The following is a 112,187-nucleotide window of genomic DNA, read 5'->3' as shown; positions in this document are numbered from 1 at the left end:
TGACAGCCTCCTGTAAACCTGGAGCATCAGCCTGAACGTGGGAAAAGGAGCCTGCGGGAGCAATCCTTGCCACCCCAACAACTGCCCTCATTTTTCCTTCCCCTGAACAGAAAAGGGCCTGAGAGTGACATGTTAGTTCGACCAAGTGGCACATTGGAACTTTTAAAAACTAAGTTTCTGAGGCTCCAAATTGATAGGTTCATTTTTATCTCCAAAAATTTTCCACTATGAAATGCTTCTACTTGGGAAAGATGCTCTGACAGGACACGGTTTAAAGTAACTTAATTTTACCAAGGAGGATTGGAAAAGCTCTTCGCTCTGTGGAACTCCCTGGGCTCCCTTGTTCCTCAGATCCATGCTGCAGAGCTTGGGTCTGAGCTTGTTCAGGCTCTGACCCAACAGCAGATGTTAGCCTAGGGCCCTTGGCCTCTTTTTCACGCTTTGATTTAGAACTCTGGCTCTGTAAGTGGTAATTGTTTCCTATCTATCCTGTCCCAATTCTAAGCACCGTGGCCTTGAAACTCAAAAGTTGGAGTCCTAAATATTCGCTAGCCCCTCTTTTACAAGGAAAATCCTTATCCAGGCTGAAGATGAAAGAGATGTTTCTTAAAAGTGAGTAATTTCTAGCTCAGCATGCTCTGAATGTTGGCACTAAGATTTGCTTTGAAATCTAAAATGTATGGCTTTTGAGCTGGAATCTCTCTTCCCCTGGAGCCCACTGGGATATGGGACTGAGGGGAGAAGGTAGCAGGATAGTTAACTTCCTGTAGGGTTTTGGCTGCCAAGTCTTAGACCACAGGATCTCACACAGCTGAGGGAGAGGAAATCATTACTCCTCATAACTTACTCTGTCAATTCAGTGCTGATCACACACCCAGCCCGCTTCCTCCTTGCTAAGGGTAAGGCCAAGTCTCACCTAGGTCTGCAGGAGGTTTGTGACTCTTATGTCCATTTTGGCAGTCTCGGGATTTGAGTTTGGTTCTTTGCATTTGCTAGGCAAGCACTCTCCCACTTGAGCCATACCTCAGCAACCTTCTGTCTGTTGTGAGTCTTTCAATATGTACTTATGTTTAAAGTTACCTGCTATGTCACTTTCCTACTGGGGGAAATTTTTTGAAGAATACCGATCTATAAAACAGACTAATAATCCAGTCTACAGTGTAATCTCAGGGTCAGGGGATCTGAGTCCTTCTACACTGACCCTCCTTTATAAATCTCAGGCTTTCTCTTAGTAGAACTGTAACTCTTCAGACTGGACATTTTCAACCTCCTTTGACTTCTTTCTCCATTCTTTTATCCAATTACATCCAGTTTGTCAACACTCTCTAATGTTTCCTGCTTTGAAATATCTCTCAAATATGCCCCTTCCCATGCTCAGTCTGGCCTCAGCCCATCTCCTTAAACCTGGATTACCACTGAAGCCAGCACTTGTTGATCCCCCACCTCTAGTCTCTTACCTGCCCCAAATCCACCCTTCTCACCACTGTCATTTGAGTCTTTCCCAAATACTATTTTTATCCTATCAAGTTGGTAGAGACTTTGCCAGGACAAAAAGACTGATGGGAAACATGACAGTAGTCTCCAAAGAGTTGAAAGTCCATCCCTTAGCAAGAAGAGCAATGTTGGTCCAGAGGGCAGAATCCAGAACTGTAGGTGGTCATTCCAGGGAGCTAGCTAAGAAATGACAGAAAAGCTGGGCACCAGTGGCTCACACCTGTAATCCTAGCTTCTCAGGAGGCAGAGATCAGGAGGTTCTCAGTTCAAAGCCAGCCTGGGCAAATAATTCAGGAGACCCTATCTCAAACACAACACAAAACAGGGCTGGTGTTATGGATCAAGTAGGAAAGTGCTGCCTAGCAAGTGTGAGGTCCTGAGTTCAAATACCAATACCGCCCAAAAAAAAGAAATGGCAGAATGTGTTGACAATGTTTATAGTTGCCCTATGTGTGTCTGTCTTTTTCTTTCAGTATATGTTTGTGTTTTATTGCAAAACAGCAATATCCCAGTTCAAAAACAGGATAAAGAAATAGGGACAAAGAGGGCTGGCAGAGTGGCTCAAGTGGTAAAGCTACAGTGCTTGCCTATCAAATGTGAGGTCCTGAATTCAACCCCTATTGCTACCCCCCCTCCAAAAAAATAGGGACAAATACTGGGTGGAGAGAAGCTATGGCTCAAGTGGTAGAGCACCTGCCTAGCAATTGCCAGAACCCAAGTTCAAACCCAAGTAATGCAAAAGAAAATACCAAGGAGTAATTTTTACTTACAAAGCTAATGATCTACATGAAAGAAAAATAATCACACTTTCCTGAGAAACTTGGGAAGACTGCATCAGGTATGGTGTTGTGTGCCTGTAATCTTAGCACTTGAGAGGCTGCGACAAGAGGATTGAAGGCTAAAGGCCAGCGTAGGCTAAATAGTGAGACCATGTCTCAAAAACCCAGGGGCTGGAGATGTGGCTCAGAGGTAGAGCACTTGCCTACCATGTGCAGGTCCCTAGGTTTGATCTCTAGTATCACAAGAAAAAAAATAAGAAAACTTTATGAAGAAAAAAATGTCCTGGGTGGAAAAATTAAAATTGCAATGATGTAAATTCTTCCTTAATTTAGTTTTAGATTTTGTGTAATCACAATGAATGACAGTGAGTTCTTTTTAGGATTGGATTTAATTATTTTAGAATTCATCTGGAAGAATAAACAGGAGAAAATGGTAAAGGAAAAATTTAAAGTAAAGGTAGTACCTAATTGGGAGGAACCTTGAGAAATTGTAAAATGTTACATTTGTTGCACATCAATTTAACAGACTACTTAAGCAGAAATAACCCAATTTTATATGAGCGTTTAAAAAGGATAAAAGAAGCATTACAATTCAATGGGGGAAAAGGAATTTGAACAGTTAATTAAAATTTTAGAAAAAATGAGCTGGACACAGGTGATTTATATCTGTAATCCTGGCTACTTTGGAGGCTGAGATCAGGAGGATTGAAGTTCAATGCCAGCCAGGGCAAATTGAGAGACCCCCATCTTCAAAAATAACCAGAGCAAAATGAACTGGAGTGGTGGCTCAAGTGATAGAGCACCAGCTTTGTAAGTGCAAATCCCTGAATTCAATCTCAATCCCACACACACACACAGAAAAAAGTTAGAAAAAAAGAGCTGGGTTTGGAAGTGCACTTTATAATCCCAGCTACTCAGGAGGCAGAGGCAGGAGAATTCAGAGTTTGAGGCCAACCCCAAAATAAAATAAAATAAAAATAAATAAATACAAAAATAAAATACAAACAAAAGGCCTGGGGATGGGCTCAAGTGGTAAGAGTGTTCAAGGCCCTGGGTTGAATTCCCAGTACTGCTAAATAAATAAATAAAATTAAACAAATAAAATAAAAATTAGAAAAAAGGATATGCCAGCTATCCTAATTTGATCATATTATATCACATTAAACCCCATGAATGTGTACAATTACTATGTTCACATAATTACTATGTTAAAATTATATGTGTATTCATGTGCAGGAAAGCAATGCAAGTCAACTCCCTGTACAGCTATCCTTATCTCAATTAGCAAAAACCCTTGGCCCTTCCTATTGTTGCTTATACTCTCTCTTCAACAAAATTAGAGATAAGGGCAAAATAGTTTCTGCCTGGTATCGAGGGGGTAGGGGGGGAGAGGGAAGGGGCGGGGGGAAGGGTGGAGAAATGACTTAAACATTGTATGCACATATGAATAAAAGAAAAAAAATTATATGTGTATTATGTATTAAAGTTTTAGGGAAAAAGGAATCCATCCTTAAACATTATACCTAAATAAATTCTAAGTAAATTAATTAAATATTACAAATTAACTATAGAAAAACTAGAAGAAAATACAACTGAATATCAAACATGTAAGAAGGGCTGATGGAATGGGATGAATGGCTTATGCAGTAATAGCACCTGCCTAGTAAGCATGAGGTCCTGAGTTCAAATCCCAGTGTTGCCAAAAAAAAATCTGAAAGAAGAATTTTTTTTCTAGTGATGTGGATCGAAACCAGGGCCATGCACATGCTAGGCAAGCACTCTACCACTTATTAAAGGTCCTGAATGAAAATATTTTAGCTTATAAAAATGTAAACTATCTGAGTTTTTATGAAGACCAAAAGAATGAGGCAAATGTGATAAACAGGCAACATTTTTATTGATAAGCTCAAACAAAGTGCTAGAACTACTAAGATCCCACTAAACCTATGGTCAGGATAAAAAGAGTTCAAAAAAGAAGTACTTTTGGTGAACTCAGGGCCTCCTGCTAACAGGCAGGCACTCTACCACTTGAGCCACTCTACCAGCCCTATTTTGTGTTGGGTATTTGCAAAGATAGGGCCTCTGGAACTATTTGCCCAGACTGACTTCACACTAGGATCCTCCTGATGGCTGCCTCCTGAATAACTAAGGATTACAGACGTGAGGCACAGGTGCCCGATTGCATCGTACTTTTTGACCGAGGATTCAGGTGGGGCTCTAGCAGAAAGCATGACTAATCCTGTCATGGAGATCTGTGTCAGCTGGGAAAACATGGGCCACAAGCAAAGAAAATGCAACTCTGATTGGCTTAAACAATAAAGGATCAGTCTTACTGACTCAGCCAAAGGAAAAGTAGAGACACGTCAGGCCCAGGTGAGCCTTCCCTAAACAGCTGGAGACCTCAGGAAAGACCCAGTTTCTTTTGGCTTCTCTCTACACAGCTTTGTTGCAGTGCTTATTATAATAGTATAAAGTGGGAAACACAATAGAGAAGTGGTAAGTAAATTAGGACGCAACCACTCTGAGACCTTCTGCATTCACTACAAATGCCTGTTATGAAGACTATGTGGCATGAGAGAACAGTGCACAAAATGTTAAGTCAAAAAAGTAGGACACAGAATTTTATGGTGACTTATTACAGCTTTGCAAAAGAAAAAAAATTTCTGAGAACACTAGAAATAAATACACCCGAATGCTAATGATATTAGTGAGGTGGGTTTTGTCTTTGTTTTGGCCTGTAGTTCTCCTTTTGGACATGTCCTTGTCATCCTTGTCTACTTTTGGGAGGCGTATAATACTGGCTTCATAGAATGAGTTAGGCAGTGTTCCTTCCCTTTCTCTTTTGTGAAAATGTTTAAGGAGTGTTTGTACTAGTTCTTCTTTAAAAGACAAAGCACTGCCGTCCGTGCGTGCTTGGATCATTTCCAGCTTTGTACATTTGCTGGTGTTACTTCTTTTACCTGTAATTCCTTCCCCTTTTGACCTATCAGTGTATTAAATATTTATTGATAACTGATAGAAGGGCATTATGTAACTTATAGAAGACAATGTATAGGAAAATACTTTGTAAAGTACTTTACAGATATTAATTGTTATTGTTAGGATGGAAAAGGACAGGCAGAGGAGGAAGAAAAAAATCTGCTATTTGTACAATATTGAGTCAGGCATTGTTGGGGAGATCAAGATGGTAAAATAAAAAACAGGGTTGTGGCCTTTCAGAAGCTTAAAATCTTGTCATGAGGCTAAGAGAAAAACAAAAACCCATAGAACAGGTGAATAATGGACCATGTGTCCTACTAATAGAGAAGGGTAGAGCGGGTATGAAGCCCTGGAGACTTGAGCAGGTGGATCCCAGGAGAAAGTGCAGGGAGAAAGCTCAAGTGGGAGATCAGTGTGGGAGAGGGTGAGCCCAGTTCAGGGGGCCTATGGAAAAGTAGTAGGAGAGAAGGGAATGGGAGAGACAAGTAGGGTGAGCCTTTCCAGGAGAGGGTCTGGACTCTTGTTTTTACTTGCATGTAAGTTCCAGGAAGGCAGGACTTTTCCTGCCCATCTTGTTCAACATTGAATCTCTGGTACCTAGAAAAGTGGCGCCTGGCATACAGTAGATGCTCAATAAATACTAGTTGAAGGGAAATTGGAATGAACAAATCACAAAAGTGACTTAATAGAATAAGAAGGCTAATTCCAAAGGGGTGAAGAACAGGGATTGAAAAGGTAAAGGTGATGACAAGGAGATAAGTCAGAGATGGTAGGGCACCCCAGGCATGAAGTAATGAGGAGCCCAACTGGGGTGATGGCCTCTGGCCAGGAAAGTAAGGGACTGGCAGGAAAGTCGTTTGGAAAGAACTGATAGGCCTTGGTAACTGACCAACTGGATGCAGGAGAGGAAGGATTGAAAAGAACAAAAATTGTAGTGTCAAAGAAAGTCGCTATTCCTCAAAAAGGCCTGAGTTCCTTTCTTTGAAGCTGTCACAGACTCCTCCAGCCTGTGTTGTGTTCATTTCCTGAACTCAATTAACACAAGTCTGCACCACCTGCAGGAGAATACAACAATACACTCTCTTGCATTACAACCCAGGCTTTGCATGTGTTTGCCCAACTTGATTACAAGCTTTTAAAGATCAGGAATAGCTCTAGTCCACACAGTGCCCAGCCCTGGATACCACACATAAGCACTCTTTGATGTAGAAGAGACCTGTATTCTCTGTGCTGAAAGCAGCACTTCCTTCTTTTCTTTAAGAATTGCTTTTGTTTACTCTTTTCTCTGAGTTAGACCCAGGGAATGAGGGAGGCAAATCCCCGGTGCGAATATCCTCCTCGTAAGTTAAAATACCAACTATTGGCATCGCCATCTGCAATAAAGAATCTCGTCTCCTCATTCATGTGTTCTTGCATTTGGTCGTTCAACAATAGTGTAGTCATGTATCATAGAGCTTAAAGTTAGCATGGGTTTTGGATTTTGCTTATAATCTTAGGTCGATGTCCTTTACTGGCCATGCTGGTTTAGAAAATTAACTTATACTCTCTAAGCTTTAGTTTCACCATCTGTAAAACCAAGCTAATAATGGCTACTTAGTAAGATTCTTTCTCTAAGTATGCACAGATAGGAAATGTAGACCAGTTCTAGGTCACAAGCAATCTGACCCCAGAGCTCTTGTGTGTAATGCTGTACTTTACACCCTCATTAGCTGCAGCAATGGTCCCTTAACCCAAGCCCAAGTACCTTTCTTCAGGAGAAGATTGGGGCGGGTGGGTGACAGAGAATCACCCGGACTTCAGTCAGATCCTCTGGGGTCCTCTTGTCTCATTAGGCTCACCTGGGCCCACAACTCTTTATTTTTTGGCAGTGCTGAGGTTTGAACTCAAGGTCTTGTGCATGCTAGGCAATTACTCTACAAGTCAGCACATCCTCAACCCTGGGTCCATAACTCTTAAGCATCATGGTGTCTTTCTAAATTTCAAATGGTGGCTATGTCTCCTTCCCTGTCCTCTAATGAAGGTGAGGGTTCAATTTCTGGCTACTTCTCTAACTTTGGTATGTCCTTAGCCAAAACACCTAATCTCTCTGGTCCTCTTTCAGCTCCAAAATTGCATGAGTCTTGTGGGGGAAGACAATGCTTTCTGAGCACATTTAGCCAGGGGTGAACCTAAAAAATGTTTTTCTTTTTCCAAGTGGAAGTACTACTGTACCCCCAGGTTTCAACCACTAGAGGGCAGCAGGTCCTCGAGTACCTGGGCAGGTGTCCATTGTGGGCCCCATCCCAAGACCTCACCTGGGTTTCTGGAGTCTTCATGGTGTAAATATCAAACTTAAGTTTTTTAGCAAGGGGCAGCCAGCCAGGTTAGGGTGGAGATGGGGGAGTAGTTTCACAGATTAGGTCTGGCATCAGAAAAATGAAGTCCAGGCCTAAAAAGAAATTGGATTATAGGAAAGTAAATATTTTATGAAAAATTGAAAATGTATCCCTGTCCTAGTTTTGGTTGCCTACAGCTCAGTGTCATCAGAGGCAGAGCTCTGGGAGAATTTTACAGGTTAGTAAGATTTTTAGTAGACTGAAAGATGATTTTAAAAACTCATTTATGTGGCTTGTATATTTTACCAACTTTTCCTAGAGTTATTTGGGAAGTTTCAAATGTTGCTCATTTTTAATAAGCCCTCACTCAGGAAAGACTTGGTTCTGGAAGTTTCTAGAATGTTCTACCAAGCCATATACTTTTTTTTTCTGGAGAGGATCGAATAACCTTGAGTTACATGTGTCCATTGAATGGATGCCACCAACCTGAACATCTTAAGGGGAGAAAGGAGAGGAAGCTCTGCATGGGTGGTAAAGGGACTGGGGCACTGGCCTACCTTATTCTTCATGGTGAGAGTGGGTGGTCCTTTTACTTCTCTGAGCCCCAGTTCCCTGTTTTGTCAAATGTCAGATTCATCAGAGTTCCAGTCAGCAATAATCACACTTTGGATGAGTACATCTTCTAAAGATTCAGATGACCTGTTCAGCAGCCTTTTCAAACATAGAAGACTTGGATTCCTTGAGAAGACAGTTTCCATTCGATTATAATCTTGCAGATGACCTACAACACCCATGGAACAGACCTAAGGATGTGATCTCTGTGGAGAACGATAATGTTAGAATAAATTCCATCTGTTTGTGTCTGTGGAGGGGTGATGGTTGGAATGAGCTTCCTGTACTGTCGTTCTCAGTTCTCATCCAGACCCATTTCTGGTACCTTGCTACACAGCACCCACTTCCTCCGCCTTCCCATCTGTGGTTCCTTCTGCCTAGAATTCTTTTCCCTGCCTTATCATTTTGGGAAGGTTTTGGTCATGCTTGAAAACCCTACTAAGATGACACCTGTTTGATGAAGCTTCTCCCAACTCCCCAGAGAACCCTAGTGTTAATTGTCACCACAGCACTAGGTACAAAACATCATACTGTACAGTGCGTGTTTGTTTTCATGTCTGCTTCTCCCCCCAGACCTGAGAATTCCTAAAGGGCAGAGATTAATTATCTTTGTGTCTCCAGCCCTGGTCCAAGGCCAAGTGAGTTATGGGTACTTTATCAATGTTGGAAGAACTGAAGTCAATTTTCTGTCACCAGCAAGATGCTTTGCCAGGTGGCTGACCAGGATCACTGAAAAAAAGATAATCACTCCTGAAGGGAGCCCTGGGGCACTTGCCTGGCATAAGGAGCTAAATGCAGAGAATTGAATACTAACATTTATTACTTGTGTGCTAGAGGGCAGGCGTCATTCAGACAGATGGCAGCTGGGCATGGTGTTGATCCCTGTAATCCCAGCTCCCAGGAGGTGGGGGTGGGAAGATTATGAGTTTGAGGGCCAACCTGAGTTACCTAATTGAAACGCAAAAATCAAAATTGAACCAAAACAAAAACCTTGATGGAAACTGTTTAGAATCAATTTTAATTACAGAAGAAGATTATATATAAGAAAAACTTTCTGATAGTATGATCGAGCTCAGGGCCCCAGTTTAAGAGGGTGGTGTATGTTCCATGTTGAAGGTCTTTGTCATATGCAAAGACTCTTCGTCTGGATAGAGTCCATTAAATACATGAACACATAATGAACCAAGCCTTGAGTGCACATATGAATAATAAAAGAAAAAAAATGAATACATGACCTCTGGTTCCAAGTTTATGTAATGGAATTGGATAGGCCTCTTGGTAGCTCTGGGCATGGGACATGGGGAGAGAGGGTAACTTCAGGTGAAATGACCTGACCCTCTCTGGATGTGCTGAATAGACACTGCTACCTCTCAGCAGGGTTCCTCACAGCTTCACCTCACTTGCAAGCATCTAAAGGATCAGTACATACTAGTGCACATGTGTTGTCAGTAATCAGACTTTGTGAGAGCTGCCAACACCCACTGGGGCTTTGTGCTTGTGCTTCTCCCTGGCTGTGAGTCGTTCTCTCTGCCTCCTTGTCCCAAAGGCTCTTGGCATGGATGTGGGATGAGCAGCTGTGTTGAAAGAGGACTAGAAGACAAAGGAATAAATGAGCAGGTGGCCCTCAAGGGGAAATGGAAGTGGGGACTGTGGGTGATTCCATTTTGTGCAAGGGACTCCCTTGCAGGGCAGTTTTGGGGGAGTGGAATGTCTCTAATTGTACTTCAATCAAAATAGCCCTGGATGTGTGGCTAGATACGGTGGCATGTGCTAATTCCAGCACTCAGGAGGCTGAGCCAGGGGCATGCTTGAGCCTAGGAGTTTGAACCCACATGGGCAAATAGTGAGATCCTGTCTCAAACAAAACACTGGAAAAAAAAATTAAAACACTGCCATCAATCATGGATCTGAGGAAAGAGTGGAGGATGTTACAGGACTGGGAAAGGGAACAAGAGGTGACTGAGGCCAGGAAATGGTTATCACCCACAAATAAAGATAGGCAAAAGGTGAAGATCATGGTTGTTAGAGAAAACCATGAACTCACACATTTTTTTCAAGTTTAGCACAATTCCTTTGCACTGTATCTTGAACAGCCTGTTTTATTTAAAAACTTTTTTGTTGTGGTAGAATATACATAACACAAAATTTATAGTTTTAACCAGGTTAAGTGTATAGTTTTGTGGCATTAATTATGTTGACATTGTTGTGCAGCCATGACCACCATCCATTTCCAGAACTCTTTCATCTTCCCCAACTGCAACGCTATATCCATTAAACACCAATCCCCACTCTTCCCGCCCCTAAGCCCCTGACGACTGCCCCTCCATTTTCTGCCTGGATGAGTTTGACCACTCTGAAGCTCAAACAAAAGTAATCAACAGAAGCTGGGGATGTGATGCTTGCCTAAAAAAACCCGAAATCACGCAATATTTTGTGACTGGCTGATTTCATTTAATATTGTCTTCAAGGTTCATCCATGTTGTTGCATGTGCCTCCACTGACTTTTTTTTTTTCTTTTTTTTGGTGGGACTGAGGTTGGAACTCAGGACTATGCATTTGCAAAGCATGTGCTCTACTGCTTGAGGCACACCTCTGATCAATTTTGCTCTGTGTTATTTTAGAGATGGAGTCTCCTGAAACAGTTGCCTGGGCTGGCCTCGAACCATGAATCCTCCCAATACTAGTTTCCAAAGTAGTTAGGATTTACAGGCGTGAGCCACTGGTGCCCAGTTCTCACTGATTTTTAATTAGAATACTTTTATAACAGTGCCCTGCAAAATTTTACTTCTTGAAGTATCTCCATGTATAGATGAAGTATATCTCTAGTTTATAGTTGGAAAAACCAAGTTGAAGAGAAGTGCATTGGGGGCTGGGCACTGTGGTACACACTTGTGTAATCCCAGCAACTTGAGAGGCAGAGATCAGGAGGCTTTTGATTCAAAGCCAGTCAGGGCAAAAAACTAGTGAAACCTAATCTTAATCAATAAGCTGGGTGCCACTGTGCCTATCATCCTAGCTACAGGAGGCATAAATAGAGGATCACGGTCTGAGGCTGGCCCTGGGCAAAAAGATGAGACCCTATCTAAATAATAACTAAAGCAAAAAAAAAAAAAAAAAAAGCACTGGGAGCGAGGTTCAAGTTGTAGAGGGCCAGCCTAGCAAGCGTGAGGCTGAATTCAAACCCCAGAAGTGCCTTGAATGCAACTGGCTGCATGTCCAAATTCATCCTGCCCTCTCCCCCACTCCCCCCACTCCCCATCCCTCTTTGTTTTTTCAGAGCCTCAATTTTGTTCTGGTATCCATTGACAAGCTATGCACTCAGGGACAGGTCTAGTCTTAGTCCCAGGAATAAGTCTTGACTAGTTTAAGTGAATCATGGTAATTTTGGCTCCTTTGCTGATGATTGGTTTTGTGGATTAACATGATATACTTCGGCTCATCAGACATGAGGGAAAGCTGATGTAAGGCTGCTACTTTGGTGGTTGAATTGCTTTGACAAATAGACACAAGAAAAAAATCCTATTTTCTACTTGTCAGTGATATTTGAAGATTGGGCCTAGTGGCTCATGCCTGTAATCCTAGCTACTCAGGAGGCAGAGATGGGAGGACTGAGGTCTGAGACCACATGGACAAAAAAAAAATGGTATTTGGGAATGACCCTTTGAAACAGGTCTGGTGAGAGGGAATGACAGAAAATTGCAAGCCAGGCTTGCTTGAAAAGTCAGGGAACTTTTTTCTCCAAAGGGAAACCCAGCAAATTTCAGAAGGTTGATTTGGGCAGAGTGGAAGACACATGCATGGTATGAAAATGACTAGGTAGAGGACTTTGAAACACTGCAACTACAGCCTGCTGACAGGGAACTAACGTACTCTACGCTGATAAATGCTCACTGAACTTAAACCTCTACTACCTATTCTTTTTTTTAACTTGGCACTACTGGTATTTGAACTTGAGCTCTACCACTTGAGTCATATCCCAGTCTCTTTTAGCTTTAGTTAATTTTTGGATAGGGTCTCATGTTTTTGCCCAGGGCTAGACTCCAGCCTCGATCCTCCTATCTATGCCTCTCTCACAACTGGGATTACAGAAGGTACCACCACATCCAGCTTATTTGTTGAAATGGGGTCTTGCTAAGTTTTTGCCCAGACTCGCCTCAAATCAAGACCTTCCTTTCCAGGAACTGGGGAAGAGGAGTGGATTCAATTAAGATATATAGTAAGAACCTTTGTGAATGTGACAGTGTATCCCCAGTACAAAAATAATATGATAATAAAAAAGATTTCAAAAAGAAAATTAAAATTTCAGTCACTGCCAAAAAAAAAAAAAAAAAGAAGATGATCTTGATCTCTGCATCCCATGATCCCAAGTAGCTGGAATTATAGACAAGAGTTACTGTACTTGGCCTACAGTCCACCCAGCAAGATTTCTTCTTAGGCATGGTTTGGATAATCTTATTTGTTCAGGCAACTTTTTTTTTTCCAGTACTGGGGCTTGAACTCAAGGCCTTCACCTTGAGCCACTCCACCAGTCCAATTTTTTGTGGTAGGGTTTTTTTGAGAAAGGGTCTCGAGAACTATTTGCCTTGGTTGGCTTCGAACTGCTATCCTCCCAATCTCTGCCTCCTGAGTAGCTAGGATTTGTAGGCATGAACCATCGGCTAGTTCAGGCACCTTTGATTGGCCCAAGTAATGGGTATATGGCTCAAGGAAGGGCTGGAGTCCTTCCCTTGCAGACTGTACGGATGCTGAGAAAGATAAAGGGATTTCTAGAGATAAGCAAAAATGAAAGGCAGATAAAAAAGAGAGAAGTTGGGCTGGTAAAGTGGCTTTTAGTGAGTGGTAGAGCGCCTGCCTAGCAAGTGTGAGGCCCTGTATTCAAACCCCAGTACCAACAATAAAAAAGACAGAAAGAAGCATCCCTGAGTTCCCTGTGTCAGGCCCTAAGACTCTGGTTCCTACAGCACTTACTTTAAATCTATCAGCTATCCCAGTGTGTCCTATAATATTTTTCAAAGCTGGCCACCATGATATATCTCATCTCATATGCTCTAAGCAATATTGACACTTCTTCCATTGAATAATTGTGTCAACTGTGTGCCGGTGGCTCCTGCCTGTAATTCTAGCTACTTGGGAGGCACAGATCAGAAGATTGTGCTTCAAAGCCAGTCCAGACAAAGAGTTCTCAAGAAAATACCCAACACAAAAAAGAGCTGGCAAAGCGACTCAGGTGGTAGAGCGCCTGCCTAGCAAGTGTGAGGCCCTGTATTCAAACCCCAGTACCAACAATAAAAAAGACAGAAAGAAGCATCCCTGAGTTCCCTGAGGAAACTCAGGACTCCGAGGTCCTGAGTTCAAACCCCGATACCGAGAAAAAAAAAAATAATGGTGTCTGTCCTCTCCTCTTGCACCTAGGTAGAACTTTGTGACCACTTGGACCACAACAATATGGTGGAAGTGATGCTATGTATGTTTATAACTTCTAAGGTTAAGTTATAAAAATGCCGTGCACTACTGTTTTATTTTCCAGATCTTAGCCATAAGCTTGTGGAAGCCAAGTAGCCAATTGAAGAAGTTATGTTTGGGGATCAAGAAAAACAGCCCCAGCAAAGACCCCAGCCAACAACCAATCTCAACCTCCATACGTGTTTCCAGACCCCAGTCATCAAGTCACCCTTAGCCTTTGATGAGGCTGTAGGTATCACCAACCAGACACAAGCCATCTCCACTGTGACCTATCTGAATTTCTGGCCCACTGAGTCCATGAGCATACAGTGATAGGGGATTTTGTCACAAAGTTTTGGGGTGGTTTGTTTTATAGCTACAGTTAACTGGATACCAGAGTCTTCCTTAACTCTGTGAGCCAGGAAAAATACTCTTCTTTGCTTAAGTTAGTCTGAATTGAGTTTCTGTCACTTGCAACCAAAAGAATCTTGACTAATAAACCCTCTTACTCTCTAGGTTTTATCCTCTCCTGGTTACTCCACATACCAAAAATATAATTTTTCATGTTATCTTCATGGAAAGAGGGCCTATGTTTTCTTTAACCAATGAGTCCAGGGGCAATGGCAAGTCTCATTGCTTTTTTTTTTTTTTTGGTGGTGGTACTGGGGTTTCAACCCAGGGCTTTGTGTTTGCAAAGCAGGCGCTCTACCACTTGAGCCACACTGCCAGTTATTTTTTGGCAATGCAGTCTCCTAAACTATTTGCCTGGGCTGGTCTTGAACCACAATCCTCCTGACCTCAGCCTCTCAAATAGCTAGGATTATAGGCATGAGACACTGGTGCCCAGTTCATTGCTTCTTTGAAGTCATTTAGTTTTTCTTCTTAGGGTTGAGTTCTGGTTACTGATATGCTCTTCAATCTTTAACAAGTTGCTATACTTTGCTGGTCTGTTTATGTTTTGAAGGGTGGTGGTGGAAGGAGAGAATTCTTCACCAGAAAAAAAGGGGGATTAGATAATGATATTTATTAGTCTTCTTCATAATATCTGTGTGCTAAGAATTCTGTTAGGCGGTTTCCACATACTATACATTTGATCCCCACGAGCAGGGATCATTAGCCACTTTTTAGTCCTTTCCTGGACTAATGTTCTATAAATATTTGTTGAATTCCTTCTCTGTGCCTCTCACTCAGTCAGGATGTGACAAGTCACATGTGGCTAGGTCCTTGTTTTCAAGAAGCTTATGTTCAGATTGGAAAGATAAAGCTCAGCTAGATATAGAGTTGTGGTCTGAACTGAGTCATGCTGACCATACGTATAATAAGAGGTACATGTGTTATCTATTGTTACATAACAAAGTGCCACAAATCCAGGAACTTAAAACAACATGCATGCCGGGCATGGTGGTCCCCAGATATTGGGAGGTAGACATTGGCAGAATTGAGGTTCAAAGCCAGCCCAGGCAAAAAGTTAATGAGATATCATTAATTTATAATCCTAGCTAATCACACTTATAATCCTAGCTATAAGGGAGAAATAGGTAGGAGGATTGAGGTCTGAGGTCTGCTCAGAGAAAAAGTATAAGACCCTATCTCTAACCAACTTGTCTTTAAAAATATATGATGGAGAAATAGCAGCCTCTTCAACAAAAACTGCTGGGAAAACTGGTTAGCAGTCTGCAAAAAACTGAAACTAGATCCATGTATATCACCCTATACCAATATTAACTCAAAATGGATCAAGGATCTTAATATCAGACCACAAACTCTAAAGTTGATACAAGAAAGAGTAGGAAATACTCTGGAGTTAGTAGGTATAGGTAAGAACTTTCTCAATGAAACCCCAGCAGCACAGCAACTAAGAGATAGCATAGATAAATGGGACCTCATAAAACTAAAAAGCTTCTGCTCAACAAAAGAAATGGTCTCTAAACTGAAGAGAACACCCACAGAGTGGGAGGAAATATTTGCCAGCTACACATCAGACAAAGGATTGATAACCAGAATATATAGGGAACTCAAAAACTAAATTCTCCCAAAACTAATGAACCAATAAAGAAATGGGCAAGTGAACTAAACAGAACTTTCTCAAAAGAAGAAATTCAAATGGCCAAAACACGTATGAAAAAATGCTCACCATCTCTAGCAATAAAGGAAATGCAAATTAAAACCACACTAAGATTCCACCTCACCCCTGTTAGAATAGCCATCATCAGCAACACCACCACCAACAGGTGTTGGCGAGGATGCGGGGAAAAAGGAACCCTCTTACACTGTTGGTGGGAATGTAAACTAGTACAACCACTCTGGGAAAAAATTTGGAGGCTACTTAAAAATCTAAACATTGATCTACCATATGATCCAGCAATACCACTCTTAGGGATATACACAAAAGACTGTGACACAGGTTACTCCAGAGGCACCTGCACACCCATGTTTATTGTGGCACTATTCACAATAGCCAAGTTATGGAAACAGCCAAGATGCCCCAGCACTGACGAATGGATTAAGAAAATGTGGTATCTATACACAATGGAATTTTATACAGCCATGAAGAAGAACGAAATGTTATCATTCGCTGGTAAATGGATGGAATTGGAGAACATCATTCTGAGTGAGGTTAGCCTGGCCCAAAAGACCAAAAATCGTATGTTCTCCCTCATATGTGGACATTAGATCAAGGACAAACACAACAAGGTGATTGGACTTTGATCACATGATAAATCGAGAACACACAAGGGAGGTATGAGGATAGGTAAGACACCTAAAAAACTAGATAACATTTGTTGCCCTCCACGCAGAGAAACTAAAGCATATACTTTAAAGCAACTGAGGCCAATAGGAGAAGGGGATCAGGAACTAGAGAAAAGGTTAGTTCGAGAAGAATAACCTAGAAGGTAACACACATGCACAATAAAGCAATGAGAGTCAACTTCCTGTATAGCTATCCTTATCTCAACTAGCAAAAACCCTTGTTCCTTCCTATTATTGCTTATACTCTCTCTTCAACAAAAGTAGAGACAAGGGCAAAATAGTTTCTGCCGGGTACTGAGGGGTAAGGGGGAATGGGGGGGAAGGGAAGAGAAATGACCCAAACATTGTATGCACATATGAATAAAATAAAAATTAAAAAAAAAGACCTTATCTAAAAAATAACTGAAGCAAAAAACAGAGCAATTGTCTTATAAACACAAAGTCCTGAGTTCAAACCCCAGTACTGGCCCAAAATAAATAAATTAATTAATAATAAAACCATGCATTCTTGATCTCACAGTTTTGCTTGGAGTTGGAATCTGGATGGGTTCAGCTTAGCTGGATCCTCTGCTCAGGTCTCACAAGGCTGAGATCATGGTGTTGGCTGCTTTCTGTGTCTTTGTGGACCTCAGGATCCTCTTCCAAGCTCATGTGGTTGTTGGCAGAATTTCATAAGGGACCAGGACTGAGGATCCCAATTTCTTGCTGTGCGCAGGAGCCGCTATTAGCTCCTGGAGGTCCCTGTGGTTTCCTGTCACATGGCTGTCTTAATAGGCGGTTTTCAGCATGGCAGGCATCTTCTTCGAGGCCAGCAGGGGAAGCTCATGCAGGAATCTGCTAAGGAGCATATGAACACTACAGAAGCAATGCAATCATGGGAGTGACATAGCTTCTACCCTTGCCATAGTTTATTGCCTTAGAAACCAGTCGTAGTTTCCATGCACCTTCAAGGAGAGGGGATTACACAAGAGCATGACTCATTGGGGGTCACCTGAAGCCATATTTGCCTCAGGGATTTAGAAAGAAGAGATGTCAGAGTAAGCTAGCCAGGGCTTGAAAACTGAGTAGAATTCATACCAGCAAAGAGGAGAAGGGACGAGACAGGACATCAAGGACCAAAGGACTATGTGCGCACAAGTGCAGAGGCAGGAGTCTCACCTAAGTAACTCCTACACAAAAAAGTCATGGAAACCTGTTGACTGCAGACCACAAAGACCAGGAGGAACTTTTTCTTATTTAACCAAAAAGAAGCTGAATAGTGGAGAGCGGCCTGGCCTTGGTGTCAGGAACAATTGAGTTCAAGGTTCAGTTCTGCTGTTAACTAGCAGTGAGATTGGGACTTGCTGGTTATCTGAGCCTCGTTTCTTGTGGATACCTCTATTTACATTGCTGTGATGGCGAAACAAGCCCTTGGGTGGAAAGTACTCTGTACAGGGTTCAGATCCTGCTTCCGAATGCAGCTTCACCGACTTGTAAGACCTCACTCTCTCTCTGGGTTCCCCAGGTCTCTGACTCCTCTTGGACTTTTGTTGGAACTCCCTTCCTCTTGGAGTCTTTTAACTAGGAGTGGAGGGAGATTCCTTGGGGTCTGGCCTTGGCACTCCTCTCACTATATGCTGTGCCTCGGTACTCTTACCCACCACCCACACACAGCCGAGGACCCCAGATCTGGGCTCTGGCCCATACCTGGCTCCCAAACACCAGACTCACTCATCCAATCAGTTACTGGACAATTCCTCTTGGCTCTCCCACAAGCCTCTCAAAAGCACCAGCCCCCAAACTAAATTCATCATCTTCCTTGTAAACCTCTTACTTTTTCCTTTCCTGCTCTGTATTGGGGAGTCTTAGATCATTCCTTCCTCTTTCTCTGCCCCCTCACACCTGAGATCCTAGTAGTCACTGAGTCCTTTCTCTTCCGTGTGTCCCCATCCTGTATTCCCACCTCTACTGCCCTAGTTCAAATCTCATTACTTCTCACCTAATCACTGCAATGGTTTCTTCCTGGTCTTTCTATCTCAATTCACTCTCCACACATCCTGCACAGTGAGCTTTCTGAAGCACAAATTTGCAAATACTGCAGCTCTGCTTAAAAGCATTCAGAGGTCCCTAAATTTTTACAAATGAAATTCGTACTCCTGGGCATGATAGTCAAACGTGAAGGCCTCCCAGATCACACTCTTCCATGTCCACTTCTTTCTCTGGGCCCTTTGCTCCAGTCCTCCTGAACTGCATGTTCCTCACATTGCACTTTGTTCTTTCAAATCTCTCTGTGTTTGGAATACTCTGTTCCCTTTGTCAGCAATGCCCTTCCACCACCATCCTTCTCTGCCTTGCTAACTCTTCTCAGCTACAATCCCTCGGCTTCACTCCCCCAGTTCATGAATTGTCTTCCCTAACTCCTCAACCTCTGGATGCTTAAAGGCCCCCCTTTTCTGCCCTCCTAGCTGCTTGTGCAGGCTTCTGTCACAGCTCTCATTATGCAATATTGTAATTCTGTTTGTCTTTTGCTGTCTGTCCTGCTACACAGTGAATTCTTGAGAACAGTAATGGTGTCTTATTGTCTTCTTTTCTTTTTTATCGCTGTACTGGGACTTGAACTCAGGGCCTTCATCTTGAGCCACTCTACCAGCCCTACTTTTGTGAAGAGTTTCTCAAGAAAGGGTCTCATGAACTTTTTCCTGGGGCTGGCTTTGAATCGCGATCCTCCTGATCACTACTTCCTGAATAGCTAGGATAACAGGCGTGAGCCACTGGCATCTGGCTTATTTTCTTTCTTTCTTTTTTTAAATTCATTTATTCTTATGTGCATACATTGTTTGGGCCATTTCTCCCCGCTGCCCCCTGCTCCCTCCCACTTCCTCCCACCCCCTCGCTTCCAGGCAGAACCTTTTTTGCCCTCTTCTCCAATTTTGTTGAAGAGAAGGCATAAGGAACAATAAGGAAGACATAGTGTTTTTGCTAGGTTGAGATAAGGATAGCTACACAGAGAGATTCCTAGCATTGCTTCCATGCACAAGTGTATTACAACGCACATTTGTTCATCTCTGCCAGACTTCTGTACTACTTCCTGGTCACCTCCCATAGTGATCTCTGTCATTTTAAGGTTACTATATTAGCTCCTCTACAGTGGGCACATCAAACATTTTCAAGTTTGGGTTTCTTACCTTTCCCTATTTCTCCTGTATGTGTTCTCCCCTTAGCATGTTACCCATGTCCAATAGTATTACTGCATTTGTATTAGGTCTAAAGTCCGCATATGAGGGAGGACATAGGATTTTTGGCTTTCTGAGCCTGGCTAACTACGCTTAAGATGATGTTCTCCAGTTCCATCCATTTACTTGAGAATGACAAGATTTCATTCTTCTTCATGGCTGAGTAAAACTCCATTGTGTATAAATACCACATTTTCTTAATCCATTTGTCAGTGGTGGGGCATCTTGGCTGTTTTCATAACTTGGCTATTGTGAATAGTGCCGCAATAAACATGGGTGTGCAGGTGCCTCTGGAGTAACCTGAATCGCATTCCTTTGGGTATATTCCCAGCAGTGGGATTGCTGGATCATATGGCAGATCTATGTTTAGATTTTTAAGAAGCCTCCATATTGTTTTCCAGAGTGGTTGTACTAGCTTGCATTCCCACCAGCAGTGTATGAGGGTTCCTTTTTCCTCACATACTCGCCAACATGTGTTGTTGGTGGTGTTTTTGATGATAGCTATTCTAACAGGGGTGAGGTGGAATCTTAGTGTGGTTTTGATTTGCATTTCCTTTATAGCCAGAGATGGTATTTTTTCATGTGTGTTTTGGCCATTTGGATTTCTTCTTTTGAAAAAGTTCTGTTTAGTTCACTTGCCCATTTCTTTATTGGTTCATTGATTTTGGGGGGGGTTTAGTTTTTTGAGCTCCATGTATATTCTGGTTATCAGTCCCTTGTCTGATATGTAGCTGGCAAATATTTTCTCCCACTCTGTGGGTGTTCTCTTCAATTTAGAGACCATTTCTTTTGTTGTGCAGAAGCTTTTTAATTCATGAGGTCCCATTTGTCCATCCTTTCTCTTAGTTGCTGAGCTGCTGGGGTTCTATTGAGGAAGACTTTGCCTATACCTATTGCTTCCAGAATATTCTCTGCTCTTTTCTGTACTAGCTTCATATTTTCAGGTCTGATATTAAGGTCCTTGATCCATTTTGAGCTGATACTAGTACAGGGTGATAAACATGGATCTAGTTTCAGTTTTCTGCAGACAGATAACCAATTTTCTAAGCAACATTTGAAGAGGCTATTTTCCATTGTATGTTTTTGGCACCATTGTCAAAAATAATGTGGGCATAGTTGTGTGGATTCATATCTGTGTCCTCTATTCTGTTCCACTGGTCTTCATGTCTGTTTTTGTGCCAGTACCATGCTGTTTTTTATTGTTATTGCTTTGTAATATAGTTTGAGGTCAGGTATTGTGATACCTCCAGCACTGCTCTTTTTGCTGAGTACTGCCTTGGCTATTTATAGTCTCTTGTGTTTTCAAATGAACTTTAGGGTAGATTTTCAATGTCTGTTATGAATGTCATTGGGATTTTGATGGGAATTGCATTGAACATGTAGACTACTTTTGGTAGTATGGTCATTTTTACTATGCTGATTCTATCAATCCATGAGCACGGAGGATCTCTCCACCTTCTGTAGTCTTCCTCCATCTCTTTCCTCAGGGGTTTGTACTTCTCCTTGTAGAGTCATTCACATACTTTGTTAAATTTACTCCTAGATATTTGATTTTTTTTGAGGCTATTGTAAATGGAATTGTTTTCATATATTCTTTCTCAATTTGTTCATTGTTGGTGTATAGAAAAGCTAATGATTTTTTAAGTTGATTTTGTATCCTGCCACATTGCTGAATCTGTTTATGGTGTCTAGGAGTTTTGGGGTAGAGTTTTTTGGGTCTCCAAAATAGGAGATTTTTGTCATCTCCAAATAGGGATACTTTGACAGTTTCTTTACCTATTTGTATTCCTTTTGTTTCTCCTTCTTGCCTATTGCTCTGGCTAGGAACTCCAGGACTATGTTGAATTGGAGTGGGGTGAGTGGGCACCCTTGTGTCGTTCCTCATTTTAGGGGAAATAGTTTCAGTTTTTCTCCATTAAGTATGCTGTTGGCTATAGGTTTGTCATAGATAGCCTTTATAATGTTGAGGTACATTCCTTCTATTACTAGTTTCCTTAGAGCTTTTATCATGAAGTGGTGTTGAATCTTATCAAAGGCTTTTTCTGCATCTATTGAGATAATCAAGTGGTTTTTATCTTTGCTTCTATTAATGTGCTGTATTACATTTATAGATTTATGTATGTTGAACCTCCCCTGCATTCCTGGGATGAAATTGACTTGGTTGTGGTGAGTGATCTTTCTGATATGTTGTTGGATTCGGTTTGCCATCATTTTATTGAGGATTTTTGCATCAACGTTCATTAAGGAGATTGGCCTATAGTTCTCCTTTTTGGATGTGTCTTTGGTTTTGGGATGAGTGTAATACTGGCTTCACAGAATGAGGTAGGCAGTATTCCTTCCCTTTTTATTTTGTGGAAAAGTTTAAGGAGAGTTGGTATTAGTTCTTTAAAAGTCTGATAGAATTCAGCAGAGAATCTGTGAGGTCCTGGACTTTTCTTTTTTGGGAGACTCTTTATTACTGCTTCAATTTCATTTCATGTTATAGATCTGTTTAGGTGGTTAATATCCTCTTGGTTCAGTTTTGGATGGTCATAAGTATCTAGAAATTTATTCAAATTTATTTTATTTTCTGATTTTGATCATGATCTTTTCTTTCATTATGATTCTCCCTGAATATTTTATTTATTTACTTATTGAATAAGTAACACTCATCTGACTGAAAATTCAGATGTTAGAGAACAATTGCAGAAAGGAATAAAATGAAAGATCTCCCCTTGCCCCCACTACTACTGCCCCCAACCCAGCTTCAGTCTTCCTCCCTGGCAGCAATCAATATTATCAATTTCCTGAATTTTTTTTTTAGACAGGGTCTTATTAAGTAGGTCAAGCTGGCCTCCAACTCACCATGTAGCCCAAGCTAACCATGAACTCTTGATTCTCTTGCCTCCATTTCCTAAGTGCTAGGATTAAAGGCATGCACTACCACACCTAGCTTCTTGTACTTTAAAGATACAAATATACATGGTTCTTCTTTTGTACACAAATGGTATTACATTCTACAGTCTGTGATGCACTTTGTGTTCACTTAACCATGCATGGTTTCCATAAGAGCATTTCATATCATGCATAAAGATCTTCCTTATTCTTTGTTTACAGTGATTCCATTGAGGATATATCATAATTTATCCAATGACCCTATGTTAGAATAGGGTCTCACATTTTGGCCCAGGCCATCCTAGATTCAGATCCTTCTATTTATCCCTTCCCCTCACCATTAGCTGGGATAATAGGCATGTGTCATATGCCCAGCTTATTTGTTGAGATGTGGTCTTACTTTTTTTTTTCTTTTATTATTCATATCTAACTTTTTATCTGGACTGGCCTTGAACTGAATCCTATCTGTGCCTCCCAAGTGGCTGGGATTGCAGGTGTGAGCCACGACATCCCACTCAGTATATTTTTATTAAACACACAAATGAGAAACTGGCTCTTATAGCATAGGCTTCCTGCTTTTTCCTTTCTCTGACACTTTGCTTTAGTAGATAAGTCTCCTCCCATCTAGCAAGTCAGTTCAAACTGAATGATTCATGTTCAAACCAAATTCCATTATTATTTTGGAGTAAAGTTCTTCTTCTTTTTTTTTTTTTTTTGGCAGTACTGACTTGCTAGGCAAGCACTCTAGTACTTGAGTTATGTCAAAATTCTTTGGAGCAAAATTCCTTTTTTTTTTTTTTTTTTGTAGTACTGGGGTTTGAACTCAGGGCCTACACCTTAAGCCACTCCACCAGCCCTTTTTGTGAAGGGTTTTTGTGAGATAGGGTGTCACAAACTGTTTGCCTAGGCTGGCTTCAAGCCACAAACCTCCTGATTTCTGCCTCCTGAGTAGCTAGGATTACAGGTATGAGCCACTGGTGCTGATTTGGATCAAAATTCTTGTTTCAACTTTATTATTTCGCAATTTGTGTAACTAATCAAGATCCTTGCTCATTAGTTTTGTCGTAAAACAAGGCCACATTTATTTTTATGTTCTAATTATGATGACTTTGTGTCCTTATCCCACATTTTGTGAGGTCTCTTAATCCTTTTACTAGGTCTTCCATCACCAGCAATTCCTGGAAACTCTTACATAGTCCTAGATTCCTTCAGAGGGATTTTTGTTGCTTTTAGAAGTCATCAGACCTCTGCTTTTGGGTTCATTATTTTTCAGTTGTGTAACTTCTCTATGCATCTTTATTCATCTATAAAAGTGGGGACATTATAGAGTTGTAAGAATTTACTGAGATGTAGATATATGTGTTTAACACCGTTTTGGCACATAGTAATATTGGGATAGACAGTCTTCGCTTCTACTCATTTTCTTCTTTATGCTGAGTATGCAAGATCCTAACTGCTCTTTACCAGGGTCATTTCTCAGGGCTGTGGGGTTGTGTTTGCAGCAAATAACCTTGAGGGATGAAGTAATGTCTTCCTTCAGGACAAAGAACAGGTTTGCTTGCTGCTTCCTATAAAATGGCAGCTTCTCCAAGTTTAGTGTCTTAGGCTGTGATGTAAATCTATTAAGAGCACAGCATTCATCTGAGCCCTTTCAGTCATGTGGTACTTGGGGTGAGTGGGTAAGAGGAAATGACACAAACATGCTGAAGTTCCTGTTGGTTCTTATGAACTGAATAATACTCTTTCATCTTTAACCCCAGAATCTTGTGTCTTCTACAGGATTCATGAAATAGTAGTAGACTAACGTGTGACCCTATCAAGTAGGGTAAAATCAAATGTCAGACTGGAGTAGTAATTGCTTAAGTAAGCTATTTTCATCATTTTTGCTCTCTTTCCTTATTTGCCTTTACCAGGCACTTGCACAATATCCGTAAGTTTGAGTTCTGTTAAGTATCCTTGAAGATCAATTGCTGCTATTTGCAAAGAATTCCGTTGTGCTCTTGGGAATTTGAAATAAACGTAACTTCAAAATTATTGCTCAGTTGAAATTATCACTTGATCACTCTAATAGCTACTTCTAAATCACTGAGACTGTAGCTTCTGCTTTACATATGCTTTTTGTGTAGTTGGGGCATAGTTTTTACGTAGTTGCAATACATGAAAAGAACGTTGTGCAAAAATAACTGAGCCCTACCTAGTTCCTGTTACTTAGTTGCTGGTTGACTTTGAGCACTCTATGGTTCTGTTTCCCAATATGTGAAATAGGGAAACTAATTTATGGTCCAGTTGTCTCACTAGGTTGTTGGGCTATGGAATAAAATGAAATTTGCTCAGCCCCTCACTGAACCACAAACATCAACTAATCCTTTTTCTTTGGCAGTACTGGAGTTTGAACTCAGGGCTTCATGCTTCCTAGGCAAGCGCTCTACCACTTGAGCCACTCAGCCAGCTAATCCTAATTTTTACTGTTTTTTTTTTTTTTTTGGCTCTGGGGATTGAACCCAGGTCTTGGTTCATGCTTAAGCACCACTTGTACTCATCATTGCTTTTAAAAGGTTATGAAATGAAAGGAGAAAAGAAGAAACTCTCCCCCGCGTCAGCTGTGGAATCTCTATCCACAACAAAGGCTGCGTTAGATGCTCACCACGCAACTGATGAAACCCCCTAAGACAGGCTAATAGATAAACCACAACTTCCAGAAGCCTTTGCTCCAGAATGCGTCAGATAACCTCCACTCAGGCCCGGGCCCAGCCCCTCCCGCCCCTAGAGCCCAGAACTACAGCTCCCAGGAGGCCCCGCGGTCCCCAACCGTTCGCTTTTCCCCGCCCCCTGCTCCCCTTTTCCTCCACCGGTCGCTGTGTGGCCGACTCTGTCCCGCGGCCGGCGGGGAGGGCGCGCGCGTCGAGGGGTCGCGCCGGCTGCCGAGAAGGGCGGGTGTGCGCCAGGAGGAGTGGAGGCGTAGTGTGGGGGGGTACGGCTTGCTTGCTCGCAAGATGGCGGACGAGGACGGTGAAGGGATTCACCCCTCAGCCCCTCATAGGAACGGAGGTGGCGGCGGCGGTGGGGGATCCGGGCTCCACTGCGCGGGGAACGGCGGCGGGGGAGGCGGCGGCCCGCGGGTCGTGCGCATCGTCAAGTCCGAGTCCGGCTATGGCTTCAACGTGCGGGGCCAAGTGAGCGAGGGCGGGCAACTGCGGAGCATCAACGGGGAGCTGTACGCGCCGCTGCAGCATGTGAGCGCCGTGCTGCCCGGGGGGGCGGCCGATCGGGCCGGGGTGCGCAAAGGGGACCGCATCCTGGAGGTGTGAGTATCGGGGCCGCCGCCCTACCCTCCCCGACCCCCTCCGCCTGTCCCCGCATCTCTCCAGCACTCTGTCACGCTCAGGCTGCACCTCCCCCAACTCCCGCCCCGGCCCTCGGGACCCCCGCCCCCTCAGGCCTCCACTGCCCCTGCCCCGCCACCTCCTTCCCCGGTTTCTGCGACTCTCACTTCCCTCTCCCCGTAGGCTCCAGTTTGTGTCCTTGTACCCCCTGTGCTTTTACCCTTGCACGCCCGCGTGCGTTCGGCTGATTTCTCCTCCTTTGCCTCCCACTTTGGCATGCTGTTTTCTGCTCTTCACTGACCCTCGTTTTCCCCATAGTGAACCTCTGCTTCTTACTGACTGCGGCTCCTCTTTTGACCCAGCCAGTACTGTGTGCTTCCCAAGTTCTCATCTTTAGCATCATAGTTTCCTGTTCCCTGCGCCCCGCCACTCCCCTCAGTCCCTTCTGGCCTCTAGGCCCGGCAGGACATGTGATCCGCTCCCACTTTTCTTCTGTAAACATCATCCCTCCCGACTCCATCCTTTTTTCTTTCTTAGTTACTTTTCCCTTGCGGTTAAGCACCTCCTATATTTTTCATCCATTACTTGTCCTTTCTCTCCTTTTTGTATTCACACCCTCAAAAGTGTACCTTCTTTTCTGATCCTTGCATGCCTCTTGAGGGGGAGGGGTTGACACGTAGCTTCTCTTCTCCCTATCTCGGTATTACATTCTGATTTTGAATCTAGTGTCTCCATCACCACATCCCTCTGAGTGCATCCGTCTTCTGCTCCCCCACCTCAGCATCTTTGCTACTGCGAAGATTTTAATGAGGTTTATGGTAGTCACACTTCTTTTGAGTCAGGTTTATGGTAGAGTTCCCCTAGCTCCTACTTCCCCCCAAACTACAATTCCCGTTTAAGTCTTTGACCTATGCATTTTTTTTACAGTATGCCCAACTCTATTGTATTTCCTGCTCTATGCTCTTGTGATCCCATACTTCATCCCGTTCTTTCTGTACTCTAGATTGCTTTCCCATCTCTTTTTAAGGCCTCTTCTGCTGCTGCAACCCACCCCCATCCCCTACTGCAGCCTCTCCCCCCTCATATTCCCCATCACATCTCTTAAAGCTCCTAGGATGCTGCCTTGTCTTCAGTTTCTATGCAGACCTCCTCCACTACTCTAATCCAGGTGTTACTTTTGTAATTTTGAACTTTGTGTTAAAATTCATCTAATGGTTGCTGGTTGACTTGTAGGTGGGCATATGTTCTCATTGTCTTCATTCTCCTTCAATTCTGTATCTCTTTTCTTAACTGCATCTGTATTGCATATTTTTTTCATATTTTTACTCTTCCTCCATGATGGGATTTGCTCACATGAAGTCTTTCTAATTTTTTATAAACATGTTATTTAAATTGTAATTTCCACAACTGTTTGCTTTCCTCTTATAAAACCATAGATTCATTCAAGGTTTGCAAATGGGATGGTACCTTGAAAGTCTGGTCTTCCCTATCCTTTCTTTTTCATTTTGTGTCCCCATTCTTATCCTACACAGTCTTACCCTGTGGTTTCCAATCATTCTATTTTCTCATACCTTCCACCTCAAGAAAGAGTAGCTCACCAAAGCACGTGTTTGGAGATCTCATACTTTACTGTGTCCTTTCTATAAATAGATTTTTTTTTTCTACATACTGTTTTCTAGTATTCTCTGGCTTTTGTCGGGTAGTATTCATAGTCTTTTGGGGTGTAGAACATTCAGATACAGAATACAATAATGACCTTTTGATTTCTTGTACCTGGGCACCTAGTTATTTTCTTTCTAAGTAACTCAAAAATCTGTGGCCAATGTTTTCCTCTGACAGTAACTCTTGTAGCTGTCATTTTTCTTTCTCTTTGGAAGTTTATTTTAGGCTCAAAATGAAAATATTAAAAATTATAAATTTATTATAAAGTTTTAAATTACTTTTTATAAGATTTAAAAGAACAAAACTAAAATAATTCTGTAGGAGACTACAGCTAACGTTATCTACCATGCATATATATATATGTATATATATACGTATATATATCTCAACAAACAGACTTGGTGGCCTTTTGCCTTTATTGTGTTTTCTGCAGCAGAGCCCAGCTATAAACTGGATATTGTAAAGGAGACTTCAAGTGATCCTATAGGACAGGTACTTGCCTCAGGCTCAGGTTCTAGGTTAGCAACCTGGGAAGTCTTTTCCTTCTGGATGTGCTTTTTGGCACATCCTTAGTGAGCACAGAGAGAACTTTCTTTTAGAGGACACGGGAAAAGAACATTTTGCCTAGACTACATCTTTGGAAGATTGTGATGATCAAAAATCTTTTGGCATTGGTTTCATACCCTTCTGACTGTGTGCATTTTGATTTCCAAATTCTTTTAAACTTGTATGGTACTTTGGTGGAATTAGTGATAGTTGCAGCCTAAGCAAGCTAGTTGGTAAAATCTGAGATCTTAGCTATACAGTTTCCCCCTCTTTCTCCTTCCATTTCTCATTCCCTTCCTTCTTTGTCCTTCCCTTTCAAATAAGAGGAGGAAACCAGCCACCAAATAGATACGATTCTTTCTGTGCCTGCTACTTGTTTTGATCTCATTTGATTGATGTTAATTTTCCAAAAGCATTCTTTAGGCAACAGTTTTTAAAGCTTTCCTTTGTCTCTCACCCAAGTTCTTTAAATTAACCTCTGTTGTCACAAGAAAACTTTCCATGTTGCTATAGTGCCAGTTAGGGATAGTTTGGGATAGATGGGTTATTACTGTGTAGATGTGTCATTGTGTATCAAGTCATAGGTGGATATCTGGACCTTGATAATTACTATTTAAGACTTTCCCCTGTTTTAAACTCTTTCTCTTGTGTATAAATTGTTTTTATTCCACTTTTCATATATTACAGTTGTTTGGACAATTGATAGAGGTGTGAAAGAACAGAGTAATTTTGAGATTTAGACACAAGAGCATTGGTTTCTTTGTCCAACTTTTTTTTGGAAAGTACAAGGCCTTGCTAGGCAGGCACTCTACCACTTGAGCCACACTCCCAGGGTTTCATTGTATTTCTTTTAGAGTCAGCTTACCAAAGATCTGCCCTCATTGAATCTTGGAACAGTGGTTTAAACTAAATTGGAGCCAGTATGGTTGTTTGTCCTTTCTCCTTTCAAAATTGACTAGATTGTAGCTGGTTTGGGAGAGAGTCAGGTTGCAGGGCTTGGTATTGTGGTATGAGAAGCCCTCTGGGTTCTAAATTTTACTGCAGATGGAAAGTTTTCTTGAGTAGCAATGTTAGTCTCCACCTTATAATTTTTCCAGCATAACATATACTGAATCTCTTCCCTTTGATGTATATGTACCTGGAGGCTAATGTGTGAAGGATGCTTTCGACAAATAGAACCAAAATAAATGTGTCTTTGCACTAATTATATAGTATGTGAAGTAACTAACTTCAGGTCAATTTTTTTTTGGAGGTTAAAAGTTGTTCCAAAGCTCTTGATTGATTTCTTGACAGATGCCTTTAGGAGGGTTTTAGTCTGCAGTGGTAATGGATGTGGGACTCCCTGTGTTTTTGAGAATTAAGTTTGTCTGTTATCTGCCAGCCTGCCTGCCTTCCTTCCTTCCTTCTTCCTTCCTTCCTTCCCCCCTTCCTCCCTCCTTCCCTTCCTTCCTTTTCTTTGGTATTTGGCTATTGTTATCTTTAAACATGGACCTCTAAGGTTGGCTTGCAAGAGTCCAAAATCATGGATGTATTTATGATAGAGTATATGCTTTCATCCTTGGTAATATACCCATTAACTTTCCCTTGTTAAAATTACATTATAAGATAAGTTAGGTTTTATATATATATATATATATATATATATATATATATATATAATTTGTTTATTGAGAATCAATTTTTTACTTCATTTTTTGTGACAGTTTGAAAAATCATTGAACAAAAAGAGGTTGGTGCCATAAGAAATATTTTTACAAGTTGTATGAGTCATATAACATAGACTGTCAAGTCCCTTCTCAAGAGCTGCTTTCTTTGTTGTAACTGAATTCTATCTGGTTCACATTTTACAGGTAGATTTCGGTAATAGTATTTGAAATGGTTATTGATCAAAGGACATTTTTATGGCAGGGGTTCACAAACCTTTGTGTGTATGAGAATCACTTAAGGTGTGTTTATCAAAAGTATAGATTCTCAGGCTCACCTTTTAAGGGTTGTGATTCAGTAGGTCTTACATAAGGCCTAGAGGTCTAGAGTAAAAACTCTTTTGCCAGATGTTGAGAATGCAACCTACATACCAAGTCACATGCCCAGAACAATACAGCAGAATATAGACCTGTGTTCTCAGTTGATCATTGTGGTTATTTTGAGAGACATTAGCTAAGACTATGTCAACAAATAGTGGTTTGGTAGGCTCCTGAATTCCAGACTAAGTGGAAAAATCAGTTAAGTACCAAATAACATATATGATCCATGTATACTTTATTTATTTGCTCTTGCTAAACTCTTGGAATAAAAGTATATAGTTAAGAGGTAAAATAAGAAATAATAATCATTATACCAATTTGCAATGTGTATAGTGTGTTACAGTGCAGTATTTATACATTTTAACTTCACAACAGGCCTATCAGATAGGGAGATTATAAGCTCCTGAGGGCAGGGACTACCACATCAAATACTATGTATTTGTTGTATCCCTAGCCAAATGTCTGGTGGCACATAGGAGGTATTCAGTGAATACTTGCTGCATGAATATAAGTAAAGGTATCCCTATTTTATAAAAAAGAGGAACATGAGCGTTGCACTGAGTGACAACCATAATTGAACCCAGGTCTTTAGACTCTAAAACTATTGTATTTTCCACTTTGATTTATTTTTCAGCTATTTTTGACTATTAATAGTCAATTATTCATGACTGGGATTAGCTACTTAAAATTGTTAAAATTTCAGCTTGGGGTGTAGCTCAGTGGTAGAGCCCTTGCCTAGCATGTGCAGGGTCCTAGAGTCAATCCACAGCACTGAAAAAAAAAAAAAAAGTTAAAAATTCAGTTACATTCCTGTAAATGTAGATAACAGTTGAACTTTGGTTTTACCATTGTGGAATGTAACTATTTTGCATTTTAATTTTCTCTTTATCTCCTGTTACTAAATTGGGTGAGATACTGGGGGGTGCTAAAGCAAGTCTCTTTTTTTAATGTACTTCAAGTACTTATTTCCCATAAAGCAAGCATTCTTTACTCTCACTGTTGCTTTCTTTACTGTGTTGGCTACCCATGGAGAGAGTATGACAGTCACAACTGTAGCTTCAAAAAAACAAATAATACTAATTTTGAGAATAACATTACCTTTCTCTTAGAGATCACGTTTATGTATTGCTGTAACCAGGAAACAGTATTTCATTAGTAGCATAAAAATTTGTCTGGAGCTTATAAATTGTGAAGAACAGTTGTCTTTTTAGCTACCACTGACGAGTTTGTTTTGGTGAGGGCTTGTTACCCTGCTTTCAAGGATAATTTTTTTTTTTTTAAATACATTTTTGAGAGCTCTAAGTTTTATTTTTATTTATTTTTTTGGAGGACTTGGGCTTGAACTCAGGGCTTCACGCTTGCAAAGCAGGCGCTCTACCGCTTGAGCCACATTTCCAGTCTCAAGGATAATTATTTTTAAAGATAAATCTCAATGGGAATAATTCTTATAATCTGGTAGATAAGCAAAGAGATTTAATTGACAAGCAAACACTTTATAATTTATGATCATAGCAAAGTGCTCTGGGAGCAGGATCTGCAGTGAGTTTATTCACTAGATGATGGCATTACTGACAAAGGATATTGTGGTGGTTTAGTTAGAGTCAGTTAGGTTCATTCTTTCAACTGTTATCTATATAGATGTTTTCTGAGCTTAAGAGCCTGTATATAAGTGGTATAATTCCAGCCCACACAAATATATATATATATATATATATATATGTATATTTTGATAGTACTGAAGTTTGAACTCAGGGCGTTGTGCTCCCTAGGTAGGCACTCTGCCACTTGAGCAATGCCCCTGCCATTGTTTGCTTTAGTTATTCTTCAAGTGTGGTCTCTCTCTCTCTCTCTCTCTCTGTCTCTCTATGTCTCTGTCTCTCTCTCTGCCCCTGCCAGCCTCCCATATAGCTGCAGTCATAGGCTTGGGCTACCATGCCCGGTTTATTGACTGAGATGCACCAGCTGGCCTTGAACCTTGATCCTTTTAATCTCTGACCCCACCAAGTAGCTGGAATTACAGAAGTGAGCAACCATGCCTGGCTTGGAAAAAATCTTTAGGCAGTTTTAAAATGTTTTTTAAAAAGTTGTAGCTGGGTATGGTGGTACACATCTGTAATCCTAGCATTCAGGAGGCTGAGGCCAGGGGATTGTGAGTTTGAGGCCAGCCTGGGTTATCACGAGACTGTCTCAAGAAAAAAAATTGCAAGCTAGGTGCCAGTGGTTCACGACTGTAATCATAGCTACTCAGGAGGCAGAGATCAGGAGGATCTTGGTTCAAAGCCACCCCGGGCAAATAGTTTGTGAGACCCTATCTTGAAAAACCCTTCACAAAAATAGGGCTGGTGGAGTGACTCAAGGTGAAGGCCCTGAATTCGAGCCCCAGTACTGAAAAATAAATAAATAAATAAGATTGCAATTCCCAACAAGGAATTGCCTTGTAGGTGGCCTACTACAGAAGTTTTATAACTTGCTAGGTGTGATCCACTGTCTGAAAAACATTGATTTAGACATCACTTTCCCTGAAGTTGGCCCACTACTACTTTGAATTCAGTCTGGCTCCACATTTAAGCACAAACTGTGTGTAAAGTACTGCTAGGCTTGTGAGGCAGTGTCCCTTTGCCCCTAACCTTGAGAAGCTTACATGCTGTAGGGAAGGTACAAGGAGCAGTTTAGTCTGTATGAAATGAAATGAAGTAATAATGGAGATGAATGAAAAACACAATGAATGCTAACTAGTGGTGCAGGTCTGTCGGTAATCCCACCTACTAGGGAGGGAGAAGGATGGAGTTTGAGGCCAGCAGGAGCAAAATTAGCCATAACCCATCTCAAAAATGAAAAAATACAAGCAGAAGGACTGGGGTGTGTCTCAAGTGGCAGAGTGCTTGCCTAACCTTGGTAAGGCACTGGATTCTATCCCGGTGGGGGAATGAAAGGCAGGACATCCACCAGTACAACACAATGGGATTTAGAAGAAAGAGTGAACATGCTTAAGAAAATTGATGGGAACCCCATGCTGGTAGCTCACTCCTGTAATCCTACCTGCTTGACAGGCTGAGGTCAGGAGGATCACACACAGTTCAAGGCCAGCCCAGGCAGGGAGTTACAGAGACCCCATATCAACCAACAGCTGGGTATAGTGGCATCCACCCAAGCTAATGGGAGGCTGAGATCCAGGCCAGCCTGAGAAATAAAATTTGTGAGACCCCCACCTCAATGGAAAAAAGCTGGGTGTGGTAGCCCCTGCCTGTTATCCCAGCAATGGCAGGAAGCTTAAAATAGGAGGATCACAGTCCATGCGGGGCAAAAAGTGAGACCCTATTTCCAAAATAGCAAGAGCAAAAAGAGCTGGAGGCGTGGCTCAATTGGTAGAACTCCTGTTTTGCAAGCTTGAAGCCCCGTGTTCAAGCCCCAGTACTGCAAAAAAGAAGTAGAAGAAAAAAGATTGGTGGGATATATGTCATAGAAGCCTTTTAAACTGTGATTGAAGGAAAAGTATAATTTCAGTAGCAGAGGAGGAGGAAGGGTAAAGTTCTTATAGCAAAGGACCTAGAGTTACCATTTGCAGATAATTGTGATAGGAACTGGAAGGAAGGTTGAAATGAAATCAAAAGGGCTTTGAATGCAGTGCTAAGAAGTTAGGATTTTATTCTGTTTATGAACACAGAGTATAGTTGTATATGCGTTAATACCAGGACTTCCTGTGGACTTAATTTTTATTATTTACCAGAAGTTGACTGACTTTTCCAGGGCCAAAGAGGAAAATCAGTATTAGAATTAAAAGCATTTTGGAGCATCTATTCCCTTGGACTGCCTTGTACCATATAAAAAAAGGAACTAAGAACAACTAAGCTCTAATACCCAGAGCCAGGAACAGCTGACAAGAAGCTGGTTGCCTTTAATTTGTGTATGCTTTTATTTCAAAGTCCAATCCAGCTTCTGAAATACCTGTTTCTCATTATCTTATGTTTTAAATGACAATGCTTATACTTGGTAATATTTTCATCCTTATATGCTTCAGGGCCACTTGTGTTCTGCCCTGACTATGATGTTTTAGCTATACTTTTCTTGGAAGAAAAGCTTCAAATCCTCTGATTTGAAGATGCCATCTTTAATTTAAATCTTTTATTTTGTCATACAGCATGTTGAGAGTTAAGGGAACTAAAGACAGGGAACTTATTATGGTACCAAAATTTATACATGAAGTCTGCCTTCAAATGAAAAAAGTGAATTTTTGCTATCTTGCTAATGTGAAATGTACTTCAGGATTAAATGTTGTGATATATTAGTTAAATGCTAGGCAGTGTATGTAGACTCTTATATACCTAGCTGCTTAGTATTTGAATTGCTGAGTAAGGAGCTGTATTTGAGTATCCTTATTATGTACTTCCTGCAGTGAACTTCCCTTGTTATGAAAACTCCTTTTTTTGGTATATAGCCCAGGCTGGTCTCAAACTTCCTATCTTCCTGTCTCTGCCTCCTGAGCACTGGGATTAAATATGTGTACCACCACCCCAGTGGAGAAATCATCTTTTAAAATCTAATTTGTTTTTGCCTAAGTTATCTGAAAACTTTTTTATGGTTGGGAGGCAGGGATGTTGGGAATTAACCCAGGGCCTCTCCTAACACTGAGCTACAACCCCCAGCCCTATCTGAAACTTTTTTAGATCTTGTGTCAGACCTCAGAGCAAGACTAGAATGGCAAATCTATGTATTCTATGGACTTGATACACAAGTAATAGGCTTACTTCCCTTTGGAAAAGTACAGAACCATCTCTGTAGAGAGTCAGCTGCTTATGTAGATACTCCCCCAACTGCTTTCAAGAGACTGATTATTCTTACAGAACTCTTTAATGAAATTAAACTAGACAGTTCTGCACCCCTTACCCCAATACTGCGTGTGTCTGTCTAGTTTTAGTATATTACAAAAATTTGGAGAAGGGTTAAATGAGTATTTAGAGATCCTGGAAAATATGATGACCTCTGAAAGTTTTGGGAACTTTTTCTACTTCTGCTGATCAGTTTATTTGTCATTTGTGAAATTTGTCTACTGAATGTGCTATGAAGATTACTTAATTTTTTCCCAGTATTATTGTCATATTGGTCTGATAGGGACACCTTTGGATCTGTTTTTCTAAGATACATAACCTGTATCTATTTTCATGTGAAGATAGCAAAGAGTTCTGTTTTCTACTCAGTGTTTTGACTCTAAGGAAATGTGACACTAGTTTCCTTTGTGAGTTAATGTGCTTCAGATTTCTCTGTCCTATCCAGTTATCCTTTATATTTCTGATTTGGGAAAGGTCCTATTGTAGCTTTCTTCTTTTTGACATGTTGAAATAGACAACAGACTTAAACTGTAGTCTGTGTTCCTCAACTTCCAAAATAAATTGCCCAAATTTAATTTGTATTAAAAGGTGGTATTTGATTACTAAAGGCCCATATCCCTTCCAAAGTGTATCTCTTGCTATTAACTTTAAAGGTTATCTTTTATAGATAAAGTTTTTAAAACTTTTTTTTAGCAGTAGTGATAGATTTACACTATTCATGTTCAATGTACAGTACCTGTTGGGATGAATTGAGCATTAAGAAATGGGTGGTTGGGATTCAGGGTACAGTCTTGGACCCAGAACAAATTTACCAGATCACATGAGAAATCATGCTTTTAATTCCATTATGTAGTAATTCAAAAAATTATATAGAACTTCAAAAAGTTGATTCCTTCTTTGATCATTTCCCTGATTTGCAGTCCAAGGTTGTTAATAAAACAAGTAGGTTTTTACTTCTTAATTTTCACTGTGATTAGTTTACCAAATTAAAAAACATTTGGGGATTGTGCTTAAATTGTCCATGTGTAGATAATGATTCAAAGTGTAGCAGATCTCAAACTCAAGAGTTGGTGTTAGAAGTGATTTAGGACTGGATGTGTTTGTTTTGCTAGAGAGTAACTGACTGAGGGGACTTCAGAAATGTGCATGGGGGGAAATGAATTGAGTTAGGGAAACCATCATGGCTATGTGCAGCTTTCTTTCCTGTTGGTAACATTCATTGTCCTGTGAAAAAGTAAACCCACTGTCACATCCAGCCTTGTTCTCTTTTTGAATAGAACTACAGAGTTGCTATATGCTGATCAAGTTTTTAAACACAAGAGTTGAAAAAGCCAAAAATCCTATGAAAACAAAATAAACCAGTGTTTGTATATTCCTGGAGTTTTAATAGCAGAACTTTAAGATCTTTTTGGTAATTATTTAGCCTTTCGCATATAAGTAAAGGCATTGTACTTGAATTTTTTTTTTAATATCAAGTGTAGTACATTTAGTTTTTATGAGATGAAATAATATAATTGCAGCAAGTTATTCTCAGAATTTATATAGAAAAATTGGTTGCTTTTTATTTTATTTTAATTTTTTGGTGAGACTGGAGTTTGAACTCAGCGCTTCATGCTTGCATAGCAGTTTCTCTACTACTTGAGCCACACTGCCAGTCCATTTTGCTCTGGTTATTTTGGAGATGGGGGTCTCATCTCCCAAACTGTTTGCTTGGGCTGGCCTTGAACTGTGATCCTCCATATCTCAGCCTCCCAAGCAGGTAGGATTATAGGCAGGAGCCACCATGCCCAGCCAGCTTGCTTTTTAAGTAATACTAAATAAATATCATTAAGTAGCTCTTACTTCTTCTCCTTTTACTATCATTGGAATCAATGTTTATATTTAAAAATTGATAAAAAACAATTTAGTTACTATTTTCAGTGGATTTGAGTTAAAGTATGTTTTATTTTGAAATTGTTTTTGTAATTGAATATATTCTATTTTTGAGGGGGGAGGAGGAGACAAGGTCTTATTGTGTAGCCCAGGCTAGCCTTGAAATTACAACCCTCCTGTCTCAGCTGAGTGCTGGGATTACTGGTTTGCACCACCATGTCCACCCAGCTCATATTCTAATCTAATATATCATTTCTACTGCCTCCATGTTAGAAAGCAAAATCATTGCTAATATTAAAGTTTGAAAAATTTAGAACATACACAATATTTTTAGTACTTCCAAACAGTGAAGTTAGTTTAAAAATTAAAAATAAGGAATGAAAGTACTGGAGTGCATGAAGGAAGAACACTTTTTGGTCTGTGTTGTAGCTTTTAAGTTTTCTGTTCTCATTCAGAAAAACATTTCAAGGTGGACATAGTGATTCATGCTTATAATCGTAGCACTAGAGAGGACTGAGGCAGGAGGAACTTGAGTTCAAGGCCAGCCTGGCCTATGTAGCCAGAAGCTGTCTCAAAGAAAACAAAACAACCACAAACAAAACCCCCACTTTTTAATGAGTGCTTAGCATGTTACAAACATAGTGTTAGACAATGGAGACAGAAAAATAACATGTAGTCCTTGCAATTAGGGAAACTGGTAGATCATTAACAATTGCAATCCTGGAGAAACCCAGGGAAGGTAATAAAACATAGATGTCATTTGACCAAATAGTGGTTGGCAAAGGAGGAGGTTGGATGGGAGCCTGGGGGTTTGAATTCGGAGCCTCACACTTGCTAGGCTTTGCCACTTGAGCCACTCCGCCAGCACTTTTTTTGTTTTGGGTATTTTCAAGATAGGATCTGTTGAACTATTTTGCCCAGGCTGGCTTTGAACTGTAATTTTCCTGCTCTCTGTCACTCTCTTACCAGTGTGAGACACTGGCGCCTGGCTGCTCAGGGTCTTTTCTTAGACCCAATTGACTTGAAGTTTCTTTCTATCCCTCCACCACAGGAATAAGCCTAGAGTACCCCTCCAGTGCCATCAGTTATCTAAACTAGTAAATTCAAGGGACTGTGTGCATTTTTTTTGAGACCTGGTCTCACTATGTTGCTTAGGCTGGCCTCCAACTTGTGATTATCTTGACTCAGCCTTCTGAGGAGCTGGGAGCAGCTGGGACTACAATTGTTCATGTGCTGCCATGTCCAGCTTTCCAAGTACATTTTTTTTTTTTTTTGGTGGGACTGGAGTTTGAACTCAGGGCTTTGAGCTCACAAAGCATCACCGTATTGTTTGAACTATACCTCCAGTCCATTTTGCCCAGGCTGGCCTCAAACCTCGGTCCTCCTGAGCTCAGCCTCCCAAGTAGCTGGGATTATAGGAGTGAGCCACTGGCACCCAGCTTCCCAGACCATCTTAACGGGAGTTCTCTAGAGGCAAAATACACTAAAACTAGGAGAGCCATACATTTTTTCACCCAAACAGAGATACTTTTGAGAATTGAAAGAGATCTTATTATGCCAGACAATAGATGCAAAATATGTATGTTTTGACAAACTAGAATACTTACAGCATTAATAATTTTGATATAGGAAGCTGCTTTAAAATTTTAAGACTGGAATTTATATTCTACTGAGAGGGAATTGAGTTGAATTTAGTTTTCTTGGTGACAAGTGCATATATTAGCTGCACAAATAATTACCGAATTAACTTTTTTTTCTGAATAGCTTGATTATATTTTTATATTTATTTTATAAATATCTTAAAGCCTTAAGCTTTATTATACCTTTTTTCCTTGACTGACAAACATGATTTTTTTTTTTTCAGAAATGATCTACCTGAGTGGATTATATTTGTATACTGATTGCCTTGGAATTAGAAGATTTGAGGAATCTATCACTCTTTGCCCAGTAATAATGTTACTTCTGGCTGGTGGCATTAAGGTTGAAGAATAGATAGCTTTATTTGTATTTTTGAAATATGGTGTTTGAACTCAGGGCTTTGAACTTAGAAAGCAGGCACTCTCACTTCAGCCACACAGTCCATTTTGCTCTGGTTATTTTTGGAGATGGGGATCTTGAAAACTATTTGCCAGGTCTGACCTTGAACTGTGATCCTCCTGATTTCAGCCTCCCAAATAGGTAGAATTATAGGCATGAGCCACTGGTGCCCAGTAAGAAGCAGCATTCTTTGTAAGTAGAACATGAAACCAAAGATAAAATGTCTCAATGATAAGCAGCTTATTTGACAAATTATTCTCTTTTTCCCTTTTTGGGAACACAAGATGCTGATTAACATACTTCTTATTTTCTCAGCTTTGCCAGGGCCAAACTTTATTGTTCTTAATACTCTGTTTTACCCAGTGTTAAGTTTCTGCATGTAAGTGCCTTAAAAATATATAAAGATTGAATATTGCTTTTGATACTTTAAGACACCATAGAACCAGGTATGGTGTTTCTTGCTTGTAATCCCAGAACATGAGAGACTGAGAAGAGGATCATGAATTTGAGGCCAGCCTGGGCTACGTAGTGACGCCATATCTCAAATAACAAAACAAGGGTCCTATAAAGTAGGGCTCTTCATAGAATGCTGGAAGTCTGTTCAATTTGATCCATATGTAGTTAACATTTGTTTCTTTCTTCACCAAAGATGACTCCTAGTTAGAATAAGATGAAACATTTTGCATTTGTATTTATTTATTGTTTTTTGTATTGTATTTATTTTTGATTATAGTTTGAGTCAAAGCACTCTTTTTGAGACAGGGTCTCACTATGTAGCAGAATTGGTTTTGAACTCACAATCCTCATGCCTCTTCCAACAATGAGAAACTTGACTTCACCCATCTGGCATCGATTTTCTTAATTAATTCTAGTACACACATAAAATAATACCAGAATTGTTAACTTGTACCTCTTGGGGAAATAACTTTATTGACTGTAGTTCTTAGATGTAGTTCATTTTGATTTTAGTCTTACGGATTTTATTTATTTCCACTTGCGTAGGTCCATACCTTTTTCTTTACCCTGTTTAGTGAAGTTGTTTAAAATACATTTGAGATAAATTTACATTCTCTTGTCACAGTTTGGGATTCTTCTAATTCTTAGGGGAAGAATTTTTTTTCTCAACAATTTCGTGTACGTAAAGGTTCACTCTGTGTTGTACAGTTCTATTTAGATTTTGATAATGTATGCACCATTGCAGTATGATATGGGATAGTTTCACTGCCCTAAATATACACTGTGCTTTACCAGTTCCTTCCCTCTCCTTATCCCCCTGGTAAACACTGATCTTTGCCTTTACAGCATGTCATATAATTAGACTCACGCAGTATGTTGCCTTTTCAAACTGACTTCTTTCGCTTAAAAATATGCACTTTGGGCTCGGGGTGTAGCTCAGTGGTTAAGTGTTTACTTAGCATGGATGAGACCCTGGGTTCAATCCCCAGTACCACACACACACACAAACAAAAAAAAATGCACTTACAGTTTGTTCATGTCTTTTGTGACTTGATAGTTTATAACTGAATAATATTTTTAAAACTGAGTAATATTCAGTTGTTTGGATGTTTCCCAGTTTGTTATATCCATCTACTTATTGAAGAACATCTTGGTTATTTCTAGTTTTTGACAATTGTGAAGGTGCTGTAAACATTTGTGTATAGATTTTTGTGTAGATGTCTTTTCAATTCAATTGTGTAAATTCCTAGGAGTATGATTGCTGAATTGGATGGCAAGACTATGTAAGGATCTGTCTGCCTTCCAAAGTGACTGTACCATTTTGAATCCCCCATTTATTGAGAGTTGCTGTTGCTCCATATCCTCATTAGCATTTGGTATTTGGCATGATCAGATTTTGGATTTTAGCTAATAGGTGTGTGGTGGTATGTCATAGATTTAATTTGAGATTCCCTTACGATGAATGCTGTTGAGTATCTTTTCTTATGCTTATTTGGCCTCTGTATATCTTCTTGGGTGAGAAGTCTGTCCAGATATTTTGCCCATTTTGTTGTTTGTTTTCTTATTGTTGTGTTTTAAGTGTTCTTAGTATGTTTTGGATGCAGGTCCTTTAATGTGTTTTGCCAAATGTTTTCTCCTAGCCTGTGGCTTGTTTTTTCATTCTCTTAACAATGACTTCTGCAGAGAATTTTTAAATTTTAGTAAAGTTCAACTTTATGCACCATGCTTTTGTTGTTGTTATCTAAAATCTTGTCCCCAAAATTACATAGATTTCCTCCTATCTTAGAAGTTTTATATTGCTGGGCCCTGGTGGCTCATGCCTATAATCCTATCTACTCAGGAGGCAGAGATCAGGAGGGTCGTGGTTCAAAGCCAGCCTGGCAAATAGTTCTTGAGACCCTATCTTGAAAAACCCTTCACAAAAAAGGGCTGGTAGAATGGCTCAAGGTGTAGGCCCTGAGTTCAAGCCCCAGTACCTCAAAAAAAGATTTGCATTTTTATAATATACTTTTTTTTTGTGGCAGCGCTACAGACTGAACCCAGGGTCTTATTCATGATAGACAAGTACCCAATCACTGAGCCATACCCCCAATCCTATAATACACTTTTTAACATAGTGTTGTCACAAACATATAGATTAGTTTGTTTTTCATATTACAGTTTTACAGGATTGGTTCATAGTTTATCAAATTGTTGTGCTATAATTGTCTTTTTTTTTTTTCTGGTGGTATTGGGGTTTGAACTCAGGGCCTAACACTTGTTAGGCAAGTGCTCTTCCACTTGAGCCACTCTGCCAGCCCTTTTTTATGTTGGGCATTTTCAAGATGGGGGTCTCGCCAACTATTTGCCTGGGCTGGCTTTGAACTGTGATCCTCCTGATTCCTGTCTCCCAAGTAGCTAGGATTATAGGTGTGAGTTACCTATAATCAGGTGATCAGGAGGATCAAGGTTTGAGGACAGCCTGGGCAAAAATGTTACTTAAACCCAGCTCAGCTATAAAAAGCTGGGCGTGGTGGTACACACCTGTCATCCCAGCTATGTGGGAAGTACATAGGAGGATTGCTGTCCAGGCTGGCCAGGGCATAAATGTGAAACCCTATCCCCAAAATAACTAAAGCAAAAATGATTGGGGGTTGTCTTAAGTGGCAGAGTGACTGCCTAGCATGTGTGAGGTCCTGAATCCAACTGCTAGGTCCCAACAAAAAAAAAAAAAAGAATTGACCAGAGTTTGCTGTTTGTTAGAAAAAACTTTAAGTATCTTAGAAACCTTTGGTCATCTCCTTTCTCTAGTTGGGCTTTTCTCATTCCATCAATAAATTAGATATTAAATAAGTTAGATATTCTAAGATATAAGATTCAACATTTTTGTTTGTTTTTGGTGGTACTCAGCCTCATGCTTGCTAGGCAGGCACTCTGCTTCTTGAACCACACCCCATCCCTAAGATTCAACATTTTATTAATTGCGAAACAATAGAGGTCCAGAATAGTAATTTTGTTTAGACTTGTTCAAGCTCCACCTCCTTTGGCTAAGATCATTGCTTATGCATGTTCGAATCTCATATCTCAAGAGTTTAAGGGTATACACAATATAGTGTGACTGCCAAGACTTTTAGTCAATGAGAATTTTCTCTGACTTGAACTTCTAGAGCCTAGAAAAGTATAGTTCTGAAAATCCATGAAGTCACAGTTGAAATGCATACCATAAATACTAATAGCTGCAGGTTGTGGAGGAAACCAAAGCGGTAACGTAAGTGTGCACGTTGATTAAAAAGTCCATTTTGATCTCAAAAACAATTTAAAAAAAAAAAAGTCCTGTTTGGAGGTTAGAAAACCTTCAAGTCTTCAGAATTTATTATGCTTATTTTAATTATGTTCTTTTAAGTTTTTGAATCAAATTTTATTTTATTAAAAGTTAAATACTTGCACAGGTAAAACAAACAAAACCAAACCAAGAGGACACTGAAAGACATAATAAAAGAAAGGAAAAGCAATTCCTTGCCCCAACCCTAAAATCCAACAACTAAAGAGAAACTTGTAGTTGTTTCTTTTTATTTGCCAATATATTTTTAAGTAATATGCAGTACAGATAATTATTGAAATGTCCATTCTTGATATTAGCAGTTGACTTCCCAGTTGCGTAGTTGAGGATTTAGTTCTCTTTAAGCATGCTCATCTGCTATCCTTTCCTTCACCCTCTCAGCAAAGTTGCATTTCAGTATTCACTAAGAGAATAATCAGTGTTTCTTTATTTTTTTTTTGGTGAGACTGGTGTTTGAACTCATGGCTTTGTGCTTGCAAAGCAGACTCTACTGCTTGAGCCACACCTCCAGTCCATTTTGCTCTGGTTATTTTGGAGATAGGAGTCTTGAGAACTACTTGCCCATGCTGGCCTGGAACAGCAATCCTTCCCAGTTTCAGCCTCCCAAGTAGCTAGGATTATAGATGTGAACCGCTAGTGCTGAGCTACCTTATTATTATTATTATTATTTTTTAAATATTCTCTGACTTGTTTGCCCAGTAAGATAACATGGAGTTGGTGGCGGAAATCCAGTTGAGGATATCAGTTAGAATGATGCTAAAAGCTAGGCTGCAAATGTTTAGGCACTTGGTGATGGAGGCTAGGTCTGGGTCCCAGACACATTGCCCACCATCTTCCTGTCCCTAGACTTCACAGAATAGATAAATGCTATGTAGCCCAGGCAGCACCAGTTCTGGTCCAGTTGAATAGGGACCAGACCACATGATCGGGCAAGGAGGATGTTGATCACAGAGATCATCACATGAAAGGAACTGCAAAGCATTCCCAGCATGGCCACTATCTCCAGGGAGGCCAGTGTTGGCATAATTGAATGTTTGGGAAGTATGGTTCATGGTGCCAATACATGACCAACTGTCTGTTCTATCGTTTGTAGGAGATCAGATAAGAAGTCAAAGCACTAGTACGGTAAAACTACCTCTGGCTTAATTTTTTTCTTCACTGCTTTCATGAAATAAGCTTGTAAAACATAGAAATACCCAAGGCTTATTTTCCACAAAGCTATAGGAGGTAGAAGAAAAAGCTTTTATTTTATTCTTTTTTTTTTTTTTTTTTTTGTGAGATGGGGTTTAAACTCAAGGCCTACACCTCAAGCCATTCCACCAGCCCTTTTTCTTTTTTTTTCCAACCACCAGCCCTTTTTCGAGATGGGGTCTCACGAACTATTTGCTTCAAACCACGATCCTCCTGATCTCTGCTTCTTGAGTAGCTAGGACTACAGGCGTGAGCCACCGGTGCCCAGTTTTAGGTTTTTGAAATATACAATATATTATCATCGTCTACAGTCACCTGCAGTGCAATACCACATGAGAACTTTTTCGTTTTTTAAGATAGGCTCTTACTTTGTAACCAAGGCTGGCCTCAAACTCATGATCGCCTGCCTCAGCCTCCTGCATAGCCAGGACTACAGGCGTGCCCCACCACGTCCAGCATCTTTTTCCTATACTGGGGATTACCTAGGGCTTCAGGCATGCTAGGTAAACACTTAACTACGGAGCTACATCCCCAGCCCTCTCCTACCACCTTCTTTAAGACATCTCTCTCTACAGCAAGAGGAAGGAAGCAAAGCTAAATCTGTGATTGGCAAAGAACCTGCTTTGTAATGGGCCAAAAGAGGGCAATGTTTGGCCATTTTCGTAATTAGGACAACCTTCATGTTTGCCTGTGTTAGGACAGGACCGGTCAAGTTTTGTCAGGCCCACCACGGAATTATGGCCCATTCTTCACAAAGATAAAGAAACCACCCCCCTAACGCCCTATTTTATTCTTTAAACAATTTTGTGCTACAAATATGTACAGATTCATCTATTAATATCTTTATAATAACGTTCATAACAGGAAAAAATTTCAGAGTAATCTAAAAGTATAGTAGAAATTGTTTCACCCAGATCATGGACTACTATTTTACATTTATAGATGAGGATGTTTGCATACTTTTAGTTTTTACTTTTTTCTTGGCAGTTCTTGGTTTGAACTCAGGATCTTACACTTGACAGGCAGGCACTCTACCACTTGAACCATGTCCCAGTTCTTTTGCTTTTGTTATTTTTCATATGGGGTCTTGCATTATGCTTCCTGCTAGCTGGAATGACAGATGTGTACGAGCACACCCAGATTTTATTGGTTGAGATGAAGCTCTCCAAAGTTTTTTGCCCAGGCTGGTTTTGAACCTCGATCATCCCCATTTCTGCCTCCCGAGTATCTAGGATTACAGGTGTGAGCCACCACTCCCAGCCTATAACATTTATTTTAAAATCAACTTTACCAGAGATTTATTTATATACAGTCAAATGCACATACATTAAGTATAGAGTTTTTCCTTCCTTCCTTCCTCCCTTCCCCCCTTCCTTCCTCCTTCCTTCCCTGGAGCTTGAATTTAGGATCTCACACTTGCTAAGCAAGTGCTCTGTCATTTGAGCCACACCTCTAGTATGAGTTTGAGGGTTTCTTTTTCTTTCTTTTTTTTTTTTTTTGGTGAGACTGGGGTTTGAACTCAGGGCTTCATGCTTGCAAAGCAAGTGCTCTACTGCTTGAGCTATACTACCAGTCTATTTTGCTGTTATATTTTGTCTATTTTGCTATTTTGTTATTTGGAGAGGAAGTCTCCAACTATTTGCTCTGGCTAATCTTGAACTGCAATCCTTTCAATCTCAGCTCCCAAGTAGCTAGGATTACAGGTGTGAGTCACCAGTGCCCAGCTTTTGTGTTCTCTTGTCTCATGTTGTCTTGACTTGTCTTCTCTTCTCTTTTCTTTCTTTCAAATTTTTCTGGGAATTGAACTCAGGACCTTGGCGTGCTATACTAAGTGCTCTACTGCTTAGCTACATCCCCAGCCCTAGAGTTTGAGTTGACAAAGTACACTGTCATTTAGCCACCATCTCAAATAAGATATAGCAAACTTTCTTTACTTCAGAAAGCTTCCTTTTTACGTTCAATACTCATCCCCTCCCCTCCTGACAGACACTGATTGGATTTTTTCTGTGTAACAGTTTGGCCTATTTTGGAACTTCAAATACATAGAATCAAATCAATCAGACTTTCTATTTCTTTTTCACTCATGTTGTGAATATGAATAGCGTGTCCATTGCATGAATATACTACAATTTATTTTATTTTATTTATTTTTTGTGGTACTGGGGCCCGAACTCAGGGCCTTTACCTTAAGCCACTCTGCCAGCCCTGTTGTTTTTGTGTGTGTGTGTGTGTAGGGTTTTTTGAGATAGGGTCTCTTGAACTGTTTGCCCAGGCTGGCTTTGAACGGTGATCTTCCTAATCTCTGCCTCCTGAGTAGCTAGGATTACAGATAATAAGCCACCAGTGCCCGGCCGTGGTTTGAACTCAGGGCCTACACCTTGAGTCACTCTGCCAGCCCTTTTCTGTGATGGGTTTTTTCAAGATAGGGTCTCTCAAACTGGCTTTGAACCGTGATCCTCCCGATCTCTGCCTCCTGAATAGCTAGGATTGCAGGCATGAGTCTTTAGTGCCCAGCGAATATACTACAACTTATCTTTCACTTTTTTATAGAAATTTGGGCTGTTTTCAGTTTGGAATATTGTGAATATTGTGAACACTTCTACTACAGTTGTTTGTATGAACATTTTTCATTTCTCCTTTAAATACCTAGGAGTAGAATCACTGGATTATATAGTACATATATCACAAGAAATGGGTCGATTGTTTTTGTTTTAGGTTCTAATCAGCAATGTGTGAAAATTCTAGTTGTTCCACATTTTTGGCAAAACTTTTTGTCTTTTAAAAAATTTAAAGCCATTCTTGTGGGCACATAGCCATTGTGTTTTAATCTACAAAATTAAAAAGTATGTCTTACTGCTTGCAGTTATAGAGTTTATTATCTCTTTGTAACAGGCTGCTTTGAGGGGCTAATTACCCATTAATTACTTTCTTACATGTCACAGGGTGTTAAAAGTTTTCTGCTTACTATGCAGAATGGCTGCTTGCTCTGGTATAGATGGTCATTGCCTTTGTCATACTGCCATCCATACCTCGTTTTCATCATATTTAGCTTCCTTCACAAGCAGTATACTAATCCGGGCTATTTAGAACTTTTTCTCCCATTTCTGGGAGTATTTATATTAGCTTTGCAGTTTTCCCAGCTGACTAACTCTAGTAGGATAGAAGTCTTATTTGAAGCCATTTCTATTAGCTAGCTAAAAGCCTCTTCATTGGAATCAAATGTTGGTCTTATATAAAAGAATTTTATTAAAATCATCAAGTGTGTATACTTGATACAGGCATCCTTCTCCTGCCCCAACATTTTATTATGAAAACTTTCAAACACAGAAAAGTCGAAAGAATAATACAGTGAGTACCCACCTTCATTCTACAATTAAACGTTGTATTTACCTGATCACATACTTTTTTCCCCTCCCTCTCAGCCCCACCCCTCGCTTCCAAGCAGAAACTGTTTTGCCCTTATCTCTAATTTTGTTGAAGAGAGAGTATAAAGATTAATAAGGAGGCATTTAAGCTACTGCCTTTCTTTGTGGAAGAAACAGATTGGTAGCTCCTACTGGGCAGTAGGTGCTTTTGTGTGGTATGTTGGGCTTTGTGGTTCTCTGATGCACTATTTTGTGATCCTCATTATCTTTGCTTGAGAGCTCAACCATTTATTTTCAGATGAATTCCAACTAGATTATATTATAAAGACTGAAGAAAGAAAGGAAAATTGGTGGTAGAAAAAGTTTTTTTTCTTATCATCATGGAGACCAAAATTCTGCCAGTCTGCTTGCCTAATTGTTACAACTATTATAACATAAATAGCTTTATTGAGTAGCTACTGTGTTTTAGAGCTTTATCTCATTTTAGTACTCAAAACAACTCCATTAATGCATTTTATATGGATTAGGAAATTGAAGTTTAGTGAGATTGAGTAATTTACTCAAGGTTACATCTGCTAAGTGGCACAGTTGGTATTCAAATCCAAGGATGTCTGACTCTAAAACTTATGCTTTGAACCAGAAATCTGTACTGCTGAAAGTTCTCCCTTATTACAGAATTTATATTTTGCATTTACTTGTGTCTTCAGAATTGTACAACTTTGGGGCCATACCTAATTTTAGCCTGTTTAGAAGCCTTCTTGTGGAAAAGAATATATCATATAACATTTTTATGGCTAGCACTTTTATGACTGAAAATTTCTTAATTCTTGAGGAGGGAGGGTTCTTTTTCAAATCAGACATTGTAGGGTTTTTAATGGCTTCATTTCAGTCTCTAAAGAATGAAAGAATTTCTCTCTTTATAGTAAGTTGTAGAATGTATAGCATTCCTTCTGTTATTGAACCAAAGTGTATTTAGGATATGACACTGAAAGTTGTTTCCTGTTTTTTTTTTAAAACTGAGGCTAACCAATTTAAAGTATTCTTACTATTGAAGAAGGGAAACCTGAGCAAGCTCCCTTGTTTTCTGGCTGTTCTTGGTGTAAGCCTCACTTAAGTACCTCTGAAGACTGTCAGGGATTTTTTTTTTTTTTGTGAGTGACTCTAGGATCAGTGCATTTTTATGTGAAATTGAATGGGTGGAGGTTTGTTTTGAAAGAGTAGTTCTTAATAGTAGTTCTTAATCTTTTTGGAGATCACATACTTATTTTTGAAGTTGATGAAAGCTGTGGAAACTCTCCCCAGAAAAAAAATGTATAGCATGCCCATAAATACATTTTTAAAAATTTTGGTGATACTGGGGTTTGAACTCAGGGCCTCATGTTTACTATGCAGGCACTCTACCACTTGAGCCACTCCACTAGCCCTTTTTTGTGTTGGGTGTTTTTGAAATAGGATCTCTTGAACTGTTTGCCTGAGCTGGCCTCAGACCGTGGTCCTCCTGATCTTTGCCTCCTGAGTAGCTAGGATTACAGGTGTGAGCCTCTGGCATCCAGCTCCATAAATACAATTTTACATATAAATTTTGTAGGTTTACTAACTCCCAAGCCTGTCACTAGAGTACTCCAGATTTCAAAACCTAGGCATGTTGTTTCAAGCCTGTGATACCAGCACTCAGGAGGCTGATGCAGTACAATCATGAGTTGAAGGTCAGCCTGGACTATATAGTGAGACCATAATTCTAAAAGGCAAAAAGAAAAAATCCTTTAAAGAGAAAAAAATTGGAGGCTGAAAAGCAAGGCTAAAAAAGGTTTAAAAAACTTAAGATCAATTCTGGTACTAATAGTTAGGTTTAGGACTTGAACTTATGTGGATCTTGCTTCAACGCCCATTTTCTTTCCATTTTACCATCTTGCTGTATGATCAGAGTTGATCTTTTTTTTTTTTTTTTTGATTCTCTAATGTGACCTGAATAAAAGTCCAAATTTCTATCAGTAAAGGGGCTTTTTATATCTGTTACAGTACTGAAAATTTTTTTGGTAAAATTACAAGTTTTTAATTTGTTTCTAAGTTAGAGTTTTAGGTTGTGAAATGTTAGTACTGAATTTACTGGCTAGATTGTTAAATTCAAAATAAGGAAGGAGGGTAGCTGAGTGATCTCCTGCCTGCTCTGTTTATGTAAATGAATGTTGCAGATACCAGATTCTAACAGACAATTTCAGTGACTGAAAAGTGTAATGGAAGGCTTGTTATTAAACTTAGCATTCATTTTCAGGAAGGAAAAACTCTAATGGTTTGGAACAGAACTGAAAAAGAATTTTAACTCTAAAGGGTAAACTTTAAATAGTCAGTCGATTAAAGGCCAGGTGTGTATTTCCTATTTCTCCTGGGATAGCCATTGTAGGGAACCTCCAGACCAGGCGCCTGGTGGTTTTTGCTGACAGCAGGCGGGTCAGCATTCTGGGAAGGTAGTTCTGTTTGCTGAGTAAGTTTTGTGGGACTCAGCATCTTTCTTGGCAAAATTATTGTTCTTCCAAACCTTGTACTTTTCCTTGTTTCAGCCTTATATACACAGAGAAACAGGAAGGAGAATGAGTAGTTTGGTTTACTATGTAACTTTAGGTGTATACTTTTTAGTTTGGACAGTTAACATAGGGCTTTAAATGAAATAGCACAGAACAGAAAAAAAAGTCAATATAATCCTAAGGGATTAATTGAAGTGATTGGGAGAACAAAGGAAGTTGTATCAGATAATCTTGCCTTTTTAAAAGGCATGTGATAGAGGAAACTGCTGTCTATGAAGAAGAATAAGAATTTAATCCCCAAGGTAATAAAACTTGGAATAAAGGAAAATTAACTAATTTGAAGATATGGGGAGAAATTGGAAATAGAATATAAATGAACTATTTTCAGTCATACTTTTTTCAATCTATTCACAAATTAAAGGAATGTATTCTGCGGAATTTCTTTCTAACAAAACTCCCATGAGGCTTAAATGGACGGACTACAGTTCAAATGGGAGGATTGTCCAAAGGCACTTCGATTGTATTATACATTTGCTTAGTTAGAATGAGAAAATTGGACTGCTTAGCTTTGTTTCCGTTCCAGCTTCATCTTCTTTCCCACGTGCTTTCCTGAAGCTATGTATGGGATTCCAGAGTAGAGGAAGAGTAGGTCCTCTCACCTGCTTCCCTTCTCTCCCCATGCCATAAGTTTACAAGCAGCTTTTCACTATAGAATCTGTAAAGACAAAAACAACTTTTTTGGAACCAAATGAACCTTTTGATTTTATGGTTCATACTGTGTGACACTGGAGTGGGGACAGGAGGGTGGAGATACAAAAATATTTGGACCCTTCTGGTTTATGGGATTGTCTTTTTCCCTTTTTCCCCTTAGGAACGGCGTGAATGTTGAGGGGGCAACACACAAGCAGGTGGTGGACCTGATCCGAGCAGGAGAGAAGGAATTGATCTTGACAGTGTTGTCTGTACCTCCTCACGAGGCGGATAACCTAGATCCCAGTGACGACTCCTTGGGACAGTCATTTTATGATTACACAGAAAAGCAAGCAGTGCCCATATCGGTCCCCACATACAAACATGTGGAGCAGAATGGTGAGAAATTTGTGGTGAGTGTCAGCCCACCTTGATCCTCAAACATCTAGCTTTCATTTCCCTCAGTCTGACTGTGAATATATTAGAATAGTAGAATAAAAGACCATAACCTAGGTCAGTTTGTCTTAAAGTTATGATGTGTTCATACGTAAATAATAGACACTGACCCTGATTTATGGCAGGAAGTGAACTACAGTAATGAAAAAGAGTCCTATTTTTGCTTAAATATAATTTTATTTCCTGACAATTTCAAGTTTGCATTCTGTTCTATTGTAAACACACTTGAGTTTCTTTTGCTTGCTTGCTTGTTCTTTTATTGGTTACTATATCTCTTTGCTAATATTAGTCTCTCATTTACTGTTGACTCTGGAACTATAGAGCAAGATTAATTTAAAAGGGTGGTCTCTTCCAAAATAGTTGGGTAGTTCAGAGGTTTGTTCGTTTTAGAACCTATGCCTCCCTACATTCCTTTCCACATCTTGTTTTTTCTTTTTTTTTCATTTCTTTGGAGATGCCTGTGTGCATGATTAACTCTGTTTTTTGTCAAGGTCCTAATTATACTCTGAACACAATTCTCATGAGCTATTTTACACATTTCCAATTCGTTGCTATTGCCAGCCCCTTTCTTGACTGTTTCTCAAAACATAATTGTCACCGATACCCTAATCTGCTTATTTTTTTTCTTGCTAGCAGTATGCTTTATTCGCCTTTGATTATTTTGGGAATGTTGATATAATGAGAAATGTTCTTTGTAGAAAACACACTGGATTCTATCTGGCTAACAGACTGCAGGTGTTTAAAGCTGACCTGCAGGGCTGGGGATGTGACTCAGTGGTAGAGAACTTGTTTAGCATGTGCAAGGCCCTGGGGTTCCATCCCCAGCACTGCAAAACAAAGAAAGAATGAAACAAACAACAAGGAAAAAAACTGGCCTACTGATTCAAGTTTGCAGCCTCTGAAACTGGGATTTTTCCCTGCATAGGAATGAGCCAATAAACGTTTATGGAAATAATTTTTTAATGAGGAGATAAGAAGAGCAAGGAAGTTGGAAGAGTTGCAGAGGATCAAGTATTGTTTCCACCTGTAAGTTAGCTGGAGATGATGGCATATAAGTTTTACATCAGCATGGCCTCTGTGTTCTTAGAACGTATGCAAAACTTTATGCTTCTAAAGTGCTAAATTTGAATCATAAGGCAAGTAAGAAGATGAAATTAGGGTCAGGTCCTAAAACTAGAACAAATTGGATGTTAGGAACTTTTGGGAATTACCTAAGACCTTGGAAACTTCTATACACTTGAGGAAAGGAATGAAACTGCTACTTGTTCTTTTTTTTTTTTTTAGTCAATCTTATTGAGCATAATTTACCTATGTTAACATTCACCTAATTAAATGTCCAATTTTATGAGTTTTGGTAAATGTTCGTGATCGTTTATCCACCACTGCCACCTCCACAATAAAAACAGGACACTTTTATCACCTCTCAAAATTCCCTCATGCCCCCTTTATAGTTAGTCTTCTCTCCCTACTACTACCCCTGTCAATCACTGATATGCTTGTCACTATATTTTCTTTTTTTTAGAATGTCAAATAAATGAAATTAAATAATATGTATTCTTTTGAACTGGTTTTTTTCACTTAGTATTGTCCTTGTAGGATTGATACACGTTGTTGCATATATCAGTAATCTGTTCCTTTTTAATTGCTGAGTAATTTTCCATTGAATGGATTTATTATAGTTTGTTTATCCACCTACTCTTTTTTTTTTTTTTTTCATTTTTCTTTTATTATTCATATGTGCATACAAGGCTTGGTTTATTTCTCCCCCCTGCCCCCACCCCCTCCCTTACCACCCACTCCACCCCCTCCCGCTCCCCCCCTCAATACCCAGCAGAAACTATTTTGCCCTTATCTCTAATTTTGTTGTAGAGAGAGTATAAGCAATAATAGGAAGGAACAAGGGGTTTTGCTGGTTGAGATAAGGATAGCTATACAGGGCATTGACTCACATTGATTTCCTGTGCGTGGGTGTTACCTTCTAGGTTAATTCTTTTTAATCTAACCTTTTCTCTAGTTCCTGGTCCCCTTTTCCTATTGGCCTCAGTTGCTTTAAGGTATCTGCTTTAGTTTCTCTGCATTAAGGGCAACAAATGCTAGCTAGTTTTTTAGGTGTCTTACCTATCCTCACCCCTCCCTTGTGTGCTCTCGCTTTTATCATGTGCTCATAGTCCAATCCCCTTGTTGTGTTTGCCCTTGATCTAATGTCCACATATGAGGGAGAACATACGATTTTTGGTCTTTTGAGTCAGGCTAACCTCACTCAGAATGATGTTCTCCAATTCCATCCATTTACCAGCGAATGATAACATTTCGTTCTTCTTCATGGCTGCATAAAATTCCATTGTGTATAGATACCACATTTTCTTAATCCATTCGTCAGTGCTGGGGCATCTTGGCTGTTTCCATAACTTGGCTATTGTGAATAGTGCCGCAATAAACATGGATGTGCAGGTGCCTCTGGAGTAACAGTCTTTTGGGTATATCCCCAAGAGTGGTATTGCTGGATCAAATGGTAGATCGATGTCCAGCTTTTTAAGTAGCCTCCAAATTTTTTTCCAGAGTGGTTGTACTAGTCTACATTCCCACCAACAGTGTAAGAGGGTTCCTTTTTCCCCGCATCCTCGCCAACACCTGTTGTTGGTGGTGTTGCTGATGATGGCTATTCTAACAGGGGTGAGGTGGAATCTTAGTGTGGTTTTAATTTGCATTTCCTTTATTGCTAGAGATGGTGAGCATTTTTTCATGTGTTTTCTGGCCATTTGAATTTCTTCTTTTGAGAAAGTTCTGTTTAGTTCACCTGCCCATTTCTTTATTGGTTCATTAGTTTTGGGAGAATTTAGTTTTTTAAGTTCCCTGTATATTCTGGTTATCAGTCCTTTGTCTGATGTATAGTTGGCAAATATTTTCTCCCACTCTGTGGGTGTTCTCTTCAGTTTAGAGACCATTTCTTTTGATGAACAGAAGCTTTTTAGTTTTATGAGGTCCCATTTATCTATGCTATCTCTTAGTTGCTGTGCTGCTGGGGTTTCATTGAGAAAGTTCTTACCTATATCTACTAACTCCAGAGTATTTCCTACTCTTTCTTGTATCAACTTAAGAGTTTGGGGTCTGATATTAAGATCCTTGATCCATTTTGAGTTAATCTTGGTATAGGGTGATATACATGGATCTAGTTTCAGTGTTTTGCAGACTGCTAACCAGTTTTCCCAGCAGTTTTTGTTGAAGAGGCTGCTATTTCTCCATCGTATATTTTTAGCTCCTTTGTCAAAGATAAGTTGCTTATAGTTGTGTGGCTTCATATCTGGATCCTCTATTCTGTTCCACTGGTCTTCATGTCTGTTTTTGTGCCAGTACCATGCTGTTTTTATTATTATTGCTTTGTAATATAGTTTGAAGTCAGGTATTGTGATAACCTCCTGCATTGTTCTTTTGACTGAGTATTGCCTTGGCTATTCGTGGCCTCTTGTGTTTCCATATAAATTTAACAGTAGATTTTTCAATCTCTTTGATGAATGTCATTGGAATTTTGATGGGAATTGCATTAAACATGTAGATTACTTTTGGGAGTATAGACATTTTTACTATGTTGATTCTGCCAATCCATGAGCATGGGAGATCTCTCCACTTTCTATAGTCTTCCTCAATCTCTTTCTTCAGAAGTGTATAGTTTTCCTTGTAGAGGTCTTTCACATCTTTTGTTAGGTTTACACCTAGGTATTTGATTTTTTTTGAGGCTATTGTAAATGGAATTGTTTTCATACATTCTTTTTCCGTTTGCTCATTGTTAGTGTATAGAAATGCTAATGATTTTTCTATGTTGATTTTATATCATGCTACCTTGCTATAGCTATTGATGATGTCTAGAAGCTTCTGAGTAGAGTTTTTTGGGTCTTTAAGGTATAGGATCATGTCGTCTGCAAATAGGGATATTTTGACAGTTTCTTTACCTATTTGTATTCCTTTTATTCCTTCTTCTTGCCTAATTGCTCTGGCTAGGAATTCCAGTACTATGTTGAATAGGAGTGGAGATAGTGGGCATCCTTGTCTGGTTCCTGATTTTAGAGGGAATGGTTTTAATTTTTCTCCGTTAAGTATAATGCTGGCTGTAGGTTTGTCATATATAGCTTTTATAATGTTGAGGAACTTTCCTTCTATTCCTAGTTTTCTTAGAGCTTTTATCATGAAATGATGTTGGATCTTATCAAAGGCTTTTTCTGCATCTATTGAGATGATCAAGTGGTTTTTGTCTTTGCTTCTGTTAATGTGGTTTATTACGTTTATTGATTTTCGTATGTTGAACCACCCCTGCATCCCTGGGATGAAGCCTACCTGGTCGTGGTGAATAATCTTTTTGATGTGTTGCTGAATTCGATTTGCCATTATTTTGTTGAGGATTTTTGCATCAATGTTCATTAAGGAGATTGGCCTATAGTTCTCCTTTTTGGAGGTGTCTTTGCCTGGTTTTGGGATAAGTGTAATAGTGGCTTCATAAAATGTGTTTGGCAGTTTTCCTTCCCTTTCTATTTCATGGAACAGTTTAAGGAGGGTTGGTATCAGTTCTTCTTTAAAGGTCTGATAGAATTCAGCAGAGAATCCATCAGGTCCTGGACTTTTCTTTTTGGGGAGACTCTTGATTGCTGCTTCAATTTCATTTTGTGTTATAGGTCTATTCAGGTGATTAATTTCCTCTTGGTTCAGTTTTGGATGATCATATGTATCTAGAAATCTGTCCATTTCTTTTAGATTTTCAAATTTATTTGAATATAGGTTCTCAAAGTAGTCTCTGATGATTTCCTGGACTTCCATGGTGTTTGTTGTTATCTCCCCTTTTGCATTCCTGATTCTACTAATTTGGGTTTTTTCTCTCCTCATTTTAGTCAGGTTTGCCAGGGGTCTATCGATCTTGCTTATTTTTTCAAAGAACCAACTTTTTGTTTCATTAATTCTTTGTATGGTTTTTTTGGTTTCTATTTCGTTGATTTCAGCTCTTATTTTTATTATTTCTCTCCTTCTATTTGTTTTGGGATTTGCTTGTTCTTGTTTTTCTAGGAGTTTGAGATGTATCATTAGGTCATTGATTTGGGATCTTTCAATCTTTTTAATATATGCACTCATGGCTATAAACTTTCCTCTCAAGACTGCCTTAGCTGTGTCCCATAGGTTCTAGTAGGTTGTGTTTTCATTTTCATTGACTTCTAGGAACTTTTTAATTTCCTCTTTTATTGCATCGATGATCCATTCTTCATTAAGTAATGAGTTATTTAGTTTCCAGCTGTTTGCATGTTTTTTGTCTTTACTTTTGTTGTTGAGTTCTACTTTTACTGCATTGTGGTCAGATAGTATGCATGGTATTATTTCTATTTTCTTATATTTGCTGAGGCTTGCTTTGTGCCCTAGGATATGATCTATTTTGGAGAAGGTTCCATGGGCTGCTGAGAAGAATGTATATTGTGTAGAGGTTGGATGAAATGTTCTGTAGACATCTACTAGGTCCACTTGATCTATTGCATATTTTAGATCTTGGATTTCTTTATTGAGTTTTTGTTTGGATGACCTATCTATTGATGATAATGGAGTGTTAAAGTCTCCCACAACCACTGTGTTGGCGTTTATATATGCTTTTAGGTCTTTCAGGGTATGTTTGATGAAATTGGGTGAGTTGACATTGGGTGCGTACAGATTGATGATTATTATTTCCTTTTGGTCTATTTCCCCTTTTATTAGTATGGAATGTCCTTCTTTATCTCATTTGATCAATGTAGGTTTGAAGTCTACTTTGTCAGAGATAAGTATTGCTACTCCTGCTTGTTTTCGGGGGCCATTGGCTTGGTAAATCTTCTTCCAGCCTTTCATCCTAAGCATATGCTTATTTCTGTCGGTGAGATGAGTCTCCTGTAAGCAACAAATTGTTGGATCTTCTTTTTTAATCCATTTTGTCAAACGGTGTCTTTTGATGGGTGAATTAAGTCCATTAACATTAAGTGTTAGTACTGATAGGTATGTGGTGATTCCTGCCATTTAGTTATCTTAGTTGTTTGAAGGTTTGATTGTGTGAACCTAACTTGATGTTACTCTCTACTGTCTTGCTTTTTCTTATCCTGTGGTTTGGTGCTGCCTGCCTTTTCATGGTTAAGTTGGGTGTCACTTTCTGTGTGCAGGATCCCTTGCAGAATCTTTTGTAATGGTGGCTTTGTGGTCACATATTGTTTTAGTTTCTGCTTATCATGGAAGACTTTTATTGCTCCATCTGTTTTGAATGATAGCTTTGCTGGGTAGAGTATCCTGGGGTTGAAGTTATTTTCATTCAGTGCCCGGAAGATCTCACCCCACGCTCTTCTTGCTTTTAATGTTTCTGTTGAGAAGTCTGCTGTGATTTTGATGGGTTTACCTTTGTATGTTACTTGTTTTTTCTCTCTTGCAGCCTTCAATATTCTTTCCTTAGTTTCTGAACTTGTTGTTTTAATGATGATATGTCGTGGAGTAGTTCTATTTTGATCTGGTCTGTTTGGTGTCCTGGAGGCCTCTTGCATTTGTATGGGAATATCTTTCTCTAGATTTGGGAAATTTTCCGTTATTATTTTGTTGAATATATTACGCATTCCCTTCGCTTGCACCTCTTCTCCTTCTTCGATGCCCATGATTCTCAAGTTTGGTCTTTTGATGGAGTCAGTGAGTTCTTGCATTTTCTTTTCACAGGTCTTGAGTTGTTTAATTAGTAGTTCTTCAGTTTTTCCTTTAATTACCATTTCATCTTCAAGTTCTGAGATTCTGTCTTCTGTTTGTTCTATTCTGCTGGATTGGCCTTCCGTTTTGTTTTGCAGTTCTGTTTCGTTCTTTTTTCTGAGGTTTTCCATATCCTGGCTGTTTTCTTCTTTATTGTTGTCTATTTTTGTCCTGAGTTCATTTATCCATTTATTCATTGTGTTCTCTCTTTCACTTTGGTGTTTATACAGTGCTTCTATGGTTTCCTTTATTTCTTCTTTTGCTTTTTCAAATTCTCTATTTTTATTGTCTTGGAATTTCTTGAGTGTCTCCTGTACATTTTGGTTGACCCTATCCAGTATCATCTCTATAAAATTCTCATTGAGTACTTGTAGTATGTCTTCTTTTAAATTATTCTTGTAGGCTTCATTGGGTCCTTTGGCATAGTTTATCTTCATTTTGTTGGAGTCTGGCTCTGAGTTTCTGTTCTCTTCATTCCCCTCTGGTTCCTGTACTAATTTTTTGCTGTGGGGAAACTGGTTTCCTTGTTTTTTCTGTCTTCCTGTCATTGTCCTTGGTGTTGTTACTGTCTCTGTACTGTGTGTAATTAAGTATTTTCTAGCTTGTAATAATAACAATGGTAATATTGAGAATGGAAGAGTGAGCTGAGATGGAAAGCAAGAAGTTAAAGAAAAGGGGAAAACAAATATACAGACAAGAGGGAGAAAGCAGAACAAGGTATCAGACAAGAGAGTTTCAAAGGTATAAACAGGGAGTGTTAGTGTACTAATCGACAGTAAGCTGAACAGACAATAGAGTGACAGAGAGAGGATTGAAAATCAAAGATAAAAAAAATAAAAAATAAGTATATGAAAGTAATATCTATTTATAAAAATGAATTAAAATAAAATGGAAAATAGAAAATTAAAAAAAACAAAAAAAACCAAAAAAACCAAAAAACTTCCAAGTTTATATGCAATGCAATTTCAGTCTTAATAATTTGGATGTCCGTCTCAATCTCCAGTCCTGGAGTTGGTGCCTCAGATGTTGTTCTGTAGTTGTCTCATCAAAGGGGATGCATAAAGTAGAACAAAACTACACTCACACACACACAGAAGAAAAAAAAAAAAGCCCCACCAAGTGTCCCCAGTTCAAATGCAATACAGTTTCAGTAAGTTTTTCGGCTTGCAGGTGTAATTCGGTTGTTCTCTCATCAAAGGTAGGGAGAAAAAGAAAAAAAAAGCGTCTGGAGGCAGTTCTGAGAGTGGTATCTGCTACTGTGGCTTGCCTGCCTGCTGCTCTCAGCCTGTAGCTGGCGGCGTTATTTATGCAGATCTCTGGGGTGAGCTAGCACTCACCTGGTCGCACAGGCTTTGTTTGCTCAGAGTTCTCCTGTGCGGGGGAGGGGGGCCTCTGCTACAGGCTTTTCCCTTTCCAAGCACTGGGAAAGGTGCCACTGCCCCGCGTTGTCAGGCCTGCGTGTTTATTTACAGTTCACGTGGGAAGTGGGTCTTCCCTCCTCTCACAAGCGTCCCAGCTCCTGGTTGCTGGCGCGCCCCGCTCCCGCCAGAGCCTCTCCGGCCTGCCCGGCTCGTTTCTTTACAGTCCCGGGAAGGAGTTCCTTCCCCCAGTCTTCAGCGCTCAGGGCGCCCCACCCTCTTTCCCGCGTGTCTTAACTGTTCTTATTGCTTAGTACTCAGTTTCTCTTTTTTTCCCCGGGTGGAGGTCAGTCTGTCCAGGGGGCTATGCTGCTCTGGCCCAGGCTTGTCTGTGGGGGAACCGCGGTACCGCGAAGCTCACCTGGTCCGCGTCTTCCCAAGCCGTATGGGCGCCGGCCACTGGCGGCCCGGGGGCCTCCTTGGTTCTCCGTTTAACGTGAAGTGGAGATTCTCTGCGCCGGCTGGAGATGTGGAGGAGTCAAAGTTATGCCTTTTCTCGGTGATTATGTCTGCAAAGTGTGTCTCCAGCGTCTCTCCAAGATTTCACTATAGGAGGCTCGCTTTCTGCTTCCTCCCTCTAGCCGCCATCTTGGAATCCTATCCACCTACTCTTGATGCATATTTGAGTTGCTTCCAGTTTTGGGCCATAGTATGACTGAGTTGTCATAAAATAACATTAATGTATAGGTCTTTATGTAGACATATGTTTTGAATTCTTTTGAGTATATAATACTTAGAAGTGAAATTTCAGGTTCTTATGGTATATAAACGTCTTATAAGAAGCTGCCAAACTGTTCTCCAAAGTGGTTGTACCATTTTTTAATTCTCATTTGTAGTGAAAAGTTCCAGTAACTGTACATATTTGTAGTGTCATTTCAGTATATGTATATAATGTGTAATGATCAGAGCAGGGTAGTTGGACATCTTTGTCTTGTTCCTGATCTTAGGTTTTTTATTTTTATTTTTTGGTAGTACTAGGTTTTGAACTCAGGGCCTCATGCTTGCTAGGCAGGGGCTCTACAATTTGAACCACACCTGCTTATTCCTGATTTTAAAGGAAACAGTTCTAGTTTTTCCCCATTCAGTATGATAGTGGGAAAAGCTGTGGCTTTGTCATACAGTCCTTATTGTGTTGAGGTATAATCCTACTATACATAATTTTTTGAAGGTTTTTTTTTTTTTTAATATTGAGGGATGTTGAACTTCAGTGAATTCTTTTCTGCATGTATTAAGGTGATCAAATGACTTTTATCTTTCATTGCATTTATTGATTTGCCTGAGTTGAACCATTCTTGCATCCCTGGAATAAATTTGATCATTATACATAATCTTTTTTATGGTCTGTTAGATTTAATTTGCTAGTATTTTATTGAGAATTTTTGCATTTTTGTTCATCAAGGATATTGGTCTTCAGTTTTCTTTTTTTTCTTTTTGTATTCTTTGGGTTTTTTTTATTTTTGGTGGTATTGAGGTTTGAATTCAGGGCTTCATATTTGCAAGACAGGTGCTCTACCACTTAAGTCATGCCTCTAGCCCTGTTTTGCTTTGGTTATTTTGGAGATAGGGTCTTACTTTTTGCCCATGACAACCTGGACCTCAATCCTCCTGTTTTAAGCTTCCTGCTGTTGAGATGGGGTCTTGCCAGCTATTTTGCCTAGTCTGGCCTGGAACCTCAATCCTCCTAATCTCAACCTCCTGCATATACCTTGGGATGACAGGTACCGCTGTGTCCAGCTATTGGTTGTGATGGTGTCTCACTAACTTTTTGCCTGGGCTGGCTTTGAACCTTGATCTTCCTGATCTCTGCTTCCTGAGTAGCTAAGATTACAGGCGTGAACCACTGGCGCCTGGCTTGCTATAGGTATTTTTTGAAGAGGGTCTCAAATTTATGCCCTGAACAGCTTGGACTGCAATCCTCTTATTTATATTCCACTGGCTACAATGAAGAGTGCATGTCACATACCCAACTGTTATTATTGAGATGGGGGTCTCTCAAGCTTTTTGCCCAGGCTGGCCTTGAACCCCAGTCCTCCCAATCTCCACTTCCTGAGTAGATAGGATTATAGATGTGAGGTACTATACCAGCTCATCTCTGATTTTAATTTTTTGGATCTTTTCTCCTTTTTTCCAAGGAAGTCTAGCTAAAAATTTGTTTAGCTTTTTAAAAAGCCAGCTGGTCACTTATTAATGTTACCTTTTTTAAAAATCTGTATTTCTTTTTTTTTCTGCTCTAGTTTTGTTATTTTTTTCTTTCTGATAATTTTGGGTTTGGTTTGTTCCTGCTTTTCTAGTTCCTTGAATTGTGTCATTAGGTTGTTTATTTGAAATCTTTCTACTTTTTTTTGATGTTACTGGGGATTGAACTCAGGGCCTCAGGCTTGTTAAGCAGCTACCTCTTAAGCCATGCCACCAGCTCTTTTTTCTTTAGTTATTTTTGAGAAAGTCCAGGCTGGCCTGGACTGCAGTCTTACTCTTTATATTTCCCTATGTGGCTGGAATGACAGGCACATGCCAACACACCCTGCCATTGGGTTGAGGTGGAGTCCTGTGAACTCCAACCATGATCCTCCTGATCTCTGACTCCTGAGTAACTAGGATTACAGGCTTGAGCCATCTTGCCTAACGTCTACTTTTTTTTTTTTTTTTTAATGTAGTCATTTATTTCTGTAAACATTCCTCTTACTACTGTTTTTGCTGTATCCCATTGGTTTTGTTGTGTTTTCATTTTCATTTGTTTTAAAACATTTTTAAATTTCACTTTTGACTTCTTCAATGGTCATTTGAGAGAATTTAGGGGTTTTTTCAGAGAGAGTCTCGCTATGTAGCCCAAGTGTCCTCCAACTCACTATGTAGCAGAGGCTGGCTTTAAACTCATGATCCTCCTGCCTCTGCTGCTGAGTGCTGGGATTATAGGTATTCACTACCATGCCCAACTAATTTTGCTTTTTCTTTTGTAATTGTACAGTTTCTAAAGTTCCTCTTGTTGAGGAATGGAATAAATTCCATTGTGATCAGAGAAGACACGTGGTATGATTATAGTTCCTTAGAATTTGTTGAGACTTATTTTATTGTCTAACATATGGTCTATCCTGGAGAATTCCATGTGCTAAGAGAAGAATGTATATTAAATGTTCTGTAAATGCCTTTTTGGTTCATTTGGTCTATAGTATATATAGTTTAATTCTGATGTCTTTTGTTTTGTGTTTTTTTTTTTTTTGATCTGGGTAATCTGTCTACTGGTGAAGGTGGGGTGTCAGTATCCAAGTATCTCCCTTCAGATCTAATATTTGTTTTATATGTTTGGGTGCTTCAATGTTGGCTACATATTTATTTTTTATAAGTTATTTCCTCTTGTTGAATTGGTCATTTCAATTTATATATTTACCACCTTTGTCTCTTTTTACAGTTTTTGACTAAAAATTCATTTTATCTAAGTATAGCTACTAATGGTTGCTTTTGGTTTTTGTTTGCCTGATATATCTTTTTCTGTCCTTTTACTTTCAGTCTTTGTGTGTGTTTACTGGTGAAGTGAGTTTCTCATAGGCAGCATATTATTGGGTCTTGTTTCCTATTCATTCAGTCTATATCTTTTAGTTGGGGAATTTAAATCTGTTCACTTTTCATGGTTATTGTTGATAAGTAAAGATATATTCTTGTAAGGCTGGAGGTGTGACTCAAACAGTAAAGTGATTACCTTGCAAATGTGAAGCCCTGAGTTCAAAACCCAGTACCACCAAAAAAAAAAAAATACACTCCTGTCATTTTATTAAATTTTTTTCTAGTTACGTTGTAAATTCTTTATCTCTTGTTAATTTTTGTGGTTTGGCAGTTTTCTGTACTTATAAGGTTTGATTCTTTTTCTCTTGTGTATCTGTTCTACTAGTGGAGTTTATGCTTTCACATGTTTTCATAATGATAGTGATCATCATTTTGCTTCCAGTGTATGCATTTCTTTTAGGTCTAGTCTGGTGTTGATAAATTCCCTCAGTTTTTCCTTATCTTGGAAAAACTATTTCTCCTTTTTTTTTGGTGCTGGGCCTTGAGTAAGTGGTTGGGTAAGTGTTCTAAGGATAACTTTGCTGGGTATAGTATTCTTGGTTGGCAATTTTTTTGGGGGGCTTTGAGTGTATCATACCATTCTCTCCTGGACTGTAAGGTTTTTGCTGAGAAGTCTGCTGTTAGTGTAATGAGGATTCTCTTTTACATGATTTGACATTTTTCTCGTTATTTTTAGAATCTTCTGTTTGTCTTGTACTTTTGCCTTAGAGAAGAACTTTTTTTAGTTAAATCTACCTGATGTCTCTATCTTCCCAAGATTTGGAATTTTTCGTTGAACAGGTTTTCCATGCCTTTTCCCTTCTTGAATACCCCTACTATGAATGTTTGCTTGCTTAATGATGTCTTATTCTTACAGGATTTCTTTGTTTGGTTTATTTATTGGACAGATTGGATTATTTGAAAAGAACAGTCTTCAAGCTCAGATATTCTTCTTGTTCTAGTCCTCTGTTCAGGCTGTTAACTATTACTTATTTCATGTATTGAGTTCTTAAGCACCAAGATTTCTATGTGGTTCGTTTTTCTTTGGCTGAATTTCTTTCATTCATGAATTATCTTTCTAATTTTGCTGAATTGTTTTTATTCTCTTATATTTCATTACGTTTCCTTAAAATTAGTACAGGCAAGGGTTCATTATTTTGGTACTGGGGTTTGAACTCAGGGTCTTGTGCTTGCCAGCTCTGCATTTTGTTAGTTGCCTTTTCTTTGGGGTCTGTTGCTAGAGAGTTATTGGTTACCTTTGGAGGTGTCAAGTTCCTTGTTTTTTCATGCTTCTTGTGTGTCTCTATATTGACATTTGTGCTTCTGGCAGATCCTTTGCCTATACCAATTTGATAGGGTGACTTTCATAATAAAAGACTTTCTCCTAGGAGTGTTTCCTAGAGTGTCTTTTGGATAAAGTTGCATTGGCATTGGTTGCAGGTGAGTGCTTTAGTGTAGTGTCTATATTGTTTCTTTAGTTGTAATCAATATTGGGGGTGTCTCTGTGGCCTAGCTGCACAGATTATGGGATTGCACTGCCAGCTGGAATACAGCTCTCTTAGGCAGGGTTGTTCTGTGGCAACTCTGAGCACAGTGTGCCTAGCTGCAGGAATGGAATGCCTGTCAGTTTCTGAAGGTTGCATGGGGATGGGTTTACTCTGGCAGGCCTTTGTAAGTGAGGCACAGATGGTGCAGCTGCAGAGGTGTAGCATTGTCAGTTTCCAAGGGCTGTGGGGGAATAGGGCCACTCTGATGGGCCTATGTGAATATGGCACATCATGCCTGATAACAGCAGAACACAGGTAAATATCCTGAGTGCCACAGTGGGGGTGGGGGTGGGGAGGGTGTGCAGGCTGTTGGGGCAAGGTGAGGCAACTATCAGTGTCTTGAGGGCTTTGTGGATGACTTTGCAGGGTCCCTGGGAGCCAACCTGCTCAAGGCAGTTTGTAAAGCTGGGGCAGAAGGAGCATAGTTAGGGTTGCTTGATTGTTTTCCTGGGCCTCTGTAGGCCAGTCCACTCAGGATAGGCTGTCCAGGTGCTCCTGCAACCATGGGAGAGTGAGTAGAGCCATAGCTCACAGGTCTGGATTCACCAAGCTGGCAGCAGTTGAGGGTGGAGGGAGTGGTGGAGAAACTCTTCTCTTCATAGACTGCCAGGTGGGGGTAGGTACAGTGTGGGCTCTCTGATGAGCAGTGATAAGATACCCTGGCATCTCCTAAAACTGGGCTCTGGACCTCTGAGGGCTGCAGTCTTCTCCATCAGCAAATGCTTTAGGTGCCCATGAGTGGGGATTATTAGGGGACTTCTGCTTACCTTTTTCTTGTCAAGCAGAATCCCCTTGGTTCAGGATTGATCTTGAGAGATAGGATAATAAATGCTGTGTGCTTAGTTCCCTTCTTTATAAGGCAGTATCTGTCATAGACCACTGCACTCAAGGCAGGTTGTCAGCTGCTTCCCAGGGCAGAAGGAGGATGCTGTACCTCAAACATCCCAGTAAAATAGTTGTTCTTCTTACTTGTTTTGATCCTTTGTTATGGAGGGAAGTGCACTAGGTACCTCTAATCAGCCATCTTGCTGACAACCCCAGAGTTCTTCTATACATTTATAAATAGAAAACTAGATATCCAATTGTTTCAGCAATTTGTTTTGAAAGAATATATTTTCCCCATTGAAATACCTTGGCATTATTGTTGAAAATCAGTTGATCTTATGTGAGTGGTTGTTTTCCGAACTTTTCTGTTCCATTGTCTGTACCTGAACATTTAAGGTACATGATTTTGGGATTGACCTTTTATTAGGTGTCTTTTCCCTTGAAAATGGGTCTTCTCTGGATTGTATCATGGATATTGTGACATTGTGTACTGATGTTTTTTGTTTTTGTTTTATCTGTCAATGAACCATAAGCTGTGTCACCTTCAAGTCTCAGTTTAATTGTTTCAGCCTTTGCTCTGCTCCTTTGAGTCTGAATACACTCAAGAAGAGATTAGTCTGAAATACATGTGTTCATTCACAGAATTAAGAGAACACCTTCTCTGGCTCTCTCTTGGATTCTGTACCCACTCTAGTGGCAACCTCAGTTGTCTATTAGTCTTTTCCCTATTTATTTAATCCAAAAATATGTTAGGTTTTCTGTTGAAGGTCTCTTTTTTTCTCCCCTTAAGAGATAGGGTCTCACTATGTAGCCCATGCTGGTCCAGCCTCCTAATTCAAACAGTCCTCCTTCCTCACTTCCCGAGTAGCTGGGAACTATAGATCCCAGCTTCTATTGGAGTTTCAGTTGCTTAAGTTGTGTTACTTTGTGATTAACGCCCATCACAAGGCAAAGCTCTTTAAAAGCAGAAAACCACCTAACCCTGTGTAGGTTTTTGCTTCATATTTTGACTCCCCTTCACAGTTTTCCTGCATTTAGTATACTGTCTAGAATCCACAGATAATTTTTTTCTTGTATTTTGTTCAGAGATTGTTGTTGTCATTGGGAATATTAATTTACAGGGAGTTTATGCAACAATGCCTGAAGTAGAAGCTTCAGTTTTATCAGGGTTTTTTTTTTTTTTAATGTATAAAGAAATGATTAAATCTTATTGATAAATTGATCCTTTTACCCATATAAAATTTCTCTCTCTCTTTTTTAATGGTACTGGAGTTTGAACTCAGGGCCTCATGCTTGCTAAGCAAGTACTGGTTATTTTTGTGGTTATTTTCAAGACAGGGTCTTGAGAACTATTTGCTTGGGCTGGCTTTGAACTGCCATACTCCTGATATCTGCCTCCCTAGTAGCTAGGATTATAGACAAGAGCCACTGGCGCCCAGCCTGAAATATCTCTTTATCCCTGGTAATACTCTTTGTTCTGAAATTCTTCTCTAGTGACTCTAATAGCCATATCAGCTTTCTTTTGGTTGCTGTTTTCATTGTATATCTTTGCTGTGCTTTTACTTTTATAAAAGTGGGTTTCTATTGTACAATGTAAGCCTATTCAGAATTGTCACAATGAATGCCACCTGTATAACAAATACATTCTAATTTTTTTTAATATAAAGCTTTCTTACAGATAGCTTATAGTTTAGCCTTTTTAAAATTTAATCTGACAGTTTCCATCCTTTTTTTTTTTCGTGGTCCTGGGGTTTGAACTCAGGGTCTCATGCTTCCTAGGCAGGCACTCTACCACTTGAGCCACACTGCCAGCCCTGTTGGAGTTGGGTATTTTTGAGATTGAGTTTTGAGAACTATTTGTCCAGGCTGGCTTCAAACCGTGATTCTCCTGATCTCTGCCTCCTGAATAGCTAGGATTACAGGTGTGAATCTCAGTCATTTATTTGTAATGTGTAGACTACTCATATTTAGTATAATTATTAATAAGGTTACGTCAGTCTTGTTATCTGTATCTCATCTATGCTTTATTCTTTTTTTCCTCCCTTTCTGCTTTCTTTTAGGTTAATAGAGTATTTTTCAATGATTTCATTTTATCTCCACTGTTGTTTTACTAGGTATAATTTGTTGTATATTCTTAGTATTTGTTACTGTATAAATCTTTATAAGCATCTTCCTTTAAATATTATTTTACTTCATATATAAGACTTTTACTAGAATGTATTTCATCTGCCCCCCCCATCTTTTGCTGGTGTTATCATTCATTTGCCTTGTTATGTTACATTGTTATCTTTGCTTTAAACAGTTTTTTTTTTTTTTTTTAGGTACTGGGGTCAAACCCAGAGCCTTGTGCATACTGTGCAAGTGGGGTATATCACTGGGCTATTCCCCAGCCCAAACAATTACTTTTTGGTTTTTTGGTGGTATTGGGGGTTGAATTCAGATTGAATTCAGGGTCTCATGCTTGCTAGGCAAATGCACCACCACTTGAGGCACTCCGCTAGCCCTTTTTTGCATTTGTTATTTTTGAGATAGGGTCTCGCTTTGTACATGGGCTGGTCTGGACTTTGATCCTCTTATTTGTACTTCCTTGTATAGCTGAGATGATAGTTGTGTGCCACCATATCCAGCCATTGGTTGAGATGGGGTCTCTTGAACTTTCTGCCTATGCTGGCCTTGAGCCACCATCTTCCTGATCTGTCTTCCTGAGTAGCTACGATTATAGGTTTGAGCCACCATATTCAGCCTCCAAACAATTTCTTTTAAAGAGATTAAAAATGATAAAAGATTACTGTTATATTTAGCCACATATTTACCATTTCCGGTGTGCTTCATTACTTTGTGTAAATCCAGTTTCCATCTGGCACTATATTCCCTCTGTCCAAAGAACTTCAGTTAACATTTCTTGTGTTACAGGTCTGTTATAGGGAATGAATCCTTTTAGCCTTTGCTTTTAGCCTTTCTTGGTCTAAAATTTTTTTCATTTCACTTTTATGTTGAAAGATATTTTTATAGGATATAGAATTATTGGTTGATAGGGATACCTCCCCTTTTCTTCTAGTAATTTAAAAATGCCATTTCAGTCTTCTGGTTTGCTTGCTTGTTTTACTTTCAAATGTTCTTTCTATAATATTTTAATCCCTTTGGCTATCTTCACAGTTTTCTCTTTTCTCTTTGATTTTTATAAGTTTGATCTTTGTATGCCTAGGTATTTATCTTGGTATTTATCCTGTTTAGGAAATCTGTGGTTTGATATATTTTATTAGTTTTAGAGGTTTTTTAGCCAATATGTCTTCAAATATTTCTTCAGCTCTGTTGTTTTTCTCTTGTCTTTCTGAGATATACATACTTGAGACCATTTAATATTGTCCTAGAGCTTTTGGATGCTCTATTATGTTTTAGCTCTTCTTCATCTCTTTAGATCATTTTTATTGACCTGTCTTTAATTTAACTGATTATTTCCTCTTAAGTATCCAGTCTACCAATGAGACTGTGGAAAAATTCTTCATTTCTCATACCCTGCTTTTTATTTCTATCATTTCCTTTGATGTTTGCTTCTATTTTTCATATTTGCTAACATTCCTCATCTGTTCATACTTGTTTTCTACCTTTTCCTTTTTCATTAGGTCCTTTAAAGTGTTAATCACAGTTATCCTAAAGTCCCTGGTAATTTCAATGTCTGCGTCATTTCTGAAACTCCTTTATCTCACATAAGTGTTACTTTTTTTTGTCCTGTCATATTTAATTGACTCCTACACAGTCTACTCCTACACATAGGAGTAGATTATGTCTACTGTAGAACAGTAGAGACTAAGATAAATAGTATTTGATCCTGGAAATGGGCAAGCCTTTTCTATCAGGGAGTTGAGTCAATTAATTAAGCTTTGTTTGTGTTTTGTTGTAGCTGTCATTACCTTTATTGTAGACAAGCTGCTGTTACCTGTAATTTAGAGTGGGGCCTGGGGATTTGGCGGGCTTCTGGGATTCTCAGCTATCAGCTACCCCTGCATGGTTGTACCATAGACAAGTTTTCTCTCTACATTTTTGCCCACTGCCATTGGTAGATTGTTCTTGCTTTTTACCTGGACTAGATTCATGGTATAGGTAGATGTTGTCTGATCCAGCTTTAGTTTTAGGTGGAGTCTTTGTCCCTGTTTCTTAGTTCTTTTGTCCTTTTTCCTTACTGTAGCCAAACTGTCTCTGCCTTATGTCTGTGGTTAATTTTGTGAGTTTTCACTCCCTTCCCAGGTATAGCAGACCCCTTGTTATCAGTGTACGAACTTGGGCCTAATGTGGTCCTTTCACTCCCCAGGAGTGCAGAGTATTTTGCTTTTACTCCTTATGCAGAGGCAGTGGATCTTTGCCTGTACCCTCTGGATGAGAGGGTTTGCTGCTCATCTCCCAACAGCTTAAGTATTTTGCTTTAGTAGAAGGGGAGAGGGAATGGTTGGACATTGTGGTTATTGTGTCCCATAACCATTGCTGATCACCTCCTGTATGCCTGGGCCATTAAGGAAAGACTATCTCTAGTCTCTTGCCATGCCATGTTCCTTGTTTTCTGTGTTTCTTAGTGTTTCTTGTGAGTGCATTAGCTGCTCAGAGGAAAAGACTTGGAAATAAGTGGGATATTTCCTTGTGTTAATGCTGGCAGTGCTCTTGCAGCTTCCTAAATCACAACCAGCCTATAATTACTGCTTGTCCTTGCCTACTCATTTTCTTTTTCTCCTTCCTTCCTTCTTCCCTTCTCTCCCCCTCCCTCCCTCCCTTCCTTCCTTCCTTCCTTTTCTTTGGGGTATGTGTGTGTGTGTTGTGCTGAGCATTGAACCTAGGGCCTCACCTAGGCGCATAACCTACCACTGAGTTATACCTTCAGCCCCACTAACTCTTGTTTCTGTCATTTCTAAGTATTTCTACTTACTGTTCTTTCTTGTGGTAATAGATGAAATTTTCACGCTTCTTTATATGTCTATTAATTTTTTTTTTTTTTACAGTACTGGGGATTGAACCTAGGGCCTGGTGCATACTAAGCAAATACTCAACCACTGAACTACATCCCCACACTCATGTCTATTAATTTTTGTTGGTTATTGGATATTGTGAATTTAGTGCTTTTAGATGCTAGATTTTATTAATGTTCCTTTAAAGAGAGTTGGAATTTTTTTCTAGGCATGCAGTTATGTACAGACTATTTTATCCCTTTTGAGGTTTGTTTTTAAATCCTGTTAGGGTAATTTAGAATAGCTCCTGCCCCTCTCCCCAGCAAATGCAAAGTTTTAAGTGTTAGGGATAAAACCCAGGGCCTTGGCATGCTAGACAAGTGCATTACCACTGAGCTACATTCTCAGCTAGAACAGCTTTTACTGTAGAGCTAATTCAGTCCTGTCCCTAAAACATGGCCTTTTTGAGTTCCCTTTTGAATTCCATGTAGATTCGGGGAGGTCTGTGTTCTGTTTGGAGGGAAGTTGAATGGTTCCATACCTTGGGTAAAAATTGTTCATTTACAGCTCTCCTTCTCTAAGTTCTTTCCTTAGATTGTTATTCAGTCAAAACTCAAGGTGACCCAATGTGAATTTCTGCTCTTTAGCTCCCTCTTGTGTTTAGTCCTGCAGATTCTAGATACTTTGAACTCCTTGAACTTCAGTCTTCTGTTCAACTCAGTGCCACACCTGTGTCATACCTTAGGCAGGCCAGGCCAGTTCTTTTTTTTTTGCAGTAATGAGGCTTGAACTCAGAGCCTTAACTGAGCCATTCTAGGGTTGGTGGAGTGACTTAAGTGGTAAGTTGCCTAAGCAAGCATAAAGCCACGAGTTCAAACCCTGGTACTGCCCAAAAAAAAAAAAAAAAGTTACCTCCAGACTCATCATCTTTTTTTCCCTTTTCTCAGGGATCACAGTTCTCAGCTCCCTGTTGTCCAATATCTGGAAAATATAGTAATCCTGTTTTATTTGTGAATTTGTTACACATGGTTTTGACCATTTTTTGGTTTTGTTTTTTGGTGGTGGTTTTGGGGTTTGAACTCAGGGCTTTGAACTTGCTAGAAAGACACTCTACCACTTGAGCCACACCTCCAGCCAAAAGAAAATATTTTTCAAAAAAGTCAAAATAAATTAAAAAAAAATTTTTAATTCCTGTTCATATATTATATAGCTCTCAGTCATCCCTGTTGTATTGTCAGTTGTGTTTAAATTGTATGTGTGATCTGCTGAATTTCCCTGCCTTTAATTTTGTGAAAATATGCTCCCAAAAAGCAAATGGTGCCCAAAAGCATGGTAAAGGTTAATGTGCTTTTACTTAAAGTGATAAAGTAAAAAGTTTGGATTTGTTGAAAGGTGATGTGTTTGGTGGAAGTTGGACAGCATCATGGGAAAAATGAGTCAAGTATCCACAGTATAGTACTGAACTGTGTATCCCAAGCACATGCTATTTTTCCTCTTTAATCTTCTTAGAACCACATACTGGCAGATACCAAGGGTCTACAGCAGTTGTGTTCTATTTTGTGTCCAGTTTTCTATTATTTGTAGTAAGAGGTTAATTACAGACCGTTCAGAAGTCTCCAGATTGGGTTATCCTATAAAAACAGAATATTTTTATTTAGGGATAATTCAGTTAAAAGTTGATTTTAAATATTCTTAGATTTAAAAGAAATATCAGTGAGACTGTATTACAGAAAAATTAACTCCAGAAGAACTAAGGACTTCAGTGACAAATCAAAAAATTAAAAGTTCTAAGTAGAAAATATCAGTAAATAGTTTTTAGATCTTGAGTTTAGAAAAAGGTTTCCGTAGACACAAAAAGTATTATTTATAAAAATGAGTAATAGGAGCTGGGTGCTTGTACTCATGTCTGTAGTCCTAGCTATTCAGGAGGCAAAGATCAGAAGGATCTCAGTTCAAAGCCATCCCTGGGCAAATAGTTTGGGAGACCCTATCTCAAAAATATCCAACACAAAAAAAGATCTGGCAGAGTGGCTCAAGCAGTAAGAGTGCCTGCTTAGCAAGTGTGAGGTCCTGAGTTCAAACTCTAGTACCTCTCAAAAAAAATTTTAAAAATTAGTGCTAGGACTAGAGGTGTGGCTCAAGTGGTAAAGCTCAAAGCCCTGAGTTCAGTCTCGAGTACCACAAAAAAAAAAAAAAAAAAAAGTAAAAACATGCCGGGCACTGGTGACTCTCATCTATAATCCTAACTACTCAGGAGACAGAGGTCAGGAGGATTGAGGTTTGAAGCCAACCTGGGTCTCAAAATAGACCCAAGTCTCAAAATAGATTGCTAGACTCTACCTTGAAAATACACAAAGGCTGGCAGAGTGCCTCAAGTGGTAGAATGCCTGCTTAGTAGGTGTGAGGCCCTGAGTTCAACCCTTAGTACTGTCAAAAAAAAACTCTGAAAACACTAGTGACAAATAGAAGATATTCACAGTGCACACAAATGAAAAAGACTAAGTCAGACATGAAGAAAGCCAAGCATGATGGTACATACTTGTAATCCCAGCACTTGGAAGGCTGAGGCAGAAGGATTGAGAGTTTGAGGCCATCCTGGGGTACTGTCTCAAAAGAAAAAAAGTCTTGGCTTTTATTTTGCTTTTTTTATAGCATCCACTTCCTAACAAAAATGCCCTTGTGATACCATTTTTAGGCCTTTTCTTTAGAATTAACTGTAGAACCTGTTGAGCTATACATACACATCAGTCACACTGCCTTATAATCACTCCTAGGTTTTCATCTCCTTCCTTATTTGCTTGCTTGTTCATTTGCTATATGTACACATTGGCTTTGAGATTTTAAGCTTTCTGAAAATAAAGTCCTTTCTTAAAAACTGATAATTGCCGGGTGCTGGTGGCTCATACCTATAATCCTAGCTACTTGGGAGGTTGAGATTGGGAGGATTGCAGTTCAAGCCTAGCTTAGACAAATAGCTTGTGAGAGCCCATCTCCAAAATAACCAGAGTAAAATGGACTGGAGATGTGGCTCAGGCAGTAGGGTGCCTGCTTGGCAAGCATGAAGCCCTGAGTTCAAATCCCAGTCCCACAAAAAAGCAAAAGAAACAAACAAAAACAACTGATAATTGCCTCTGAAAGATGTTTAGAAGTATGTTGGAGATAATTTTATTAGCAAAAAGAAGCTCATGCCTCCCTTGAAGGGAGTAACTCTCTTGTACATATAATTTTTGGCATGTTATTAAAAGTAAGTTTTATTTTAAAGTGACCTGTTCAGTGCATAGGAATATACCTAACCAATATCCTTCTGAACCTCACTGTAGATGATTCTGTGATTTATTTTGTACTAAGTAAGCTTTTCTTTGTTCTTCTCTCTTATCAGGTATACAATGTTTACATGGCAGGGAGGCAGTTGTGTTCTAAGCGGTACAGGGAGTTTGCCATCCTACACCAGAACCTGAAGAGAGAGTTTGCCAACTTTACATTTCCTCGACTTCCAGGAAAGTGGCCGTTCTCATTATCAGAACAGCAATTAGATGCCCGGCGTCGGGGTTTGGAAGAGTATCTAGAAAAAGGTAAGCCAGTCTATTAAACTCTACTATCCTGAGTAGACATGGATTCTAGGTATATATTGCAAACCACATAGATGTTTCCTAAAACTCAATAGTAAAAGTTAATTCAAATTTCTGACTATAATGATCTGATCTCTGAAGGCAAGACTGAAATATTCAGTAAGGTATTAGTATTACTGACTTCCCAAAGCACTTAGCAACGTAAAAAATGAATATTAGTTTTGATGCATTTTGATGTTTCTTAATGGACCTTTTTTAATAGGGTTATATTATTTGTCAGCAAATACATACAAACAGACGTAACAATGTGCTGTGTTGATTTGGGAATTAAGTGGACAATATTTAAGATATTTTCATTATAATGACTCTTGGCTTATTGTGATATTCTATATGAAAACTCTATTCCTTTTACAGTTATTCCTGGATAGATTTGCTCAGTTGTAGGTAATCTAAACTCCCTTGTTCTAAGCAAGCTAAAAGTGGAATTATTGAAACTTCCAAATGATGCATTAGGAGTCTGTGGATGTGGATGCTGATACATTGTTCTCTAGAAAGGCAGAGAAATGATGTAGATCTCCTGAATAAGATAATCTTGGTGACTCAGAGAAGAGACCTTGCTACATTGTAGAATTAGATAACTTGGTAGCTATGCAATAGGCATGTCTTTAAAATATTAGAATAATGGTCTTTTGTGATATTCAGCAATTCTTTGTCCTTATGTGCTTGTGTAAGAACTAATTGACGTAGTTAATTTAAAAAAGAATACTTTGGTAGGGAGCCTTATCCCTGAAGGAAAACTATTTTCTTCATAGAATGTAGTAGAACTTCTTTCTCTGTTTTCAGCTTTTCCTAACATGGACTTGCCTCTGAACAACAGCCTTAGGGAAGTGAGAAAGGGCACAGTTTTTTTAATCAAATGAAGTAAAGCCATCAGTATAATTTACCATCCTCAAGAGAGTGTCAAAAATTAACTTTCGGGCTGAAGGTGTGGCTCAAGTGGTAGAGCACCTGCTATGCGTTTGTTGCCCTTAACGCAGAGAAACTAAAGCAGATACCTTAAAAGTAACTGAGGCCAATAGGAAAAGGGGACCAGGAACTAGAGAAAAGGTTAGATCAAAAAGAATTAACATAGAAGGTAACACACACGCACAGGAAATCAATGTAAGTCAATGCCCTGTATAGCTATCCTTATCTCAACTAGCAAAAACCCTTGTTCCTTCCTATTATTGCAGGGCTGGGATGTAGCTCAGTGGTACAGCGCTTGCCTAGCATGTGTGAGGCCCTGGGTTCGATCCCAGCACCAAAAAAGAAAAGACAAAAAAAAAAAAAAAAAAAAAAAGCCTCTCCCCTTCCTATTATTGTTTATACTCTCTCTACAACAAAATTAGAAATAAGGGCAAAATAGTTTCTGCTGAGTATTGAGGGGGTGGGGGGAAGAGGGAGGGGGTGGGGGGAAGAGGGAGGGGGTGGAGTGGGTGGCAAGGGAGGGGGTGGGGGCAGGGGGGAGAAATGACCCAAGCCTTGTATGCACATATGAATAATAAAAGAAAAAAAAAGAAAGCAGTTAACATTTTCTATTACTATAATAAATATCTTTGTACCATCTATATTTTAGTATACATTTGATAAACTTGTTTAAAATGCATGTTCAAAGAGTGTTTTACAGATAAGCATATCACTACTGTCTTTGTAAATGGAAAGATTCCTTTCAAAACAAATTGTACTAACAATGAGATTATACCTATGATCATTTTCAGTGTTACTTGTAAGTGATCTCTTTTTACTTAGTTTTGAAATTATCACCAAGCATTTAAAAGCAAATTTGTGTATGAAAATATCACAATGAGACCCCTTTGTACTATTTATATACACTAATAAAAAAAGCAAGTTCTCTCTGGAAAAAAAAAAAAAAGAGCACCTGCTATGCAAGTGTGAAGCCTTGATTTCAAATTCTAGTCCCACCAAAAAAAAAAAAAAAGAAATTAAGTTTATTAGATTTATATGATTAGCTACTTAGCTGCCTGCTTTCCATTCTCTCCCTTCCTTTCTTCCTTCCTCCCCCTCCCCCACTGCTCTACCACTTGAGCTATACTACAAGCCTTTTTTTACTTTTTAGTTATTTTGTCCACTGCAGTCTTTTTTACTGTGCCTCCCAGTCACTGGGATCACACCATGCCTGACTTGTTAGTTGATGGGAGTTTCACTAACTTTTTGCCTGAGTTGATTGGCCTCTTACCATGATCCTCTTGATCTCTGCCTCCCAAGTAACTAGGATTATAGATGTGAGTCACTGCACCCAGCTCTTCTGTTTTTGATTATCATTTTGGAACTAAAGTCAATGAGGTAGAATGATACACTGAGCTTAATACTTAATTAGTTACCCTTTTTTTTTTTTTTTTCCAAAGTGACTTTAAATGCTTATTGTTCTCTGACTAGCCTGTTTCTAGACCGAATAGATTGGTTTTTTGCAGTTCTGGGGTTTGAACTTGGTGCCTCATGCTTGTTAGGCAGGTGCTCTACCACTTGATCACTCCTCCAGCCTGTCCTTCTGTATTTCAATTTTTATATATGATTTGCCCTTTTTTAAGAAAAAAGTTATTTATGTTGGTTTTTTGAAATAGAATCTTGCTATGTAGCCAAGGCTGGCCTTGAACTCTAGATCTTCCTGCTTCTGCCTCCCAAGTACTAGGATAACAGGCATACTTCACTACTCTCAGCTTGGCTATTCTTAATTGACCTTTGCTTTTCATGCCTCTTTCCCCCATGTTCTGTTGTTTTAACATGTTAGTAGGCCACATAGACTGAAAAGTTAGGTTTATTGTACTTTTATTTTTCTTTTCTGGTATGTTTTATATTTTTTTTAGCAAACTACATCTTTGGGTTTTCTGCTTTTCCTGTGTCTAGATCACATGATGAATGTCATGCCTTAAAATCTCATATGCCAGGACCACATCTACCTTATCATTGCCTGCTAGTGATGATTTAAACTTAAATCTTGGTATGTTCTTGACTTCATATTCTTGATTTTAGGACCTTATGCTAGATTGTATCTTTGTTTTCCACAGTGTGTTCAATACGAGTCATCGGTGAGAGTGACATCATGCAGGAATTCCTGTCAGAATCAGATGAGGTAGGTGAATACCTCCTTCAGTGACTCCTCAATTCCTGTGTGGGCAAAAATAAAGACAATGACTGTGGGTTGAATTGTAGTAAGCTCCAAATAAGTATATTTCTTCTACTTTGTTTTCATATGTATCACTTAAGATCTAGTGCCGAGTCCAACTTTCTTTGAAGTCTTCCCTGATGACTCAGGTCATCAATTTTTCATTCCACCAAGAACTTCTTGGTGGTATTAGTCAGTACCACTCAGTTATCACCATATTGCTATCTCATTCTCTAATTTTTGTACATGTAATCAGTTTGTCACTTTATATTTTTAGCATATAAGAGTATGAGCTACCTGTAGGTAAGAGCTAAATCTTGATCATCTTTATATTCCCAGTGCCTTACTACAGTATCAAGTGCTTAATAAATATTATTTGAATAGAAGAATGTGTATGCAATGCTAATATATTTTCCAGTAATTATTTTATATGTATATGTGTTGTTTTCATGACTATATTATAAGTTTCTTGTACACAGGGGCTTATAATTAAGTATAGCAGTTCCTCCTTATCCATGGTTTTACTTTCTACAGTTTCAGTTACCTGCAGTCAACTATGGTCTTAAAATATTAAATATAAAAATTCCATCAATAAACAATTCATAAATTTCAAATTGTGTGCCATTCTGAGTAACATAATGAAGTCTCATACGATCTCATGCTGTCCTACTTGGGACCCGAATCATCCTTTGTCTAGTATACCCACTCTGTATGCACTCCCTGCCTGTTAGTCACTTATTAGCTGGGCTACCTATCAGATTGACTCCCCTGGTGTCACATTGCTTATATTCAAGTAACTCTTAATAATGGTTTCAAAGCATCAGAATAGTGATGCTAGCCACTCAGATATACCCAAGAGAAGCTGTAGAATGCTCCTTTAAGTTCAAAAGGTAGAAGTTCTCAATAATAAGAAAAAATTATATGCTGAGGTTGCTAAGGTCTATGGTAAGAATGAATCTTCTATGAAATTATGAAAGAATGATAAAAAAAAAACTTCATTCTAGTTTTCCTATAATACCTTAAACTGCAGAAGTTACATCTGTGATTGTGATAAGTGCTTAGCAAAGATGGGAACAGCCTTAAATTACAGGATTAGTACTACCACAGTTTTAGGTATCCACTGAGGATCTTGGAACACATCCTCTGTGGGTAAAGGGGAGTACTGTAATACTTAGAGTAGATTTAGGTAATGAATAGTAATTTTTAAGTAGTCAGCGACGATGAGCTGATTCCTAGACAGTTATTTCTATCGAATAAAAGTTGCAAGGTTAGAGAAACATGTTAATTATTAAAAGCAGTAAGTTTTTTTTCTTCCAGGGCTGAGGATCAAACCTAGGGTCTTACTCATGCTAGACAAGTGCTCTACTATTGAACCCTAGTCAGTAGTATTTAAATTTTGAATTAAGGAAGATAAGAATTCTTTTTTTTGACCATTCTGGGGGCTGAACTCAGGGCTGTATGCTTGCTAGTCAGGTACTCCACTGCTTGAGACGTGATACCAGTCCTTTTTGCTTTGGTTATTTTTGAGAAATGCCTGGGTCAGCCTGGACTGTGATCCTCCTATTTATGTATCCCAGCTGGGAAGACAGGTGCATACCACCTTGTTCAGCCATTAATTGAGATAGGTCTTTTTGCTGAACTTTTTACTTAGGCAGCCCTTGAACAGAGATCTCTGCAGTTTACAGGCTTGAGCTACCACACCCTGCCAAGAATTGTTTACTCTTTACTAGAAGAAAATTGGGCATCAAACTAACTCAGATCCCTGAGTCTCATCTGTTTTTTTCGTTCAAAGATGTCCGATTATTTCATGGCTTGGAAAGGAAGGTTACCCCTTGAGCCAATCTGTATGCCTAACCATTAAAAACAAAATACGAAATATTTGTTGACACTACTGCTTTCAGTTGTTTTCTTTCTCAATTGTGAATTCTAAATGGGGTGATGTAAGTGAACCAAAAATCTCTGTGTTTGACCTAGACTGCTTTACACAGTTTTCTGTTTTGAAATGTGAACATATTGACTTCAATATGTTTCTTTTTTTCCTTGTTCATATTAAAGGTTAACTTCTGCTACAGCCTAAAGTCAACTTTATGACTTTTAAATATACTAAGGTTTTGTTTTTCCCCCTTTTTATTGGAACTTACTTCCTCTCTATTACATGATAGATGTTGTTTAACTAGCATGTTACATGGAGAATGAGAATTTACTAGTCAAAGTTCTTTCTCTGTATCTTTTCCCTCAGAACTACAATGGTGTTTCTGATGTAGAGCTGAGAGTAGCATTACCAGATGGAACAACAGTTACTGTCAGAGTTAAAAAGAACAGCACTACAGACCAAGTATATCAGGTAAATTAAACTTGATATTGAATAATGTGAGGTTAAGAAAGATAGATTGAGTTAATATATATAATGTGCATTTAGAGTATTGGTGCACAATAAGTTTATTAAATTGTTATTATTAATGTGAAAATACTTTGCCCTCCTTAAAAGAAATATGCAGTAAATATCCCTGGGTATAGCAGTTATAATTAATCCCTCCTTTTTTCCTTATAAAAAATTTTATAACATACATGAAAATAGAATAGTGTAATGATCTACATATAGTTTTTTGTGATGTTGGGGACCAAACCCAAGGTTTTGCACATGCTAGTCGAGCTGTCTCTACCACTGAGCTGTATCCTTAGCGCTCATCACTCTTATTTAATAATTATCAAGATTTTGCCACATTTGCATCATGTATCCTTTTCCTTTGCCTATTTATTTATTTATTGATTGATTGATGGTAGTGGGGTTTGAACTCAGGTGCTCTACCACTTGAGCCACTCTACCAGTCCTGCTTCTATCTTCTCAAAGCAAAACCCAATGTTATTAGACCTATACATACTTCAGTATACATCTAAAAAAAATGCCATTATCAAACCTAAAAAATTTAGCACTATTTTCTTAGTATTAACTAATAACTATTCCATAGTCAGATTTTTCCAGTTATCCAAAAGTGGCTTTTTAAAAAAATTTGGATCTGGGACTGGAGGCATGGCTCAAGTGGTAGAGCACCTGCCTAGCAAGTGCAAGGCCCTGAGTTCAAGCTCCAGTACCAGAAAAAAAAAAGAATCCAAACAAGTTCCTTATATCACATTTGCTTTAATATAGATCAGTTCCCCTTTCCTTCCCCAACTTTTTCTTTTCCATGCCATTGTTTTGTTGCAGAAATTGGGTCATTGTCCTGTACAACGACCCACATTCTGAATTAATCTGTTTGTTTCTTCATAGTGTCTTTTACTATGTCCTTCTATCTCTCTCTATATTCTATAAATGGAAATATACTCTGGAGGCATGATTACATTCAGGTTCTGCTTTTTCAATATGAATATTCACAATTGGTGGTATATAGATCATCTTCTTAACAGGCAATACACAATATCTAGTTATCCACTTTTAATGGTAATAAGATTAATTGGTATGGTAGACTTGGTGGTGATTATTACCTGCTCTCTTCCTTGTAGTTTTCCACTGATCTTTTGTCAAATGAGCGTATCTATCGATGACTATTGCCTTAATCAATGATGTCATAATGGTTGCAATGACTTTCTAATTTTCTCATTTCTCTGCATAACTAGGTTTCTTCTATAAATTATTTTCCCTTATCAACTAAGGCTATTTAGTTATCCTAAAATGCTGTTTATAGGAAAGAGATAAATCTTCAAGTTTTTCCTTCTATTGTTAGTTCTTAGAGTGAAGAATTGGTGCCTTAGTTGATTTTTTTTTTTTTTTGGTGGTACTGGGGATTGAACTCAGGAATTCAACTCAGAGTCTGGTGCTCGCTAGGCCAGCAGTCTACCACTTAAACCACACTCCAGTCTCCTAGTTGATTCTTATGATGTCCAATGAGAAATTATTATGTATATTTTTAGTATTGTGTGGTTTTAGAAATAAAATATGACTTAATCAGTAGCATATTACCATCTTTTTGATGCTCAAGTTATCCTATTTTTGGCCAATGGAAGCTCCTTCATGTCTGCTCCTATATACCTTTTTTTTTTTTTTTTTGGCAGTACTGGGGTTTGTACTCAGGGCATCATGCTTGCTAGGCAGGCACTCTACAACTTAAGCCAATCTGACAGCTGGTCCTATTTACTTTTGATGCAATCCATTAGTTTATAGTATCATCCTTGGTATAACAAGATGTCCTGGGCTCATCTTTATACATTTCCTACGCTAGACCCAGAATAAGCCATTTCCTCATGGAGTCTGATTCCTTTTATTGAGAAATGGATTTAAGATCATGATATAGGCACTGGGTATAATCATTGCTTGAAAGCTTTTTCATTTGTCTTTAATTCCACCTTGATCAAGATTTTTAGGGAGACAAGTGGTATTAATGCTTAGTTCTCCTTTGCAACACAAAAAAAATTATCCCTCATTTATTCATCTCCTATATACCATTGCAAAGGATATGAGGTATTTTTGAAGCAATATACTGATGGAGTAATTGTAAGAAAAAAAATGCTTGTTTTTATTGCTTGCTGATGTTTTATTTTCTTTGCCTTTTTTCAATGTTTCTTTAGCAGGGCCTAGGGTTTTTTTGTTTGTTTGTTTTGTTTTGTTTTTTTAAACTTTTCTTCCTATCCTGTTGCTTAGATTTCTAGATAGAAGCCATTTTTCAAACCTTGAGAGCATATCAGTTTCTAGCCAGTATGGTATAGAATAGTGATTTGGAACACTTAACAATGTGCAGTTCCTACACCACTTTAGCAGTGAACCCTAGGCCTGATATGTGAGCAGATATGGGAAGAAGGGATATGCTCATATTTGGTTTGCTGACATGCTAACATTCAACAGTTTTTTCTTGTTCAATTAATACCTTATTTATATTGGGATTGCTCTTTAAAGGGGATTTTGTTACTACTATTTGTTTTTTGCTTTGTGCTTTGTTATTTATAGATAATTTCTGTTTTCTATTTATTTGCACATGGAATCTTTCAATTTCTTTTTTATTTGCCATGTTAGGTCCTTAGTTCCTAGAGAAAAGGACTGATCCTTTTTTAACGTGCCTCTTTTTACAATATTTTGCTTTTTTCATGTGGTTATTGATGATGGTAATTCTTAGGAAATAAAGTTGCCTAAAAGTCCCCAGTTTGGAACATAGGTCATCTGAAAAATAAAGACAATTTGTGAAACCTGAATAAGAGTGACAAAATAGTGTTTTAAGCTCAACAATCAAGCCAGGCAGGGAAGTTCACACCTGTAGTCCAAGCTATTCTGTAAGCTGAGGGAGGAGGATCGCTTGATCCCAGGAATTTGAGGCCCGTCTACACAACTTAGGAAGATCCTGTCTCTTAAAAAAAGCAAATAAAACAGTTTGGGCATGGTGGTACATGTCTGTAGTCCTGGCTCCTTGGGAGGCAGAGGCAGAAGGGTGGTGAGGCCAGCATGGACAAAGGTAGTAGAGAGAGACCCTGTCTTTAAAAAAATGGGAGTAAGGGGCTGACGGAAGTGGCTCAAGTGTCAGAGCACCTGCTTAGCAAGTGTGAGGCCCTGAGTTCAAACTACAGTACTGCAAAAACAAAACAACAACAAAACTTTTGTGGAAAGAAGTTATATTTCAAGAGGAAAACCTGGTATTAAGGAGAAATTATTATCAGCTTGTATTAGAAGAGAGAAACTCAGAGATCATAGCTATTTGAGTCAAAGGCAGGTGTTTTGTTTTTCCTTTCATATATATGTATGTATGTATGCATGCACACTTAAGAATAGTTATGGACCATGATAGTTTTTATGAAGCCAACATATCACAACCTCTCCCTTTACCCACCTCCACACGTATGTACACACATTTCTCCACAGCATTGTGTGATTTAGTTTTGCTGAAGCCATTCTATCCTGTTTAAACTTTAGGCTATTGCAGCAAAGGTTGGCATGGACAGTACAACAGTGAATTACTTTGCCTTATTTGAAGTGATCAATCATTCCTTTGGTAAGTGCTAGTGGCTATTAAGTTTTGTTTGGGAGTATTTTATTTTAATGCTATTGGATAGAAACTATTTTCCCAGAGAAGAGCTTGAAGACAAGGGGTGGGCCCACTCATTAGGACTCTGTCTAACCAGCGAACCAGGCAAATCCTGTCAAGCCTGGTCATCAGGATACCTGGTAACTGTTGATTCTTTTTCTCTTTTGTCAGTATGTATAAGTTATACCTAGTGCTGAATCAGATACTTTCTTAAGGTTCTTTTATATCAGAGGTTCAAAGTTAATATATTCCAATGAAATAGCCTTAAAAAGAGAATGTTCTGTTTAGTCAATGTGGTTTCAGTGTACTTTATGCTTTTTGTAAAGACTTTTAGGAATGGCTTTTTTTTTTTTTTTTTAGAAGTTAAAGATATATTGCTTAAAAGCTTTTGTTTAAATTCTTATATTTAAGTTTCTGTGTGAATAGATTTCCTCTTTCTAGAAAATTTGATTGCATGATGACAGAAAGTCTCTCATTTTATAAAAGCTAGGGGTGGTATCACAGTCACATTGGTTACACTGAAATCACAAAGAGGAGGTGAAGTCTGTGGGCTTGCTCTAAATTATATGGGTTTCTATATTTATGAGTCTCTTCTGTATCACACATGCATACAGGGCCAAGACCAGAAGTGACATAGAAACATTAGTTGATCAGACTTTTCTCTTCCCAGAAGGAGGAGAATTTGGTAAATTTCAGTTGTCTTGCCATCCTAGGACAAAGTAGAGTAACTGATTCCCCTAAAGCAGCCATCTCCCTATTATTATTTTCCTTCCCAACCCTCAGCAGCATAGTAGGAAGGTATAAATTGTGTCACAAAGGATTGGCTAGGTACCAGGATATTTGGGTTCTAATCTTATCCTTTTCTAACCTTTTAATTTCACTAAAATGAAAAATATTAAATCTGTGTTTGCAGTGTTATAAAGCCAAGTAAATATTAAGAGAGGAAAACTCAGGAAAGGCAGTACTTGGGAGCACTTGGGAGACTGAGATAGGAGGATTATGAGTTTGAGGCCAGCCTGGATTACTTAGTGAAAAAAAAAAAAGTATAATCCCTGCCTCTTGGGACCAGAGATAGGAGGATTGTGGTTCTAGACCAGCTCAAGTTAAAAAAAAAAGTCAGAAACCTGTCTCAAAGAATAAGCTGGATATGGTAGGATACAGCTGTAATCCCAGCTAGGTTGGAGTCATAGTAGGAGGATTGAGATCTGCAGCTGGTCTGGACAAAAAGCTTGAGAGACCGTATCTGAAAAATAATTAAAGCCAAAAGGGCTAGGAGTGTAGTTCAAGCAGTAAAGTGCTTCCCTAGCAAGCTTGAGCAAGGCCCTGAGTTCAAACCCCAGTACTGCCAAAAAAAAAGAAAGAAGAAATTAAAAGTGGTGGTGTTTTGTCCTACCGTATGCTGTTAAGAAGAATTATACTTTCAACTGTGGTGAATGCCCTAGGGTTTCAGGAGTGGGGTGGGAAGAGTCTTTTAGTTCTTTACATAAATGCAGTTCATTGAGAATGGCCATAGGAGAGACTCTGAATGCCTCATAGCTGGGTAAGAAGAGAGGCTTGCTCTGAACGTGTTCAGTGGATATCACCTGTAGCCAGATTGTAAATCAAGTACTTTGAGTTTGGAGTTGGTGTATGCAGAGTCATCATGTTTACTGAAGGATCTACCATTCAAGTGATAGGTTTCGGTCAGTTTGAGGCTTGACTGGCCATAGTCACAGTTGGGAGGAATAGATTTGACTAAACACATGGTGATTTTGTGCTCCATGATGAATTTGAGCTGATGTTCTAGCTAGTGATAACGTACTATTCTTGATCTGCCTTGCATTGCATAGTTTAAACTAGGGAATTCCGTTATACATCCTCTCACTACAGCTTTCTTTGTTTTGTCATCAGTGCGTAAGCTGGCACCTAATGAATTTCCTCATAAACTCTACGTCCAGAATTATACATCTGCTGTGCCAGGCACCTGCCTGACTATTCGAAAGTGGCTTTTTACAACAGAAGAAGAAATCCTCTTAAATGACAATGACCTTGCTGTTACCTACTTCTTTCACCAGGTGGGTGAATTGATCTTCCTGAAGGACCTAGTTTCTTTTTCTGTTTGTATATAGTTGGTAATTTGCCAATTCAGCGTGAATCCTTGAGTCTGAGTTACAGTTGTAAAATGTTCTATCCCAAAAGAAATAAATTGTGGAGATAGCCTGGAGTTTAAAAAGCATTACATTCTGCTGGCAGAGTGGCTTAAGTATTAAGACTGCCTGCCTAGCAAGCATGAGGCCCTCAATTTAAACCCCAGTACCAGCTGGGCACCCATGGCTCATGCCTATGATCCTAGTTACTTGGAGGCTAAGATCAGGATGATTGATGTTCAAGACCAATTCGGGCAAACAGTTCACAAGATCCTATGTCCAAAATAACCAGAGCAAAAATAGACTGGATGTGTGGCTCAAGCAGTAGAGTGCCTGTTTTGTAAGTACAAAGCCCTGAGTTTAAACCCTAGGCCCAAGAAAAAAGAATTCTAAGCTTTTTAAACAACAGAAAATGAGCATTATGGCTATGTGCCTGTTCAAAATTTACTCATCAATATATATACTGTATGTCTGGGAACAACAGTATCTGTTTTTCCTGTTCTCACACCACATCAATACAGAAAACTTCTGTGACCTCAAAAGGTATGTGAATTTCTTCCCACCAGCAATCAAGCAAGCAATTTTACGGTGGACATCAGGTAGGTATCTTCAAATTTAATTCAGTTCTGACCCAATCTGAAAATTCCGATCAACTGACTGCAAGTTGAAGTTCCCATATCCCTCTCTGGCTTGAATAATTTGCTGGAGCAGCTCATAGAACTCAAGGAACCACTTTACTTAACATTCACCAGTTTATTATAAAGAGTATTTTAAAGGATATGAATAAGCAAGAAATGAAATGCAGAGATACTCAGTAAGATCTGGAAAGGTCTGGAGCCAGGAGCTTCCATCCCCATGGAGCTGCTCCTGGCAGATGAATGAATTCTCATTTGACTTCCTGTAAGCCTCCACATGTTCAGCAGTCTGCAGTCTAGGAGCTCCAGAACCCTCTCCTTTGGTTTTTTTGTTTTGTTTTTTCCAGTACTGGGGTTTGAACTGAGGGTCTACACCTTAGCCACTCCATTGGCCCTTTTTTGTGATAGGTTGTTTTCTAGATAGGGTCTTAAGGAACTGTTTGTCTAGGCTGGCTTTGAACTGCGATCCTCCTGATCTCTGCCTCCTAAATAGCTAGGATAACAGGTGCGAGCCACCAGCACCTGGCTAGTCCTTTGAGTTTTTACAGGGACTTAGGATGGGCTTGACTAAAATATAAACAACTGGCTGGCAGAGTGGCTCAAGTGGTAGAGCACCTGCCTAGCAAATGTGAGGCCCTGAGTTCAACAATAACAACAAAAATGAAGTATAGACAACCATGTCGAAATATGATTGGACAAAAAGGTGTAGTCTAATGCTAACAGACTTAAGTGAGGATACCCAGCAAGGCCTGTCTGGTTCTTTTTGGCCTCTCTGTGCAGCATTCCTTCCTCACATGGGGAAGGAATGGGTTGGGGACCCCTTCTGAAATAGGAGTCTTACCATCAGAGAATTTCTTTACAACCTACCTTGTGTTTATCCATCTCTTCATTATAAGTAGTTATATTGCTTCTACTTAATTTTTCAGATTTCATGCAGTATTTTTTAATTTCCCACTATTAAAGATAGGGCACTAGGTCTCTTCTTCCCCTCTTCCTACCCTTACCTTTCTCATCTTTCCTTGGTATAGTCAAATTATATTTGCTAGGTAATTATTCAGCACTTACATCATGGTGACTCTGTAAATAATGAAATCTACAGCAGAGCCATTGACTACATACTGTCTTAATTTTCATTCTTTTACATTATTTTTCCTCAGCTGATTTTGCCCTCCTTTTTTCATTTAGCTTAGTTTTCTGTGTACTTACAGTTTTTAAGCTCTATACTCTTTACCAGTTGTCTGAATCTCTAAGGACATTCAGATCCATCAGTCTCTACTTTCAGAAGAAATCTCTTGTAGAGCCTTTTGGCCTATCTTAAGTCTGAACTGGGGCTCTGTACTCTGGTGCACACTGCATCCTTGGATTGCCTTTCACTATCACCATCTCTTGTGTCTCCTATTTCCAGTGTTTGGGTACTTGTCCCTTTATTTTTCTTTACTCCCTTATTTTGGTAAAACACATTCTCAGCCTCTCAAAAAATGGTACATAGGAGATGTAAAACCCTGTTTTAAAATCTTGAGTGTCAATGGAGTTTTATGCAGCCATGAAGAAGAATGAAATGTTATCATTTGCTGGTAAATGGATGGAATTGGAGAACATCATTCTGAGTGAGGTTAGCCTGGCCCAAAAGACCAAAAATCGTATGTTCTCCCTCATATGCGGACATTAGATCAAGAGCAAACACAACAAGGGGATTGGACTTTGATCACATGATAAAGCGAGAGCACACAAGGGAGGTATGAGGATAGGTAAGACACCTAAAAAACAAGATAGCATTTGTTACCCTCAACGCAGAGAAACTAAAGCATATACTTTAAAGCAACTGAGGCCAATAGGAGAAGGGGACCAGGAACTAGAGAAAAGGTTAGATCAAGAAGAATTAACCTAGAAGGTAACACACATGCACAGGAAATCAATGCAAGTCAACTCCCTGTAGAGCTATCCTTATCTCAACTAGCAAAAACCCTTGGTCCTTCCTATTATTGCTTATACTCTCTTCAACAAAATTAGAGATAAGGGCAAAATAGTTTCTGCCGGGTAGCAAGGGGATGGAGGGGAAGGGAGGGGGTGGGGGAAGAAGGGAGAAATGACCCAAACATTGTATGCATATGTGAATATAAATAAATAAAAATTTAAAAAATAAACATAAAATAAAATTTTGAGTGTCTGAAAATGCTTCTTTCACACTTGATGTTAGGGTTGGGTATAGAACTCTTGAGCCACTCCACCAGCCCTTTTTTGTGAAGGGTTTTTTTTTAGATAGGGTCTCATGAACTATTTGCCTGGACTAGCTTTGAACCAAGACCCTCCTGATCTCTGCCTCCTGAGTAGCTAGGACTTACAGGGGTGAGCCACCAGCACCCAGCTTAAAGTGAAAGTCTGATTTTTTTTTTTGGCCATACTGGGGCTTTGAACACTGGGCCTCATGCTTGCTAGGCAGGCACTCTACCACTTGAGCCACTCTGCCAGACCTATAGAACTCTGAAATTAAAAATTGTTTTCCTTCCAAAATTTTAAAGAATTATCTAGTTTCCAGTGCTGCTGTTAGCAAGTCTAAAGCCATTTTTATTTCTATACCATTTTATATGACCATTTTTTCTTTCCCAAAGCTTATAAGATTTTTTTGTCTTTGTTGATCTGAAGTTTCACAATCATGTGCCTTGCTGGGGATTTATTTTTGTGTTTTGTGTTGAGCCCTTTATGAGAAATTTGTCTTTTCTGATTTGCCAAGTTTTTAAATTATTAAATTGATGATTTCTAATCTTTTATTTTTTTGTTTTTTCTAATCTTTTATTTTTTCTAATCTTTTTTTTTTTGTTTTTTATTTTTTTATTTTTTTGTTTTCCTCTTTTGTTTAGAACTGCTATTCTGATAACGGGATTTCTTGATCTGCCCTATCATTTTCTTATCTTCTCATATTTTTAATTTGTCTTCTTGCTCTACTTTATAGAAATAACTCAGATTTATCTTCTGGTCCATCTATTGAGTTTTTCATGTAAACTATTATTAAAAAGCTTCTTTTTGTTCTCAGAATATCCTTTTTTATATGTAATATTCTATTTTTGTGGTTATATTTTTTTAACTTTCTGAGGATATTAAAAATAGCATTTTTTATGCTGGGGATAGTAAGACACGCCTGTAATCCCAGCACTCAGATGGCAGAGGCAGGAGAATTAAGGACAGTGTGGGCTACATAGCAAGACTATGTCTCAAAAAAACAAAACAAAACAAGAATTTACTGGTATTTTAATAGTTTTTTAGGAGGATGTAAAAGTAGTTGTTTGTTTTTAATTTGCCGTCCCTATCTAGAAGTCTTCTTTCATGAACTTTTCCTACATGTATTTATATTTACATTTGACATTAGGTGTTTGTAAGATAGGTAATTTTTACATAGTTATAATCCTAAATGTAGATAGAATTGTTTACTCTTTTTCCTTTTCACATCTTTATTGTTCTTTTATATATCATTCATGACTGAATTAATGTATCATACATTAATTATTTTTTCTTATTAGTTCCAGGGTATTTTTTAGCATGTAGTTATAAATAATGCTATTGTGAACTTTTGTAATATCACTTTTCCCATGTGTTTTTCTTTTGAATAAGCTGTTGTTATTTATTTTGTTTGTGTTGTATGAACCAGTAGAAAGTAAAAAATGGCTTGGGGTGTGGCTCAAGTGGTAGAGCAGCGGGTAGGGTGGAAGGAAGGAAAGAAGGAAGGAAAAAAAGAAAGGAAGGGAGGGATGGAGATTTTAACATTTTGTATAATAGTATTTATCTTTTCCTTTGTTATTTCTGTTGCTTAACTAGTATATTTTATCTTCAATAGTAAATTTAAATGTGTTATTACATTTTAATTCTCAATACTTTTTCTTAATATTTAATATTTTAATCTACCCAGGGTTTATTGTGGTATGCAGTATGAAGTATGAATGTTTGGTCTGAGTTAAATTTTCTTGGATTGCTTGCTTATTGCTATCCATATAGCATGGTAGAATATGTTAAATGGTTGATTTCTAATATATTGTGCTTAATTTGTCTTTTATTAAATTTGGCTGTATGTATGTGTGTATTTATCCACACATACACATATTTACAAAAGTTCTTACACTGTATCACAATTAAATTTACCCCCTCCATCATTCTCCTTTATTCTCCCCTCCCCCCCATGATTATTGTTTATTATGGTACATTTTGATATCTGGTAAGACTAAGCCCTCTGTATTAGTCAACTTTGCATTGCTATAATGAAATGAGTGAGTTGATTAACTTATAAAGAGCAAAGGTTTGTTCTGGCTTACTGTTGTGGAAGCTCTAGTCCAAGATTGGGCAGTCCTATTGCTTTGGACCTCTGGCAAGGGCAGTAAATCATGGTGGAGCACATAATGGAGCAAACTGTTTATATCATCTGTCAAGAAGAAGAAAGAGAGACTGGGGTCCCAAAATACCTCTGAAGACCTGCTCCAGATGATCTAAGGACCTCCCTACAAGGCCCTATCTCTTAAAGGTGCTTAATCGCACCATCCTGGGGGCCTGGCCTTTAATACATAGGCCTTTGGGGGACATTCAACACCCAGACTATAGCACCTACCTCTTTTAGGCCCAATATTCTTGGCCATTTTATTTTTTCAATATGTTTTGACATAGGTTCTCACTATGTATCCCATGCTGGCCTCAAACTCATTATCCTTCTGCCTCATCCTCCTGAGGATTACAGGTTACACCATGACACCCCACTTTTACAAATATTTTTTAATCCATTTCATAACATCTTATACAGTATTATGATTCCAGTTGGAATACTGTTAAATTTATAATTTAATAGGAAAAGAATGACCATTTTTATTAAATGCAGTATTCCCAACCAAATACATAAGGTTTCTGTTTTATTCAACTCCTCTTTTGTTTCCTCAAATAAAGCCCTTTAATTTTATGTTTTATATATGTGTATTAAATTAATTCACAAATATTTTATATTTTTACTGCTATTATGAATGGAATCATTTTTCTTTGTTGTTGAAGTGGAAAAATCATTAGCTTGGAGTCAGAATATTGGTTGCAAGTACAAGCTCTACATTGAGCAAATCCCTAGCATAGTTTTGATTAAATCTGTCTTCTGAATCTTTTAAAGGGAAATAGTAGCAGCAATTCACAATTTTTAAAAAAATGAGTATTAAAATTGAGACTGGCGGAGTGGCTTAAGTGGTACAGCACCTGCTTAGCAAGCATGAGGTCCTAAGTTCAAACCCCAGTACTGCCAAAAAAAAAAAAGAGTATCAAAATCTAAATGAGGAGAGCACATGAAATTGTTTTTTGAGTTATAAAACTAAGACAAAATAAAATGTTTAGGCACATAGAAAAGCTAGTGCTTTTGTAGCAATAACTCCTATCTAGCTATTTTTTTAACTTTCCTGTTGCCTCAGATTATTTTTTAATAGTTTTATTGAGCTACAATTGATAGACAATAAACTGTACATATTTAATATATACAATTGGTTAGGCTTGATTTAACTTTCTTAACCAGTTTAAAGTATACAGTTTAGTAATATTAAGTACATTCATATTGTTGTGCAGCAGATTTCTAGAACTTCTTTATCTTGCAAAACTTGAAACTAGATATATGTCCATTAAGCAACAATTCCTTATTTCCCATTCCCTTCTACCCTGGGCAACCACCATTCTTCTATTTCTATAAATTTGAGTATTTTAGATACTTCATGTAAGTGAAATCGTATAATATTTGTCTTTTTTTGTGACTGGATTATTTCACTTAGCAAAATGTCCTCCAAGTACATTATGATAAGATTTCCTTCCTTTTAAATATGTATAAAGTATATATTTAAGTTCATATTCCTTTAATATATTGTATGTATTTATCACATTTTGTTTTTCTGTTCATTTGTGGATAGACATTTGGGTTGCTTCTACCTCTTGGCTGTTGTGAATTATGCTGCATGAACATGTGTGTGCAGATATTCCTTGGAGATCCTTTTTTTTCACTATGCCGAGAAGTGGGATTGCTAAATCCTACTGGTGATTCTATTTTCAATTTTGTGTATGTATGTTTGCCTCTCTCTTTCTCTTTCCCTCCCTCCCTCCCTCTTTATCCCTTTCCTCCCTCTCCTTCCCTCCCTCCCCCCCGCCCACTCACCTTCTGGCTCACTCACCCAGTTTCTTTCTCTTTTTATTAGCATAAATTAGTTACACAGGGGTTTTCATTGTGATATTTCCGTATGTGCATGCAATGTACTTTGAAGAGTTTTATCCCTTCTGTTATACTTTCTTAACCCCCTTCACTTCTCTCCCCTTTTTAAAACAATATTTAGTGGGCTTCAATATGCTATTCTCATACATTTATCTAATGCACTTAGATCATGTTCACCCCCCTACCCCCTCCCCTCTCCCTCTACACCTTCCCACTGGTCCCCACACCAGACAGTCCTTTTACACTCATGTCCCATTATTACTGTTACATTATCATCATCTTATGTCTAGGTTTTCATTTTTGGGCATACTTGCATTTGAAGGGGTCTTACACTTGCCAGGCAGGCACTTTACTGCTTGAGCTACAACCCCAGCCCTCATCTTATGTCTAGATTTCATATGTGAGCAAAAATATGCAATATTTGGCTTTTTGGAGCTTGGCTTATCTCGCTTAACATCTCCAGTTCCATCCATTTTCCTGCAAATGACATGATTTCATTTCATTCTTCTTTATGGCTGATTAATACTCTAGTGTGTATACATACCACATTTTCTTTATCCATTCATTGGTTGTTGGCACTTTAGGCTGATTCTACAACTTGACCATTGTGACTAGTGCTGCAGTAAACCTGGGCATGTGGGTATCTTTGTTGTATGTTGACTTACACAACTTTGTATAAATGCTCAAGAATGGCACATCAGGGTCCCTTGGTAGTTCTATTTGTAGTTTTTCAAGGAACTTCCATATTGATTTCCAGAGTGGTTACATTAATCTATATCTCCACCAATAGTGTGTGAAGATTCTTTTTCCCAGACTGGAGGCATAGCTCAAGTTGTAGAATGTCTGCCTAGCAAGTGCAAGGCCCTGAATTCAAACCCCAATACAGCCAAAACAATAAAGATTCCTTCTTCCACCCCACCTCCCACATTTGTTATTGGTTGTTTTCTTGATGATAGTTATTCTGACTGGGGTGAAATAGAATCTCAGTATAGTTTTGATTTATATTTCCCTTATGATTAAGGTTGTTGAACATTCTTCATGAGTTCTTGGCCATTTGTACTTCTTTTGAGAACTAATATGTTTGCCTATTTATTAATTGGATTATTTTTTCTTTTGGTGTTTAATTTTTTTGAGCTCTTTATGTAGTCTGGATAATAATCCTTTGTCCAATGAATAGCTGGCAAAGATTTTCTGTCATTCTGTGGTTGTCTGCTCATTCTGGTAATTGTTTCCTTTGATGTTCAGAAGCTTTTTAATTCGTTACAATCTCATTTGTCAGTTCCTGCTTTTGTTTCCTGAACAATTGGAGTCCTACTCAGAAAATAATTGCCTATGTCTCTGTCTTCCAGTGTTTTCCCCTAGTTTAAAGATTATGGTTTTATATTAAGATCTTTGATCCATTTTGAATTGATTTTTGTACAGGATGAAGAGGTAGTGGTCTTGTTTCAGTCTTGTACAGGTGACTGTCCAGTTTCCCCAACACCATTTGTTGAAGAGACTGTCTTTTCTCCAGTGTATGTTTTTGGCACCTTTGTCAAAAATAAGAAGACTGTAGCCGTACGGATTTATTTCTGAGTCTTCTATTCCATTGGCCTGCATGTCTCTTTTTGTGCCAGTACCATGCTATTTTTGTGATTATGGCTCTGTATTATAATTTGAAGTCAGGTATTGTGGTACCTCCAGTGTGCTTTTTGCTCAGGATTGCTTTAGCTATTTGGGATCTTTTATGTTTCCATATAAATTTTAGATTAATTTTTCTGTTTCTGTGAGGTATAACATTGGGATTTTGATGTGAATTGCATTGAATCTGTAGATTGCTTTTGGTAGCATAGCCATTTTCATGGTATTAGTTCTGCTAGTTCATGAACATTAGAGATCCTTCTGGTGTCTTCAGTTCTTTCTTCAATGTTTTATAGTTTTCATTGTATTTCACCTGCTTATTTAGATTTATCCCTAAATATTTTATTCTGTTTTTAATTTTTGAGGAACCATTAGTTGTTCCATAGTGACTGCACCATTTTATATTCCTACCAACAGCATAACAGCATACAGGACTCATTTGAACCACTCTGCCAGCAAAGGAGGCATAAAGGTCTGCAGTTGTCATTTTTCTGTTTTTTGTTTTCTATTTTTTTGTGTGTGTGTCTGGGATTTGAACTCAGGGCTTCCTGTTTGCAAAGTAGGAGCCTACTGCTTGAGCCACACCTCCAGTCCTCAAATGATGTTTTTGATAGTGTCTTTTGGAAATAATACTAAATTTTCCCCTTATTAATTTTAATTTTTATATCATATTTTGATGGTAGGAATATTTACTGTATTTTATTGATTCTAAGATGTTGTAAATTATAAGGTACATCATTATTTTTTGTATTGTGAATAAAGAGAAAAAAGCTACCAAATAAACTGGCATCATTAATTGTAAGGATACATCCCAATTTCAGAGATATTAAAATATGAAATAATGTGTATCTTAGAATTGGTGAGATATTAGATAAATAATAAGGGTAGTGAGCCTTTTCCATAAAAAAACATATATAGTAGATATTCTAAGTAGTTTATAGTAAAATTCTTGCCAAACCTTGTAAATTTACATACACTTAAGCTGTTCCTTCCTGAAAACTGACTAAAATAACAGTAATGGGATTGTAAAGGAATAAATGTACAAGGACAAAGAGAACAGAAGAGGATAAAACAGATGACAGCTGTCAACAATTTGTGAATATTTGAATGAATCTAGAAGAGTTTTGATGTTTGGTACTTGTGGAAGAATTGGTGACAGAATCAGTTATTGTTTGTAAATTGTTTGATAAAAATTGTGTATTGGAGGCAAGTGGTAGAGTGCCTGCCCCCCTAAGTTCAAACCCCAGTGCCACAAAAAAAAAAAAAAAAGATTGGAGCTGGGCACCTGTAGCTTATATCTGTAATCCTAGCTACTTGGGAAGCTGAGATTGGGAGGATCATGGTTCAAGGCCAGCCTGGGCAAATAGTTCAGGAGACCCCATCTCCAAAATAACCAGAGCAAAATAGGCTTAGAGGTGTGGCTCAAGTATATGGCACCTGTTTTACAAGCACAAAGCCCTGAATTCAGACCCTAGTTCCACCAAAAAAAAAGTTGGATATTGTTTGCAAATGAAAGTTACAGAAATTTGAAGCAATAAATCTCAGAGAAAAAATTATACAAGAAAGGAAGTCAGTCAGTACAGTAGATGTCTTAGTCGTGAACACTGTTTACATAATAGTAATGTAGAATATTGGTTAAAATGTTTTACTGACAGATTGAAAGAAGAGGAATGGGAATTTTGTGGGGTATAAGAATTAAAACCCATTGGGCATAGTGCCACAAGCCTGTGATCTCGGGGCTCTGGAAGCTGAGGCAGAAGGATTGAAAGTTCAGGGGCAGTCTGGGCTACATAGCAAGACCTTGTTTCAAGAAAACAAAAATATAACAAAACAAAAAAACAGTAACATTAGTCATTGTAACAGTGTCTAAATATAAACTACCAAGAATTTCTACCTTAAGTTTTTTAAAGAAAAGAGTCACTATCCTCATTATTTATCTGATATCAACTCTAAGGTACACATTATTTCACATTTTAACACCTCTGAAATTGAAATTTGTCTTACAGTCAATGATGTGTCAGTTTACTTGGTAGCTTTTTTCTTCACAATTGCTTCAACAGTGTCTAAAATTGCTGTCAGAAATTATTAGTGTAATAAAAATGATAAAATAAAAATTTTAAAATAAAATAAAAAACTTTAGAAAACTTCAAAAAAAATTATTAGTGTAAACATGACATTTAGAATTATGGAAAGATGATCAAAAAATTGTTTAGAGTGCTTAAAAGTAGCTGCCTTTTGTGGAATGAAACTCTGGGGTCAAGATGCTGCTATTTTTATATGCTGCTATTTTTATTGGGGGGTTTTTTTGTATGTACTAGGGTTTGAACACACAGTCTACACCTTGAGCCACTCCACCAGCCCTTTTTGTGATGGTTTTTTTTCGAGACAGATTTTCACAAACTCTTTGCTCGGGCTAGCTTCAAACCATGATCCTTCTGATCTCTGTCTCCTGAGTAATTAGGATTACAGGCTGTATCCCCCGGTTCCCAGCTTACTGAGTTTTGTTTTGTTTTGTTTTTGTAGTATTTTTGTTTTTAACTATGTGTATCTTTTACTTAATTTTTTTAGTTAAGAGAAAAAGGAATTTAGTATGGCAATTTTTATGTTTTCTATTCAGGGATAGTCAAGCAGTATAATCTTGCTAAGAAATGAAAGAGAACACTTCACTGTCCCATAAGAAAAAGAGTGCTCTCTGAAGAGTTGCTGGAGTAGGTAATCACTCTGACCTACCTCTGCTCTGGGGAAATGTTCATCATATATTTAAGTACTATTACAAGACAGGTCCCATCCTAGCTATTGGGGATTTGAAAAAAAAAAAAAAGAATATTTACTTAGTCATCAGAAAAAAGAATTGTAAAGCCTTTTCTCTTAATTAAATAATACCTTAAGTTACAATCTCTTGGTATCCTCAGGAGATTGGTTTCAGGACCCCCACACACACCCAATGGATACCAAAATCTGAGATGTTCAAGTCCCTTCTATAAAAAGGTCACAGTATTTGCATATAACCTATGCATTTCTTCCTGTACTCTTTAAATAATCTTTAGATTACTTATAATACCTATCACAATGTAATACCTATAATTAGTTGTTATGCCATATTTAGGGAAATGACAAAAAAAGTTTATGCATGTCAGTATAGATAAAATGTTTTTGAAAATATTTTCTATCTGTGTGCTAAACCCACAGATATGGAGGGTTTGATTGTACATGGAAAGTGGGATAGGCCGGTATTTCTTTGTTTGTCTTCTTTAATTCTGCCCCAGCTTTTTAATAATTGATTTAAATTTGGCCTGGAGCAGAACAGCCTTTTGGTGATAGATAGCAAAGTGTCAGATTTTTCAGGACCTGGGATAGCAGTTCTTATTGTGTATTCCCTCTATGCATAAGTGAACCCCACGGGTATGATCAAGACTAGAGAGAAACTAGCATCATCTTTCCATTAGACAGTCTCTTGCAGGACCTTAATTCCTCATGTGGTTCTTAGAAGAACTGAACAGCTAAATGATACTAATAACGATGATAGTAATAATAACTAAAAAATTTAAATGTATCTAAAATGAATTATAAATTTTAAAAATTGTTACCATCTTTTGTCTCCAAGACAAGATGTTGTTGTCATCTGTGAGATGAATATTACTTGTGTTTCTACAGACTAAAGGTTCAAGTGATTTTCGTAAGTGCACATTGGCAAGTGACAGAGCTAGAAGCTGAACTGGTCTCTCAACTTCAATTCTGAACTCATTCTTTTACCCAACTATTTTCTCTTAAAAGACCATAGGAAGCTGGGTGCTGGTGGCTCACACCTGTAATCCTAGCTACTTAAGAGGCTGAGATCAGGAGGATCGTGGTTTGAAGCCATCCTGGGCAAATAGTTCATGAGACTCCATCTCCAAAATAACCAGACCAAAATGGACTGGAGGTGTGACTCAAGTGTTAAGAGTGCCTGCTTTGCAATCTTAAAGCCCTGAGTTCAAACTGCAGTCCCACCAAAAACAAACTTATAAAAAGACAATAGGATGCCAGGTGTGGTGGTGTATACCTGTAAACCCAGTACTAAAGAGGCTGAAGCAGAAGGATCATAAGTTCATGGCCAGCCTGGGCTACATGACTTGTTCTAGGCCAGCCTGGGTAAGACACTGTCACCAAAAAAAGAAAGGAATATGGGAAATGATTTCTACCTTAAGTATCACAATATCCTTGATCTCACTGTTTTATCTCTTTATCTTAATTCATTTGGCATTGAGACACAAATCAATATTTCTTTAAAAAACAAACAAAAGACACATTTTTTTATTGCTTCTTTTAGATCCCTACTTAAATCTATCTCCTTAAGTTAAAATTCCCATGCCTGCTTTTTAGGATCCTTTAATACAATAGATTGTTAGCCTACCTGTCCAGCATTGTCCCCTCACGTTGTATCCTTTTTTTTTCTTTAACTCTGGCAGATCTGTTTCCTGAGTGATTTAAGCTCAAACCCATTCCTGTTTCTGTCATTCAGCCTATCCTTTGGCAGTCTGCCCAAGGCTTCCCTGATAACTATAATTAGCAGTAAGTGCTCCTGTTCTGACTACATACATCACATTTGGACTGTACATTTTTGTGATGTCATTGTTACCTTTAATGCAGTATTTTGTACTGTCTTTCAGTGCTTCTTTGTTTTCACGTGTATAAATTTATCAGAATTTCAATCTCTTGATGAGAAACTGGAGCCCTCACAAGCCTAGAACAGTCCTTGAACACATGCCAGATACTCTTTAAATGCCAGCTAATCCAATAAATATATCCATGTGGCAGAATTCACCATGATGATGATGATGACGACGACGACATGATGATGCTCCAACTGGATACAGGATTTTCTGAAAATGCATCTGTTTCTTTATTTTTATCAAGAATGTACTTGGTAATGATTTTTTACATTGGCTTCTCTGCTTTTATTTTGGTGACAGGCTGTTGATGATGTGAAAAAAGGTTACATCAAAGCAGAGGAAAAGTCTTACCAATTACAGAAGTTATATGAACAAAGAAAAATGGTCATGGTAAGTTTATGTCCCAGATGCTGTTATAAAATGCTCACTTTTACCTCTTAAGCTTCTTGTTCTAGTCATTTTTGAAAGGTACTGTAGACTGGCTGGTGAGCATATATATATATGCTGCTCTCATATATATATTTTTATATAGAAAGAGAGACTTTGCACAGTTCACTGTGTTCCTCCATTATTACACAAAAAAGGTTGAGTTATGATACATATGCATATACTTTTATTGTTATAGCTATGAACAGTAGGACTAGAGTTGTGGCTCAGTCCATAGAACTCCTCTTTGCAAGCACAAAGCCCTGAGTTCAAACCCTAGTCCCACCAAAACAAACTAAACAGTATTCTTTTTCATAAAAAAAAGTGCTAAAACAAAGATGTGCAAAACATAACAATATAATAAAGATAAGATTGAGAAAGAACTGGTCATTAGTTTTGGTTTTTTTTTTTTTTTCTTTTTAAGATAGTTCCAGGCTGCCCTGGAACTTGCTCCATAGCTAGGCTAACCTCAAATTCACGATCCTCCTGCCACAACCTCCTGAGTGCTGAGATTACAGGTGTATACCACCATGTCCAGCTTTAGATTTTTTTTCTTGGTGGGACTGGGTTTGAACTCAGGGCTTCTTGCTTACAAAGCAGGCACTCCTATTGCTTGAGCTACACACCCCCATCTGTTTTTCTCTGGTTATTTTGGAGATGGGGTCTCTCAAACTATTTGCCTGAGCTAACGTCAAACCATGATCCTCCTGATCTCAGCCTTCCGAGAAGCTAGGATTACAGTGTGAGCCACTGGTGCCCGGCTCAGCTTTAGGTTTTTAACATTACAAGTTATTTTAGTTGTGATATTAGCAATAGCAAAATCATTTGTTTTACAGTTTCTGTTTTTGCATTTGCTTAGATACTTACACTCAGTGTTTGTGTTTTGTATGGTACCCTAGAGCTGTGGTGGTTAATTTAGTAGCTATTAGCATCATATGCTATTTAAATCGAAGTTTAAATTCATTTAAATTGAATAAAATTTAAAACTCATAACTTTAGTTTCACTAGTCACATTTTCAAATGCTAAGTAGGCTCATAACCGCCATATTGGATGATGCAGGTAGAGAACATTTTCAGCTGTGGACAGGACTGCCTAGGATGTTCCTTAAAGATTTTTAAATTAGCTTTTAATTTGTATCTGCCATAAATACAGAGATAGAAATTGTCAAAAATAAAATTAATGAACAACACTTAGAAAAATTTTCTCTCAGAGCATTTAAAAGAAAGTTTCTCATTTGGCAAATTCACATGTAGCTAGAAATTCCTGAATTATAGTTTTCCATGGTTTCCAGGATAATAACTACATTGGTAATTTTGTTAGGTTGCTTACATTATTTTGTAACTTCTGTATATTTTTTTCTGAGGGAATATTTTTAAGTTAATTGAGTTGGAATAAGAATGCAAACAAGCCAGCCGTGATCTTAACTCATAATCTTATAATAGATAGGATAGTTACTTTATCACTTATATGATGAAAATAAATCTGTTTGCCCTAGAAAATTGCCAAAGATCAGGAAGCCGTCTTACAGTTGTCTACATATCAGCAGACTAAAATAAGAAATGCAGAAATCTTTTAAATACAATAAAATCTTGGCAGAATTTTGGTTAAGGGAATTTTTCTGTTGTATGAGGCAGGATTTTAAAATGCAACTTGTGTTGGTCGAGTGGCTTAAGTGGTAGAGCACCTGCCTACCAAGTGTGAGGCCCTGAGTTCAAAGCCCAATGCTGCTAAATAAATTAAGATGTTGGTCTGAAGTTGTCTTTTAAATAAATAAATAAAATGCAACTTCCACCTGTTCTTTAAGATAATGGCATTGTTGTGCTGGAGGTGCGGTTCAAGCAGTAGAACACCTGGTTTACAAGCTCAAAGCCTTAAGTTCAAACCCCAATCCCACCCAAAAAAGAAAAAAAAAAAGATAATGATATTGTCTTTTTTTAAATATTAATGTATCATTTGCATATTTGCATCTTTTTTGGTGAAAGGACTAAATACTAAAGTGCTTCAACCTCTGAAGTAATTCTAATTTTGTAAGAGCTTTTGATAATACCAGTATGAAATACATATTATTTCTTTGTACAAATAGTCCTCCAAACACATTATCCTTCTATTTATGTGTTTAACAAAACATATTTGTTGAGTACCAGGCACAGTGCAAGATGCTAGAGAAATAAATAGGTTTGGGCTGTTCTTTTGCAAAATAGTGAAAATATAGATGGAGTAAGTACAGAAATATGTTATGAAATCATTCCTAGCCTCAAGTTTATAATTTCATAGTCACCCTGTTAATAAGTAGAATACAGTTGATACACAGATGTTTTCGCCTGAGTCATTGACATGGGGTATAAAATATGCTTAAGCTTTAGTTTATGGAATTCTATTGTGTTGGAAACCTAATGCTGACACATAAGCATGTACTAGCCACATATTACTATAGTCAGATTTTGAAGAAAATCTTACCGAAGTTTGAATTTTATGTGTTCAGGTATTATTGTTCAAAGACAGTCTAGCCATGCCACTAACTATAGCAATTTAGTATGGCCCATAGATTGATATTAGGCCAGATCACTGCAGTTAGTTCCCAAATCACCATGAAACCTGTAGCAACTCAAAATCTTCTCTGTTTCTTTTGGAGGTAGTCAAGAGAATCTTGACAAAATATTCTAAGATTCTTGGTAGATTAGTAGGTTTAGTATAAGTTCCTTTCAAATCTCCAAATATAGCGTATGGCTCACATCTTTTTGATAATTTGTAATACTTTTTTTTGTCTTATACCTATTTAAAAAGTTAAATTGAATCTTAGATTTGGATGTTTGAGAATATAATGTGCATTATATTTTCTTTCCCTGCCTCTGTACCCCCCTTCTTGCTTCTCTTCTCCTATCTCTTCCTCTATTCTTAAACTGTAGACATGTGTAAGGTATGCTTTGCTTATGTTGATGTGACCCGATTGTGCTGCTGTTGAATTGATACAGTTTCTGTATTAGTGTTTCTCAATATAATTCATAATGGTTTCACACAAGGAAGCATGTATGGAAGTCACTGTTTCCCAAAATGTGGTCCCCAGCCCACTTCCATGGAAATCACTTGTGAAATCAGTGGATCCTACCCCATATTTACTAAGCCAGAGTCTCTAGGTGTAGGACATGGGGATCTTTATTTTTTTAAAAAAACCAAAACATACTGGTAAGGCTGGGCATGGTAGAACATGCTTAAATCTCAGAAACTTGGAAGGCTGAAATCAGGTGGATTGTGGTTCAAGACAGCCTAGGCAAAAAGTTAGCAAGACCCCCCATCTCAACAAATAAGTCGGATGTAGTGGTACATGTCTATCATACCAGCTACTAGGAAGCATAGGTCGGAGAATCATAGTCTGAGGCCAGCCTCAGGCAAAAAGTATAAGACCCTATCTGGAAAAATAACTAAAGCAAAAAAGGTCTGGGTGTGTGGCCTCAAAGTATGAAGCCCTGAGTTCAAACCCCAGTACCACCAAAAAACAAAAAAGAAAAGAAAAGAAAGCCCTTCTTTTACTTTTAGACCTGGTTCAAGCCTTGGCATGAAGGACAAAGAGTTCTTCAGAATGGACCTTGATGTATTCATCTAAAGTGTTTTGTACCTTTCCCCTTCTCTAGCATAAATGGGCCAATCTAAGTGGTATGTAAACCAAGGAAAGTAATTCAGGATCATATTTAGCTACTCAAAGCTTAATATGAAAGGAGAATGCACAAGATAATTTTTTGTTTTAAATATATAAGCGTCTTTGAAAGCAAATGCCCAAAGATACCTTTTCTAAATTTTGGATTTATGTAAAATTTAAATGTTTCTTCTCCTTAGACTTGGTGTAAAATCAGGAATGTTAGGAGTTGCCCACTTAAAACTGAGAAATACACCCAACCTGAGAATCTCTGAAAACCTAAGGATGCTTGTGAGATTTTACTTCTGGTTTCTCATCAAGGACAAAGGTGCCCTTCGTTTTCACGGAGGTTATTTTTAGAACTTATGCCAGTAAGAAGTCCTCTAAAGGTCTTTTTCTTTCAAGCACAACATTCTTGAATTCAGAGGGCGGGGAGAGGAGCCCGCATTTTGTGCTGGTACTGTTCTAGGCCCTTCACGTACATTCTTTTTTTTTGTTTTTTAGCAGCACTGCGGTTTGAACTCAGGGCCTTGCACTTGCTAGGCAGGACTCTAACACTTGGGCCACACCCCCTTTTCATTTCTTCTTTACAACAGCTTTTCAGGTTTTACCCCCTTGCAGGTGTTTCAAAGAAATGGAGTCTGAGAGATAGCATTCTAACCCAGGATCATGTAGCTTGTCAGCAGTGGAAGAGTCTGTGGAAATGGGATTTGAACCCATGTTTGTCAGACTTCAATGCATGTTTTCTCCTGTATCAGGGGAGAGAGCATGGCAGTAGTATCCTTTATTTCCAGGTGGCAGAGGGGAAGCTCCCAGATAGAGTAACTTTCTTAAGGTCCCAAAAACAAGGCTCAGGATATGCAGAATTCCTCATCTCTTCTGATCTCTTTTCCTAATCCCTGCCTTTGCATTCTTCTCTCTTTTTTAAAAAATCTATATAGTAAAACTCCCGATTAGAAATATGGCTGTAATGTTTGTTAAAACAGTAGTGGTGCCTTTCAAAGAAAAGAACTCTCAATAAATGTGTTTTATTTAAGCCTTTTTGTCAAGTATTGAGTAGAATGCATCTTAAGGTTCTGTGACACCCACTGGAATTTGCACAGGTTTTAAGCATCATTGAGCAGAATTGCTGCTTATTGAGCATATCATCATTTCTGATGAACTTTTTAGGAGAATGCCATGGATTGGATGCTAGAGGCCTGATTGCGGGGCATTCTTTTTCCTTTAACATTTTATTGTAAAAAATTTCAAACACATAAAAAGGTTGTGAGAATAATATGGAAAGCCCTCATGTACCCACATCCAGCTTCAGTAGTCTTTCAGCTAGCTTCCTGTCATTCATGTTTCATCCATCTCACTCAGTGTGTCCCCCACCACCACCACCCTGTGGCTTTTCTTTTTTATTTTAGTGATATTTGCATTTGGACTCAGGGCCTTCTGATTGTTAGGCAGATATTCTACCACTTGAGCACATTCTTAGCCCTTTTTGCTTCAGTTATTTCTCTAATAGTGTCTTGCATTTATGCTCAAACTCACTGGACCACAGTCCTCCTGTTTATGCTTCCTGAATAGTTGGGATGACAGATGCACACCCCCCCACCCCCCGCCCTCCAGCTTGTTGGTAAAGTGGAGGTGTCTCTAGCTTTTTCCCAGGCTGGCCTCAAACCCCATTCCTCCTAATCTCTACCTCCTGAATAGCTGGATTATAGTGAACCATCATGTCCGGCCCTTTTTTTATTTGTTTGTATTGAACACAGGGCTTTGTGCATGCTAAGCAGGTACTCTACCACTGAGCTGTACCCCCAGCCCCCTGGGGTTTTTTAAAAGAAATTTCTAGATGTGTCATTTCACAAGGCATTCCTTATTTTTCCCCTCACAGTACTGAAGATGGAATGCAATCTAATGGCCTTTGGCTCATTAGGCAAGTGCTCTAGCACTTGAGCCAGTGCTTCTAGTCCTCACAGCCATTTTTTAAGGCTTTTTTTTTTTTTTTCTGAGGAACTGGGATTTATTTTTGTTTTTGTTTTATTTGCAGTACTGGGGTTTGAACTCAGGGCTTCATACTTGCAAAGCAGGCACTCTACCAATTGAGTCATACCTCCAGTCCTCTCACAGGCATTCTTAAGAGAGAAAATGACTGAACCTTTTTGCTAGTGATAATGGAGCTTTAAAAATAATTTGTTATCATTTATTAAATATCTAATTATATGTCAAGTTCTATAAATATATTCAATGCTCATAAATAGCATTATTGCATAAGTGCTATTGTTAGTTCCTACTTTATAAAAGAGAAAACATAGGCTGCTAGGACTGAGTTCAACTAGCTTGCTTAAGGTTGCACAGTTAGGGAGTTAATGGGACCCGGCCACTTAATCACTTCTCTGTGATTAAGCTCTCTACCCTAAACTTTGCTGCCTGTTGTAACCCAGAAAGAGTTGTTGCTTATTCCATACTACCCACCTCATGTCTAGTTTACCAAAGTATAGCAGTCAAGGATTTCTTTTTCTTCATAGTTATATAACAGGGTTAAGTAGTATTCATGTTTATCACTGATATACAAAGGACAATTAAAAGTGGAGAGAGCAGGCATACTGGCACATGCGTATAGCCCCCAGCACTTGGGAGGCTGAGGCAGGAGGATCTCAAGTTTAAGCCTAGCCTAGCGACTTCAAGACTGGCCTGGATTAAATGGTGCCTGTCTCAAAAAAAAAAGAGAGAGAAGTATTGCAGCACTTCTAAATTGCCCCTGTCCCTATATTCTTATTACCCTTTTATGATTTTTCATCTTCAAAGTTGCTATTATTTTTAGCAAAGCAGAAATATAAAATAGGAAAGGGCTTTTTCCCTGGACTCTTAATTAAGTCCATGGTGTCAGTAGCAGAGGTCTTAAGTGCCATTCTTTGGTAGCAGAGCCATAGGTTGCCTTGTATCCTTTTTTATACCTGTGTCCTTTCTTCTCTTGGTAAGGCAGAAGGCAACTCTCCAGTGTATTCTAAACTCCTGCCCATCTATTTGAAATCAGCTAAGGTGCTGTGCTTTTGCCTTCTCCCTAGCATTTTGTACATACCACCAATGTGCCCTGTTCTTGGGTGACATGCAACTAAAAAAGGGTGTGGAGCCTCAAGGCTGTTTGCTTGAGCTGCTTCCCAGGCAATCCCCTAGAGGAAACCAAGTCAGACCATGAATCTTCTTTTTCTCCTTCTTTATTTTCCTTTCCCTGTTTCCCTCCTTCTGTCCTTCCACTCATCTTTTCCTCTCTCCCTCAATTCAGAATAGTGAGTTGAATGAAAGGCCAGCTTTAACTGTAATGGAGAGTGGACAAAGAGCTGAGTGACCATCAGTGTTCAGAGCCGTCTCTGCATTAGTCTTGTAGCATTGTGCCTGTGAAGCTCATATATGCAATTTGATTTGGTCCAGATATATAAGGGGGCATATGTACTGGAGGTACTTTGGTCAATGTGGCTGATTGGGGGGCTAGTTGATGACGGTTAAAGGGAAAGAAGCCTAGAAATTAAACCTGGGGGGTTTACTCCTGGTCGTACCACTTCTTACCTGTGACCTCAAGATAATCTTACTTTACTCTGGATTTCTGCAAAATAACTAGTTTTTAAATTTTCTTTCAGTTTTAACATTTTACGGGTGTGAGATTTTAGAGTTGCTGTGTGTGTGATAGTGGGATTTGAACTCAGGGCCTCACGCTTGCTAGGCAGGCATTCCTACCATTTGAGCCACTCCACCAGCCCTAGAGTTGCTTAATCTTCATCACTGAGATTGTTGTGACTTTTGATTGGAGAAGATACAGGGAGAAACATTAACTCTTTTACTTATTGTAAGGGTAGATTAGATTTCCCATCCCTTAGGTACAAGGAAAACAGAGGACCAGACTAAATGGGATTGTAAGGTCCTTTCTAGCCTTGCTGGTCTTGATTACAGTATCTCTTCATTTATGTATCCTCTTTAAGTAAGAAAAGGGGGTTGGAAGTATGAAGGCAGAAACTGGGAGTGGGATAAAGGATTGTCACAGAGCCCTGTCCCAATTTAGGGATGAGTGTGAGATCAGAGGCCAGATCTTCAGGTTGCTGGGTGAGAATACTTTTTGTATGGTCCTAGCAGCTCTTCACTGTTCTTCAGCTTCATAGTAACACTCTTTTCCCTTCCTTTTTTTACCTAGTACCTCAACATGCTAAGGACTTGTGAGGGCTACAATGAAATCATCTTCCCCCATTGTGCCTGCGACTCCAGGAGGAAGGGGCACGTTATCACAGCCATCAGCATCACGCACTTTAAACTGCATGCCTGCACTGAAGAAGGACAGCTGGAGGTGAGAGTTCAGCATGGGACTGGGCCAGGAGCATTGTGAGTGACACTTTGATACTCACTTGCTATGTTTTAGTTTGTCTTTGTAAGGCAAATGAACATAGTAGGTTTTTTTGTTTGTTTTTGGTGGCAACAGGGTTTGAACTTAGGGCCTCACGCTTCTTAGGCAGGCGCTCTACCACTGAGCCACTCTGCCAGCCCTTTTTTGTATTGGAGATAGAATCTCAAGAACTGTCTGCCCTGGGTGGCTTCAAACCATGATCCTCCTGAGCTCTGCTTCTTGAGTAGCTAGGCTTTCAGGTGTGAGCCACTGGCACCCGGCTGAACACCATTTTGATTAGGGTAAATAAATAGGCACTAGATCCACACTGATCCTCAACTTCACTAGCTACTTCCACTGGCTTTTATTCTTTTGTCACAGTCCTTTCTTTGAAATGTTACAGACATCTCTATTCATTTCTCTTCTGCTGCCTGGCTCAGAACCCCCTTTCCTCAGCTTCCCAGCACTCTTAATCTCAAACTATACACCTTACTCTGTTGTTCTTGATTGTCCAGAACCAGGTAATAGCATTTGAATGGGATGAGATGCAGCGATGGGACACAGATGAAGAGGGAATGGCCTTCTGTTTCGAATATGCACGAGGAGAGAAGAAGCCCCGATGGGTTAAAATCTTCACACCATATGTGAGTGGGAGATGGCAAAGCATGGGGAAAGTAGACTGGACTTCAAGTTTTCTTTAAGCTAAATACATCAATGCGAATGAGAAGTTCTCTTAAGACCACAACCTATTTGAATCTTAGAGCCCCAGGTTCGTCCTGTTTTTTCTTTAGGCCTTACTAGGATTGGCAATTTCACATCCCGCTTGACTCATAGTTACCACTAGGAGGAGCTAGAGAACAGTAGATTGCCAGCCTCCATTTGTGGTACTAAACTGAATATTTTTGGAAAATAGGGTGTTGGTGCAGGAGTTTAAAAGCGTGGCCCTGTAATGCCTGGTCTTGAGAAGTCAGTGAGGGTTGCTACTTTTTTCTTTTTCAGTTCAATTACATGCATGAATGCTTCGAGAGGGTGTTCTGCGAGCTCAAGTGGAGAAAAGAGGTAATTCTAAAGAATTCTTGAATTAACTTCTTCATCTTTTGATGAAGTTTGTAGGCCTAGGGCAAAAAACCTAGGCCCTTACCTCTATTTCTGTCTTTCTAGAACATTAGTTAGAGACTGATTATCCCATGTGAGCCAGGACATTGTTCCAACAAGGCTGGCCTCTCGTGAATGGGCTGTCCAAAAAAATGTCCTGCTTCTTCCCTTGTCTAGAGGGTGGACATTGGCTACAGGCAATTCCGTCTCTCATGACTCCGTGGACCCTCTACCTCTTTTTTTTTTTTTAAATCAAATCACCCTTCTTGTTCTTGACCCAGAAGGACATTTATCCTCAGTTTTAACTGTCTGAATGAGTCATGACAGTTTCTAGACTAACCATGAATGCGTATGGGGGTAGGGGAAGTTTTTGCTACTGCTATCTATAGGTGTCAGTACTGGAGCAGAATTTAGAAGATTCTAAATACTTAGCTTTTTGTGCTCATAGAAAATCAGAGGATCAAGAGGTAAAGTCAAAAACATGAACATTTATATCTTAGTATAGTAGAAAGAATGTTGGACTGAAATCATGTCTAGGTTTTCTCGTAGTTTTCCTTTTTCTGTAATTTTGATCTTTCAGATCTTTTCAGATCTTTACATCTGAATTTTCTCTTCTGTAAAACAGGAAGACTGAGCCAGTTAATTAGTATTCAAGGTCCTTCCAGGTCTTAAAACACTATGACTCTAAATGGGAAGTTATATCAGGGAAAGAGGCCAATCCAATTGAGTCACCCAGTCATATTATTTTTGTTTCTGTTTGAAGGTTGTCTCCAAATTGGAGGAGATACAGCTTCCCAATAACTCTTTTCTTTTTTTTTCCTTTCAGAATATTTTCCAGATGGCGAGGTCACAGCAGAGAGATGTGGCCACCTAGCCTTTCCTTATCCCCTGCCCTTCTCCTCTCCTTCATCTTCTTTATCCCTTTCATCTCCCATGTCAGAGTAACCATTAACACAAAAGAAAAGAAAAAGAAAAAAGTCACTATATTCAAAAGCTCTACACTAAATATTATTAATAACTCCCTCTGAATTTCATGTCTCTGGAATTGAGCTGATAGAGAACAACAGATTGGTTAGTAGCAGAAGTCCACTGAAATAAGATAGAATAAGCCAAACCAACTCACCAAGGTATCTTTGTCCTTTTACCTGGGCCCCATACCAACAATCTCTCCTTGTACTATATTTTTAAAACTGGAACTATGAACTTCATCCATTTGCACTGTTCAGACATATATATGTATGTATGTAAAAAATTATATATACACAAATTAGCTGCACGTATATACATATATATATTTCTTTTTAAATTTCATATTGATGGCAGTACCTTTTTTAGCTTGTGTTTTTACACACCTTTCACTAGAATTCATGACCTCTCTCGTGCTCTCTTTATTTTGAAACAAACTTTAAAAAGGAAAAAAATATTTACAGGGAAAATACCTCTCCTCATGAAGGACTTGAAAAGTTTACAACCTGCTTGGGTTTCCCCCCTTTTTTGTATCAAGTACAGTATCTGGCTCACGGGTTGCCATAGAGTCTGAGGAGCAAGGAGTGAAGTATCTTTATCTTCTAAGAGGGTGCTGAGGAGGAGAAAAAGGTGTGTTTCCCACAGGCAGCAAAGCTGCAGATCTGCAAGGAGAATCTAAAGACATGGAGTGGTCTCTTGACTGCAAGACAGTTTTCCTGGTCCATCCATTCCATATCTCCTGCACCTTCCCTAGGCCCCCTCTATGCTTTCCTTCCACTGGCCCAGTGTAGAGTGGAAGGTGGACTCAGGAGGCTGAAGAAACCTGAAACACTTTGTGGTTGTAATTTATCATCTCCCTGTCTCTTCTGCAGCAGAAATAGTATTAGGGATCAGGGGTAAAGCTAATATCTCAGGCACAAAAGTTGGATCTGTGGAAATAAAATAATGCCCTGTATATATAGGGTTTTAACCTGTTCTACTCCTGACCAATAATGAAGTCTGTGACTTCATTAAACAGCATATTGGGAAGAGAACTGACCGTATCTTCAAGGCCTCAGGGAAACTTGGAATAGGTCTATGGTCTATGTCAACCAAACCATAGACCTATCCAGGCTAGCAGAGGGCCCAGGAAGGAGTGAGAATATGGTTGATTTTGATTGGATCTCCACTCTTTTCTTAAAAGGAGTCTGAAGGAAAACTGTTTTGTTCCTCAAAGAGTTCTCAGACCTTGCAGTTAGACCTTTGAGACCTAAGATCAGAGACCAACATAAATTATAGGGTAACAGACTCTGAATTCTGTAGCTGTTTTATAAAGAGCATTGAGTCAAGCTCAGATGAAAGTGAAACACATCTTTGATCCCCCCTTCCCTTCACCTTCTAAGTAAAAACTTCCATAGGGTGGTATCCTCAGCTTTGTCTAGCTGGGATGCAGTCAGAATTGGTTGTAGTCAGCTCTGCTGAGCAGTGTTGGGGTGGTTTGAAGCTTCTCTTTTGGAACTTGGTTTTGCAGATCATTGTGAGGCCACTTTTCTGTCTCTTGAACTCTTATCCTGGCAGCCACTTGTCCCAGAAGGTGTGGAATCATGTAGGACATCCTATCCTCACTCCCCTTCTCCAAACCCAGGTAGACTCAGAGTGCAAAACATATGATTGCTATATATTTAAAGTTGCAGAGGGTAATTTCTGGTTTGAAGGCTTTAATACAGAATCAACTCTTCCTTTTGGTTTAAATGAATTTAGTAATGAGGCTTTTGGAACTAGCTTTGTTCAAGCTGTAAAAATAGCAGTAGTGTGCCACTCCTCATAATGGGAGAGGAATGAAAAAAATTGGAGAGTTTATATGGCAACCCTAATGCTAACCTTCAGATATGAGACACAGGGATTTGGAGGCTTCTGAGTGGGTAGATGTTGCTCTGTTCCATTTCTGACATAACATTCACTTGGTGCTTTGGAGATTGGGTGAGGGCCCCAATAGGTAGTTGGCATGTTACCAGAATCTGTTTAGGAACAGCCTCTACTTGAGACTGCCCCACTAACCAGCACCCAGCTGCAGCAAGGAGGCGGAAAGGAGGGAGACCCCAAAGGATAGCAGCACCTTCTCTTTCGCCCACATCAGGCCTCCAGTAATGGAGGCAGAGGTCACTGTAGCTGTAAGATCCATAGGATCAAGCTCTTCTTTGCATGAAGCAGTGTTAGGTGTGACTCTACTTCCCCTTCCCCTGCACTTCCTTTTTCTAATCCCTACTGCATTTCTTAGCCCTGGCTTCTGCCCAGGGAGGTGTCTGCCCCATCTTCTTTTGCAGTTTGTCTCTGGGAAAAGGGAGGTGAAACCCCCTCTCCCCAGCTTCACCCCAGCAGGATCTTCCTGGTCTCCCATTTTTGTCCCTTCCACACTGGCTTTCTAGTCTCTGGGGCAAAAGCTCAGAGCTTTTTATGGAAAAGGAAAAAATTTAGGCCCTGAGAAACCTGCCTCTGTAGAAAGGTTCTCTTGGGCCATGGTTTGAGCTCACTGCTCTTTATATATTTTATTCTGTTCTCCATTTTTCTGCCCTCCCCTTGCCCTAGGCCTAAGCTCAGCACAGGTACAGATATGTGTGTGCTCGGGGCAGCTCCTAGGCCTGGACAGAGCTCTCAGGGAGGAATTAGATAAATATTACCACATTCTCATGCCTGCCCTATTTAGTTTCATCCTTTAGTTACCTGGGCCAGTAGCTTTGGGTTATCCCCTCTTGTAGCTCCAAACTCAATGCTTGGAGCAGCAGAATAGGGCACTGACAGGAGGTGACACCTCTCTCATCTCACAGTTTGCCAACTTACGGGCCTAGCTTCTAGGATGCAGTTTTCTTGAAGGGATCTGCATGCTAGTTGACCTGAAGTCTCCAGAGCTGGAGACCACTGTGCCCTCCCTTCTCTCCACCTTGCTGTCTGGCAGACTGACTTAGCAGTAGACTTCAGCACACTGATGATGTTCCTTCACCAGCTTCATGGGTCATATTAGCTTCCTTTTGGAGGAGGGATGATGTGACTGAATACTCGGAGGGAGGGAGGGAGAATACAAGCAGTGGGAGTGTTTCAGCCCCCCAACTTTCAGTTCTACCTGCTCTCTTCCTCTTAAACTAAACCTGAGCATATTGGTGCCAGGCCTTTTTCATACCAGGACAGCAGCAGCTCCCTCCTCAGCAATAATTGAGGGTGTTTTGGAAGCTTAGGGTTCTGGGGAGGAACACAACTGAAGAGGGGCTTAAAATGGGGTGGAGGCACTTGGCCAACTGCTAAACTTGGACACCAATTTTATATCATGTCCCCTTTTAAGCTGGTGAACTAGGCTTCAATTTTTCCCAGACCGTGCACACTTTTAATTTATTTGAGAGAAACTCTAATTGTATTTTCACTGCAGTATCTTGTATTTTTTATTTGTGATTTAAGAAATGTGAAGAGAAAATACACAGACACATAATGGCTAACAGTGTTTCTTTCATTCCTTATTCTAGAGCTAACCACTCTAAAATTGTTTGGTAATGTCACTTAGTGTAATTAATTGTAACATATTCTTTTAAATAAATTGATTTATTGATGAAACAGTTCTTTGGTTTCCTAGACTACAAATCCTTTGGGTTATGTGGGAAGAAGTGAAGAGAGACCTTTGAGATTATAGTTACTATGGTCAAGCTGAAAATGAGAAGGAACATCTAACCAGTTTTTCTAAGTAACTAATGGGCAGTCTTTTGAGGGCAAGAGATGAGAAGGGTGGAAAAAGGAGAAACCAGCGAAGTCCGTGGTTTGTAGTTCTGTTTCCAGTGGTTCTGTTTCCACTGGGTTCTGATGGCTCATGCCTGTAATCCTAGCTACTCGGGAGGCAGAGATCATTAGCCAGCCCAGGCAAAATAGTTTGTGAAACCCTATCTTGAAAAAAAATCCATCACAAACAATAGCTGGTGGAGTGGCTATTCAAGGTGTAGGCCCTGAGTTCAAATCCCAGTACCGCCAAAAAAAAAAAATCCTTTT

General features: G+C 38.9%; 1 protein-coding gene across 2 annotated transcripts; it reads left to right on the top strand.

Annotated features, from left to right (window-relative positions):
- The first annotated feature begins 25,293 nt into the window (after positions 1 to 25,293).
- Positions 25,294 to 111,766, top strand: Snx27 (sorting nexin 27). 2 transcript variants are annotated; one of them, XM_074048095.1, is made up of 12 exons: positions 25,294 to 25,762; positions 50,473 to 50,704; positions 73,111 to 73,303; positions 76,366 to 76,430; positions 78,703 to 78,807; positions 82,357 to 82,435; positions 84,359 to 84,522; positions 98,007 to 98,096; positions 105,936 to 106,085; positions 106,637 to 106,765; positions 107,121 to 107,180; positions 108,043 to 111,766. In XM_074048095.1, exons 1-12 carry the CDS (start codon positions 25,452 to 25,454, stop codon positions 108,088 to 108,090), a joined length of 1,626 nt encoding a protein of 541 aa, XP_073904196.1. In that variant the 5' UTR covers positions 25,294 to 25,451; the 3' UTR covers positions 108,091 to 111,766. The 2 variants fall into 2 exon arrangements, with proteins under 2 accessions (XP_073904196.1, XP_073904197.1); XM_074048096.1 differs by lacking the exon at positions 50,473 to 50,704 and having other exon boundaries at positions 25,536 to 25,762.
- Positions 111,767 to 112,187: the final 421 nt, after the last annotated feature.

Source organism: Castor canadensis, chromosome 11 (genome assembly GCF_047511655.1).
Source record: "Castor canadensis chromosome 11, mCasCan1.hap1v2, whole genome shotgun sequence".
Taxonomy (NCBI): domain Eukaryota; kingdom Metazoa; phylum Chordata; class Mammalia; order Rodentia; family Castoridae; genus Castor; species Castor canadensis.
The sequence above is the reverse complement of the archived record's forward strand: the minus strand, read 5'-3'. Positions and strand labels throughout refer to the sequence as shown.

Bases quoted from the DNA above. Each gene is read 5' to 3' on its own strand.
- Snx27 (XM_074048095.1), top strand. From the start codon at position 25,452: ATGGCGGACGAGGACGGTGAAGGGATTCACCCCTCAGCCCCTCATAGG. The intron at 98,097-105,935 runs GTAAGTTTATGT...TTTTTTACCTAG, and splicing joins AACAAAGAAAAATGGTCATG to TACCTCAACATGCTAAGGAC. The intron at 106,766-107,120 runs GTGAGTGGGAGA...TTTCTTTTTCAG, and splicing joins TTAAAATCTTCACACCATAT to TTCAATTACATGCATGAATG.